The 140,459-nt window shown below is 58.4% G+C and overlaps 1 protein-coding gene and 1 pseudogene across 4 annotated transcripts; both read right to left on the reverse strand.

Moving 5' to 3' along the window:
• Positions 1–11,288: 11,288 nt before the first annotated feature.
• On the reverse strand, positions 11,289–119,407 carry RBM19 (RNA binding motif protein 19). Of its 4 annotated transcripts, none has more exons than XM_016157480.2 (25): positions 119,258–119,406; positions 117,433–117,615; positions 116,726–116,851; positions 116,487–116,525; positions 115,967–116,159; positions 114,565–114,839; positions 113,456–113,536; positions 111,509–111,587; positions 109,263–109,334; positions 108,051–108,254; positions 106,628–106,758; positions 105,928–106,049; positions 105,373–105,469; positions 103,728–103,838; positions 101,559–101,759; positions 100,202–100,331; positions 92,476–92,639; positions 92,082–92,142; positions 88,530–88,609; positions 86,214–86,269; positions 83,412–83,528; positions 42,571–42,676; positions 30,900–31,020; positions 14,819–14,931; positions 13,912–14,049 (listed from the first exon to the last, which is right to left on the reverse strand). In XM_016157480.2, the coding sequence occupies exons 1-24, from the start codon at positions 119,291–119,293 to the stop codon at positions 14,834–14,836; spliced, it is 2,883 nt and encodes a 960-aa protein (XP_016012966.2). In that variant the 5' UTR covers positions 119,294–119,406; the 3' UTR covers positions 13,912–14,049; positions 14,819–14,833. The 4 variants fall into 4 exon arrangements, with proteins under 4 accessions (XP_036076494.1, XP_036076493.1, XP_016012966.2 ...); XM_016157479.2 differs by having other exon boundaries at positions 92,476–92,645; positions 119,258–119,405; XM_036220601.1 differs by lacking the exon at positions 30,900–31,020 and having other exon boundaries at positions 11,289–14,049; positions 119,258–119,407.
• A 5,457-nt stretch (positions 119,408–124,864) lies between these two features.
• Positions 124,865–124,983, reverse strand: LOC118603222 (annotated as a pseudogene).
• Between the last annotated feature and the right edge of the window lie 15,476 nt (positions 124,984–140,459).

The raw sequence follows: 140,459 nt of genomic DNA on the forward strand, positions 1-140,459 counted from the left end.
GATTGTATCCTTTTAGGAAAGCAATGGCTTACCAAGAGTCAGACTTCCCTCCTTGCTGGAGGAGTTTCCTATGGCTGGCCACCACTGAAGGGCGAAATGGGGGGCACTTGTGCAGGGGCGTGACCGCAGCCCCCGGCCTCAGTCTTCTCATCCGTCGAGTAGGGAGAAGCCTCCACTCACAGGGCTGCACTGAGCCATGCAAGGAGTCCTGATCTCTATGTGCCTAACAGGTTTCTTCGCTCGATAGTGACATGCCTCTGTCCCAGGCACTGTTATGGGCTCTGAGGACCCAGCAGTGACCAAGATCACATGCCGGCTCTCATGGAACGTTCTCGTCGGGGGAGGAAGGAGGAACGAAGAGCCAACGAACAAATACATGGAAAGCCTGGCAGAGGGTGGCAGGCAGTAGGGAGAAAGTGGAAGCGGCCACAGGGACGGCCTCCTGCACGAGGCCACGTCTGAGCAGAGGCCGGGAGACGACGATGCTCTGAGGCCCCACGAAGCCGGACTCGGCGCGGCCCCGCCTGGATGGCCCGGGTCAGGTCGGCTCCCAGACACCTGCCGGGGAGAGAAGGCACCTGGAGATGCCCACATGCGGCGTCTGGCCCTGCCCGTGGGCCTGGCCGACCCTTGCGAGACGATCTCAGTCCAGCTGCTCGCGCTGATTGAAAGCAAGCTGCAAAGGGACGTGTGAGCCCGGAGGTGAGATGAGGCTGTGGGAGCCGCTGTGGCTCGGCCCCGCCTGGAGCCCGGAAGGGGGACCGTTCCCAGAGATGACGGGTGTGGCGAGGCCTCTTTCCCTCGCTGCTCCCGCCATCTCAGGATTTTCTGGCGAGGGTGCTGGCTTTGGGGTCACACAGACCCTGGGCCCTGAGCCTGCTGCCTCCGAGCTGCGTAATCCTGGGCCGGCCGCCGCACATCTCTGAGCCTCAGTCTCCGCCTCTGGGAAATGGGCGCACGAGTCTCCCTACTCGCACGGTGATGGACAGGCATCATTCAAAGGAGTCTGGCTCCGGGGAGGGTCTCGACAGAAGCATTTCTAACTCTAACACGACCCTGATGAATGAGAGACGACTGGACTCCGGCTGGCCATTTGAGTATCTCAGTCGGAACAATTCTGCAGCCGAACCACCCCTTGGGGAGACGCATCTTCCCTAGGGCAATGGGGAAAACCTCTGCTTTAAAAGATCAGGACCTGGGACAGCGTCCCTCTGTATAGTCTGCTGCCCAGTTTGCGCAATGAACGTGCAAAGTGGGATCTAGGGCCTGGAAATAGTTATGTATCCGGTGAAGACTCGCGCTGGGTCCGAGCAGGGGCCGGGGCTGGCATCTGTAACTCGCTTTCTCCCTGGAGCGCTTCCTGGCGGTTTCGCACCGGGGGCAGTCCCCGGTGTGGGTGTATTCATTCGCTCACCCACCTCCTTCCCCGGGCTTGGGTCTCCATCCCAGTGAGCCTTCGCGGCAGGTTTAACTGGGCTGTGAAACTGTTCAAGGGAAAAATGAGAAACGACCCAGTGTCTCCCCGGAGGCAGTGGGCTGGGCTCCCCCGAGCTCTGATGGCCAACCCTCACCCTCACCCCCACCCCGGGCAGATGCAGGGAGGACTGGGAGCCCTCGGGCGCGAGACAAACGCCCTCAGTGCCCACAGGACCCTCCGCTAGCTTCCCTGTCCCGGAGACTCGGGGCCTGCTTGGGATGCGAATAAAAATTCGCAGCAGTGGCAAGTTGGCCATGTATTCCCCACGGCCCCTCGGGACCGTGGCCTGTCTGCAGTTTAGATGGGGGAATTTGGAGCTGACCCGGCATCTGCTTAAGAATCGATGGGACCGTGGATAGTAGCACAAAGAACCATGATGCCCTCCCTCACACGCGGTTTGCTGAGCACTTGCTACGTGCTGAGGCCCCCGGCCGGCGTCATCTCAGTTCGTCCTCACAAGCACCCAGGTCACACGTGGGTCACACGACTGTCACTACGTCAGGCCGTCTCCTCCATTTGGGGTACTTTCTGCTTGTTCTAGCTTCCAGGCCTTCTCCCTGACTGATGTTACATTACACATACGTCACGAACGGATGCAGGCTTGTTTGTGATGAAGGCGCCTCCCTCCCTGGGTCACAGAGGCTGTGCGGCTTTTGAACGACCTCGAAGACACTGTGTGCCTGCCCTGGCTGCTGTCTGGACCAGTGGGGGTGGCGGCTTGTGCTGGGCACCAGGCCTTCAGAAGGCTAAGCTACGGATAAGCACAGAGCCGTGTGCCACGACTCCCGTGTCCTGCACACGCCCACGGGCACACACTCACGCCCCGCCAGGGCTGGGCGGCACCTCTGTGCACCCAGGGCCACCTCGCTATGCTGTTCGCCAAGATCACCCGCACCGTCTGCTCCCCGCCCGGCCTGTGGGCTCTGAGGGGCAGGGGCTGTGTTCGTCCTCTCCCCCACAGACCCCAGGGCCGGCCCGGGGAAGGTTCTAGTAAATGCTCTGCTCAGTGAACAAACGCTCTCATGGGCCTTGCTTGGCTGGGGGTCTGGAGCTTGCAGTTTCCTCGACTGCAACGTGGGGGCAGGTGGCGGTGCCCGCGGGCCACAGGGCTGTGGTGAGGATGAGGCAAGAGATCATTTGACTTAATTTTGCCATTGGATTCCGAGGGCCTAGAACTTAAAACTCGAAGAAAGGTGGCTGTCATTAGGACTCACGCCCAGCCCTGGGCATCTGTCCCTGAGGCACCTGAGGGCTGGACAGGCTCTCGCCCCCACAGGAGCAGCACGAGGGTGGCCCGGAGCCTCGCCACGGCCGTCTCGACGGGCAGGGCTGCCTTCCCACGTCTGAAAGGCAACGGGCAGAGCAGCAGGGGGAGGGTCCAGCGCGAAGGCGTGCAGCACGGACCGCAGGCAGCTGCCTGGTCTCCACGCGGGCTCAACCCCGGAGCCGTGTGGCCTTGGGCGAAGCACCCGACCTCTCTGCCCGCTAACCCAGGAGACCGGCGCCCACCTGGAGAGGTGCTGAAGGCCGAAAGGAGTTAGTCCGTGGCGCGGGCAGTGATGACGACGGCCGCTGATCAGGATGGTGGATGAGCCGAGACTAGCATGGGGGGAGCGGCGTGGGAGGGGGGACGTGACCCTTACCCAGCGCCCACGCTGGGCCAGGGGCCAGCAGGCGGGGCTGTGGCTCGGGAAGGTGCAGTCAGTGTCTGGCCCGAGCCACACGGCCGGGTGATCGCTGCTCAGCGAGTGCTCCGAGGTGGTGCTCCAGTCACCCCCACTTTACAGAAGGGGAGACTGAGGCACGGAAAGGCATTCCAGCCCTGAAGCCCACCTTGTCCCACCCGGAAGTCCGTGATGCGGACGTCCTGACCTCAGGGAGGATGAGACAGCTCAGCACCCCCCGCCCCACAGGACGTGCTCAGAATGGGCCCAGGCTTCACCCTCACCTGATGACGAGGGTCTGCCCCAGGGAAGCCCCCTCTCCTGGGGTCTCTGGTTGGACCCCACAGCTGTGGCAGGAGAACTCAGAGAGAGAGAGGCTCTCAGCCGGGTTGGAGAGGAACTTGCAGGGGTCCTACAGCCCAGAGCCTGCTCCTGGCACCCCCAGGGTGCTGGCCGCTGCCCGTGAGGGGACCCCCATCCCCCAAGCCATCTGGCAGCCCCTCATCGCCACCTTGCCGTCTGCAGCTGGGCCGCCAGGTTTTCTAATTCTGGCCGCATCGTGCCCACACCTGCCCACTGCCACTGTCTGTCCCTGGACCCAGTTTGGGGTGAGAGCCTTGCTTATTAGTCACTCTGGATCTGCTAGGAATTACCAGGCCTGATTGGCATTCACGAGACGACATGTGAAAGACTCAGTCGGCTGCCGCGTGACTCGCTGCCTCCGGGAGGCGGCTGCTGTGAGGATGGGGGGACCTGAGCAGCCCCAGCATGCAGCGGTGACCCCCCAAATGGGGACACACGGCGCCCTGGGAGGAGCCCCTGGTTGACGGCGGTCCATCCCCAGCGGTGGCCAGGGCCGGGAGGTGCCAACGCGGCTTTCCGGTCGGGATGGGTGATGGGGAGGAGGGGCCGGGGCGGGGGGAAGCCAGCAGCCAGACTGGACTCCCAGCTCCACACAGGCCACTCCTCTGGCCTGAACCCCCTGCTCCCCCCGCAGCTGGGAAACTGCTCAGAGACGCCCCCCTAGCACCCCCATCGAGCCAGGCCCCCCACGCCATTCTCACGGGGCTCACACACCCCAGGGCATCACAGGCTGAGCTCTGCGGGGGCCTAGGTCTGCACCCCCGGTCCACCCTCCGGTGCCTGGCCCAGGGCAGCGTTCGGCAAAGCTCAGACTAGGCCCTGGGCTGCAGCTCGAAACTCATTTCCGGGGACCTGGGATGGCCTGGGAGAGACGGTCTATTTTCTGTTTACAGAGGAAGCAGGTGCAGGTATTTAAACCTGGGAAGCAGAATCTAGGCTGGGGTGATTCTCGGGTCCGTGCTTCTGGGTTAACTGGCAGAGCTTAGCCTCTCACCCCTAGGGGCTTGGGTTTCTGGGATATATCTTCGTCTTAAGGGTTCAGCAGCTTTTGCTCCCAAAGCCGAGACTTCTAGGCAAGATGCAGGAAAAGAGAATACCTGACATTCAACTCAGAAAATGCATAGGCCGACTGCACCCCTGCCCACCCCTGACTCGCTCTGCTTTGCTGAGAGCAGGCAGAAGGGCTGGGTACGTATATGTTCTTCTAGGTAGATGCCCTACCTGCCGAACAGGAGAGAGATGCAGAAATCGGGGCTGCCTTGCAGACCCTAGGAAGTGCAAACCTGGGCTTCTCAGAGCAGGACTGGGAAGAACAGCCCTCCCCATCCTCTACCCCCAGAAATGAGGCCGTCCCAGCTGGGTGGCTGGCAAGGCTCAGGGATTGGAGAGAAATCCAGGAGGCAGAGAAATGTGGCCGAATGCCCCGCTCTGGTTTCTAAATTCAAACGTTTCCCAGGGAAAACAAGGTTTGAGTGGACAGAGCCCCAGGAAGTGGAATGGACTGGATCCGGCACCTTTTAAAGGGGGCGGGGGAGGCTGGGGCGGGGGGGGGGGCGGGAGGAGCCGATAAGGACAGAACCTTCCAGGTGGAGGGGACTAACGGATGGTCCACTCACACCTGAGCGCGGGCCGTCTGGGTTCACCTGGCTGGCTAGAGTTTTCCTGGTTTTGGCAATGATGTCCCTGAGCGCCCCATTTCTCTAGGGACGACCTGGATTCCAGCAAACGCTTGGTGGGCGCCTCCCACGTGTGGACACTGTTGTGAGCAAGAGCCGGTCCCTGCCCTCAGAGGGCTTCCAGCCGGTGACCGTGCAGCGAGGAAGTGCCACAGCAGCAACAAACCCAAGCCGCAGAGGCCCAGGCGGAGAGCAGGAGGGCCTTGCGGGGTGGGGGGGTGTGGGGGGGTCGGGTCTGCTCAGGGGAAGTGGCTGCCGACCAGGAGGAATGGGGAGGGGCGACAGGGAGAGGAAGGTGTCCCAGTGACCTAGGCGACAGGTGGGGGCTCAGATGCAAGGCATGTTGACGAGGTGTGCCGGGTGCCGATGGCATTCGCCGCCCCAATTTTCACCCCCTTCCACCCCACATCCGTGGCTTTTGGTGGTCCCCGTCCCCCGACCCCTGCTGACTTCGGGCTCTGCCACGTGACTTGCCGTGGCCAGTGGGGCAGGTAGCAAACACATCTTCCTGTGTAAGCAACAATGCCCACATGTGTCTTTGGGGTTTTCACTGACAGCCACTGCTTGGGTCTAAGACGGTGGGCCTTAAATTCTCCTTAGGGTAAGGATCCGTATCTGTGGACCTTTGCACGATGCAGATGTGGGGTTAAGTTCTAAGGTCAGCATGCAAGGTGGCAACCGGGGACAGACTGGCCTTCGACATGGCCCGGGAGGACCGCCCACAGGCAGCAGCCTGACTCCGTCCGTGGCAGAGGCTGCCGGCCGTTCCCGCGCCCCCCAACTTCCTGCAGCACGAGCATCTCCACGTTTCCGCGAGGCTCGCGGGCCCCCGGGAGGAAGACTATTTTCCCGCATCTCTCGAAGGTTGGTTTGACCATGTGACTCTGTTCTGGCCAGAGGGGCTTCTGGGGACGGAAGTGACGTGAGACCGTCCAGTGTGTCCTGTCCAGGCAGAGAAGGTCTCCTCCTCGTCCTTCCCCCTCCTGCTGGCTGGGACCTGGCCCAGCGCCCGCCCCCCGCACCCCCGCTGGCCCCCCGCACCTTCCGACTGTCACGTGAGAAGAGTCAACCTCTATCTTATTTAAAGCACTGGTGCCTGGACCTGTCACAGCAGCGAAAACATGCTTTAACCGATAGATACGCTGTCCGCGCGGCCAACACAGCTGGCTTGCTCCTAGCTTTGGAGCAGGCTGCTCGCTGTTCCTTGGCTGAGCACCAGGTGAAGAAGCTAGCTTGCATTTCGGGGCCCGCAAAATTATCTCGCAGCTCGGAACAGTTACGCTTACACAACGAGGGCCGGGCAAGCAAACCTGAGAACAGAAATACTGGAAGGGGAGGGGGATGAGGGCCCTGGACCCAGCCCGCTCGGAGCCTCATCCCGGCTCCTCTGGGGGTCAGTGTGAGAGCCACGAATAAAAGCATTTCCGGCGATATCCTGTGTGGCCCGCCGCTCATGAAGCTTCCTTCCTTTCTCCACAAAGCCAAGGGGAGGGGAGAGGGTGTCTCTGACCGTGGAGACGCCGAGAGAGAAGGGGGTCTCCCCTCTTCTGGCACCTTCCTGAAATATCAGCCCCGGAAATTCACTTCATTCTTTGAGCCTCCTTCCTCACCGCTGCAGCGAAGGTGACGGTCTCTGCCCTGCGACTCGGCCGAGCTCCTGACTGTGAACGGCAGGGTGACATGTGGATGTGCGAGGTGGCTGGACTCTTTCTGGGGACTGGGAGGAGGGAGGGCCCCCGGCAGTTCCCGGGAAAGGTGGAGCAGCTGCCATCCAGAGACTGCACAACAGGAAAACGTTTGCTCTTGGCCTGCACCCAAGAGTGGGGCTCTGCACCCCAGTGGGTCGTTGTCGTGAAAGCTGCAATTAAGGGGAAGAGGGGTTTGTTAAGGAAGCCGGCGGGGACGTGGCCCCGGCCTCTGGCGATGCTGTCCTTGGATGGCAGGGCCCCTTTAATTTTGCTGGGGCTCGGGGGAGTGTACTGGGGCGCTCCGGACCCTTGGGTGGTGGGTGATGGCGACAGCCTCGCAGGGGAGTGGGGGACGCGCCTTTACATTCAGAATAACAGCAGCGAACGCTGGCGTAGTGCTCACCGGGTACTCATCTAATCCTCGCACCCCCAGAGTCGGTCCTGCTGGAGTTCTCGGTTCCCAGGTGAGGACACCCAGGCTCAGGGAGGTCAAGGGGCGGGCCCAAGGTCACGCCACAGGTAAGCGGCAGAGCGGGGATTCAAGCCCGGCGAGCCTGGCTCCGGTCTGTGCAGATCGTGGAGGGCACAGAATGTGGGAGTAGGTGGTTCTGCCTCGGTGTGACCTCACAGAGGCCACCGGCCTCGCTGGTCTGGCTGGCCGAGCTATAGAATCAGAGGCCCTTGCTTTGGATCAGCGAAGGGCCAGGTATCAGAGCCCGAATATTTGCGGCTTTGCAGGCCACACGGCCTCTGCTGCAACCACTCGGCCTGCCCAGCCGCGGGTGGTCTGCCGCCCCATGTGGATCGGCGGGTCCCTTCTTCACCACGTCTTATGAAATTCATGTTCTTAATTCTCTTTATATCAACTCACTGTTGTTGATTTTTACCCCCTCCTTACAGCTTGGTGAAATTATAGGTTTGACGAGTTGGCTGCAGTATTTCTAACACGCGCGTGAAAACAAACTCGTCAATTAAAAATTAAAAAAAAAAACAACAAAACGTTTGTGAGCTGCCTCGAGCCGCCGTGTACCACGGAAGCCCGCCTTCCGTGGCCCGTGGGGTGTGTGTGGATTAGTGGTTTTCAAACCATTCGGGTGCTGAGCAGGGAGATGACTATGTGGGAGCCAGGCCTCAGCCCCCGACGTTAAACAGAGCAGTTCTAGGAAAAGGGGTCCTGTGGCCAAGAGTTTGGAACCATCTAGAAGTGGCTTCAACATGAACTTGAAACTGGTGAGCTTCGAGCTAGGGTTTCCCGGCTGTGAGTTCCTCACGTTGCTTCTTAAAGAGAAAAGCAGACGGTTTCCATGGTGCCCTTGGCCCGGCCCTCTCTCCTGAACCTGAGACATCCTCTGGGATGCTCACTCTCTCCCGATGGCTGACAGTCGTCTCCAAGTCGACACATTTAAAGCCCAACTCTGCTTCCCTGCCGAGCCAGCTCCCGCGGCCGGCCTGTTCCAGAACGCGCCGACTTCTTCCTTCCTGTGGCTCAGGCTCCAAACCGTGGCGTCCGCCTTGGCGGGGCACACGCCACAGCCAAACCTGTAGTACGTCCCACGGGCTCCACCCTCACGACGTGGAGGCCCTGGTGGCCTGTCACCTCCTGGTCCGAGTCACCACTGTCTCCCCTGGATTACTGCAAGGACCTCCGCACTCCTGTCCCTGCCCCCCCCCCTGCGGTCAGTTCTCAGCACAGCCACATGGGGCCCGCTCTGCTGCCCTCCCCAGACCCCCGGCTCCGCAGCCAAGCCAGGCCCGTGCGCTGGCCCCGCTGCCCGCACCCCGTCACTCTTACCTGAGCACGCGGGGCACGCTCCCCCCCTCCCCCGCCCAGGGGCCTCACACCTGCACGCCATTCCCTCCTCGGGGAGCCCCTGTCGCCGCCTCCGACACCCCGTTTAGAAGGCAGCCTCAGCAGCACCGGAGATGGCGTCTGCTGGCGGCCTGTCTCCCCACCGTCTGCCGCGTGCTCCATGGGGCTGGGGGTGTCGTCCCCGCACGGGGGGCCGAGCCTGGAGCACGGCGGGCTCGGTGAATATCTTCCGGACGCGTGTGCCAAGGTGTGCCAGGTTCGAGTTTCTCCTGGGGCTCCGTGGTTCTGCAGGTCCCTGAGGATGACGCCCGGGGCTCGGACCTTGGGAGCAGACTGTCCTCGAGGGAGGCTCGGGGTCACCTCATCATCCCCCCCCCCCACCCTGGAACCCTAGGATGCCAGAGCAATGCCATACTGAGACGTAACGCGCCCCCGGCGACTGACGGCACGTGATGTTAAAATAAAATAACTAAAGAAGGAGCTCGTTAGGTGTTTATGGCAAGTAGGTGCTGCATAGAAACACCTCATCAGGGAGGGGGGGGATCCAGGCGCTTTCCATTTGCGCCACCTTGAGGTTAGGGTTCGAGTCCCACACAGGCCGGGCGTTCCTTCCTGAGCCCACCATGCCACCGGGGCGAGGACAGGGAACCGCCCCACGCAGGGACGAGCTCCCCGGCTCCCCGAGCTGCCCCGCGCGGGCAGGACGGAGCGTGAGGGCGGGCGCGTGGGCTTCCAGTCTGGCACCAGCCCTCTGTGGGGCGTCACCCGGGGACTGTCGCCCGGCTCTCCGAGGCTCCAGGTCTACAGTCCTGCACGCTTTCCTCCCGCGGCTGCCGGGAGGAGGGAGGAGGGAGGAGGAGATGCCGAGACCTTCGTCCAGGACCAGGACCAGGACCAGGCACCTCCCCCCGCCAGGCGCGTCCGGGGGCCCTCCCCAGGGCCCTCCCCAGGCTCAGCTTACGATCTAGAGGGAGGACGGAGGTGACTCCGTAACACAGACAAGCGTGCGCGGCTGGGACAGGGGCCGAGGAGCAGTCCAGGCGAGACCAGGCCGTCTCGCGGGGCCCCTGGACTCGTCCGAATAAGGGCTTGAAAAAGTCATCTAGAGGAGGTGTCTATTTCAACCGTGGGGCCGTACGGGGGAACAAATTATTACTAAGCAAGTATTCTCTGAGTCTTTTAGCACTAATGCTGCTGGAAAAAAACAAGACGAGAAGCTCGGGAAGAGAAGCGGGCGGAGGAGAGAGCCCGGCGGCGTTTGCGCGGGACGGGAGCGTCTCCGTCTCTGCACCACGCGCCAAAGGGTTAAAGTCATTTTCATTAAAATTTAAATTTCAGCCTGCGCTCACTCTCCCTTCGCCGTCCTTTGAACGTTTGACTGGCAACCATTTCATATTTCAATCTCGGCAGAACAAATTGAATTAGATGTCGAAGCCCGGCTCGGCTCTGTTCGCCGCAGCCTGCCTGCTCGGCTGGCACTGCTAATCCTCGCGCCGGCGCTGGGAGGGCCGCGGGCCACGGCCACCTACGGCGCCGAGGCCCCGGGGGGCGTTAGGGGGCGGGAGGGAAGCCACGCGGACAGGGGCCTCTGGGGACGTCCCGCCCAGAGCCTGGGTGTCCGAGTCCGAGACGGACCCGCGTGTGGGTCCCGGGCTTCCGTCCAGCCCGGTGCCTGCCACACGCGGCGCCTACTAGGTGTTCGATGAACGAACGATCGAACGAATGGGGTGAGGACGAGCCAGCTGGCCTCGCGGACCTGCTCGGCCAGCCTCTGCCTCTGGCCTGTGCCGTTCCTGCCTCTCCTTCCCAAGAAGCCACGGAGTACCTGCACCCCCTCCCCCCGAGTCCAGGTGCTTCCGAGGAAACCCGGGCTCACTCTGAGTGGGGAAGCCGGCTGGAGGACACCAGCTCACGCTCCCCAGCAGGGGACAGGCAGGCCTCCAGGCCCGGCCTGGCCGCCACGGTGCACCCAGGGGTCCCCGACAGCTGCGGGCCCATGACGGCCGGTGCTGCTGGGGCCGCGGTGCACCCAGGGGTCCCCCACAGCTGCGGGCCCGTGATGTCTGGGTGTTGCTGAGGCCACGGTGCACCCAGGGGTCCCCCACAGCTGTGGGCCGTGACGGCCGGTGCTGCTGGGGCCCTCTCTTTAGGCTGCGTCAGTCTGTGGACTGGCCTAGAGGCGCTGACCCAGGGCCCCAGTCTGGCTCAGACTCCTGTGGCGATGGCATGCCGCCTGTGGGCGACCCCGGGATGGAAAGGGTTAGGAGCAGTCACAGCGACACTGGGGAACGGCTCGCTCGTCTGCGGCAACCACTGGCCGAGCTCGGGCCTGGCCTTGGCTTTGAGCAAGGACGAACGGGCTGAACGACGTGCCCGCTCGGCCCGCCTGGGCCTGGCGGGCAGAGGGTGCCCCTCCGCACCACCTTTCCGGGTACGCGGACTCCTTCCCGCCAGGCCCCACCTCCCGGCAACTCCCACTGCCGTCCCATGCCACCGATGTGGCCCAGCAGGCCTGCCGGACACACGCCGGGTTCGGACCTCCTCGGACAGTCACCGGGTGAAGCCCCATGAGTTCCTGGCTTTGTCGAATAGTAATAACGACAACAAGAATAACGACGACCATTTATTTAGCGGTCACTAGGCGTGACGCAGTCTGCTCAGAGTGCTCCCCATCCATCATCTAAACAAACCCTGAGGCAGGAATTGCACCCATTTTAGAGGTGTGGACATCGAGGCAGGAGGCGCCGAGACCCGCTGCGGGGCACGCAGGCGGAGGGCGGTGGAGCTGAGGCCCCAGCCCAGGCCTCCCCGGAACCAGGGCCCGTGCCCTCTGCTCGCCTCCTGCCACCCCTCCCGCTGCCGCGCCCCTCACTGTCACTCGCCCCCGCCCTCCTGCGGGCTGACTGTGCGTGGTCCCCTCGCCCGTCCAGGGCTGTCTGTATAGCACTGTCCCCCGCCGGGCCCAGGGGCCTCGGCGGCCTCTGCTCCGTCCCTAAGCCCGGCCCCTCGTCCTGCACACTGCCCCCCCCCCCCTTCAGGGCTCCTCGGGGCCTCCTGAGCTGGGCTCACCCCCAGACCGCCGAGCTTCTGCAGCTCCCCGGGTCTCCACCTTCCCAGCCTTCTGGAGCCCCACGCGCACGAACCAACCGAACTCACACCTCCCAACTCTGCGTTCTGCCCCTCCACGAGGCCACCGCCCGGCCTCGCTGGCTCCCCGCGTCCATACCGCACGTGTCGGGCAGGTCCACGGAGGGGGTTTAAGGCAGGGAGCTGTTATGAATGAGCTGGGAGAGCAGACAGACAGTGGGCGAGAGCACCCCAGGGCCTCAAAGGGGGGGGGGCCTGGTGCTCCCAAAGCCCAGGGCTGGACCCTCGGTGGAGACGCCACACAGGACAGAGCGAGGGAGACGAGTGCCCTGGCTTCTCTCCTCCGCAGCCCAGACGCCCGCGGGTGCCCGCCCCTGGCCACACCTGACGGGAAGCCTGTTGGCGGGGAGCCTGGGAGACTGGACCTGGGGCGGTCGCGGTGGGCGGCAGGGATGGCCGCGGGGCCCTGCCGCCTGAGCTCTGCTCCAGCCCACGGCGTCCTCGCCGAGCTCCGCCTCTCCCCTCCCACGGCCTGCCCCGCTCCGGCCTCCATCAGTCTCTTCCTGGCTCTGTCCCGGCCATGCAGAGGGGGCAGGCCCCTCTGAGGAGTGGAGGAGCCTGTCCCCTGCCCCTGGGCAGGACGCCGCCCTCAGCGGCTCCCTCCACGCTTTCCTTCTAGAATTTCTCTCCCCCGTGCGCTGGCTGCTTGGACCACTGATGACCCATCGATTCAGACTCAGCTGAAGCCCCGCCCACAGCTCTCCACGCCCCGCCTCCCCGACGACGGCCGTGCCTATGGCTGCCCGGGGACCCCCAGTCCGCCATGCACGTGCTGGATGGATGCACGTCTCCTAAGATGCCTTCTCGGGGACCCTCTTCCCCGAGGGAGAGCTGGGGCGCCTCCTCCGGGCCAGGCCCAGGATTCGCCCAGTTTATTACCTTGCTGTACTTTACTTCACCCCAGTGATGATGATGATGATGACAATAATAAAAATGACAAAAGCCAGAGCCAGCTCCTCTCCCACGCCCAGCCCCCACCCCCCCGTCCTTGTCTCCCACGTCCCTGTCCCTTTTGGCCACAGCACTTAGTGCAGGGGACAGCCTGGAACTTGAGCGAGCATCTCGGGAATCCTGAGCCCTGTCTTTTCCCCTCTGAAAATAACGGCTGCCTCCAACAGGAACTACCAAGGCTGCACACGTAACCGGAAGGACCCACGAACCCCTCAACGGAGCAGGGTGGGGGGAATGGGGTGGACACCGGCCCTGTTATCCTGAGACCTGGCAACTGGGGAGCCTGGTCACCTGAGGGTCTGACCTGGCCGGGTTTAACCCTGACCGCCCCGCAGCCCTGCCCCCACCCCAGAAGGCTGTGGTCACCTGCTGCGTGGGGGGCCCCCTGCTGCGAGAGCCGGGCCGAGCCAGCCGGGGCCGCGTCCTTTGCTTCTGTTCGTTCCCAGTGAGGAGCCAGGGCTGACGAGTACCTGCCTGCCCCACAGGGCACTGGGAGGACGCTTGGCCTCACGGAGCAGCCAGCGCCATGGAGCCTGGCTTGGGCCCCCGACCACTCTGAAAACCGGACGAAGAGTGGAAGCCCCAAGACGCACAGGCCAAGTTTTACCACAAAGACAGAAGGTTCCGGGACTCTCACTCGCAGCCCCACCCGAAGGCCCCAAATTAGGACGTGAAAACGCTGATGGACACCGACTGATTTAGTCCGAGCACCGTCTGTGAGGTAGGCACAGGACCACCCGTTTTATAGAAAGAGAAGCTGAGGGTCAGAGGGGACCTCGCTGGTCCAAGGTTAAGGCTGCACAGCGGGGGACGGCTGGGCCAGATTCGGACCCAGGTGGCCTGGGCTGCTCCTTCCTCTCCATCGTCCTGCCTCCCGGTGTGTGTTGGGCACAGGTCGTACGTGGGGGAGGCCGTACCTCCAGGATGGAGTAGGTGTGCGCACGTGGGTCCCCCAAGCCTGGGCTGTGCCTTGGGACCTCGCTTGCCAGGCCTGGGGACCTGAGTGCACTTTGCTGGGCCCCCAGCTCGTGAGCAGAGGGCGTCTGCCATTAGGTACATGGCCAGGCTCAGCCGATGAGTCGTGTCTGGGCCGAGAGTGTGGGGCTTCGCGAGCAGCTCGCAGGCTCGCCTCGAGGTCAGACGGGCTGGAGGATGCTCCAGGGACCGAACCAGGGCTTGTGGTCCCAAGAGACGAGGACAGGGTAGGAAGCGACAAGTCCCAAGACGAGCGGGCCCTCGGACAGACACAGGCGGGAACTCCAGCTCAGCAGCCCTGGAGGGAGAGCAGAAATGGAAGCTTCTGGAGCCTGACTCTCGCGCTCGGCGCCATGCCAGGTGTCTTTCATGGATTACTGCTGTATTTCCTTTCTCGCTAAAGCCTGTGGGGTGGGAACCAGACGACAAGCAGGAGGCTGAGCCCAGGGAGGTCAGGCGCTTCAGCTGGGGACTCCAGCCCGGGCCGGGAGGCACAGGCTTCACGCCCAGACCGTCTGACTCCGGGGAGCTGCTTTCGGCCCCTGGTGCTATAGGAGCTCCTGGGTCTGGGGCAGTGGGGTGCGAGGGTCCTCGCTCCCCTGTGCTGTGCACCCTGGCGCGGACTTGGAACCCCTCCTCCGAACCCCGACTTTCCTACCAGCAGGAGAGGCCCTGTCCTGTTTCAGGGCTGCTGGGAGGAGCGGTGAGTGGGGGACCTGGTGTGGGAGCAGCAAACAGCCAGGGTAGAGGGGAGGGCTGGTTTGTTCCTGCTGCTCCCAGCTCCCCGCGCCACCAGGAGGGACTTTCTCAAGTGGCCACGCCGGCCGGCTCTCTGTCCCGTGCGGGCACGGAGCAGGCGTCTGCAGCCCGGGATGCCGGGCTCCGGGCGGTCGACTGCGGCCTTCGTCCCCTCTGACCTTGGAGGAGCGGAGGGCGGGGCCGCCTGCCGCTGCCGTCACCCCGCCACGCAGCGCCCCCCGCTCCCCCTCCCGCCCCCCGCAGCCCGCAGGGCGGGGAGCGCAGGGCCAGAGCGGCTGTCCCGTCCCCGGGGCCCTGCAGCCTCGTACCCTCTCGGCGCCAGCTCACAGCTGAAGGGGCTGCTCTTCACCGTCGTTCTCGCTGTCTTCCAGCTGCTCCAGGATCCCGTCCAACACCACAGACCGCTTTTTCTTCGGGGGCTCTGTGGGAGCCCAGATGGCAAGAGAGGAGAAAGGAACAGCCGAGGGGGTTGGAGGCAGGAAGAGAGATGGGGGAGCCGGGGGGGGCGGGGTGTGCAGAGTGCGGGGGGGGGGGGGGGAGGGCAGAACCGTGAGGGCAGGACAGGGAAGGGGTGGGAGAGGGAAGGGCCCAGGGATGAGGAGAGAATGGGGGAGCGAGCATTGGAGGCGGAGGGAGGGAGAGGGGCCGGCGGAGGGGAGGGAGACAGACAGACAGGCAGACAGACTGCAGGTGAGTCTACAGCTTCGCCCTGGGGCGCTGCCTCCCTCTGGGCCCCAGAAACCCCGTTGGTCACCCCGTCTCCATCTCCCGCCCCCAGTGGGAAGGATTCTGTTTCATAAGGAGAGAGAAAGGGCCCTCCGGGCACCTCCCAGGAGGCTCTGCCTGTGTGGGGTGGGGACGGGCAACCCCCCGAGGGGCCGAGGGGAGCCCGGGAGCGGCAGAGGGGCCGCGAAGCTGTTGTTTTCCTAGAGGTCGCGGCCTTTGAACCGTACAGTAGGTGGCCGGCATACAGCTGGTGCTCAATAAATGCTGTGCACAGATGCTCTGGACTCCACAGGAGGCAAGGAGGGAGTGACAACTGGAGGTGGCCGGGAGGGGGGGGCGTTTGATTTGGGCTTTGAGGGTGTAGACGTGTTCTCTGTGAGGAGGGCAGGGCAGGCCAGCATGAACGGGCAGGTGCGCTCAGCAAAACACACACCTTCTGGGCCCCGAACGCTGCGGACCGAGTACCTACTATGTGCTATCTACTCCTCTCGACAATCCCACAGGCGAGTATCACTACTGCCTCTTCCAGGTGAGGGAACTAAGCCGTGGACAGGTAGGGCTAAGGTCACTCAGCTAGAAAGCAGCAAAGCCAGGACACGAACCCAAGCCACACCAAAGTCTACAGTCTCTCCACTTTTCACACAAGTCTCTGGTGCTGGTCAGAGAATGCCGGGGAGACCGGTCCCCTTGACCCTCCAGGAAGGGCATGGCGTCAGGGAGCCGGGCGCGAGGCTGGCCGGCTGGGTCAGGCCCTCTGTTGGTCTGACCACTCAACCGTGGTCAGCCTCACAGACAACACTTGATTGGTGCAGAGGCAGCTGCAGCCAGCCTGTCCCAATCTCCTCTCCTTGCTGGCTCAAACGCCGCCTCCTCTGAGGAGCCTTCCAGATGTTACAGATCGCCCCCGGGACCCTGTGCCTCCATCTGCCCACTGCGCCGGGAGCTCCCTGCGGGCACGTCTCTCGCCAGAGTCCCTGCGGAGCCCAGCCCCGTGCCTGTCCCGGAGATGGAGAGGGAATCTCAGGTCTCCTCTAAGTGGTCCTGGGCAAGGCACTTGGCCTCTTTGGGCCTATGTTTTCACTTCATTTCTCCAAAACTGACCCGGACACTGACCCCTCTCAGGTCCACGGCTACCTGCCCGATCGGAACACCTTCCCCTCCTGATCCGGCTCCCTGCAGCTGCCCTCGCCTTCACCCTCACCCACCGGACAACTCTAATTCTCTACGCAGCAGCCTCGGGGATCCTTCTAGAACAAACCATCCAGGGTCCCGAAGCTCCATGGCTTTGCGCGGCACACAGGGGGACACCTCTGGCCCTCCGGAGGGCTTCGCCGGAGCGGGCTCCCTCTCCAGGCGCGCGGGGCGCGTTCCCACCTCGCCCCAGACCCCCCTTCGTCCAAGCCCCGGCTCCCTGTCGCCTCCTGAGGGAGGGCTCTCCTGACCGTTGTCTAAAGCAGGACCCCTACCCTCAGCGCCCCTGGGCACCTCTCCCCACAGGGGCGTTTGTGTGGGGTGCTGTCCCTCCACTCTGTGTCCCCGGCCTTAGCACACTGCCTGGCACCTGGCGGGGGCCCATTAAGATCTGCCGAATGAGGGGACGAGCCCATCAAGTGAGAAGGGGGGACGTGGCGAGCTGCCCCCTCGGCGAGGGGCAGGAAGGTGTGGAGACTCCCCCTCTCCCCGCCCCCGCCTGCTCTGGGAGCCTCAAGGCCTGGCAGCTGAATCCATCATTGTTAATCATGAAAAGAAAGGGGACAGGACGGGTGGGGGGCAGGGGCGGCAGCCCGCGGCTCAGACACCCGCCTCCTCTCCCGCTGCCTCCTGGACATTCTTGGTTTCCTCATAATCGCCTGGCCCTGGTGGTGCACAATGGCTTCTGGAAATTGAATTTGTGAGCAGGTAATAGGAGCCGGGAAATAGAAGGACAGCAAAATAGGGCCTGCGAGCTTGTCGCTGACATCCCCTCCCGGCTACTAACGATGGGGGCGGCGGCTCCGGCGGGGGCTGGGCCTGTCTTATTGGTGGCTGCGTCTCAGGGTCCAGCACGTAGTAGGTGCTCTGTGATCATTTGCTGAACGCAAGAATGAAAGAATTAATGACTACAGGGTGGGTACTTTTCAAACGATAAAATGGCTAATGTCAGGATAGCAATAATAATAATAAAAAAAAAGAGTGGCAGAGCTGGGAGGCATGTGAGATGTCCCCTGGCCGGGGAAACTGAGGCCCAGAGGGAGGCGAGGTGCAGCGGGAGGAGAAGACACGCACGGGCGGGCACTTCGCACACAGCGTCTCACCGGAGTTCCGCTGGGTGGCCCTTTGGGTGGGGCGCCATCGCCCCCATTTCACGGAAGACAAAGGCGCAGAGAGACGCCCATGCGGAGTCGGCGTGGAGAAGCCTCCATGTGTGCCGCCTGTGCCCCACACCTGCTGGCTGCTGCACCAGCCGGCGTCTCCTGGGAGGCCCTGCCTGAGAGCGGGTGCGGCACGGCCAAGGTCACGTGGGACCTTGCCGTGAAGCATGCGGTCACCGCGCTGGCTTTAGGATGAGACGCACGTTGGCGCGTCCTCGGCTGTGCGACCTCGGGACACACGCCCGGCCCACGACTCATTCTCTAACGCATAGGATGAGGGACGGGGCAGTCCCTCCACCCCTTCCCTCCGCTGCGGCCACCCTCTGCTGACCCGCGGGCCTTCCCCGGCTGTCTGGAGCAGGTGACGGGTTCCCCTTCCTGCCAAAGCCGCTCAGAGCACTCCTGCTTCTCATCGAAACCACTCAGGAATGTGGGTGCTGACAGCGCAACCCACTGGCTAGCAGGGAGCAGCAGACTCAGCCCCTCTGTGCCTCAGTTTCCTTAGCTGTAAAAGGGGGACACTATTACCACCTGGCATGGTGAGGGCCCCATGGATGGCGATGAGACCAACATCGTTAATACTACTCCTATGAGAGGTGTCGACTTAACACGTCTCTGCCGTCAGGCCAGTGAGTGCCAACTGGGAGGGGGCTGTCGCTGGAAGGCCGGTACATCAGGGCCAAAGGAGGCATGACCGCTCCCCCCGCCCAGTCCGGAAGACGGAGGCACAGGGGTGGCCACCGACCGCTGCGGGGCGAGGGGTGTGGAAGGCAGGTTGGCGACTGGCTAACTCCACGGCCTTGGACGTCGGGCAATCTGAGGTACCGGTTCTGCCATTTAATAATGGCTCGGTGACCTTGGGCGAGTCACTGCCGCTCTCTGGGTTTAACCGCTGGGGATGCAGACAGGACGCGTCTCCAGGGGCGACCGTGAGGATTTTCGGGTTCATCTGAGATCACGCCTACATGCCATCACTGTTCTCGTGGGCCTGGGGCGCCTGGCTCAGGTCGCCCCCACCCCCCCCGCCAGAGAACATGGTGGGCCCCGAATTCCCACCAAATGACGCTGAGGCGCCCCCCTTCCTCCCCCCGCGCCCCGACACCACGCCTGCACGTGGAGCGCCCTGCATGCAGGGAACAGCTGCTGAAATCCCGCTTCCCCCCGACATCAAAAGCCTCAGTGGGTTTTCACCAAACAAACATAATGCGGAGCGGGGAAAGGTGTAAAATAAATACGCGAAACAAGCTGTGCGTTCTCCTTCGGCGTTACAGCTGCGCCCGGAGATAAACAACACGTGAACGTCGCCCAACATCAATGCCCGAGAAATCAACTTGACAAAAAGCTCGGCCGGCCCCCAACAACCCCCCAGTCCTGCCCCCGCCCCCCCCACCTCCAACCACCACTTTGCATTTCTGGAGTTCCCATCTAATGATTTTATTTTTCAATTAATTCCTTGACAGAATGCCAGCCCGCGTCTCTCTGCCGTCCCTGGCTGGCGCCGGCGCCTGCACGGAAGGCAGAGGCAGAGAGAGAGGGGCGCGCGGCGGGCGGGGGGGCGGGCGGGGGCCGTCGGGGGACAGGGGAGCGCAAGGAGAGGCGCGCGCGCAGGGGGGCAGAGCGCGGCTCGTCAGGGGAGCAGGGACTCTGCAAGGCACCCCGAGAAGAGGCGGGGTGACTGGCCAGGGGGGCCGGGTGCGGAGCCCAGGGCATGTGGTGCCCGCTGGGGCCAGGCTGCTGGGCTCGCAGCCTCTGCTCCTGGGCTGGGCCGCCTGGGGCGAGCCGCCTACCTCTCTGTGCTCGAGAGCACCTGAAGGGCTACTATACTTCTGGCCTAGCGCGCTGTAAGCCCTCAGAAAAGGTTGCCCTCCTCACTGCCATTGACGGGAGCTGTTACTGGGAGCACGTGGGCAGGTCCCTTCCCTCCTCTATAAAGCCAAACCATCCCTGGACACGTGCACTGGCCGCGGTGGCTCTGGGACAGGTTACTGGCTCTCCTACCATGCGCCGCAGCTGTGAAGAGAGCCCCAGAGGATACGCTGAACCGCCGGCTATGAAGGCCACGTGGCAGGGCCCAGGGCAGGCAGAGCTGGGTCCCAGGGCAGGCAGAGCTGGGTCCCCGGCCTGTCTCTGAGTTACCCTGGTCACCTTCTGCAGAAAGGGCGCAGCGGGAGTGCGCACTGCGAGGGGCCACTGAGGCAAGGTGAGAGCGTGCTTGCTCCGGCGCCGGGTACACGGAAGCGTCCAGCAGTGAGGGTCGAGAGTGACAACAGGAGGGCCACGCGAGGACACCCGGAGGGCGGGCGGGGCTCGGTCCCTGCCGAGGGCTGGAGGAGGAGCAGGCGCGGGGGACGCCAGTGTCCCCGCGTCTCAGCTGGGCGGCGGGCCGGGTGCGGACTTCCAGAAAGCCCGCGAGCCGGGAGGTATCACTGTCCCATTTGTCAGGTGTGGGAGCAGGAGCTCTGGGCTCTGGGGAAGTCACACGACCACAGACCCTCCAAGTGGGGCCTCGCGCTCAGGCCGGGCTGGGGGCCTTCCTGTCGCACCGCGGCGATGCCCAGGGCTCGGCGGCCCGCTCTGCACTGGAGACGCTGGCCCGACTGTCCTTCAAAGGAAAGGCGCGAGGCCGGTCACAGAGCAGCACCGCCCGCCCATGCCAGCTGTTCTCCCAGGGGGCCGGTGGTCCTCAGCCACCGAGGAAACCACGGGGTGCCTGGGCTCTACCCCAGGGGCTCCGACTCGATGGCGTGGGGTGGGTCTCGGCTCCTGAGATGGCTCTGGTTACTGCTAGTGACACACACAATGCTGAGGACTCTGGCCCCCTGGGAAGCTGGGGGTGTCCTGGGTGCGCGGCGGTTTCCGGCAGCTGGGCTGGTGGCTCCTTGTGCAGAGGGGCTGGTGAAAGCTCTCGCCTGGATCAGCGGGGTGACCTGGGGTAGGGCCCTGCGGCCAGGCTAAACCTGGGGACTTTGGGGCTTGGTCCTGCCTGTGTTTGTATTAGTTACAGATGCTGGAGCAGCCCGTGCAGGCGGAGAGGAAGGGCAGTGTCCAGGTGAAGGTGATTCATCACAGAGGAAAAGAGAAAAAGGAGCCAGGAAAGGCCGGAAGGCGTCCCCCACTCCGTGCCTCAGGCCTGGAGGGGTCTTTCGATTTCTAGGGGCTTGGCCAACATTAGCTCCCTGTCCCTGTCCGTTGGCACGGGTCCTGGGTTGGGGGCAGAGGCCGAAAAGGGAGGAACGGGTAACATCGCCTCACGGGTCCCAGGCGGGATGATGTCTGCACCAGAATCGAGAGTGCGGAGGCCTGAAGGACCCAGGCGGGAACGTGGTGGGGTCAAACGGCCTGGGTGGGCGCCTACAGGGAGGGCTGAGGACCAGGGCAAAGGGAAAAACCCACGCAGCTCGGCCCCAGCTGCCCCACGGGGATGCAGGACCCGGACGGCCAGACTCTCAAAACTCAGGCCAAATTTGTTGATAGCAAAAGAATGACACTTAATTAAAAAAAAAAAATTGTTTCTTGTCTTGTAGGCAAAATAAAGACCCGTGGCAGGTCTCGGCTGCTAGCTGCCCAGCGCAGGCTCTGATTTATTCTCCCTCCTTCCTGTTTGCAAAACCCAGCTTCACTTGTGATCATGAAACAGTAATAACGGCGGCCTTCCAGGGCGTTTTTCCTTGAGTTTCTCCAGCCTAGGCCGGCCTACAGTTCGCAAACAAAACTGGCCGCCCCCTGCCTCCCGCCGCGACCCTGGAGGGAAGCCCACCCTCCTGCTGCCCCGATTTCCAGCACTCGGGTCCCCAGGCCCCGGGACCCTCGTCCAATCCGGGCGCAGCCCCTTCCCCTCCCGAGCGGCTCAGAAATTCCCCTTCTGTCAGTTTAACTCCGTGATGGATGAGGACGAGCAGGAGAAATGGCCCACACAGCTGGTTTCCCCGTTAGCCCTAGCAGGGAATCCTGGCCTCGCTGGCGACGGCTGAGTGAAATGTTTGCAGAACGCAGAGAACACAAGTCAATAACAATTTAGCTGGATTGGGAGCAAGCACCTCCCCGCACGGACAGCCGCTCCCGGGGGAAGGGGAAGAGCGTGGGCAGGATATTGCCGAAGCGCTTGGAAATATTTCCAAAACACCAAAGAGGCTCGGGGCGTGGGGGGTGGGAGGAGGGGTGACCCGGAGGACACCTGCTCCGGCCTGCTGCAGCCTCCCGGCACCTCTGCAGGGGGCGGCCCTGGCTCTCTGAACGTGCCCCCCACGGCCGGCCGTTTGCACCCTCGCCAGCAGCGGCCTCGACCAGAACAATTCTCGCTGCTTCTTCGTTTTCCTTCCCATGGCCACAGTGGCCACAGCGGAGCCTTAAGGCGCGAAGCAGGGGCACCAAATGGAGGAATAAAAATGAGGCTCGGGGAGCTTACAGGACCTGTCTGTCTCCGGGCAGCTGGAAAGATCCACAGCCAAGGGATATTTTGAATAATAAATTCTGTGACTTCACATACTTGCTTGAACTTTCCTGACTGATTTTCAAAGCCTGATGATTCTGTTTTCGTGGCCGAGATCAAGAAGGCACATTTGCAAGGGCCGGTGTGGGGATAATGTGCTCTCTTGGTCCCCGATCTTCTGAAAATGTGCCGTCCTATGAGTGATTAAGTTAAGGGGGTGGGGCAGAGGTTGGTGAAGGGTTGCAGGCTTTAAATATCATCTGTATGCTGATGACTTCCAAATTTATATATCAGCCCAGACTTCGCCCCTGAGCTCCAAACTCGTAGATCTATCTCCTTGACATCTCACGGGGAGTCCTAATAGGTGCCTCAAACCCAGAGTGTCCAGATTCTCCCTCCCCCCCTCCACTGCCCCTGCTCTTCCAGCTTCCTGGGCCTCGTTATCGCCTGGCACCACGTCCTCCAGCGGTTCCAAGCAAAGATCTCTGCATCCCTCAGCATCCCTCCTGCCTTCCGGAAGCAAGTCTGACCGGCTCGACCTGTACCGTTAACGCTCAACTCGCCTGCTTCTTCCTGCCCCGCGGGTCTCTTTCCCTGCCCAGGCCACCACTGCGCTTGCTGGGATGACTATGGTGGGACCCCCACCCCCGTTCTTGCCCCCTGCGCCACAATGCGTGCCCCGTACAGCAGTGAGGGCGAGGTCTGGCGGTGCCCATCAGGCCCGCACTCCGCTCTTTACATCTTCGAGCGACTTCCTGCGGTATCTTGAATGAAAGCCAGGCTCCCTGCCACGCCCCACAAGGCCCCGCAGGGGAGCCCCGTGGGCCTCTCCTGCTGTTTCCAGCCACTGGCGGCCCTGGGCTGGTTCTCCGGGCGCTGGGGCCTGCTGGGACCACGCGTCTGCCCCAGGGCCTCTGCCCCTGCGTCGACCTCTGCCTGGAATGTTCTCAGCTCAGATCTCTGGCTGGCTGGCTCGTTGGCATCATGCACAAATTCCGCTCAGAAAGAACTTCCCCATCAGCGCCTCTGAAACCTCTCCTCCCCGCTCCCCATCTCTGCGGAGCGGATGCGGCATGCTACTCTTCCTCATTTCCTCCACGGGGCTGGCTGTCGTCAGGACTTCGTTGTTATTTACTTTCTCTCTCTCTCTCTCTCCTTTTACCATCTGTCTCCCCCCCTCAAACGTCAGCTCCAGGCTCACTGCTTCGTCCTCAGTGCTGAACGAGGCCTGCGCATGAACGAGGCGACGGCGAAGAACCAAGCGGAGGAATGAACGGAGGCCTAGGCAGGGAGCGAAGCTACGGGGCCTCCTCCCCAGGGAAAGCCGGGGGTGCGTAAGCAGAGGACCCGGGCCGGGGGGCGAGGGTGCACTTATGGGGCCTCTAGAACTGTCCGCTTTCTGAGAAAAGGGGGAGCGTGCTGGGAGGAATTATCAACCCCCTGCAGCTTTTGGAGAAAATAAAAGTAGCCGTCTCACAAGGCCTAGGGGCTGTAAATCTAACTGTCTCAGGCTTTAGGGGCCATGGGGTCCGTCACAACGACTCGACTCCGCCCTCGCAGTGGGAGGACAGCGCCACAGACACTCGGTGCACACGCGGGCATGGCTGTGCGCAAAACAAACACACTGCTTACAAGGAGAGGCTGCAGGCTGCATTTGGCTGTGGCTGGAGTTTGCGACCACTGCCCTACCGGGACTGGGGGCCCAGATTCAACAGAGGGGACAATTTGGGATTCAGCAACTGCTGGGGATACAGGGAGGGCCGAAATAGGGTTATCTGTTCTGCAGCATGCGGGGCTGTGTGCCCTCGAGCAGGTAACTGCACCTCTCTGGGTGTCACTGTGCGCCTCAGCAAAACGGGAATAGCACGTCTCCCCAGAGTTGTGAGGCTAAAACGAGATCGTGAAATCACGTGGCACACTGCAGGTCCCCGACAAGGCTTTCTTTTCTTCTCTTCCTTCCTTCCTTCCTTCCTTCCTCCCTCCCTCCCTCCCTCTCTTTCTTTCACCTAACTCAATCTTCACTAAGTCACATGATGGCCTCTGTTCAGACCGGTGGTTCCCAGGCTCAAGGTGAGGCATATCTGCCTCCCGACCAGCAGGGTTCCGGTGCTGGCTGAGCGCCTACCACCTGCGGGGCCTGGTTCCCCAGCCTGCGGGGGACAGTGGAGACGGCCGAGCCGATGCCTGCACAGTGCCTGGTAGAGACGTGCTCAGTTACAGTGGGCTGTTCTGAGGCCTAGGCTCTTATTTATGTTCATTTACTCACCCCGTAAACAGCCATGCGCACTCCCACTTTGTGCTAGATGCAGGGCCACGGCAGGGGACGCGGAGAGGGCCTTGTTCCCTGGAGGGTCAAGCCTCGCGGGGAGAAGCGAAACCAGACACCTGCGTACGTCAACGCAGAGCAGAGCAGCAGGAAGGTGGGGCGAGGGGCGGACGGGGAAACTGGGGGGAGAAGGGATGGCGGGGACCAGTGGAACCTCTGACACTCTGGCTCAGCCCCGGAGGAGCGGGAAGCGAGGGGACGGGCGCGGGGGACAAAGGTTCCCTGCCTGGCTGGGGCGGCGGCTGCGGCTGGCCGGACAGGCACCCCTCTGTGCTTGCAGGGAGCAGGCCTCCCTCGCTGGCCGGCCCGGCCCCGCCTGGAGCAGGGCCTGGAGCAGCCGGGCGGGGCCGGCGCCGCGCCAGCGCTTGCCATGCCGGTCATGTCCGCGCTCCCAGCTCGGAAGGTGAAAGGTGCAGGCGCTAACCACAGCCCATCAGTCCTCCCAGCTGGAATAAGACAACGCCGGGGAAGCGGAGCCGCGCTCCCGGCCAAGTAAAAGCCTGTTTGCGCGGGCCTCCCCGGCTGCGCACGCTGGAGAGCGCAGGGTCCCGCGGGCGGCTTGCTTCCGTGCCATTATCTTTCCTCGGCGCGCTCACAGGTACTGCGGCCTGCCAGGCCCTGAAAGCTTCTCAATGCCGCGACCCTGCTGGTTTGCAACACGCTCGGGAAGAAAAGGACGCGGCCAGTGGCCGGCTCTCCTCTTTCTTCCCTCCCTGCTCTCTCTTTTCACCTTCCTGCACGCGCGAGGCTCCTCGGAAGGACTGCACTTCACCCGCTAGGGGCTGCCGAGCTGGAGATGAGCCGCAGACTCCGCGGAGGGGCGGGGTGGGGAGAGGGGAGGGTGGGTCTGTGCGGAAGGGCCGCCGGCTCTTCTAGTCCCTTTCCGAAAGCCTCTCTGGTGTCAAGGTCACCACCGCCTTGTGAGGGCAAGTTTTAAAACGACTTTCAAGAACCTGCTCTTCGCTGATCTATTTCATGGATATTTCCTAAGCATCAGCTTGTAAGGACAAATATAATATAAAAATATCCAGGGACAAGGGATAAAATGAAGGCCTCCACCCGGGCGAGGGGTGCTGGTTTCTTCTGGCCACCGGTAAGGGACCCCGGAGAAGCAGTGAGTGGCAGCCTGGGCCCAGGACGCCGCGTCCCCACAACCGCGCCGGAAGGTAAGACGCGCTGGACGCTCCTCCTCATGGCTACTACGTGGCGCCTGCGACATGCCAGACACAAGGCCGTGCGCCCCAGACACGGGACCAGGTGACACCAGAGCCGAACGCAAACAAACAGGCCGTCCTGAGACCTGCCCGCCCGTCAGGCACGCACGCGCGCGCACACACACGCGCACACACACGCACACGCGCGTTACTGCTCAGGCTTCCGAAGCCAGTGCTCTCCTTTACAGCTTATTCCTCTGCCCAGACACCACCCTCAGCCTGGCCTGACCAGGATGCGAGGACAACGGGGCGCGTCCGTGGCGACCCGGAGCGGGGAGAGAGGACGAACCGACGTTTGCTGCGAGCTCACTGTGCGCCGGGCCCGACGGGTGTCTCTCTAAGGCTCCCACGTCCCCTCGCGAAGCCGGTGCCCTGGTCCCGGTGCACGGATGACACCGCTGAGGCCGGGGGACGTGCGTGTGTCGCGGGGAAGAGAGCGAGTGGCAGGGTGCAGGGCCGCTGACTCGACGCGGGCCGGCAGGGTGCTAAAGCCCAGGCCTGACTCCTGACTCGGCCGCCAGGAGCTGGGTGCCCTCGGGGGGGTTATCCGCCCTCTCTCTGCCTCTGCGGGACTGATACCTGTGAAAGCCAGACCCGGCACGGAGTTAAGGTGTAACAGATAAGGCTGTTACAGTAACAATGATAATTAGTGTTACCTAGCCTGGACCGCACACTGAGCTGCCCACCTTGACCTTGGCTCATTTGGGACCCGCAGGAGGGGAGAGGCTGGTCACGGGGGCTGGCCAGCTCCCGGCCCACCAGGATCCTGTCTCCAGTCTCCCCCAGGGGATGGTGTCTGGTCTGCTGACCACGCTGAGCCTCGGGGCCAGGGGTGAACTCGGGTACCTACGCTGACTGCGCTGGCCACAATGAGGGCTTTGGCTGAGGCCACAGCGCCACTCTATCCACCTGGGTCACCTCCCGCTGTCCTCAAGGGCGGCTCAGAGGCCATAGGTGTCACCAGCAAGATCCCTGCCGGGCCCTGCTGAATGGCTGATGTGCTCGCCTTTCATTCCGAGGCTCGCATTCCACAGGGAGCCCTTTGTCACGGCCTTGGTGATCGGGCTGGGCAAATGGGGCTCTCGGCCTCCACCTGAGATCTGAGTGCCTTCCTGGCAGAGCTTGGGGCCAGGGGCGGGAACTGGGCACGGATCCCACCTGCCCTGGGAGTCTGCCAGGGCCCTGGAAGCTCTGAACAATGCGGATTTTGACACAAATGAGCTGGGTATTTTTCGCCACAGGGAAGGGGCAAAGAAGGGAAAAGGGTCTGGCCAGAAGGGCAGGAGGCCAGCAGCCCTATTTGGAGTATTTGGGGCTGCCAATGGATGGCTCCTGTCGCGGAGGGGAGACGCTGACATTTCCAGAGCACCTGCGCCCCCTCCCCTCGGCGTCCCATTTAGTTGGGAAGGGCTTCAACCACCGACTACCAGGGTGACCCTGGGCGAGTTACTTCTTCTCCGTGCACCTCAGCCCCTTCGTCTGTCGCATGGGAAGGCCGAGCGCGCCCACCTCCTACGTATGTTGTGTGGTAAAAAAAAGGCAGTTTGTGCACTTTTGTTATTCCCTCGAACATCTTCGCAGCCGTATGAGCTGGCACCTCTGTCGCCCTTATTTGTAAAATGGGAAACTAAAGTCCAGAGGGCACAATGACTCGTCCTGGGACACTCGGCCAGCAAAGCAGCAGAATCCAGGTCTTGTTGATTTCAAAGTCGATGCTCTTTCTCCTGAAGCTAACCTTTCTGGGACCAGGACCGTAGAGAAAGAAGAAAGATTCTTCCACCAGAGGTAAACGCGCGCGCGCGCACACACACACACACACACACACACACATTACAGCATTTCTGGGTGTTCACAGCCCCCTGTGCCAGCTGTAGACTAGGACCCACTGAGACAAGGTTTCACGGATTCTGGGTTAAATGTCCCTGTATCTTATCTTGCTGTGTTCCGGAGAGAGCATTCTTTTGTTTTCAAAAGAGTCTCATGCTCTTCTTTGGAAAAGAGTGCTGAAAAACACTACTGGAAATTGATTTCCGACTCTTCGGCCTCCGAACTCTCAGGGCGCCCTGCGCCGGCCCCTCGGGCCGCTGACAGGTGAGGCTAGCTTGGAGGCTGACGCGTGGCCGTGCTTGCTGGTGACACCCCCAGATTGGTAGCATCATGACTGAGTCTTGCATCCCCTCCTAGCCAAGCACTGCTGCTCCTGCCCCCCAGAAAACCCGGTACCACCCCTCCCCCAGCCATATGCCTTGATGCTTGTGGGGCACCCTATCGGCTGATATTCTCCGTTGGGTACCACCAGAGACACCCTCTGTCCTGTTCTGTTCCCGGGAAGAACGACCCTGGGGCGCCTGGCCCTCTGGCTTACAGCTGAGACGGCCTCAGGGGAGCAGAGGGTGGAGGAGAGGGAGCTGCAGGCATTTCCACTCCAGCTTCCTCCCCACTTTGGTGTGGCTCTCTGGCAGTGGCTGTGTCCCTACCTGGCTGGGGACCGGGTGACTGTCCCGTAGGCTCCTGCTCTCGCTGGGCCGCAGAGATCACTTCCTCCCCCTGCCTTTAGGCCCCGTGGTGGGGGGACCAGCGCACTACGGCTCCCCTTGGGTGCCGCCCCCACCCCCGTCGGCCGTCCTTGCATTACGGGCCCTTCCTGCCAACCCTCGGGGTGAATCCCGTTCCCCGCGGGGACCCTGCTGTCCACCCTTGGCGCCAGGAGGGTCGCACTGAGCTCACTTGCTGCACACTGGGTTAGCTCAGAGCTGTGGCCCCCTCCAGCGCCTGGGCGGGCAGTGCGCCCCACAGCGACTCAAGAGGAGACACTACACCGGCCTCGGGGGCTTCGCCCACCTCTGCACCTCACTTTTCCCATCTGTAAGTGGGGACAGTGTATTACACACACCATAGGGGGCCCCACAATGCGTTTCATTGTGGCTTATGTTACTGCTCATTCCCCCCGCTTCTGGACGGGACCCTGGAGATTCTAAGCCATGCAGCAGACATTCGTGCACCCCAGATCTAACGAAGGCCCAAGGCCTTTTGAGAACGCAGTGCTTGGGGGGCTCTGGAGCTGGTCTGGAGTTCAAGTCTCAGCTCTGCTACTTCCTGGCTGAGCGACCGTGGGCACCGTGCCGAGCCTCAGTTTCTCTGTCTACAAAATGGAGACGGCAGCACCCGCAGCTGCCAGGGGTGCTGTGAGGACGAGCGGCACGGGGTGTGTCGCACACTGGGCACGCGGCCCCCGGCGCGGAGTTAAGTCCCTCGCACAGGAGCCGTCACGAGTCACTTGAATGCCTGGCCGGTCTGAGTTCCCTCACCCATAAAATGGGGCTCGTCGTGCCCATGTCTCAGGGCTGGTGGGAGATCCACGGGGAGATGTGCGCAGACAGACCGCGGTCTTTGCGACGACCATCGCTGTGCCTGCCCCGTCGGGGCCTCGGCACGTGGCTGATCTGCGGCCGCGGTGATAGCCGATCTCACGGGGAAGCTTCGGGCCGGGGCGAGGCAATAACACTGTCTGTGAGGCTCGATTTATTGAAGGGGGCTCCTCTCCGCAGGCGGGCGGAAGTGCTGAGCCGGCGCTCCTCGGTGGCCCTGGGGGCGGGCGACGCGGGCGCGGGGAGAGCCCCTTACACAAACATTTGCCGACGGGTGCGTGTGGGCCTGTCAACGGCTGTCGATAAGGACAGACGCTCTCTCTGCATGGCAGGATTTGGAGACGTATTGAGTTGTGAGCCAGCGACTGTGTACTCAGCCCTGATTTTCCTGGTTTCTCTTTCGCGTTTGCTCCTATGTCCCCCAGCCTCGGGCTGACAGCTCCGCCTGTGCCCGACACCGTGCTGGGCCTGGGAGCCCAGAGACGCGCTCTGAGGCGGGTACGGGTCCAGGGAGGGTAAGAACCACGGAGAAACGGATTACGAGAGGGCAAGGGAGTATAGGAAGAGAGGTGAGAGAAGGGGGGATGGAGCAATTACTGATACCCGAGGAGAAGGTGGGGGGAAGGAAGGCTTCTCCGAGGTGTCATCTGAGCTGCGTCTTAAAGACTGGAGAGCACTCGCCAGGTTACAAAGAAAAACCGAGAGGCCAGGCACGCTCAGCAGAGGGAGCAGCGCGTGCAAAGGCACGGGGTCCTGCCCGGCGTCGGGGGCGCCGCGGACGCTGTGGGGGGCGTGGTGGGACGGATGAGGCTGGGAAGGCCACCGGGCTGGCGGGAGGGGTTTTCTGAAGGGTTTGGCAGGCTGAGCCACAGCCGGACGGCTTCTGGCCTGTCTCTGCTGTTCCAAGCACGCTTGACGCAGTCCTGAGCAACGTGTAGCTGAGACGTTGCTTACAAGACCTGCTTCCCGCCCCGTGCAAGACCGGCCAGGCCCGGCTGGAAAACCTGCAGCTGCGTAAGGCGACCTCCGTCAACGTGCCTCTGAGTTGCTGCCTGATGTGGGAAGCCGAGTGTCGCTGGCTGGGACGGGAAACCATCACCTCCAGGTTCCAGGTGCCACCTCTACACAGACGAGTGGGGGCGGGGCAGACAGGACCGGCCCCAGGTGACACTGTTGGTCCCAGCTGCCCGACGGGGACAGGGCCACGAGGGGAGCAGTAACAAGCGCAGATCTTGAAACGCCGAGGGGTACGCTGCACGTGGGGCCGTTGAGGCCCTTCGCAATCGGCCACGGCCCTCCCTGACTTCATCCGCCTCCTCGACCCCTTCTCAGCGCCCCACCCCCCCCACCAAGCCTTGGGGTCCCTCTGCTCAGGCAGCGCTTTCGCGAGCACAAATGTCACGTCTGCGGGGAGGCCTCTCCGGACTACCAGCTCAAACAACGTGCCCAGCCTCTCCCGCCTGGACCCACGGCCCCCCCAGCTCACTGCTGTACCCCAGGCCTGAGGACGGAGCAGGCGCTAAGTACCCTCTGGGGATGAACTAATCAGCAAGGCCGTGCGACACCACCAAGATGTGTGGAAGGTGGAGTGAGGTCCTGTGACCATCAGGGCCCTGGCAGGAAGTGGACGGTCCTTGAATCAGGTAGCCGAGGATAGCAAAGGGGGGACAGAGTGTAGGCAAAGTGGTGCCAGTGGCCCCCAGGCTGGCCAGCGGAAGCCGGACAGAGAGCGCCGGGTGGAGAGGGCCATCAGACACGAGCCCACTGGCGGCAGCATCTGTCAGCCAGCCAGCAGCAACCCGGCGGGAAGGCCGGCGGCGGGGAACGAACAGCAGGACCCGCTCCCCACCCTCCCCCGACTCCCTGCCAGGCCTCCCAATGACCCGGCCCCGCCAGGAGCCGAAAGGGCACGGAGCTCACCGAGGCCGCCCGCACAGCCTGGCCTCCCCGCTCGGGGCAGCCCCGCCGGTCTTACCGTGGAAGTGCTCGGCCGTCTTCCGCCGCAGGGCCTGCAGGCTCACCTCGGAGTCGGCCCACTCCAGGACCAGCCTCCGGCCGTACAGGTGGGTGCTGTGGCACAGGGCGTCGAAGGCTCTCTGTGGGGGCAGACACGGTGCGTCAGCTCAGACCTGAGCTCGGACCCTCCGTCCTGCCCTCCTGAGGCCTGCTGGGACCACGCGCGCCAAGGCCGCTTCTGGCCCTTGTGACACCTGCTCCCCAGCAAGGGAGTGTGACCTGCTGGGGACCTTTGTTTTAGATTAGTGGGTCCCGCTCCCAGGGAGGGAGCCGCGAGTGACGATGCGGTTGACACCTCCGCCGGCGTGCCCGCTGTCTGGGCCTGTCCCTGGGGCCGGCTGGGGTTTTCTGTCCCACGTCACACCCTGTCTGGGCAGGGCGACCCCACTGGCCGGCTCGCCTCCCACCCGGCTGTCCGGGCGGTGCTGCGTGAGGAAGCCGAGGCCTGTCTGGCCACGAGATGACAATCACGCAGGCGCCTCATTTCCACGTGGCGGCTCCTTCGCTGGCCCTGGCGATTCCGTCCGGTCCCTGCTGCCCTAGGCCCAGCCGCCCTCAGGCTCCTCACTGGCCCTCCCCGTCCCCCCCCCCCCCCGCAGGCTTCCACCCCAGCGGCCTGGGTCCCGCCCCGCACTCTGCACCTCGCTCCGCCTTGCTCTTCCCGACCTCCGCGCCCTGCCCATTTGGGTTTGTATTTGGCGACAGCTTTACTGAGATGTAACCCACATGCCACGCGAGTCGGCCCTTTGCATGTGCCATCCACTGGTCTTTAGCATAGTTCACAGCACAACCAACGCCACGATCGATTTGCAAACACTCTCGCCATTACCCCTAGAAGAAACCCTGCACCCATCGGCGGTCACTGCCCACTGCCCCCAACGCCCAGCGGGCACTCGGCGTCAGTGAGCTCCCTTAAACGCCGCTGGGCTTGAGCTCAATGGCACCGGGCAGGGGCTCTTCCTGAAACACTCCCACGGACCGGAGGACACGGCACGTTGTGGCCGAGAGCCTGGACTCTGGAGCCACCCAGCCCGGGCCCTGCACTTCCTGGCTTCGAGACCTCGGGCAAGTTCAGCGACTCTCCCCGGCCTCAGCCTCCTCGCCTGGGTTGTCGATGTGAGGGTTCTGGGCAAGTGCCTAGAACAGCGTGGGGGCACGGCGGGCACCCCGCTGGCCAGTGCTCTCATCATTAGCGCAGACTCATCACGTCGGCAGCCGAGGCCTCAGGTGAGCTCCGGGCGCCCGTCAGCACTGGACAACCGCGGTGGCCGACGGGCGTCTTTTCTCCGCCTCTAAGTGGCAGACTGCACCGCGGGCTTTGTCTGCTCGCTTCTTTGACGCCTCGAGGAGGCAGCTTATAACCAGGAGGGCTCTGGACTGGGACCCACCCAACCTGGGCCGTCAGGGGTTGGGCTGTGTTCCCCAAGACGTGAGCTTATTTGCAAATGGGGTCTTTGTGGATAGTTACATGAAGACGAGGACATACTGGAGCAGGGTGGGCTCCTAACCCAGCGAGACCGGCATCCTTCTAAGAGGTGGCCACGTGAACGCCATGTGAACGAGGGAGGCAGCCTGGAGTGACATGTCTACGAGCCACGGCATGCCGGCTGTCACCAGAAGCTGGGAGAGAGGCACGATCCTCCCTCGGAAGGAAACAGTACTGGTGACATCTTTGCTTTGGGCTTCCCGCCTCCGCAGCTGCGAGATGACGGACTTCTGTCGTTTTAAGCCCCCCAGTCTGTGGTGCTTGGTGGTTACAGCAGGCGAGGAGAATAACGCGGTGGCCTTGGGTGGCCTGGCTGCCCCACTCTGAGCCTTGGTTTCCTCGTCCATAGAATGGGGCTAATTGTGGGACTTACACACAAGCCCCGATGGCGCAGAGCGGCTAGTCAGCAACGACTCAACGTGAGGGGCCCGGGTGGGAGGTGGGCGGGACACACGTCTTTTTAAAACCAGACGCGTAGCCAGATTAAAGAGATGCTTTGTTCTCGGTGTTTTTCCGAAGGGCCAGGTGCAGGAAACTTTTTCTCCCCCCACCCCTTTTTTTAAACTTTAATTTAAAAAACTCTTTCTGACTGCCAACAGAGCCTCTGCATTTTTTTTTTTTCCACGCGGATATAAAGATGCATCTGGACTCCGAGCCGAAATGGCCCATTCAAATCTTTAAAACACACGCGTTCTCAGCTGGTGAGGCAGAGCAAACAGCCTGATCGGGAGAGCTGGGGTTTTAGGACGAGGAGGAGAAACTGGTTGGGAGTCTGGTGCGGTGGGTATCCCGTCCTGGCGCCAGGGTCCCCGAGGAGCTGCGGTCCCGGGGGACACGGGCGGGTGGGGGGCGGCCACGAGGCTGCATCTGGTGGAGGCTGCGCCGGAACGCAGAGGAAGAATGGAGGAACAGAGCCTGGGAGACGGGCCCCGCGAGACGCCCGGACGCGGCCTCTCCGACTCCAGCCTTCAGCTCTGGGCTTCCTTGGTCACCCAGAGCCTGCAGAGGCCTCCACTCACTCTAGGAATGGCTGAGAACTCTCTCGACCTCCTTCCGATATTGCTTTAACAGCAGTTAAGACCGGAAGCTCTGAACACGAGCCGCTTTGGTTCAAATCTCTGCTCTGCCACTTACGAGCTGTGTGACCTTGGGCAAGCTGCCTAACCTCTCTGAGCCTCGGTTTCGTAAAAGACAGGAGGATTCAACGAACTGGCCAACCCCCGCAACGCCGCCTGGCACATCCCGTGTCTCGCCAAGTGCTGGCTGCGGTTACTGCGGCGTCTGCCCTCGACTCCCCATTATCACCTCGAAGAGCAGGGACGGTTGCAGGTTATTTGCAGTTTGAGCACAACATGTGGTTTTCCAGAAATAGCAGAGTTACCTCGCCTAGTTCCCGTCCCCTCGGGCTAACGTGAAATCAGGCTGTGTTCCGGGCGCCCACTGCCTTGGTGGTGGGAACGTGGCGGCCTCAAACTGCCCTCGGGGCTGAAATGGCCTTGGGCAATCTGGAGTAATTGCATTTTGTTAAGAGCCTAACAGAGTTTGTTATACTTGAGGCACCCATGGGGGGGCGGGGCGGGGGGAAGGCTCAGCCCGGGGCCTCTGGGGACTTCGGGCCTGTGCAGGCGGAGACGCTGCAGTGCACGGAAGGTTCCAGGCACAAGTAGTCCAGCAGCAGCTCCCTCCCCGCTCTCTGTGCCTACACCGGACTCCCCTGAGACCCGCGCCACCTTCTCCCCAGAGAGAGTGCCCTCAACCTCGGCTCCGGGCTCGGCGCACCAACCCAAACAGCCCTGGAAGCCTGTCCGTCTGCGGGTGCCCAGCGTCCGGGCAGAGCTGGGCGTCCCGGCAGGGCGAGTGGACGCCCAGACATTCCTGGCCCCGTGCGTCTCTCCAAACCCTGCGTCTGAGCCCTGCTCTCCTCCCTCGCGTTCCGGGGCCTTCTTGTGGATCATAAACGTCCTGGCTGCCAATAACCTCAACCTGTTCATGACACATTCTCCTTGTGCTTCCCCGAAGGCAGGTGCTGGCCAACGTCTGTAGGCAGGCCGCCTGCCTTCGTACCTTCCCTTTCAGCTTCTGTACATTCTGTCCCCGGGCCTCTGTGTTTCCGCCCTGGCCTCGGAAGGGCTCCCTTCATCACGGCCGACTTGCCGGTCAGGCCCTGCTCCCCTCGCCCCTGCTGCGGCCAGGTGCCCTCCCTGGGCCCTGTACACCTGCTCGTGTGCCAGTCTCCTGGTTCAGCCGTGAACCTCAAAGGGGAGCCCTCTATCCTTGCTACCCTCGGAGCGATGCTCAGGACACTGTGCTCAGTAAATGTTGTAGCGTAAACTTGCGTCTCCTTCTCTGCGGGTCTCGCAAACATGTCTCCAGACGGGCAGGGACGGTTAGGTTGGTCCTGGCTGCAGACGGAGGGCTGGTTTGGATATGTTGCCACAGTTCGTTCAGACCCTGCATTCGCACTAGGAAGACGGCAAGGAAACGAGTGTGTCTCACCTTCGACTGTCTACACGCATGGGACACCCTGACACTCTTGGGTCTGAGACACAGAGAGGAAGAGACCCTGCTCCCAACGCAGGTGACTGCGGGGCCTCGTGGGATGGAAACCGGCGCCTCTGCCACCAGGACACGACGACCCACCGGACGTGTCAGGGGCGTCGCTGCGGAAGCCTGAGACCCAGGACGGAGCTCTGAGGGGCCTTGGCAAAGGGAGCGCCACACAAGGGGCGACCCCGGCTCCGTGGGGCCACTTCCTGTTCTCACCTGATGGGCCAGGGCCGGTTATTTCTGCTTCTCTTCCCGTCCCCGCTCTCTGCGCTTTTGGAGCTGACCCCGAGGGCTCGTTGACCCCGGGTTTCTATTCGGGGTCAGCGGACGGGAGGCGGCAGTTGCGGGGCGGACTGGAGGGCGGGAGGAGCGGGTGGGGGCGTTTCCTCGCCCGCTCCCCCCTCCCCCAGGACCGCAGCTCCTGCCCGTTCTCCCTCCCTGGCAGCTCCGGCTCGCACCTTTCTCTCGAGCATCTCTTTAGCCTAAGGGGGTGACAGCTCCTGCACAGGTCCTGGGGGGCTTCGCCATCTCTGGCGAGTCCGAGTCCCACTTACTCCTCCATAAATCCCTCTTCACTGGAACCATCTGGGGGTGGGTTCTGTTTCCTGACCTAGATGGCTGCCCGAAGTCTCTGCCTTGACCCAGGGCAGATGGACTTCCCACTTTGGACAGCAGGCCCGGCGCCCTGGCCCTGCTCGGGCCGACCGGGACCGCCCTGAGCAGCCAGCTGGGGTCCGGGAACACCCCCGGCATCTGGTTCTCTGGCTCGGCTGTCCTGGAGTCACACCTCCTTCATGTCCTCTGACCTAAGCCACTGACTACGGGCGCTGCAGCACCAGCTTCGGCCGCCTCTTCTGCCTTCCCGGGGGAGGAAGCCTGTGAGGGAGGAGGGTGAACGGCAGTGCCAGCCACGCTGTGACCAGGCCTGGCAGCCATCTCTCCAGAACCGGGCAGGCGCCGGGCCTGACCTTTCTGCAGGTCTCCCTGGAGACGGGCCTCCTCCTCCTGGCAACGCCCTTGGTAGGACTCTCGTCCCCAGGGGCCAAGGCTGCGGGCAGAGCCGAGGACGGGCCTCCCGTCTTCCGAAGTCCAGGGCTCTCTCTTGGCCCTTTCTTCCGTGTCTTGCAGAGTGGGAGGGCTTCTTCTCTCGGCGGACGTCAACTCTCCCTGAACGTGGTCACCGCCAATCTGTCCCAAGCCATCTGTGCCCCCGCTGCCTGGCGAAAGCGTGACCTAAGCCGGCCAAGAATGAGCACGTGTGCCCAGGAGCGCAGGGACCGAGCAAAGCGAATGGGAGCCCCGGCCCGGCTGGGACCGCTGGGAGGAGGGCCTGCCACGCGGGCTGTTTCCTGTGTCCCTGAGGGCGGCTTCCTGTCCCCACTCTCCCGGAGTCCTGTAGGCCAGCTCCTGGCAGACCCTGCAGCTTGCTTCTGGCCTCCACAGGGGGAGGGGCTGGGCAGGACGTGGTCCCCGCCGTAAGTGGGGCTCTTTGCACAATATGGGGTGACTCTGATCATGGGCCCCCACTCGGCACCCTGCTCCATTCCGAGCCGTGGTCCCGTGGAGCTGAGGACATTTCTAAAAGAAATGCCAGGCCCTGTTTCCAGGCCGTCATGCCTGAAGTCTTTCGGAAGCACAGATGTCTCTTCCATTCGGTCATTCGCAAATGCCGTCATTTACTGAGCCCAATCCAACGCAACGTCTCTGGAGGACTCATTAGGGGGCATGAAGGGGACACACCGTCTCTGACCTCTGAGAGATAAAAGAGCTGTTGCAACAGGGAAGGAGTGCCAGCTCCAGGTAGCCAGGGTCAAGCCATATGGCAATGAGGAGGTGTGGCCTGGTAGTGGCCTTGGGCTCCGTGGTGGGGGACAAAGCGACCACCTTGCCTTTCCTTGGTGCTTGTACTGACCTCCTGATAAATCAGAAAGGAGGACATTCGGACCCCAGCCCTCCTCAGCGCCCGGAGCCCCGTCTCCCCCCGCCCTGATCTCACAGGGGCCGGGGAGGCCGCAGTGCACACAGGCCGCAGACAGGTGCGCCGTGGCACTGCGACACCGGGTCACGAGGGATGTGCACCTGCTCATCCTGATCCCAGGTTCCCTGCCCATAAATGTGTTGGCTGAGCCCAAGTCCCTGCCTTGAATACCCAAGGCTCAGGATTCAAACACCTTTTCTTTTACCCCCAGGCCCTGACGACAGGAATTAGGCAAAACCCTCAGTTGAAACATAGGCACGGGTCTAACACACGTGCCTGAACGGAAAAGTGAGGACAAATCTCAAGTCCCGAATTTGCTCCCAGTTAGCATTTCAGGAGACCAAGACCAACCGAGACCCGACTTAGAACCGCAGCATCTCCGGCCCATGGCCCGTGTGCAGCCCTTTACACACTCCACGCGTGTGAGCTTCGCGAGAGTGGCAAGGGGCGGCGTTATTACTTCCTGTTGTGTGGACAAGTTAATTGAGGTTTGGGGACATGAAGTCCCCTGTCCACGGCCACACAGCTGGAAAGAGGCAGGAAAGACGCCATAGGCCACGCGGCTGACCGCTGCGCAGCCACGCCTTGTCCAGGACGCGGGCCGCCCGGGGATGACCCGGACCGCGACTCCCCGTCCCCGTGGGCCGACATCCCCCTCACTCCAGCCGCACCCCCGCAGGGCCCCCTCTCCCTCCTCACACTCGGCGATGCAGACTGAGTGCCGCACGTGCACACGGATGAGCTGACGGCTCCCGCCGGTTCCCGTGCGTCTCACACAGCTGAGCGCGGCCTCGAGCAGCCCTGTCTGGCTCGCCCGTCACCATGTCACCACAGGTCTGGCTTCGGTCGAATGAGCCAGGCAAGGCTGTGGGTAGGAGAGGCCCAAGGGGAGCCGCTCCCAAATGCCCAGCGTGCCCCCACCGGGGTGGGCCGGGGGGGGGGGGCTGTGGCCCACGCCTCGACACTAACCGGCGCGGCCGCACCGCCCGAGATGACTGCGCCTGCTTACCGCCGAGAGAGCGGCTCTGCCTGCCAGCGCCGGCCGCCATCACGCCGCCCGCTGCCGGCCCCCCCAAGTGTTTATTTAAGCCGACACATTGCTCTGCTAATTGGATAACGTTCCATGTGAAAATAGACCTTTTAAAACAACAGCAGCGGCGGCAAATAAAAACAGCTGTAACTGCGAAAGTACAAAGGGGCGCGGGCTCGGGGAGGGAGCGTTAAAGGCGCACACGCGGGGAAAAGCCGAGGTTCCGGTGCCGGCTTCGCTTTCCTCCCCTCCGCGTGGCCCTTCCCTTCCTGCTCCACGACCAGCCTGGTCTGGGTGGAGAGAGAGGAGCCTGCGGCTTCTAAAAGGAACCCCGTGGCTACCGGTGGCCTCTCGGTCAGCGGGGATGGCCACACCGGCCGGGGAACCGCAGGTCACCTGCCCGGTGGGATGCTGCTGCCTTCGAGGCAAAGCTGCTGTGTGGGGTGGGCGGGTTGGAAGGGGACAGTGTGTGCCCGTGGGGGCTGCTGCAGGAATGTCCACTCCCTCTCTGAGGGCTGGGAGGAGCTGCCACCATCCTGGGCTGGTTCCCAAGAGATGTTTTAAGGAACGACCTGCTGGGCGTCTTCCAAAATGCCGTTAGCGTTAGCGTGGCGAGCGCTTTTCTTTGGTGAGGCGTCAGGGGCTGGGCGAGAGGCGATGGGTGTGGGGGAACTGGAGGGGGCTGGCCCTCATTCTAAGCGGATAGATGAATGAAAGGCGAGAGGAAGTCCCGAGTCAGACAGACGCAGGTGGTTTCCCACCTCTGCTCGGCACTGGCTGTATAACCCCGGGCAAGGACTTAATCCCTTTGAACCTTAGTCTTCCCATCTGTCATATGGCTTCCTACCCCCTATTTTCCTGGAGTCCCCAAAGATCAGAAACGACCTACACAAATGCCCAGCACTGTCCCTGGCAAAGATGGCCTTTCAGAAGTTGGTAGTTTTTATCAACGCCAAGGTGCTGCCCATTCAGAAATACCACCAGGGCCCAGAGGACCACGTGGCGGCTGAGACATTACAGACAGCCACGCACCTGGGAATCCCACTGCGTTCTGGGTGCGTCTGAGTCTCTGACTTCCCGTCTGCCCTCGTCAACCCTCGTCCCCCCTCCACTTCTCTCCAGCATGTGCGGGAAGGTTCGTCACACCTGGAGGTTCAGATAGTATCGGCACTTTCAGAGGGAATGACACCTATGGCTCGGGACATCGGGGGCTGATGGAATGTCCGAGGCTGGGAGAAAATGCTGGCTGGCGGAGGCTGAGACGAGGGCGGCCGGCCGGGACCCAGCCCCGGGTTCGCGTCCCGGCTGCAGAGGCAGGCGTGGCAGCGGCGGCACAGAGGGAGCTCAGTGCTGCCTGCAGACCTGGGGAGGGAGTTACGCGACTCTCCCGCCTGAGTCCCAGGGCTGCCGCAGGCCGGGCAGCCACATGCGCCTGCAGTGTGCACATCGTGTACGGAGCCAGTGCAGAGGGGCGCGGGAGCCTCTGCCTATTGTCATCAGTTGCCTGGTTACCCCGTGCTCCACCATGACGCCCGCCCGCTCGGAGCCTCTTCCTAGGTGTGAGGTGTGTGCTCGACAGCAGCGGCTTGCGGGACAGTGGGCGTCCTGCTGATGCACGGGGTGGAGCGTGGGCGTCACAGAGGAAGGCCGGGGACTCAGAAGGCACCTGCCTGGGGCCAGGCAGAGACGGTGCTGCTGCGGGGCTGAGCTCTCTCCTTTGCCAGCCGGCGAAGCCAGGAGCGAGCACTGCACTGGGAGCCAACGCGCCCGGCTCAAGCCCTGGCTCCGCCCTGCCCGGAAGCCGCGGGCTCCTCCACTGCTCTCCGACCAGCCTGTACCCTCTCCCTGCCTCTCTCCTCGCACGCCTGCCCCCCCCACCTTCCCTTCTCCTTCTCCCTCCCCCCGGGCTGGGGATGGCCTGGGGCCCCCCGGGAGGGCACCCAGACTGGCAATGGCAGTACAGCTCTCGTGAGGGGGCGAGCGGGGCGGGGGGCCGTCGAGCCCCGGGGAGGTTTCTAGGGGGTCCTTCCACAGAGCGCTCACAAAGGAGGAGAGCCGCTTCGGGAAGCTCGTTTGCCCCGAGAGCTGGGGACCACGAAGGCGCCTCTGCGCCCTGGGGGTCCCATGCCCCGCAGGGTGTCGCGCAGTGTCTTCCGGCAGCACCGCTCACCCTCTTGTGACGCGCGCCCACCCTCGAGCTAACTAGATATTTACAATATTCACAGCGCCATTCACCAGGGTGCACCGCGCTCGGCTCTGCGGGTCAGTGGAGAGCGCCGGATGCTCCACTCGGAAGACAATAAGTTCTTCAGGCAGACGGGGAGAAGGGGAGGGGGAGGCGGTGCAGCTTCCCCGGGAGGCGAAAAGAGCAAAGGGAGCCTGCGGGAGAGAGGGGCGCGCGGGGGGGCCCCTGGCCTGCCCGCCGCGGGGATGGCGGGGGACACAAATCGCTCTGCGGCCAGGGCGCTGCCTGTCGGAGGCAGCGAGAGCCAGTCTCGGAGGGGCCGTGGGCTGAGTTCTCGTCCTTGGCGCCCCTTCTCCTCCTGGAGCCGAGGTGTGGGCAGAGGAGGCTGCGGCGGGGCCACCGGGAGCTGAGCGAGGAGTGACGCCCACCGCCTGGCACGCAGGCCGGCCGGGCACCCGAGCTGCCTCCCTGGGCGCCCGCTTCTGCTCCGAGGACGACTGCGTCCTGGTGGCAGGGTGTGTGGGACTTCGGCGCTGCGAGCCTGTGACGGGCCTGACCCGCCAGGCCCCACGGGTCCTGTCAACACCCTCACCACAGCACCGAGTCTGCAGAGGGGCGCGGTGTGGAAAGATGGTTTCTAGCTCAGGAGTCACTGAGGCCTTTTCTCTCTGCTCCTTCCCCAAATCCCTTCTTTTCAGACTGTCACCACTGTCACCGCCATCCTCCTCATCACAGCTGACGGGCGGGCCAGGCCCTGCTCCGTGACTGGGCACTGCACCCAAACCTCACCACCGCTCGATGAGAAAAATCCTATCACCATTTCACCACGGGGGAAACTGAGGCACGTGGCAAGGAAGTCACTCGCCCCAGGTCACAGAGCACGGTAAGAGGCGGTACTAGGATTCAAACTCGGACAGCCTGGGCTCGAAGTCCACGCTCGACCAGCTGGCGCCACACTGGCCCTTAACGAGACACGTTCCTTAGGGGCAGGAAGTGGAGCCCCCAGCTCTCCCCCAGTCACGGCCTCCGGCGGGAACCTCGATGCAAAACACGACAAAGGCTCCGTACCCTCCCGGCCCAATGCCCTCGAAGCCCAGCGTGCGGGGGGACATGGTGCAGGGCACACTGGCCCGGGCTGCTCTTCTGTCTGTGGACGGGCCGGCCGGGTCCGCGGGGACCTGGGCTGGGGGAAACGAGGAGGAAGCAGCTCACTCGTGTGCCAGGACCGGCGCCAGGGTGTCACGCGCACCGTCTGGCTCCGCCCTGCGGGGGGGGACCCGGTATCATTCCCGTTTGACAGATGAGGAAACTGAGGCATGGGGCAGGGCCAGGAAGGCTGGGCTGCCAGCTGCTGTGGAGGGCTGTCCCCCCGACTTCCGTCTGAGCCAATGTGGGGACCCAAAGGCGCCTGTTGCACGTAGGGGTGCTGCCCCGGCTGTCAGCATGGCAGGCGAGGGAAAGGCTGCCGGCCGAGAAGAAAGAGGAGCAGATGTCTGGGCAGACGCGGCCACGTGTCAACAAAACAGGCACTCGAGCTCAAGATGCTGAGACAAAGGTGGCTGGCAAGGCTCCCCGAGGTCCCGGGGGTGCCCCTCTGCCTGTGCACGTTCCCAGGGCTCACAAAAGCTACAGCTGTGTCCCAGGGAGTCACCCCCAGCTCCGCCCACTGGGCCTCTGGCAACGCTGACTTGCGGAGGGCCCGGCCATCAGTGGGACCTGCCTGTCACTTCACTGTACCCTTGAGGAAAGACGAGGCCCAGAGAGGAAAGAGGCCGCCTGAGGACACGGGCCCGTGCAGGGGGCCCATGGCGACACACGGCAGCATCACCGCCACCTTCCCTGGGGATTCGGACCCGGTGTCGTGAGGGCCGCGACCACGGACAGAGCCAGAAGCCCAGGCCCGCAGCCTCTGCCCCCACGTCTGCGGCTGGGCCAGGTGAGGACCCAGTCGGTTCCTTCTGGTTCAGAGAGGCTGCCTCGCCTGCCACCAGCGGGAAGGATGAAGGGAAAGTCGTGTCCCCACGGGTTCCCACTTGGGTGCCTCGGAGTCTCCTTTTGAAGCACTGTCCCCTGAACCCCCTCTGCACCCTCTCTCGTGCTGGCCACTCTGGGGGAGGGGGACTCCATGACAGACGGAGCCGTTTCCTGTCTGACCTGGGGAGGCCTGAGAAACCCATCTACTTCCCTGCTTCGTGTCCCAGGTCCCTGTGTATGTGACAAGGGGAGGGAGCAGGTCACGGAATTGTCCCTTCCTCCAAACTCAAGGCCCAGGGTCTTTTCTTTCAAGGATGTTGTGCATATGAGAGAGAGAGAGAGAGAGAGAGACCGACCGCACGGGATGGTAACACGTCTGCATTTGTAACGAGCTTCTCCTACAGGCCGCCGGGCAGGGGCCTGTGCTCACCTTCGCGTCCTGCTTGCTGAGGAAGTCCACGAAGCCGAAGCCCCTGTGTGTGCCTGTCCCGGCCATCTTCTTTGGCAAGCGCACGGTCTTCAGCTCCCCGAAGGTGCTAAGAACAAAAAGCGAACACAAGGGCGTTTCAGGATCGATGGCCCACAAAAGGGCCGGGGGGAGGGAGGGAGGGGGTCCGGACCGACGCCCACACGCTCGCCCCTTCCCACCCGGACAGGGAAGCGCAGCGAGGACGTGCACACACGCATGTGCACGCACACGCGTGTCGGCTCCGGCTGGCCAGCGCCTGCTCGGGGGCGTGAGCGGCCTTCTCCTTAGGGCCCCGGCCACACACTGGGCACGGAGGAGATGCTTGTGTTGGAGACGCTGACGGAGAATTTCCAGGCCCTCTCTGCCCGGCTGGCACGCTCATCCTCGCCCAGCCCGTGGGGAAAGTGTGATTTGGCAGGGGGCGTCCTGCCTTGTACGCGTGTGGCCAGGTGGGGAAGGCGCGGGGCCGCTCGTGCGTGCCAGCTGGGGCTCCGGACTCGGGATCAGCGGGGTCCCCCGAGCCGAATCCGCCCCCGCGGTGGAACGCTGTGCCGAACCAGCAGGACGGGCCCCTCTCCTGGGCCCGGACCCGGGGCTCGGGCTGGATCATCTTCGGTGCTCGGTGCTCTAATGACACGGGGCGACTCCCTCTGAGCCCCTCTGCCCCTCCTTCTGGGCTTCCCCTGCCAAGCCAAAGTCAGGCGAAGCTCTGGAGGAGGACATGGCCTGGCTCCGCCTGTCAGGGATCAAACAGGTGAACACAGCTCGGACCCCCACACTCCTCCTGCCGGCCAAACCTCAGAGAAATTCTCGGACAAAAGGACCGGGCCTCGCTTGCCTTCCCGCCTCGCGCCCGTGCCCCCGCCGCACCCTGGGTCCATTTATCACATCCACGCGTGCAAATTGCTACCGATAAATATTTAATGTGCACGGCATCTGAAGAGAGGTGTTAGTTTATTTGAAAATCTCCACATCCTTGCGGGCGCCTGGGCACACACACGTACACATGATGGTCTAGGATGCTTCGGGGCCAAAGACTGATTGGGTAGGAAACACAGGAAAGGCCGTAAGCGCTCGTGAAATGATATAAGCTAAATCCGAGGCGTTAACCTGCAGCCCTGCCGGCATGACCAGGCATCTGCTGGCCCAATTTCTGAAGGCAGGGCGGTGTGTAAATGCGGCGTTATGAGTCCTCAAAATGAATCTGCACGTCTGCACGGCGCTCTCCCCGCAGCTCCGCGCCCCCCTCCCGGCGCCTCTCTGAGCAGGTGACAGAAACTGGGCTGCTGGTGACAAGGCCAGCCTCCCAGGGAGGGCAGGGGCTGGACGGGATGGGCGGTGGAGCCCTGTCCGTCTTCCTGGCAGATGTGGAGGGGGCCGGTGGGGGCCCAGACGCCGGGCAGGTGGGGACGCTGAAGAAGGTGAGGTGGGGAGCCGAGGTGTCGGGCCTGCAAACCCTGCTTTATTCTGCCACCTAAAGGCCGACGGGTCCCACGACAGACACGCTGCCTCTCTTCCTCCACGGAAGTCCCCGTGCCTCTGCCAGGGCTGGCCTTGGCCAGAGAAGGCAGGGGACGGTTGAGTTTCCTTGTAGGCACCTTCAGATAAATGGCCCCTTGGCTCCGAGTGCTTCAGAGAGCCACGGGGACGGCAGGGATGGTGCATCCGAAGGCCAGGAGGACCGGGGTCTGCCAGCATTCAGATCCGGCGGAAGGCTGACGGGCACAGGGAGCCTTGGGGAGCCCCCCTGTGTGCCCGGGCCACGCGAGGTACTGTAGGTGCACTGTCGCAGACAGCCTGCGGTGTGCTGGCCGCTCTGACCGCTCCCCACCCCTGCCCCAGCCTCCAGGTTCCTTCGGGCCTCGGCTTCGCCACTGCCTGCCCTGGGCAGCCTGTGCTGATCGCTGCCCTCAGCTGGGCCGGACGCCCCGCCAGCAGCCGGGGCCCACTGTGACGGAGACGCCTGCGTAGCTCTCCGCCTTCCCCTGGGGCTGGAACTCGGCTCCGGGGTAGTGAACACCATGACTGCTTGTTCATCGCGGGAACTGCGGTGAGGAGCCCAGTGCCTGGACCGGAGCGCACGCCCGGCAGTATTTCTGGAATGAACCGACAGGCCGACGGCAGCCCCGAGGGTACGCGCGACCGCTGGTACGCTCCCCCCACAGAGGGGGCTGCGACGAGCGAGACAGGACACGGGCCGGGGGTGCGCGCGAGCAGCACGGATGACAGCTCTGAGCCTTACCACCCCCAGTTTACGGAGGAAGAAACTGAGGCTCAGGGAGGTCGCGGTTCTCGCCAGGAAGTGGCAGGGCCAGAACGTGAAGCCGGATGAGCCCGGCGTTAAGCTCTCTGCGCCCCCGCCCTGGTTGTGTGGAGAAGACTGCCCACTTTCAGGAATGGGGGTCTCTTTCTTCCGGAGGCTTGGCCCTGTCTGATGCGAGGCGGGAAGGGCGCATGTGGGGGTGGCTGGGAATGCCCCGCGTCATCTTCAGGGGTCCAGTGACTTGCCCAAGACCTCGAGACAAAGGAGGCTGAGTCCTAGTTCCCTCTGCCCATGCCAGGTGCAAAGCTCCCGCCTCTGCCCACAGCGATTACAGCCCCGTCGCTTGATGGTCTCGATGGCCTCTGCTCAGATTTCTTCTCAGCCTGATTTCTAGTGAGCCGGTCTATGTGTGTGCGTGCACGTGAACGACAGAGGGAGAAGACGAGTGAGGGAGAGAGGAAAGGCAAGAGGGAGGGAAGGGGAGAGGGGGAGGGAGAGGGGGAGCGAGACCGAGAGGTGCCTTCCTCCCCCTCCGCAGCGCACTGCACGCTGTGGATGCTTCGTGCATGGCAAGCAGCTGAGGGTCCGGAGAAAGGCGAGGAAAATAATTAAAAGGTGGAGAAAAAAGCTGATGAGGAGAGGCTGGAGGAGATGTGCTTACGTGGCCTGGAGAAGTGGCGTGCGAGAGCTCAGCACGGGGAGCCGTGACGGAGGGGCGCCCTGGACCCGCGAGGGGTCGCGGGCGAAGATCGGGGAGCTGGGATCCCGGCCTAGGCGGCCGGGGAGTCGTGGGGAGGTCACGGCCGCCGTCTGGGGCTTTCAGGCCGACACCTGCGGGGTGAATGAAATGCTGTGTCCCGACACCCTGGTAGCTTCTGAAATCTCGTTATGCTTCAGGGGACCAGGGAGACGGTGATGGCGACCGTTCTCCTACCTTCTGAGAAGAGGACGAGAGAGAGCTGAGGCCTGCGGGGTGCCTGGAAGGTTAGGGTCACATCTCACGAGCAGCTTCCTGAGGACTGCGAAGCCCCCGCAGCGAACGGCTCCGACCACACAGCACCGTCATGGCCACTGCCACCCCAGCTGCCAATGACCGAGCGCCCGCGATGCGCTGGGCCTTTCGAATACATCGTGCCCCGGTGCGACAACCGCCTCTGTCCTTACCAACGGGAAAACCGAAGCCCGGGTCCCGCGGCCGGGACGCAAAGCCAGGTGAGCTTCCCCTCCCGGCTGGAGGACGGTGCCGGGAACGGGGGCGGCTCTGGCTCCGACACAGCCGCAGGGAGGGCAGAAGGCTGGCGCTGAGGAGCTCGCAGAGGTCTCGAGAGAGAATGAGAATGGAAGAAAGAAACGAAAAGCTTGGTGGGGAAAATCGATGAGATGCCTTTAGCTCCTTGGAGATAAGCGGCATGTGAGTGCCGGCCATTACTAAGGTTCTTATCTGACAGCAAAGTCCACGGAGTCGTTTTCAAGAGCGGCTCAGTTAGGAAGTTGGGTGTGAGCCCGTGGCTCCCGGGGGCAGAGGCCGCCACCTGGGCGAGGCTGGGCAGGGGCCACCAGGGCCCGCGGAGGAAGGAAAATCACAGGACACCCGGGAGCCTCCCCCTTGAGCCCAGACTCTGCCGCTTGGGGGGAGGAGCCGCGTGCGCGCCCCACTGTGTAGATAATAGAAACCACAAAATAGCAATTACTGTATCAGAAGCTGTGAATAAAGAGGACAGAGCGGGCTTTTAAACATGGCCCTCCTCCCTGCACCCCGCCCCCCCAACCACGCTCACACTTCAGTAACAAACTCACACCTCACTTTTCCAATTATTTCATTCACCTCGGGTTCACCAATTACTCCCCCACGCCGAGGCCCGCCCCCTCCGCCAGCAGAGTGCGCATGGCTGGTGGCGGGTTTGCGACAACTGGAGTTTGTTGTCACGTTTCTAATTTCTTTCGAGGTGTGTGCGGGCGGGAGGGACGTGGGGGGTGGGGGGGAGGGGAGGTGGGAGGGGGGCGCTGAGGTGTTGAGCCAGGCAAGCCAATTACGCCTGGCCCTCGTAAACAAGTCTGGGCATGCAAATTGTGTTTGCACACAGGCGTGAAAGCAGACGCATCCATGTGTGCGCCCTGCGTGCCCGCGGGGGTATCCTCCCCCGGGGGGGGGCACTCTGTGCCCCCTGACCGGACCTGCTGCAGCCCTGGGTGGCAACGGCTCGGGGGCTCTGGCTCCTCGGGGGCTCTGGCTCCGCTACTGAAAAGTGATGAGTCGCCCTCCGCCTGCTCGGCTGAAGTGGTGGGCTGGGGGGCTCGGGGGAGCAAGCGAGAGGAAGGTGGGGGGGGGCAGAGGGAGCCCCCCAGAGACGCCTAGCTCGACGACGCTACAGCCGCTCTGGTGTCTGGGTTTGGGCGCTGAAGGAGCAGGCGGGGAGGCCGGCCCAACCCTCCGGCCCGCCTGCTGACACCACGTGGGGGCGGGGCGCACTCCGAGGAGCCTCGGCCGCCGGGTCCCAGGCTTCCCGGGGCCCAGGACGGAAGTCCTCATCACTCTCCCGTTCGGATCTGCAACAGCGACCGGGATCCCGGCAAAGGCGCCGAGTCACATGGGGAAGTCTGCTGGCACCAGAGCTTCCCGCCTGCCCTCCGGGCAGGGCTGAGGGGAAAACTCATGGCTGCCACCCCGGGGACCCAGGGTCGGAACAATGGTGGCCTCTGCAGGACGGAGGGGTGGCTTTGTGATGAGAATGAACCTCAGGTTTCTTTCTGTTCCTTCTAGACGTCCCTCTTTACAGAGCCGCCACGCGGCTAAGGGCGCCGATGGTAAGGCAGAGCGACAGACAGACAGGCCGACTGGACAAACCCATGCCTATCTGTGACAGGCGATTTCCGTAGCGGACGGAGGTCCATCCAAAACTCCCACCTCTGCAGCGAGTACAAACCGAAGCCTCGTGTCCGAACCATCAACCTTACGAGGCTTTCCTTCTGTCCCCGAAGCCACCAAGCTTCTGCCTGTCTCGAGACCTTTGGCCTTGCTCTTCCCGTAACCTGGAACTCTCCCTCCCCAGACGGTCCCACAACCGACTCCCTGACCTGCGAGCTCGGCTCAGATGCTGCCCTCCCAAGCAGGCCTCAGTGGCCTCTCCGCCTAGCGATGCTCCTCAACCTCACGGGCCACTCTCCGTCACACTGGTCTGAAACGGCTCGTTTACGTGTCTTCCCTTCCCCGTTCTAGGGCCCGGGGCTGCCTAGCACACCGGAAGCGTGCTGACCCCCCTCAGCACCTGTCCTGTTCTCCACCCGGATCGTCTCCTACGAGGCGCATGCCATGGCGGTGGCTCGGTCGCTCCTGGGGGCCGACGTTCTGTCCCTGCCCCGAGGACGCTCTCCCGTGCGACGAGCCCGCGTTACCACAGGGGTGTCTGGCCCCCGGGGGTCCGTGCTCCCGTCCCGAGCACCCGCGTCCGTTCCTTCGAGGGCAGGGAAGACACGCCAGCCGCCCAAAGGGGTCTGACTGACGATGAACCACGGGAGCCGGTGCGCGCGCCGAGGCTCACCGCCGCCGTGCCTGCCGCGTACGGGAGGCGAGCTGTTTCTGCCCCCCCCCGGGGCCGCCTTGCGAGTGCGTATCAACTCCGGTTACGAGTGGCGCTGGCTCTGCCCAAGGGGCGATGGCCTTGGGAGCTGTTTAACGGAGGCCTCAGTGCGGACTTGCTTCCTCTTTTGTTCCCCGCCGCTCTCTTTACAAAGAGTGCCTTTTAGACTGAACTTTCCCAATTACTCACCGCTCATCACGGTGAGAGCCGGATGAAGAAAGGTTACCTTATCACCATCAGCGCAATGCTCTCTCTCTCTCTCTCTTTTTTTTTTTTTGCCTCACGGAGGCTGGAAAATGGCCCGGTTTCCGAGAAAGTGAGAAAAGCGGTGTGGAGGACGGCGTTTAGCTTTTCTCAACAGCCTTTCATGAGGTCCTTTCCAGGCGAGCGTGACCCTCTCGTTTTCTAGACGAGGGATCCAGGGACGAGCAGGTAAATGGCATCTCCGCGTCGGAGCGGGGCCCGCGTTCCAGGCGGAACCCACGGCCTCTCCTCAGAGGCGCCAGGAGATGGAAGGTCCTGGCCTGGATCCGCCCTCACCAGTTGGGTGACCCTGGCTGAGTCGTCTCCTGGCTGGACTGATGGGGGAGGTCTGTGTGTGTGTGTGTGAGAGACGGTGCCTTGAGATGTGCCAGAGCCAGGTCAACAGAAGGGACAGGATGTGGGCCCCAAAGTTAAAGACCTCCGAGGCAGACAGAGTTGGGAGCAAACGGCAGGAATGCTCTAGCCGTGTGGTCCCTGCACCAGCGGTGTCAGGGTCATCTGACATCTCTGAATCTGAAGCTTGTCTCACTGAATCAGAAGCTCTGGGAATGGAGGATGGGGGGTGGGTCTGGCAATCCAGGTGTAACGAGCGCCCCAGGTGAGCGAGCGGGCTCCGGGCTGAGGACTGCTGCTCCACCAGAGGGCGCAGCACCATCTGGCGGTGCACGGCGGGGCCCAGGACTGGCAGACCTTTCTTGCAAAGAGGCCTGCGATTTAGAATCTTCTAAGAGGGGAGATTTTTAAATATTGGTGACAAAGTCAAATCATTTTAAATGCAACATTGGCACATACAAGAGATGTAGCCCGTGTAGCGCCTCCACATTTGAGTTTTGTTCTGATCTCGTTCTAAGACGTCGGGAGGGCTTGTCACCTTCCAAAATGATGGAACGTCCCTTGCCTCCTTATTCCCGGGGACTGGGTCTCTCTGCCCTCCCCGTCCTGGTCCCCTGCTGGCCTCCTCGGTTGCTTGTGCTCTCAGAGTGTGGGATTCTGAGCTCCCTGCGGACGGAGAGGGTCTTGCCGCCACGATGCCACTCAGCCTCTCTCTAGGCGTGGACACATTTGTGGCGACACAGGCACCGAATGCCAAGCACAGGACCCAGACCTAGATTTGAGGCATGGCAGGAATTTTAATAAGCCTCGCCAGTCAGGTACTGCGGGTCTCACATTCACTCGGCCACCATTTCTCGAGCAAGTCCCTTCTGCGGGCACCGAGCTCTGTGCTGGGAGAGACGAGTGGACCATGAGCTCTGGCCTCCACGGGCACAGCCTCTTTCTCGATAATTATAATAAGCAGGTGGTTTTCAATGTTTTCCCCCTGGGGCTGGGGCACAGTCTCTAAAAATAATTTGGAGTATTCATCCCAACATACGCACACTTGAAATTTATAAATTACGGCTATACGTACTGCCGTTTCACTGTACGTGTTCACCTTAAAATATTTAAAAATTAGAAAACTTAAATGGATGAGATAAACATGGATAGAAATGGAATGTCATATTTTCCTCCTGCTCTTCCAACTGACTGTCCGGCAGGCACTTTTTGGAGGTCCGCGGTTTGAAGGCACACAACGGGCCAGGTATCGTACTAAGCACAGTCCACGTATAACCTCACGCGGTCTTCAGCGGTCCTGGGAGGCGGGGATTATGCACCCATTTCACGTATGGAGAAACTGAGGCTCAGGCCGCTTACGCCATCTGCCAGAAGTCTAGAACTGCTAGAAAGTGGCGGGGCCGGGACTCACACAGAGGCCCGATGACTTGCTAGAGCCTGTGCTCTTGAACGTTGCTCTGCACTGGAGTGGGCATGTCTGGGCCTGGCCGAATAACTTAAGAAGCAATTTAAGGTCGAACACCGTCTGCTGCTCAAGAAGAGGTAAAATTTTTAAAGACGAGATTTCTCATACTTGTCCTGAAAGGTGTTACTGGGTGTTTTATGAAAAAAAAAAAAAAAAAAAAAGGCTTCTGGGATTAAATAAGCCTTTTTGGGAGACATCTCGTTAAATGCAGGTCAGCGAGCTTCAGACCTTGGCAGTGCCTTTAAGATACTAGGTACATGGAGGATCTATTGGGAAGAGTGAGAAGACACGGTGTTTCTCAAAGTCATCTGGCCACACGACCCCTCCTCCCGAAACAGAGAAACCTGTCAGCACCTCTCAGGACGCTGGTGTTTCACGGAACGCGGTTGGCAGACACGATCTGGGCGGTGGAAAGGGGGTACGGCTGTCACCATGGAGGGCCCGAGCTGAAAGGCCCTTTAGCGCTCAGGTGACACTTACAATTCTCTGATGACCAGGGGGGGCGGGGAACTGCTTCAGGAGGAGCCTAGTTTTTGACGGTGAAGGGCCAACTCACAGAGTCACCGGAAGAACCGAAGTTTGGAGTGAGACCTGGGTTCAGATCCCAGCCTTGCACCCCGTCACCTTTCTGAGGTTCTGTCGCCTGTAAATTGGCAACAATCACACCCCACTCCCGCCCCCACCCATACGAGGCTGCTGAGTCCACGGCTGCTGGCGTCTGTCAGGAACGAAGAAATGGAACCCGTTGTTAGTCATGCCCTGCCCTCTAGGAGGCTCTGTACGGGCGCCAGGCAAGTTGCACCCCCGAAGCTCCCAGGGAGTTTCAGGTGGAAGCTGAGAAAGAGCAGGCCGGGCCAGTCAGGCCCCTCCTGGTGGACCCCCGGGGTCTCCAGCAAAGAGCTGAGGTAGGAGGCCGGACGTGACTCTGTGCTTCCCGGAGCCCTGAAAAAAGAAGCCGTTCTCCATCTCATCCACATGTCCTACTGGTTTTACAAGGTAATTGGAAGGGACTGTCCCCGAGGAGGCATCCGTCAGCCAGATCCAGGCGCTGCTGTCTCTCCTTGGGCCAGGCAAGCCCATTGGAACGGCTCGTGCCCCTCTTTCGGAAGGACGGGAGCGAGACACGACCTCTGGCCTGGGGCGCACATTCCGGTCAGTTCCGCGCCTCTGCCGGAGTGAGTTAATGAAACACACGGCGGACGCTTCTCCCTCACCTTCTCCCCCTCCGGTCTTCAGCTGCCTCAAGTACAGCTAATCCCATTATGAGGAAGTAAAGTGGATAATTCAGGCTAATGAAATCGTTACAAGAATGTGGCCAGCCAGAGGTGGACATTCAGAACCAATTTAACACCCTTTGGTGGTGTTATCCTCAGTACAGGAAATGTTTACGAGGAGGAAGGAAAAAATTAAAAAGGGGAAAAAAAAAAAACAACCACCCCAAACCCCAGCCGCTTTCTCGTTGGCTTAAATCAGGTTCGAGAATTAATCGGCCACGTATCTTGCTCACTGCTATTACCCCTGTGGTGCCCAGGATCTCCACGGTAACCCACGAAGGGGGCGGAGGAGGTCCGGGAAGCCTCCAGCCGGGGTCGGGCTCGTGCACACCCGATCTTCTTCGCCTTGCCCCCATCTGCCGCTGCTCTGAGGAGGGCCGCGAAGAGGTGAACGCCTCTGCCTCCACGTAACCCCCAAATCCAGAAACTTGACAATGGATTGAAACACCTGTCCCAGGAGTCGGAGGAAGACAGCCCTGGTCACCGGCCCGTACTCCATCACGCCGCCTGCTGCCCGGCCACGGCCAGGCCTCCTAGAAGGCTGAATGACGGGTGGCCGCTCAGGGCCCACGGCCCCGGCCACCTCTCCTAAACACAGCGAGGCCCTACCACTTTCATATCTTTTGGACCCAGTTCGATGCTCAGAACCGGAACGAGGACTGCACACCACGAATCCACTATCTCCAGCTGCCTCTCTGCGGCCCTATGCTGCTCTCCCGAACGAGTCACGGTGTGTCCCAATTCCTCTGCTGAGGGCACTGGTCTTCCAATGACGCAGAGCCTCCTGACCAGGGACCGAGGAAGGTGCTGGACCAGAATCAGGCGGATGTGACGGCACGAGAAGCCAGGTCTTACGAACACGGAAGGACCTCTGCCGCGTTCGTAGGGTCTTAGGGGATTTTAAGGGGCACATGTGTGTAGGGAGAAAGTTCCGGCCACTGGGGATTAGAAAAGTCCCGCTGATGTTCCCACATCAAGAGCGTCAAGCAGCGGCCCCCAGTCACCAGCTTCGCCTCCCGCTTACTGGTCCAGCGGAACGCGGCCTGGGAGGATGCGGGATGGACAACATGGCAGCCCCTGGCCACTGGGGTGCACCAGTGCGCACGCCTGCATCGCAGCCCCTGGGCCCCGTGCCGTCTGGAGCAGCAGCAGGTGGCACCTCAACATCCAGACAGGTGTACGGGGTGCCCCGCTGGCCTCTCTAGGAACGGGATGGGATGGTGGCAGGAGCACTAACGAGAGGTGAGCCAAGGCCAGCGACCCGGGGAACAAGGGGCTCAGAGGACAGCGAGTCACATGCTGTCGACGGCGAGCAGGCTCTGCAGCCCGAGATGCTCTGGATGAGGGGTGCTGCCCGTTCGTCTAGGACCGGAGTCCAGCAGAAGAAGGAAGTGCCCCTGGCAAACAGAAGGACACCACAAAGCCCAGCACTAAGCTCCTGCCTGTCACCTATGGGCACAAGGTGACTCTGCCCCCCTCGCCCCCTGAAAGCCTATTTAATTCTACTTTATCAACTTGCTCATCTTATTTCTCATGCTAGAGCAGCTGAGAAGGGCAAAGGGGTTAATTTAAGTGGCAAGTTCTTGAAAGACCTCAAGGAATGATAACTGACAGTCAGATCGGGCCAGCGGCATGCACGCTCCGTCTTTAAAAGGGTCAGACAGTAAATATTTTTGGCTTTGCAGCTACTCGACCCTGTCGCTCTAGCAAGAAAGCAGCCTTAGACAACATGTAAAGGAATGGGCATGGCTGTATGCTAATAAAACTTTATGTACAAAAACAAGGGGCTAGCACGTGAGCCTTAGTTTGCCAACCTCTGCATTAACTCGAAAACACAAAACACGATATTCCAGTACCTGGGAAGGTGTGGCAGCCCAGCCGGGGCCATCAGGTGCAGGAACAAGGGGCGGACCACCTGGACGCTGACTGACTGGTGCCCCTGTACTGAACGAAGCCTGGGCTCAGTGTCCTTTGCCCAGACAGGAAAAGGCGTCGTGCATTATTTCAGCAAGGCTTCCACCACGTGATCAGCGTTTTCAGAGAGGACTGGTGCTTAAAGGCACAGGGTGGCAAAGTCACTTTCTGGGGAAAGCCCTCATTCCTCAGTGGTGGCAGAAATGACAGGTATCATGCAGGTGACAAGCTGAGTTATTGTGTGTTTGTACCTAGTGGTGAGTGCCAGGTCCCAAAGAGCCAAGAATCGTACATCTTGCCACCAGCCTAGAGACCTACTCAGCACGGAGGCAAAAATAAGGACCCGCAAACCGCGCTGCTGCCCCGCCACGCGGCAAGGCAGGGAAAGAATGCCGGAGGGGAGGATGCCGCCTCGAAGGCCTTCCTACCCGGCCCGCCTACCCGGCAGGCCTTGCACGGGCTGTTGCCCGCTCCATTCCCTTTCCTTAGTGTCAGACTTTACCTTCTATTCTGGGTTTTGTTCTCAGTTTGCTACAGTCCGCCTTCCCGGCTGGAGTGCCGAGCGGTCAGCACCCAGGACAGCGCCCACGGTGCCTGGCAGGCAGCTCGGCCAGCACAGGAAGGATCTGAGGACGGCCGTCTGGACCTCACTGCTCCGTTTCTGGCCCCTCTCACGACCCAGGCCCCCGGCCCCAGAAACAGCAGGCCGAGTAGGGGTGGGGGGAGGGCCGGCACAGGCTGAGCGCCTACCACGTGCTGGACGGCGCATCGGATGCTCTAGGTTCAGGGCTCAGAACAACCCCCAGAGCGGCAGCACCCCAGGGCGCAGGCGACATCGAGGGGAGGTCTAAGCCCGCAGGGCGGCCTGACTGTGGCGTTGGCCGGTCTCCTACTCGGCAGAGCTAGACCCCGCTCTGGGCAGAGTGATCCACCCCGGCCTTGAACTCACCCCTCGGGTTCTCCCTGGGAAGCTGTCAGCCAAGCGACGGAGGGAACGGAACAAGAGGCGGAGGGGGTGATAAGATGCGGGTGAGGCTTCTGAGGAATCCGGCACTCCAGAGGCGCCTGACACCTGCCAGCGAGAGGGTGCTCCGTACCCCCCACCGCGCAGGGAAGCCCACTCGGGATGCCCCCCCCCCCCCACCGGCGAGAGTCTCAAGCATCCATCTGACCCCGCTCACGGTTGAAAAGAGGCAGAGAGCGTGGTCACCATGCCTCCCTGGGAGGCCCCGACCGACCGGTCACAGCTGGGAGGGGACCACGTTTTTGGCCCAGTGGGGTGTGGACTGGGGTGTGCCTCAGATAACCAGACAGCCTCAACACCTGAGCTTCCGAGGAAAGCCAGGCCTGTCGTCATCAGGGGACGACAGCTGAGACACCTCAAATCCACCATGCAGGCCTTCACTGGAGGCCCCTGGAGACCCTCCCAGGGACAAGCCAGGGGACAGGGCTGGGAAGAGTGGAGCTTCATGCTGCCGAGCCTGCCAGCACCGTGGTGGTGGGCGGCGGGGAGACATTCACCCTGGTGGGGACAGTTATTATTTTCAAAAGTCTGGGAATGAAAACAACAATAAAACAACTCAAGCCCAGGATGGCTGGTGCGTTTTAAGATGCAGATGGAAATGGATCTGTGAGGGGGTCCACTCGTTTGAGGCCAAATAAATCTGCAGAGAACACAACTGGCAATTGCAGAAGGAGAAGAGGAAGTTTATAATCACATGGTTCACCAGAAGTGGATGCCCAAAGGGGTGTAACTGGGGCCATGAGTGGTCTGCAGCCCGGGGCGGAGAGCAGTGGGCTCTGGAGGACAGGTGACAGGCGGCTACAGGAAAAGGAGAGGGAATGTGTCCCCGGGTGCGAACGTGGCAGTAGGTGGGACCCCCCGCGAAGGATCTGGATGTCTGCAGGTGGCGAGGGTTCTTTCCGTGATAGGAAACCCAGACGGGATTTGGGGTGTGGGAAAACCAAGAAGCCCCGGACAGAGGTGAAGAGAAAGAGGAGGAAAAAAAAAAAATCAGCATTCAGAGGGAAAGGAGGCCTCCCTCTGCAACAACCACTGTTCACCTCACAAGCGAGTTAAAGAGCATCATTTGCAAAGTTCGCGAGGAGGGGAAGTAAATTATCGTGTCTCTGGCGATGCGCAAAGCGCTAGACGTGCTTTGTCTCCCCGCTCCCTCTCCCGGTGCGCAGAGGGCTGTTTGTGTGGATGTTGCTGAGCCTCCCGCCCCGCCCCCCTCACCCCCACCGCCCCCAGTTCCATTTGGAAGACCAGGAAGTGTGGCCACAGCTTTTTCTGAGGCAGCAGGCCTATGGTGACATGTGCCTCAGGGTGTGGTGGGGAATTACTGGAGAAAAGTTATCAAAGGTTTTCATGCCCTTCCGGGGCAGGGTGCGTGATGTTAAAGCCCCCGGTGGAAGAGAAATCCCATCAGGATCGAGTGGGGAGCTGCTCCTCCAACGGCAAGCTTGCACCCCATGTTTGGGCGGCCCCCACTCAGACTGCAGGAGATGAAAAGCCTGGATGTGGAGATGGTACAACAGCTACAAGTGCAAGCGAGCTCGTTCTGTCGAAAGGGGATAACGGGCCCCCGCTGCCCCGAGTTGTGAGGGTTCAGTGAGATAATATGTCCGGGGCATTTCGTACAGGGCTGCGCCACGGGGAGCAAGACGAGCGAGGGAGGCCACACGAGGCAGGACAGCACGGTCCCCCGAGACAGCGCCCTGACGGTTCTGGGCCAGGCTGTTCCCGCGGCGCACAGAGCCGATCCTGACTAACGGCAGGTACCAGAAAGGGCGAGGACGGCTATGAACAGGCAGCTACGAGAGCGGCTGAAATGCGAGAGGACAGAAGCTCAAGACCAGCAGCCCCTGGGGCGAGAGACCGGCCGGCCTGCAGAACCCGCGTCTGGCTTGGCTCCCGAGCGGTCCTGCGGCGCGTCGCCAGGTGTCCCGAGGGCACGGCCCAGTGAGGCTGGGCACCTGCTCTCGCGTCCTTTAGCACCGGGATGGCTTTCCCCATTTTAAATGATAACGAAGAAAAGCGGCTGCTTCTTTCAGGCCAGGGGTTGGCAAGCCAGTGGTGTAAGTCCTGGTTCAAGTCCAAAGCCGATGACCACGGGCAGAGACGGGCGTCTCGGCTCCCGCAGACGGCGAATTCACCCCACCTCTGCTGCCTTTTGTTCTATTCAGGGAAAGGCTCCCCCACGCTGGTGAGGGCAAGCAGGTTTACACGGCCACTGAGGTCACTGATTCACATGCTCACCTCTTTCTTCCGGAAACAGCCTCACAGACACACCAGGAATGTTCGCCAGCTACCTGGGCGGCCAACGGCCTTGTCGAGGTGACACGTAAGATGAACCGTCGCGGGCTCCCTACGGAAGTGTGGTGACCCCGGTTCCAGAGCGATCGCATCCCCTGGCCCAACGTCACCCCACTCACGCCATCGCCGTGACCCCGGCCCGGGGCCTCCTCCTCGCACAGCTGTGTGCTGCTCACACCACGCTGACAGCCAGGTGTGTTTACCTCCTCAGCCCTGAGTTATCTGTTTTTCTTAATCAAGTACTTATTAGATCAGGGGGCACTTATTAGAGGCTGTGAGAAAATCCAAGTCAACTGGTAATTAGGGAGGTTTGCAGAAAGAGTCATTAGGCCTCTCCACGCGGCCTCCCGATGCGGCACTTACCTGAGGGGGCCTAATGAGCCATCACAGACGGCTGGGCCTGGCGTTGCCCCGGCGGCCCCCGGCCCAGCTCCTCTCTGCAGGACGGCGAAAAGGGACAACCCGCCCGATCGCCCTGCCGTGGGAGTGACAAGACATGGCGCTCGGAGGGAACGGCGTCCCCCCCCCACATTCCCCCGCCCCCCGGCCAGGCACAGACCCTCACCCGACGACACACGGCGACACGGAGGCCTCAGAGGCGAAAGGCAGGCAGTTCGAGGTCATCCATTCGGGGGGCCAGGCTCGCAACTGGCTCCCCGAACTAGATCCTAAGATACGTGATTAAATAGGGAGAAAAAAGCTGGATGCCAAAGAGTTAAACCGGCTGCAGTGGCTGCCTGCGGGGAGCGGCACGGGCAGCCGGACCCTGTGTCACCCTCCTCCCCACGCTGGGGTCTGGCCGAGGCTGCGGGGCCAGGGCCCGTGCCGGCTCGGACTCCCTTCCCTGTGCTGGCCTCCACCGCCAGCCTGCCCGGGCAGGGCCGGGGCCCTGGCACTCCGCCTGCGCCGGTCTCTGCAAGGGCGGGAATCTCATCATTCACATCTCAGGTCATGGTCGCCTCTTCGAGGAGGCCTTCCCGAGCACCCGCGCCACGCTCCCGGGCACCGCCGACCTCGCCGCCCCGGATCGCGTCTGCGCTGACGTCCCCCGTTTACTGCCTGTCCCCCCGCGTGAACATCGGCCCCTCCAGCGCAGGATCTCACTGGTCTCGGTCACCGGTGGTCCCCTGCGTGGCCCTGCCATGTGCTCAGTAACTCAAGAAACGAATGAATGAGGGTAAAACAATCGAGTCTTCAAAAAAAAAAAAGGGGGGGGCCCTCTGAGTTTCGGGCACGTCAAGCTAAGTGCCTTTATTACACACGCAATGCCCCGCCCCCTCCCGTTTGCTTCCTCACACCCCCAAGGCTTGCCCCACCGGGGGCGGAGCTGTAACGAGTGTCCGGGACAGGTGTGCGAAATGCCAGGTGTGCGGAACGTGTATCGTCTTGGATTCCCCACTTGGCCCCATCGTGACTTTTCTCAACCGAATTTCTTGGCGGCTGGAGAAGAAAGTGCTAGAACGGGAGACAGCTACAGTTGCCATGATACGGCTGTCGCGGTGATTTAACCGCAGCGCTCTGGCTCCCTTGGAATGCTTTAATGGCCCGTCATGGGAAGGGAGGGGGCGGGAAGAGTGTCCCGTGGCCTGGCGTCCCCACCTCCAAAAATAACCTCGGTTCCCGCGGCCGGAGCAGGCTCCCCGTTGGAAAGATGGAAGAGCGAGGACGCTTTTCACCAGGACCCGGGGGAGGGGGGGAACTGCCTCGCCCGCCCCCACAGGGACGCCCACTCCAGCGCGAGGCTCCCTCCGGCAGCCAGCTCAGTTTCTTTTACATCCAGAGCCTGGAGTGTCTTTCTTTAAAGCAAACCGCTTGTCAGAGCCTTTGACTGGCTTCTTCCCTGCTTCCGGGGCCTCTGGCTCGGAGGAAGATGAAGCCAGGAACAGGAGGGGATGGCGAAAGCCGCCTTCTCTGCTGAGTGGCAGTTTGGATGCTGGGTATGGACAAGAAACGGAACGACGGCTCTGCCCCATGACCTCCGGTCCCCTTTACTTGAGAGGAGGTTGCTTTGACAGGTTGGAGAAAACCCTTCGTTCTACGAACATCCTTGCGCCAACTCTTAAAATAACTGGGGACAGGACTGTCTCTTTAGGAGGTCCAATTACCTCCTGGATGGAGCGCAGGAGGTGTGCACGCACACCCCGCCCCTGGGGCGCACCCACAAACTACATGCTACTGGCTGTGCGCGCGGCCAGCGCCTGGGCTGCCAGGGCCCGACCCTCCTGGACTGGAACTGCTACCCCCAAACCCTCCAGGCCCCCATCAGCAAGGCAGAGTCCTGGTGGTGAACGAACGCGGGATGGAGCATGGAACAGGCTTCTCGCTGCCTGAGAAGGGAGTTACACGCGTCACAGACACGGAGACGGGGAAGCAGAGGCGAAGCCCTGTGACGTGAACCCTGGACTGGAGCTGGAGAATCAGCGTGAGCTCATGGTTTTTAAACGGATATAGATTAGGAGTGTGAATGCTCGCGCGCGTGTGTGTATACAAGTGCACGTGTGTGTAGTTCCCTAGTGCCGTCTGCTAAGAGGGCCTGGTTTTCAACTGGGGACAGTTTTGCCCTTGTTCTCACCTCCATCTCCCCAGGACATTTGGCAACCTATGGGGACATTTCTGGTTGTCATGACTGGGGGGCTGGTACCAACGCTTAGAGGGCAGAGGTCAGGGATGCTGCTAAACATCCCGCGATGCACAGGACAGTGCCCACCACAAAGAGGAATCCAGCTTAAAACGTGCTGAAATCTGGCCGTGAGGCAGTGAGACTTCCGCAGCAATGAGCACACCTGGCTCCCAGATATTGGTTTCTAAATACCATCACCCACTGCAAAGAACTAGGGCTCCTTGGAGAAACGGCTGACCCCAGGGCTGGAGCTGAGAAAGTACAAGGTGAGTCAGGACTATCTTGTTAGGCCAGAAAACAAGGAAGTGCTCAAAAAATAAAAGGGGGGGGCATGTCAAAAGGACAAAACCCAGTTTGTGCCTTTGCAGGGGTTTCCAATGGCCAAACTGGCCACCATTTCAATGAAATAAAGACTGATGATCAGGGCCTATAAATAACCCTAGTCCACACTGATAAAAATAAGAAAATAAGTAAATAAACATGGGGTCGGAGCAGCCCATCCCAGGAGGGGAATACAAACCTAAACGTGGGGAATGACCGAATCACACAATCGCCACCTGGCAGCCAGCTCGGCTAGGATTCACTTGGGCTGGAACCATCAGAGGATGCTACGAGCAGCGGTTAGCCCGGACACGGAATATTTTCAGACCCTCGAAGTCCCCACCCGAGATACTGACTAATTACGAAGGGAAGAACCACCACCACCTAACCATGGGGAAACCTGGCAGAAACCGCCTTGACCAGGTGACCAGAGGATAAGGTCGCCAGCGATGGGACGGGTTGAGCAGGGCCTCCTGATGTTACTCTCTGGACGGAAGAGGACGTCACTTCCATGGGGTTTGCTACCAGAGTCATAACCCAGTCTAGTCCACAGACCTGATTAGGGGACATCTACGAAACACACGGCCAGTACCTTTCAGAACTGTCAGCGTCTTGGAAGACAAAGAAATGCAGGATAATGTCTCCGAAATTCAAGAAACACAGAAACTAAATCTACATGTGATCCTGGACTGAATCTTGAATCGGGTTTTTGTTTTTGTTTTTTTTTTTTTTTTTTCTATAAAGGACATAATTAGGACAAATGGCAAAATCTGAATAAGGTCTATAGCATACTATGTTAAAATGAATTTCTCGACTTCGATAACTGTATTGCAATTATAAAAAGAATTTTGTTTTTAAGAAACATATTCTTAAAGATTTAGGAGTAAAGAAGCATCATAATATTCTTCCAACTTTTCTATATGTCTGAATTTATTTTTTTTTAAAGAAAAAAAAAGTTTTCTACAGTTAATTCATGCTCTTACATTCTCTCTCCTACCTTTCCCATTTTAACCAGTGACAGAGTCTGACAATAAAACAGGTATAGGCTCATTTCAGTCATTTTTGAATAAAGAATCAAATAAATTAGCCCCAAAATGGCTGCAATCAAGTCTTCTTCCTGTAGCGGACGCACAGGGATGCTCTCTGCACCGGGCCACCGCGGGCTTCACGACAGTGACCTTCCTCACCAGTTCCGTTAGTGCCAACTCTGATGTGAGTTCCTCACACGGTAAATACAGAAAGATGAGAGCAAACGGGAAACCTCAGGTTGTTTATAGGTTTCTTCATTAATTTATTCATTCATTCACGCGACAAACACTTTCCGAGGGCCTACTGTGTGTCCGGCACTGTTTTGGCCCCGAGGGCTCGGCAGTGGACGACAGAGTTCCTCAGTTCAAGGAGCTCACGCTCCACGAGGGGCACAGACAAAGGACAAGCGGCCAAGCAGGCAGGTTATGTCACGCAGCGCAGGCAAGTGCAATGAGGACTGAAGGCGGAGGGAGGGGTGACAGCTGTTACACAGGGCGGCCGAGGAAGGCCTCTCCGAGGAGGTGACGTCTGTGCAGAATGTGCGCGCCGTGGAGAGCAGGGCGTGTGCTCACCTCAAACAGAGGGAAGATCAGAGGCGCTGACCGGGATAGGGGGCCAGTGTGGCTGGGGCGACATTAGCGATACGGGCGGGGAGGGCCTGCCATCATGCAGGGCCACAGAGCCCGAGCACAGAGGCACCTGGCCAGGAGAACGCACAGGACTTAGAGAAGAGAGCTTGTCATCTTAGAAAATTCTAGAAAATCGGCACTGGCAGAGAAGTCGGCATCCCTCTGGACCAGGAGTTGGCAATCTACAGCCGGACCTGGCCCATCGCCTGTTTTTGTAGAGCCCACAAGCTGAGCATGGGTTTTGGTTTTATATTTTTAAATAGTTGCAAAGAAAAAAAAAATCAAAATAATATTTCACAACTCAAGAAAATGATGTGGAATTCCAACTTCGGTGTCCACGAGAAAGACTTATGGGCCAAACCATACTGTCTACGGCTGCTTTCCAACTACAGGGCCGAGTGAGTGATGAAGACAGAGACCACCCGACCCCCTAAGCTGGAAACATGCAGTCTGGCCCTTCACAAAAAGTCTGCCAACCTCTGATCCAGGCGAGTCATCCTCACCCCTGGCTGCGGGTCTACCTGAATCGCCCTGGGGGCGGGGCGTTTAAAACGATGCCAGCACCCTGGGGTTCCGAGTTAACTGGCTAGGCTAAAGCTCAGGCTTCCTTATATCTTAAAGGCACCCCGTGTCCCCGCAAGGCGACCCGAGGCAAGCCAGACCTGAGGTCGGGTCCCTTGATCTGCTGCCCGGTCATCCATCACCGAGCCAGGAGACAGAGACGGGCCAAGAACACCGCTCTACTGCGATTCTGCGTGGGGGCCTTTGCCACTATGTCTGTGCTTTTTTCGTAAAACTCAATGTTTTAAAAACACTCCCTCTGAAACACCATTACATAACCAATCTGTTTCATGCCATCGTGCATAACAATCCCGAAGAAGCCAACATCACATCGCTCAAAGGGTACTCGATTCTGCTTTGGTCCAGACCTAGCCTGCCCTTAAACCTGATCTTCCAAAGCCCAAATTCCAGTGGCCCCCGAATCAGCTGACGGTGCCAGTTCATAAAGACTGGATTTCATTATTCACGTGGTTTTAGACTCTTAGCAGGTACAAAAATTACTGCATTTCCTTACATCTGTACTCTTGTGTTTTTTCAAAGCCCCTTTACGTGGAGTCTTTCTTAAGATTCTCAAGAAAAACACCTGAGCTGGGAGGCTGGGTATCATTCCCTCCCGCTCAGCAGCTGAGGAAACTGAGGCTCTGAGGGGTGTGACGAGCCGAGTGGTTCGGACTGTGGCCTCGGACGGGCCTGGGCTTTGTTTAACCCTGTCTCCGCTGCTTCTTGGCTGCAGGGAAGGGACCCTGCCCCTCTCAGCTCCAATTCCCTTCCTCATCTCTAGAGTGGAGGCAAAAATGTCACTCTCCTGGAACTTCTGTACAGACGGTAAAAAGGGACAGGTTAGAACTGAGTTTGATGTTGAGCACACGGTCATCACTAAAGACCAAACTGAAGGCGGCGGGTCTTAGGGGATCTGCGGGGCTCTTTTAGGCTGTCGTAATGATGGGGAGCACTACTGGCATTTACTGGGTGGCAGCTGCGCACGTGAAATACAGCACAAGAACGGGTCAGCACCCCCATACCAACAGCGCCCCTATTCAGAAACACTGGGGGCATTCACAGCTCTTCTGCTGTTTCTTCTGCAAATAAGGTCCCTTTCCCTTGTAGTATGGTCCATGGCACTGTTGAGATCTTGGGTGGGGCAGGTCTTTGTTTGGGGACTGTTCTGTGCATTGTAAGATGTGTAGCGACACCCCCCGCTCCTACCCCCCAGATAGATGCCAGCAGCTCCCTCCGCATTGTGATGACCCCAAATGACTCCAGACACTGCCAAATGGGCCCTGACAGGCGAAGTGCCGTCTCTGGTACCAACAGGGAAGGAAAACCAGGAGGAACGCAGTGGGTGCACAGCTGTGATGTCTCCGTCATCTCGCCCCGAGCCTGACGGCTGCGAACGAAACTCAAAGCGACAGACCCCGTCGAGGAAGTCCGAGTTGACGTGGGAATTTGGGGGGTAGGAAGCAAGGATGACACACGGTCTCCCTCGTCTGGTACACAAAGATCACGTTCTCCTGAGACGCCCCCCACGGGTCCTCGATTTAAGGTGGGAGTGTGCTCGCTTCCTGATCAAGAAACATCTGCTTTCTGGTGTCGCTGACATTTTTTTTTTCATACTTAAAAACACGGAAGAAAAGAATGAATTTTAAACTGCTTAGGTAAAAGGCGGTGAATACAAAGCATTACTTATTCCCCCGCCTGGATGCACAGAGCTTGCAAAGAAACTCGTGGAACGATTTATATCACGGAGAGAGAAGACTCTTCAAGGAAGAAGGAAAACACATGCGTTCGTCTGCACTCCAGCCGAGCGGAGGGGAAGAGAAGCAGCCGTAATTGCTCAGAACACCTCTGTTCTCCGATCGGTCTGCCCCGCTCGGCCCCCCGCTCCCCGCTCCGCCTGTATGGGCTGGCAGCTGGGGGTCCGGAGTGGTAACCTCACTAATTCAATAAATAAACTCTGACAAGCCTAAACGGTTGTTTGGATGGATCTTCCTCCATGCCCCCCGCCCCTCGCTGCCCAAAACCTCAAATAAAATAAATTAAATAAAACGGGAGACACAATCTGAGTCTTTTACTGCCCGTCGCTCTCCAGCGGCAGTCGGAAAAATGCTAATGAGCGGGAGGCCGCGGGCCGAGCCAGGCTGGCGCTGGGCCCGGAGCGGCCAGGCGTCTCGCTTCCTCTGCTCTTCTGTTTGCTCTTCCTCCCTCGTCCCCGGTCCTCCCTGCTCCCCGTTCTGGTGGGGGTGGGGTGGGGGTGGGCTGGGATATTATTCAGCACACTGCCATAGGTGTCTTCAGCCAATCGGAGCCGATGGCAGCCGCTTGCACCTTGCTGACAGCCGCTGTCAAAATACTCTCACAACGGGTGGCTCGATAATAACTCGAAAATGAGATACAAATGAGTGACTGTTCGTGAGTGGGCCCAGGCCGCCATCCTCCCCCACTCCTCCGGCCTCGCAGCGTGCGTGGAGGGGGCGCCTGGAGATGCCAGAGACGAGCCAAGCTCTGACGGTGGCGGAGAGATGGGTTAAAAAAAAAAATACTAAGCCAGCTAGACATGGAAGACGGTCCCCATTCCAGTGGCCTTCTAGGGGGACCCACAGGGCTTCAGAACAGGTCCGCGGAGCTTCCCGCAAGGGACTGATGCGCGTTCTGAGATGCGGCTCACGCGCTGACGGTGGAACCCCGAGTGGAAACAACCCGCGGGGGGATTCTCTGCCCACCAATCCGCGGAGCCCCAGAGAGAGAACCTCGGCTCCACCCCGGGCTCCGTCGCGTTGGTCCTGGGCCCCTCCCGACATCCACAGCTAGGCCCTGGGCTGGTTTTGTTTTTATTCCTCGAGCCAACTCTTTTCCTAAAACTTGGGCTGCTTCTCCCATGGGGAAGTCAGCATTAGCACAACTGGCTTAGAAAAGCACAAATAAGCCCCAGGGAGTGCAAACTGTGTGGTCAGCATTTCCCGTTTGCCAGGATGGAGGGGGCTTGGAACAGGGCAGAGAGCGGGCCGAGCTGAGGCTCCCTGCTCCTCTGCCAGGATGAGAAGGCCCTTGTCAGGGACCTCTGCTTGTCGAGGCTGGGTCTGGGGACGGCAGGCAGGGCTGGGGCTTTCCAGGTGGGCGGGGAGGCAGGGGCTGTCACGTTCATTTACGTGAGGATACAGAATGCCGGTAAAAATTCCACAGCTCACCCAGGAGGTTCCGAGGCTCTTTTAAAATCCGCTAACGAAATTAGAAACAAAACAAAACTGTTCTGATTTGAGCTCGGTTATATTAAGAGAAGTCGAGGTGATGGCTCAGGGTGAAAAAAGTGCTTTTGTGAACAAGCTGCTAAAGGGTCTTTATTTAAATTCAAGGTAGGCAGAGTGTAATTGTCCCAGGGAAGCGCGATCGGGCTGCCTGGATTAAAACCTCCTCGCCATGACTCACTCTCTCTCTTCCTACTCATCTCCATACAGAGTCTCGACTCCTCCGTCCACACGTCGGTGGAACATTGAGCCTTTTCTGCGCGTGTGTGACAATGCGCATCCTGAATAACCCCGTCCGTGTCACCCCGTGCCTGCTTTACATAGTAAACTCCCACAAAGAGAGGATCAGCCCGGTGTAACTTCCTCCGTGAGCTGAGCCATTCTCGAAGGCTTTTCAGCACCACGCTCGGAAGGACAAGAGGCTCTCAGCATCCCATGAATAGGTGAGATGCCAATTTGGGGGTTATGTCTAATCCCACCTGCAGAGCTGGGCGAAGGAGGCAGACCGGAACTCAGACTCAGGCCTGGGTTCTGCCGCTCACTCAAGCAGCTATGAGACCTCAGGCGGGGCACTTGACCCCCTGACCTGCCGTCTCTTCGTCTGTGAAATGCCCTGCCGCCAGAGGCGTGTGCAGGGAGGGCGTGGGGAGGCACACGTCAAGGGGCGGCTGCGTGCTGCGGGGCGGCGTGGGCCGTCTGCTCTGGCTTTTGTTGAATTCCCCGAACTCTCTGGAATGAAGTTACTTTTCTAATTAGAAGAAAGAATTTTCAAAGAGTGCAAGTCTAACTCGCTGATGACAGAGAAAGATTCCAAAGAGTTTCGGTATGTGAAAGAGTTATGAAATTATCGGAAGCGCTAGGGAAAAAAGACAGAACGAAACCAAACGAAATAACGGAAGTGGTGTCCTGGCTTTGTAGAACGCAATTCGATCTTTCGAAGGGTCGGCTTTAAAATTGAAGAGCAATCTTGAACAGAGACGGGGAAGGCGCTGAGAGCCACCCAGAGGTGTGTTCTAAGTGAACGGCATCGCCCGTCTGAACCCCTGCACACCCTTCCCCGGCAACGCTGACAGAGAGTGGGACAACGGTCTCATTTTGAAGAAATATTTTCCTTCTGATTCTAGAACGCACCCTGCGCTCACTGTAGGTAATCTGCCAAACGCACGGTAACGCAGAGAAGGAAATAAAAGGTGCCGGTTAACTCACCAACGGTTGTGATTTGGGTGCGTTTCCTTCCAGCCTTTTCTCTATGTGTGTTTACTCAGTGATCAGGCAGTAGATACCGTTTTGCTACTTGTTTCCCTCATTTAATTGCCGGATGAAAAACACTTCCCCTCCCAGCAACTTTAACAGATACTGGTGACGCTGACGTCTTCCTGGCACTCCGACCCTGATTCAGCCCGTCCTTGCACTCTGATGTCCCTGAGCCGTTCCCTTCTCCACGCCTGCTCTTCTGGCCACAAGCCCTGGCGCCGGGGACACTGTACGCAGTGGCCGCTCAGGCCGGAGGCCAGGAAGGCCCCGGTACCAAGGCTTCTGCCCAGCGCGCAGCCACGGCTGATAGGCACGACTGTGACCCAGGGCCCCGCAGGCCCCGGATCGCCTTCGGATCGTCGAAGATTCAATTACACTCCACTGCGTCCCAGCGTCGGGCATGCTGTATTCTATTCTAACGCCCTGGAAATCGGTCACCCAAGGTTAGCGAAGGGAACGTTCCACTAACCCGAATGGTGGGTCGGCCAGGGACCAGCCCCCCACTGGGCGGGGCTAGAGGGCGCTGTCCATCAGTGTACGCAGGGCCGCAGGGCCGTGGCGACAACGGGGCTGGCTGCAGAGCCTGGGGCAGGGGCAGGCCCGCCGGTGCAAGGAAACTCGGCCCGGACTTTGCCGATCCCACTCTGAACCCCGTAAGGCGGGCTGCACGACGCCCTCAGACTGAGGCGAGATGCGGGGGGCATCACGAACCAGGCAGAGCTGCGTGGACTCAGCTGGAAAGGTCTCACAGACGCATTTCGGGAGCGAAAGAAGTCCGACGACGCGTGACACACGGCCTAAGTGGACCCGGCACCACTGCGTGCGCTGTCTACAGGTGCTCACGTGGACGAAACACACAGAAAAAGGATCTAAAAGCAGAGTTAACAGATGGCCAACACGCGTGTCTCTGGGCGGCACCGTGCTGGGGGTGACGGCTGAGCAAAGGGGACTTCGGCCTTTACTCTTTCCTTCGACAAGGAAGATGTACTCCTATTTTACTTGTGCAGTTACGCATTTTTTTTTTTTTTTTTTTTTTTAAGAAACAGGTACACACATAGAGGGAGGGAACACGCACCTGTGGGGTTAGTGTCGCGGTGGGAGGTCAGCAGCGGGGGGACAACTGCTGTGAGGTTGAACCGAATCAAAGCACTCCGTGCAGGTCCAAGATGACCACTACTGGCGTTTGGACACAGTCTAACCTGACACCTGGAGGCTAAAGGGCACCGCAATCCATCGGATGGCCAGAGGTGGCTGGAGGGCGGACGGGAATGAAAACGACCCAAACCAAACCCGAGCGGAAAACCCCGGGCCCTGGGTTCACATGGCCTCCCCGTTACATGTGCCGTCCCCCGGGCCAGTGCAAAGGAAACGGGGGATGCATGAGCCCCATCACATACGATGCTGCTGAGAGCCTGGGGGGGTTTCTCAGCTGGGGGGCTACGTGCACCTCAAAGGCTTAGGGCAGAACTCAGGCTACACGGCTCTGGGCCTGTCCCCCGCCCTGACTCCGGGGTCTTGACCAAGGCCACTGGCCCTTGCCAGAACTTTCAGGCATGGATATTCGAGTGGATTAACTTCCTTCTAAGACTTTCCTGGTTTGGATGCTCTCGTAACACTCCGTTGAGATGACTGCAGGCGGCCTGGGGTTTTCCCAAAATCTGAGCTGGGATACCCATGTTCTGCAATGCATTTTACAAGCAAACGAAGCTGAAGGGGGTGGGGGCAGGTAGGAGGAACAGCCTAACAACCCTAGGTGCCAACCCCAGGCCCCACGAGTGGAATGTATAAAGAACAGAAACAAAATGGAATTTTGAGGCCAGCATAGCCTTTCTGGTTAGGTTACCATAAAATATCACTAGGCTACAGCATCCCAAACTTCTAGGTTCATAGGGCCCTTGGTGTCTCTAATTTTTTTTCGTGGTATCCTTAGGCCAAAAGAAAGGTCAAACAGTTGGGTCATCACTTAACAGTCTATAACAGGTCTGAACGATTTAGCAGTAGTTGGCATCACCTCCGACAGGTGTTGCTGTGTTTCTCTAGAAAATCTAAAACATCCCACAGTGCACCTGTGTTTATCAAGGCCCCCTGCCCCCCAAGGTTCCTTGGTGCACAGTTTGAGAACCATGGCACTGGGCATTACGTTCATCAGCTCGTTGCATCCTCCCCATAATCTTGACGGTATGGACTACGGTCCTCATTTTATAGATTCGGGGCCTTTAAATGGCCTACCCAAGCCCCAAGGCTGGTAATGGAGGAGCCAATGTTTAAACCCCGATCCGATGGACCCGCAGGGCCACCGCGTTCGGCTGTGCACGCTTCGGGGGGCTGCCGCTCCCACAGACGACGACGCTTGACGCTCTGAATTATTCAGCCCACAGTTGCTGCTGGGTTTATTTAGCACAAAGCCTCCAGTGGTAACGGCCCCTTCCCCGAGCAGTCTCTTTCTCTGACTTCCGTGCTCACTTCAGTGGGGCCTCTGCCCGCATCCTTTGCCCAGCAAATCTGGACTGGCAGGACAATCTAAAGCTCTCCCGAAGCCTCGTGTCATCTTGGTGACAAAGTGGCAAAGTGATCGACTCCCGTACTGTAAATCACATGAAAACTGGTGGCATTTCAACTACAAGCTGGCTTGGCGGGGAAAAAGTTCTGCAGGTCTCAGTGGACCCAACAAGAATCTTGGACCCAGAATTTGTATTATGGGAAGAGCCTACTTAATAGAACAGTTGCTCAAAATAGGCCTGCTGCCCCTCAGACAGGTTTGGGCATGGGTGTGGGGGCAGGATCGGGTTGTGGGGGTGATTAACTGTTTTAGTAGAAAAATTTTAGAATTTTCTGTTTGTATGTAGACAATCAGAGTTTTAGCATGTGTATCGTAATAGTGCTGTAAAGAGACCTGGCTTCCAGTGGCATAGGCATGCTGACCTCAAAAGCCCTGTGCCGAGTGGCCAGAACCTTCGCTCGGCGTGGGGGTGGATGCCATATCTGGGGAGCCCATCTTTACCCGTGTGTCTTGCAACAAGAGATCAACGAGCGAGAATGAACAGCGAAACCCTTCTCTGTTCTCAACTCTAAGAGGAAGTGGTTACTCATCCACTGGTAATTTTGGTAACGCGACCATGCTAACTCATCTTTAAACATGTGCTCGAGACGGCTTTCCAGAACCACTGGGCGAGGCGGCGGCGTGAAAAGGGGCGTCTGGTGACTTGCTGGGGTTTAGGTGAGCGAGAGGTCTGAGCACGCCGAGCCCGGCACACAGGGCCCTGGGGTGGGGCGGCACCCCGTCCTGCACGGACTCCGCTACGCAAACGGGCTCCCTCTGCATCGCCTGCCAGGCCCAAGAGCTCCGGGACAGGTCACAGACCCGGACCCGAGGTGACCTCTTCCTAACATTGAAACCCATTTTCTGAGTTTAGCTTCTACAAAACACCACCCTCTGCCACACTAACGTTGTTAATTTGAATTGTATTGATTTAAAGTGTTGTTTTTATTTAATTTTGTTTATATTTAACTTGAAAATATGTTTTGGGTTTGTTTTTTTTTATAGTACTGAGAGCCAGGAGAGTAAGTTTTCAGTGTATTCTGCATTTTACATTTGTACAAACTTAGGTCACATTATAATAACTTACATGACCACAGAATTTTTGTTTTCCTTTAAAAGGGCTCTTCATACATCACTCCAATTTGAGAAACACGGCCTCCAATTTTATGGCATGCTCCTTTGTAAGATAAAACCCTTTCCGAGGCAATCACATGGTTGAGGCCCCTCAAGTCAGTGTCCTTGGGGAGGACCAGAAAGGTAAGGCAACTTCTCTACGAGCGGACGGCCAGTAGCAGGGCTGGGAGTAGGAGCCCAGGCCCCTGGCTCCTAGGGCCGTCGCGGTATACTGTAGAAGCTCCAGGCACGAGCCATGCTCGATGTGACGGCTACCTCAGAAGGCAGGCCGAGTCCTTTACCAGCGTCACCGACCTTGTCCTTACAGCAAAGCAGACACAGTTGTTAATTCTTGCCATTCTCTAGGGAGAGACACTGAGTCCTAGAGAAGCTGTGACCAGACCGATGGTGTAAGAGACCCGGCCTCTAAGTGAGGGTCTAACTTCGCAGCCACTCCCCCCTAAACCAGGACGGCCCCTTCGCCTGCCGGAGTTCACGCTTGTTTCCGTAACCCAGCACCTGGCACAGTCCCTGCCTCATTAGAGATGCTTGGTCAATATTTGCTAAACTGATGGGCTTTCTTTACTAGGAAGCAGCGTGCCGAGACCCCCCCCCCTTTTTTTCCATGGGAAGCTCTGAGGCACGTGGGGACACAGAAGCTGCTCCTGCTCGGAAGCCTCCCCAAGATATCGCGGGGCTCCCCGCTGCCTGTCAGCACCCAGGACGCTGGAGACACGGAGCACAATTATCAGCCACAACAATGAGCCGACTGCCATCCTCCCAGCAAGCCCAGACAAAGCGCAGAGACCTTGCAGCTGAAAAGGCCCTGAGTGGAGAGAGAGGAGGTGCGAAAGCAAGGTGCCAGCAAGCTGGGGACCTGCGGGGGGGTCGGGGGGAGGGCCAGGGCGCACACCGCCTCCCTACCCGCGGGGGCCGCGCCTTCTCCCGGCGGGGACGGCTTCGCCTGCGCGGGGGACCAGGGCGCACACCGCCTCCCTACCCGCGGGGGCCGCGCCTTCTCCCGGCCTGCCCGTCCCACCGTCTGGGCCTTTGTCCCCAGTCTGGAATCGGGCTGGGAGCGGAGTGAAGGAAAACCTCAGCTGTGACGGAAGACCAAATCCAGGCAATCGCAAAGAGAGGGAGAAAGGGACACACTCTTCTCCACTCTGCGTTGACCGTCATTCTCTACGGAGGGAAACTGCGCAGGCTTCCACGTGGGCCCTGGGTTGGGGCTGCTCTGCCAGTCAGTCTGGCAGACGGCAACGTGAGAGCTCCAGCGACGTGAGATAAATAGCGCGTTCTGGGGCGGACACCTGCGGCGGCTCACCTACCGCGGACGCTGCTCCCGCGTCCGGGGCAGACATCGCCGATCAGCTGCCGGGCCATTGCCGCCGAGCCCAGCGGCCTCGCCACCCCCCCACGCAGGGTTCCGGCCAGCCACGCTGGCTTGCATGGTGGACGCTATCCACCGTGGCTGGCCTTGCCCAGCCCCGTCACCGATGCACTCAACAAACGGAGGCTCTGAGAAGTCATGCGACTGCCCAAGGTGACGCAGCGGGCGCAGGGCAGAGCTGGGCCAGAACTCAGGTCTCCTGGCTCCCTGGCCCGTATTATCCTCACTTGGAAAATCGCGCTGGCTCCTTTCCAAGCTGACGGCCAACTCCTGATGACTAAAGGACAAGGACAGCATGAAAAGCGAGAACTCAGGTGACCTGAGTGTCTCATCTAAGTCAGTCTGCTTTGTCCTGGTTTGAGCAGCAGCAACTTTTACAGCATCTGGCCATCCCCTGGTAGACATATTGGCAGGCAGTGGGACAGTTAAAAGGGGACGCAGAGGGTCTGGAATAGACTTCCTGCAAAGCGGGCCTCTTGAATGAGGAAAGTACCACCTAGCGCTCGTCCTCACCGAACCTCTCAGGGCTCTGTTCCTGCGGATGTTAAATGGGAAACGGCATGATCTGAAAGACACGGTTTTGCGCCCACCTGCAGGACTGAGCATCTGCAGGGACGAAGACTGATCAAGAGCCTAAAGAAGTCATGCACTGGTTTCTCAGCTCTCTGAAGAGTACAGGAACACCTAACCAGTCTCCTCACACTGCAGACAACGCTGACCCCATACAATCTACTGCTGACATAATTCGGGGTGCAAGTGTCTTGAAGGGAATGAGCCCGGCTTCTCACTCCATCAGAAGTCCCTTTTATGGCATCCTTAACAGACAGCTATCTTAGCCTTCACTTGCTTACCCCTGGTGATGAGCAACTCACCACTGCAGGAAGTATCCTTTTCTAATCCTTTATGGATTGGGACTTTTTTTAAAAAAGTTTTTGAGATAATTATAGAAATAAGAAATAATCTATTACCCTTCACCCAGTCTCCCCCAATGGGAACATCTTACGAAACTACGGGACAATATCACAACCAGAAAACCGACACTCGTGCACCCGCTGACCTCCTTCGCACGTCACCGGTTTTACCCGCACCCACCTGTGTGTGTATTTGGTTCCATGAAGTTCTATCCCATGGAGACTCGAGTGCCCACCACGGTTGACCGGTCGCAGAACAGAGCGAGTTCATCATGAGGACGCCACCGCCTCAGTGACGTCCACCTCTCTCCCTCCCCGCCTCCCTAATCTCGGGCAACCAGCCTGCTCTCCAAACACACAGAAGTGGACTTACAGAAACAGGGACCAGAGGGATGGTTTCCAGAAGGGAGAGGATGGGGTGACGAGTGCAAACGGTCAAGGGGACCACAGTAACACGTGAGGAGTTTGCACAGTGACAGATGATCACTAGAACGAGTGAGGCGATCACACTGTAAGGTGCAGACGTGTCAAATCACTATACTGTACACCTGGATCTAATAAAACTAATACAGTCCTGCACACCAATTATGCTTGAAATTACAAAAAAGAATGTTATATAAATGGAATCTCATACTGTATAACCTTTCGCGGTCAGCTTTTCCCACCCAGCATAATGCTCTAGAGGTTCATCCAGGCTGCTGCAGGTACCAGCAGTTTGTGGCTTTTTATCGCTTAGGAGTGTTCATTCCCTGCTACGGCTGCACCACAGTGCATTTCACCATTCACCCGCACGAGGACATGTGGGCTGCTTCCAGTTTTTGGCTATGATCAATAAAGCTGCCACGAACATTTGCGTACAGGTTTCTTGCTTTCCCTCCCCTCAGCCCCTCCCCCTCCTCTCGCTCTCCCTTCCTCCCCCTCTCCTTCTTTCATTGGAATGATCCACCCATTTACAGCGTACGAGTCAAGGGTGTGCACCCATCACCCTGGTCAATTTTAGAACATTTTCATCAGCTTGAAGAGAAGCCCCGCATCCCTTTGCTGTATCACCCTCCTCTCCCCATTCTCCAGCCCTAAGCAACTGTGAGTCTGCTTCCCTTCTCTATTCACCTACTCCGGACATTTCACAGAACGGAGATCACACGCTACGTGGCCTTTTGTGCCCGGCTCCTTTGACTGAGCAGTGTCTTCAAGGTTCGTCCCTGGTGTAGCGCCTGCCTGTGCTCCGCTCCTGTTCATGGCAGAACGACGATCCCTTGTATGGGAGACGCGTCCGGTCGATCCACTCATCGGCTGATGGACGCGTGCATAGGTTTCTGTGTGAGTGTAAGTTCCCATTTCTCCCGCACAGATGCCCAAGAGTGCAATCGCCAGTTCACACGGCAAGTGCGTGTTTCATCTGTTAAGAACCGCCCGGACTCCTCCGGAGCGTCTGGACCACTTTGCCTTCCCACCAGCATCGTCTGAGTGATCCAATTTCTCCGCATCCTCGTCAGCATTTTGTGTTACTCCTACGTTTTCGTTTAGCCACGGACAGGGATGTATATTTACTTGTTCTCACTCTGAGCCGGAGTAGCCCTGTGGTCTCTCCTTGGCACTCCTGCAGGCAGGCCAGCCCTGCTCCTCTCATCCGATATAGCTTGGCTGGCTCCTGCCTCTCCCTGCTCAACCAGTGGGTCCTTCAAGCTGCAGGCGGCCAGGGGGGACATCTGGGATTTGGACCATACGATTCTGTTGAGCCACATTCTAGAGCTGGCTAATGTGAACCCTGGAGTCCGGAAGCCCAGATCTCTTTTCCCATATAAAAGGACACCCACTTTCTTTCTGTCTTTGGGACATTCCCTTCATGGGAGAACTGGCTCTGGTATTTTCCGTTCCTGCCCTGTGACTGTAACTGTCTTCCCAGGCGGGTCCATCTCTTCCATAGAATGCAGCGGTCCTGGGGGCAGGAGCAGGCTCTTTGAAACTGGCACAGTGCTTAGCACACGGCGAGCATGTGTGAGGTGTGCATCTGCAGAGTGGCCTTGATGAGCATCACAGACACGTGAAGTCTCAGGGCGAGACTGCCGGAGACAGGCGTACGGTAGGGCTTAACGGACACGGGGAAGCGCAGGGTACATCAAAGGGTTAAGGTGGCACGTCCTCCCCCTGGGGTTTGTGACAGCACAGAAACCCTCGGCTGGGAGAAGGAACCCAGCTTTGCCGCTTGCTCAGGGTTTCGTGGCTGGGCAGCCATCTGCCCCGTGAGCTGTGCAAGCATCCGTAGGTATCGTCGACAGTGCCTAGATCGCGCGGCAGAGAATGCGCGAGTAAGGAACATCGAATCGACACAGCAAGGCTGGTGCCGCAGCTGACTTTCGAGGCGCTAACGGGCGGACCTCACCTCGGTGCTCCCGAGAGGAACGTTCACCGGAACCCCCAAACACACGTACGTGCATGGAGAGATCGACCGAGAAGCACGGGGTGGGGCCGCGGTGGCCAGCGGGTGCGTGTGAGGCACCACGGCCAGGAAAGCGTGGGCCCCCAGAGTGGGGCGTCCCATCCAGCTAACTGCTTAGGCCCCGAATGTGGGCGTCGTCTTCGAGTCGGCATCTGCCTCCATCGCGGGGCTCACTGAAGTCATCGGAGGGCCTCTGCAAGTGCATCCCCAAGCCGACCCAACACCCCGCTCCCACCGCGGATGCCTGGTCAAAGCGCAGTCAGTCACCTCTGTCCCAGGAGGCCACACGAAGCCCCTCGGGGGTCTCCTCACACCCACCCACTCTGACCCCTCTTCCCCGCACAAGATCTCTTACGAGTACGAGTCAGATCCACCGCTCCCTGTGCTCAGAACCTCCAGCTGCTGTGGAGTAAGACCCAAAGGCCTGAGGCACGCAGGGCTGAGCACGGCCCGGGCGATCTGAAGAACAGACAGCGGGGATCGAGCCGTACGAAAGCTGCAGTAATCAGGACAGGTCACGCCGGCACAGGGATAGACGGCTGGGCCCGTGGCGGAGATGAGAGCATCCGGAAGCAGACCCTCACGTCCACGGTCACCTGATTGATGACAAAATCAGCAGAGCAGAGCAGAGCATGGTGGTCTTTGCAATAAATGATGTCGGGCCCACTGAACAGCCATGTGGGGGAAAAAGTGTCCCTTGATCTCTACCTCACGCCGCACACAGAAATCAACTCCAGATGGATTGCAGACCTAAATGTGAAAGGTCAGATCTTTCAGAGGAAAACAGGCTACGGTCTTCGTGAGCTCGGAGGAGGCAGACTCCTTAAATAAGACACAGGAAGTTCTAACCACAAAGGGAGAAACACGGCTAAGTGACAATGTTGAAATTAAGAACCTCTGTCCACCAAAGGACATTAAGAGGGCACCATTAAGCTACCCACGGATTGGGAGAGGAACTCCAACTGTGTAGCCACCAAGAACTTGAATCCAGAATAAACAAAATTACATAAAAAAATGGGTAATAAAAGACTTGAACAGGCATTCCACAAAATAGTATAGCCAAATGCTCATAAACCTATGACAAAACATCTGGCTCCTTTGGCCATCGGGGAAGTGCAAATTAAAACCGCAATGTGACGATGCCATTATGCACCCATCTGAGTGGCTAAACAGAGAAAGACGAACAAGACCAAGTGTTGAGAAGGAGCGACCAGAGCGCCCGCAATGACGGAGGCAGAGCAAACCGGTACCTAACGCTGACAGACGCACACCCCACGATACCCCACGACCTAACCGTCCCACTCCTACGCAGACACCCTACGGAATACACGCGCACAGGGTCACCAAAAGCCGTGCACGAGAATGTTCACAGGAGCCGTATTCAAAACAGAGAAACACTGCAAACTACCCAAATGCTCACCAGTAACGCGGATAAACGAACTTCGACGTACTCACACCATGGGATACTGGGCGGCAACGAGAAGGAACAAATCTCAAGTCACGACGTGGAGGAATCTCACACACGCAGAAAATGCTGAGCGCGAGGCCGGACACCAACGGGTGCGGACAGTCCCCGACCTACAACTTACGATGGTAAGAAAGTGATACGCGTAATAAGGTACATGAGAGCAACAGCCTGTTATAAAACGGGCTCGGCACGCGACAACTTTGTCCTCATGCAGGCTAACGTAAGTGTTCCACGCATGGTTCAGGAAGGCGAGGCTAGGCGAGCACGTCCGGTAGGTCGGTTACGTCAAATGCGTTTTCGACCTGGGACGTTTTAGATTTAGGATTGGCTTCCCGAGACGTAACTCTGCTGTGAATCGAGGACCGTCGGCGTGCCATTTACATGAAGTATAAAAAAGAGCAGTGCGAAGACATGCTTTTAGAAGTAGGGGTGAGATGGGAGAAGGGCGGGTGGGGTCGTAGCTGGACGGGGACACTGGGCATGGGCGGGCGAAAACCGCCGTTTCTCGGCCTGGGTGCTCTGAAACAGGTGTGCCAAACTTGCGGCCGTGTGCCAGGCCACACATTGGGGATCCGCATCCCAGGCCCGCCTCATGGCCACATGATCGGGCCCGTCTCCCATCGCGTCTCAGCACTGTCCCCGTCCCCGCTCTTCCTGCCCTGGCCACACCGCCCATTCGCCTAGAGGCCAAGTTCACGCCCGCCTTGGGGCCTGGCAAATGCAGCCCTCAGATCTGCATGGGGCTCACACACTCAGGTCCCCACGAGAATGTCCCCCACTCAGAGGAGTGTTCCCTGAACGCTCCATGCAGGACACCCAGGGCTGGGTGAAGAGTGCGCCCTAAGCTCATGTCTGCCAGAACCTGGGAATGTGACCTTAGAAACGGGGCCTCTGTGATGTGCTCGAGGCGAGGAGAGGTCACACGGCGTCAGGGCGGGCCCTCAATCCAGTGAGGAGTGCTGACGGCGCGGCGGAGAAGGAAGGGGTGCATGCACGCACCCCCTCCGCCCTCTAGCACCTCAGCGACGGGGGCGGGGGGGGAGGGGCAGACTGGCGGGGCGCAGAGGGTGTTTAGGGCCGTGAAACCACTCTGTGTGACACCTCAGTGACGGACGCGCGACATGCTGCCTTTGCCCAAGCCCACAGAGCGTACACCACCACGAGCGACCCCCAGTGGGAACCGCGGAGTCTGGGTGGCGATGACGTGCCTGTCCGCGGAGGCTCATCGACTGTAACTAACGTCCCGCTCCGGCGGGGGAGGTGGGCAGCGGGGGAGTCTGTGCGTGCGTGGGGACAGGGGGCATGTGGGAAACCCCTGAACTTCTTCTCAATTTTGCTGTGAGCCTGACACTGCTCTAAAAATAAAGTCTTAAAACAAAACAAAACAGACACTCGGCAAAGTGGGAGGAACAGGGCCCCCTCGATGAGGAAACGGTCAGAGGCGGGTGCTGCGGGGCGACCGCAGCCTTTCTGAGCTGGGACCTCACGCCCTGTCCTCGGCGGGGCCGAGGGGCTGCGGCCGCGCCTGGCCACGGACGGGCTCCACGTCACCCAGGGAGCAGCGCATGTTCCCCATCAAGGGGCCGGCATCTCACAGGCGTGTGGCCAGCTGGTCTGTCACTGCGGTGCGCCGCCGCGGCAGACAACACACAAACGCATCACGCGATGTGATGCCCTCTATGGGGTGGGGGAGCGGCGCCGGGGACAGTCTCGTCCTCCTCACCCCCACCCTCGCAGAGCCTGGCTGAGGGTTGCTCTCCCCGCTTCGCCCCTTCTCAAACGCCCTGGGCTGGCTCTCGGGAGCTGCCCGAGGCTGGATTTGCAGAGCCGCTTTCCCACGAAGCCGGTGAACAGGAAACGGCCCCGTCCGCCCGGGGGCTCAGGGAAGAGCAGATGACAAGGCTCGCGGCTCGCAGCCTTTGGAAAAGTACTGCTGATGACCAGGAGGTAATCAGGCAGTGACCCCACACCTGGGCGACGGGGTCGAGGTGGGCGCGCGTGAGAGGAACTCGGCGGGCAGGCTGTCCTCAGCCCTCCCTCCACGGTCATGGCCACGGTCACTTGAGAGGAAACGAAGAGGGGAGGAGGCCAGGGACAGGCGCACGCCATCCACAAAGTGCACTGGGGACAGAAGATGCAAGTGGTGTAATCAAGGCCTCCAGACACCTGTCGTGAGCTCGCCCGTCACACCCCTGGCAGGTGGCTCACACCTCTGAGGAAGAACCAGCAACGACTAAACAGGCTTCCATGAGAAGCTCTCCATCTGGAGCCTGCAGCCCAGCCCGTCTGATGCAGCGCCGCAGCCGGCAGCTGACACCTGGCCCTCGGGGACAGTTCCAGGGGGGCGGGGCTCTAAAGCGAGAGGGACCCGGCTGTGCTGCAGAGCTGTGTGACCCGGGCAAACGCCTTAGCCTCTCTGGGCCTCACGCACCCCGTCTTTATCAGGATTCCACGGAGTAAGGCTTTGCCCAGTGGAGCCACGTGCTCGGCAGACATTTACTGAGCACTGGTGCACACGGCGGCAGGCCTGGCAGTCTGGGGGGCGGGGGGGCGAGGCATGTTCGACCACCACGTGGGCAGCGCTCGGCGGGAACGCGGCACGTCGCCCTGGCTGGGGGTCGGGAGGGAGCCGGCGGGAGGCGAGCCCACGGCCTCGCTTCAAAGAGCGGAGATTCGGGGCTCCCGCAGTGCCTGACGCCCAAAGGGAGCGCAGTGGCAGGGCCACCCACCGGGCGCTTCCTGCGAGCTGGAGCTGCCGCCGCGCTCGGCGCCCCAGGACGAGGAGTCGTCCCCACCGCCCAGCCGCCTGGCAGGTTCTCAGCGGCCCCACTGTTCAGATGAGGAAAAGTGAGGCTCAGGGAGGGATGTGACACGGCCCAGGAAAAAGGGGAACCATCGCGAACCCACGAAGTCTGTTGCCAGAACGGACCCTTCGCCATAACTCCGCGGGCCCAGACCTGAGAGGGTAGGTCTGTCTGGGAGCTGCTCCTGGGCAGCCATGCGGAGGTAAGCGGTGACGACGACAGACAAGCTTCCGTGAGATGCCCGCCTCCTACAGTCTGTGCGTCCGTCTTCTCCCTGCGCCTTTCAGTGCCGGGGGAGTGCGGGGGGCAGAGCAGGCATGACCTCTAACCCCACCCTGCAGATGAGGAAACTGAGGCCGGTCAACTGCCAAACTACAGTCCGGCTCCCAGCCTCCTGGTCTTCCCGCGGCTTTGCAGGCAGGATTGGACGTGAATTGCAGGGCTCGGGAGAAAACGAACATTTAGTGCTCTTTGTTCCAAAAATCTAGGATTTTTAAGACAGTGACATTAGAGCGTTAAACCAAACACGGGGCCTTGTGGGACTACACAGGTCGCATGCTCACGAGGCCGGCCCTGTTGGCAGAACCTCCTTCTGGGAAGATCGCTGCCTTCTAGAAACCTTGGTTTGGGCCGCCTGCATTCTGGGGAGGGCTGCGGGGTGGGGGTGCTGGGGAGCAGGGAGCTAGCAGGGGAAGGAGGCGCAGCAAAAAAGAAACGCTGCAGAGAACCTCCGTCCCGCGCTGCCGTTAAAGACGCAGGCCCTGCTGAGCGCCGGACGCCGACGCGGCCCGGCGCTGTCTGACGACCACGGCCAAGACCGGCCGACCCCCTGCTCTGTCCCAGGCACTGCATTAAGTGCTCCGCGTGCATCATCTCGTTTAACCCCTTCAACAGCCTCCGAGGCAGCCACACGGTGAGGGAGCTGGGCGCCAGCCCGAGCCATCGGATGACCCAGGGGAATCTGGCCTGTCCTCTGGGAAATGGAGAGGTGCGGCCTGCTCCGCGGGGCTGCCCCGCTCAACGAGCGCCTCGTAATGAGAAGCGCCTCAGCCCGCGGTGCTTGGCACAGACGCCGGGCACAAAGCCCTTGCTTAATGATAATGACAAAGTCATAAATTTTTTTCTGTATCATCATGTCACAACACACGATAGCATTAGTATTTTATCCCAAGGGACACTGAGGCCCAGAAAAGGGGTGGCGGAGGGAGGAGAACCCCTCCCCTCCACCCTGCCGCTGCGTCTGCTCTGACTCTTCCAAAGGGTAGGCAGGCCTCAGACTGTCCCAGACGACGACACCGCAGAGATGTGCTGGTGGCCCGCAGCAAAGACCCAGGCCAGCGCTGCCCGGCTGGCAAGCTGCCACCCCAGCTCCTGTGCAGGCCCCCAGCGGGGGTCCCGACAACCTGACCGCAATCTCCCGCACCCACGCGTGCGCCTGCACGCCCTGGCCGTGCCACTGCCTGACGGTCACTGCTGCTTTCCTCCCCGGTCCCCCGCAGAGAGGGAGTCCACGAGAGCGCGGCCTGCCTCTCCCTGCACGGCGGCATGTTCGGCGCCTAGCACAGTGCCTGGTACAAATGACGCACGCGGGGTCCACTGAAATGATCTGGGAAACGAGGGTGCCTTGGAGACGCGGGAGCAGGACCACGGGCTGCAGAGGAGTGGTTCCGAGCCAGGGCTCTGGGTCCGACACAGAAATCCAAACCCGGGCTCAGCCATGTGGTCCCGGCAGGACCTTCACCTGCTCGGGTGTCCAGTTTCCTTCTGGTGCAAAGGAATCACGGCAGCCCTCCACCCCCTGTTCACAGGGCTGCTGTGCGGCTTTGGAAAGGAAACTGCACAGAAAGGCGCACAGTGCAGAGCCCAGCACACAGTGGGCACTCTGTTGCGGAGAGCTGCGATTTTGAGAACACCTGGTAGATCAAGTCCACAGAACCTGCCTGGCAAAATGGTCCGTCCCCTCAAACGCTGAAATCTCCCCCTGACTCTGGCCTTTGCCGGCCACTGGCTTTGTCTGCAGCCGGGTCTCTGGTTTCCTGGACAAGCTCGGCTCCCTGAGAAGGTTCACAGCGACCCCTGCTGGCCGCCGCTCAGAACTGCCTCAGACCCCGGTCTGTGCGCACAACAAAGCAAGCTGAGCCCTCCCGGGAGTCTTTCCCTCTCCTCTTTCCCTCTCCCGGGGCTGATGAAGAATCCCCGCAGAACAGCGGCGGGGAGAAGAGACACTGCACGTAATTACGCCTAGTGGACACTAATTCCCTGTCTTCTCAAAATAAACATAACGCGCGAGCCCAAACCAAGAGCCTTCCCTCTCCGCGGCGGGCTTTTGTCCCCCGGACCAGCGTCATCCTACACGGACTGCGGAACCTCGCGCGCCTGTCATTTCGGTGGGGTCCGACTCCCCGATCAGCACGCGTGGTTCGCGGCAATCCCGTTCTGATCCGGCAGGTCTGAAATTGGGCTCCTTCCAACGAGCAGAGGCACACGAGAGCTGGCGGATGTGCGGGCTGCGGATGTGACCGCGACCTCACGCACAGGCTCCTGACTGAGCGCCGGCTGCAGAGGGACGGAACGCCCCCCTCCCACCCCCCATGCTGTCGCCCCACCTCACCAGGCCGCCCCCATCCAGGGGACCCGGGTCATGGCTAAGACCCTGCTACTCAGACCCTGGCAGGGTGGGTGTCTGGGAAGAGCCTGTTTGCCAGCACCCAATTTAGAACGGGGGTGGGGGACGGGGATTTTTGAAGCAAATCCTCCAAATGGCTCTTTATGCTTTTAATCGCCAAGTGAGAGCAAAGAGGTAGATTTCACGCAAAGACATTTCTCTCTAGTCTCCAAGATACGGGACTTTTGCTTCCGCAGTCGACCTTGCAAGACACTGGTAAATCCAATACAAACTCAGCCCTCCCGATCTTCATGCTAGAACTCGACAAACACAGGTTACGTGAACGAGGCCGGGTACGTGGACTCCTCCACGTCCACCCATGCGGTTCCCAGAGCACTCAGATCGCAGCCGGCCCCGGACGAGCTGCTCGGTAGAGCGATACCGTCTGCCGTTACCTCGTGCGGGCCGGATGGCCTGTCCCTGGGCCACCCAGCGTGTGCCCGGGGAGTGCCTTGGCTTTAAACATTTCCCCCTTACGCGCTTTCGCAAAGACTTTGCATCTAGGGCTTGGCGCCGGGTGACGCTCAGCTACCCTGAAAATTCGAGCACTGTGATTGATGTACCAGCACAGGGGTTGCAAACTGGTGGCCCCCGGGCTGTATCCGGTCCACGGACAGACTCTGTCCCGCAGTGTTTGATTTTAGAAAGCAAACTAATTGCCAACTCATTCCCCCCTAAGGATTCAGACTGTCGTTTTCTCTCTCAAACGGTGGGAAGAACTGGTCCGATTAAAGCTGCGTTCCTGCCTGGCATCGCGGCCTCAGTCCCCAGCCGGCCCGCTCCTCCAGGCCCCCCGTCAGCGTGGCCCCTGACGCCGCCGAGTTTTCGACCGCGCGCTAGCAGCTGTTGGATCGCATTATTTATGCAGGTGACTCATCCTCATTTTGAAAGGGGCTCTCCACAGACAGCCATGCGGACCAGCGGTCCTCAACCTGGCTGGACGTTAGAATCTCCTGGGGAGTTCTGATCAAAATATCGATGTCTGGGCCCCACCCCTAACCAAGGGACACCAACTTGCTGGGGGTGGGGCCTGAGCAGAGGTGTGTTTAAGTCACCAGTGGTTTGAATGTGCCACCAGTGTGGAGAACCCCTGGCTTAAACCAAAGGCGTGACTTGGGAGGTAGAGATTTTAGACGGATCATGGGTAGAGCCGATGGGGATGAATCAGACGGACCGCCCTGTCTCATCTCGCCTCTGGAGGGGGAGGCCTGGCTGTTTCGACTTTTTTTCTGCACAGTGCTCTAGAGAGCAGAGCCCGAGATCGAGGGAGATAAATCAAAGGCGGCCAAAAGATGACCTTTGAAAGACCACTGCGCTGGCCTTCAGCGGAGCCACCGAAAGCCCAAGGTCCCCGCAGTCCTCCACCCACGCGCCGCCCGCTGGACCGGACCGGCCCGTCTCACCTGAAGAGCTCCCGGATCTCACGCCGGTCAGCCTGGAAGGGGATGTTCCGTACAAGAATCTTGGAGGTTGTCTGCTTTCTGGAAACCTGCTTCTTCCGAGTGGATGTCAGGGCTGGCCTGGGGGTTGGGGAGAGGGTTCAGGTCACTCGGGGCGTCAGCCGCCGCTGCCCTACACTGACCCACGCCCATCCCCCCAAAAGTCAATGCTTGTCTTCCATTCAGGTGAGGGCTTTAGGAGTTAGTGCGGATGAGGCTGAGATGAGTGGGGAGGAAGGTAGCCTCCCGAGGGGGATGCGGACCACAGCTGGCTTCACAAAACAGCTGTGGGTGTCTGGTCAACACACCCCGCCCTGAGCGTCTCCTGCCCTCCATCTGAGACACAGGGGCTATCGAGGACTAAGAAAGGGACGCCAATGAGGGCGATGATGCTTCCTCACCAAATCTAGTCTCCCCTGTCTCCAGACACAGAAAGACCCTGACTGGTTCAAAGGCCTTGTCCGCGACCTTTCATCACTCAAAGGGGCATCGTCCAGTTTGTTGCCATGGAGATGGGCTGGGGTGAGAGGGAACACTCTCAGCCTGAGGTCTGAGGCCATCCCCAAGGCAGTCCTACCTTTCTTGCCTCCCTGCTCCCCCAGGGAAACCTGCTCAATCAAAGCGGGGGAGGTCAAGGGCATGGCTGAGTTAACAGCCAGAGAGAATGCCCAGCTGGCCACTTAGGATCTGTGTGATCTAGGCAGGTTACCTGGCCTCTTTGGGCCTCAGTTTCCTCAGCTATAGAATGGGCCTAATAATAGTGCCAACCCCATCATTTGAGGATTGAATGAGAGAGGATGTGTCAAACACTGCACGGTGCCCGCTGTGTGATAAACATCCAATAAATGGCAGCTATTACTATAACGAGTGTCTCTACGACTCAGTTCCTCTAAGTCTGCACTACGTCTCCTCAGAGGCCTCCCCTAACTCTCTCCATGAACACAGTAATCCCCAGGCTTTATTCTCCTTCCGAGAGCTCATCACGATCCCACAGCCTGTGACATAGCTAATCGTGTTTGCCTTCACTGTCTGTCCTCCAGGGTTGTGCTGTTTAATACGGCAGCCACTAGCCACAGGTGGTTAGTCAAATCTAAGTGCAGATGGAACAAACTCGAAATTCGGTTCCTCGCCTGTGAGGCAGCTGGCCTCCAAGACGGTCCCGGGGACCCCTGCCTCTGAGCATCCATGCCCTTGTGGAGTGTGTGGGACACGCCGGGTCAGGACACGTCTGTGTGACCAGCAGGAGACGGCAGAAGCAATGCCGTGTGGCCTCTGAGGCTAGGCCACGAGCGCCCATGCGCCCCTTCCTCACTCCCTCGGGCCACATGCTCGCTCTGGGGGAAACAGGCCGGAGACCTGCGACCCTAGGGAAAGGCCGCGTGGGGAGGAACCGCGGCCTCTGCCAACGGCCACATGAGTGGGCCATTGTGGGGGTGGCTCCGTCGACCTCACTTGAGCCTTCAGACGAGGCTGCAGCCCGGGTCGCCTTCCTGAGTGCAACCTCGAGAGCGACCGCGAGAAAGAAGCGGCCGGCGAAGCTGCTCCTGCTCGCCTGCCCCACAGAAACTGTGAGGTAACGTCTGGTATCGTAAGATTACCGCGTGGGGGGTGTAGGGGGGTACTATGTTACGTAGCGGAAGATAACCGATACAGCTGCCACATTTTAAGTGCTCAAATGCCACATGGCGCAAGTGGCTGCCATACTGGACGGCCAGCTGTAGAACATTCTAGAGCCTTTCCTTCACTGCAGAGGGTTCTCTTGAATACTCTGCCCTAAGAATGTAAGCTCCATGAGGAGATTCCATTCCTGGCACCTGGGGAGGGTGTCTGGTGCACAGCTGGGTTTCTGTAATTTTTTTTTTTTTTTAAATAGAGGAGTAGCTATGTAAACACTGGCTAGGAACTGACCCCCCTGGAGACGGGACTGCAAAGGAAGATCAGGACTGCCGGCCGAGTGCTCGTATGCCTGGTGCACGCTAGACGATTCACGCACGACTTCCAGGCACCACCTTTTGCTTTCCGGGTCAGCTCACAGGCAGCTGTTCTGCTCAGTGACCACCGCAGATGACCAAGCTGCTGAGAACCACCAAACAAACATCTTAAACCAACTCCAGGACTGTTAGAGGTGGTCATTTCACCGCCTGAGTCAGGTAGACAACGACAATGACAAGAACAGCTTACACTGGGCACGTGTTCTGTGCCGGGCACTGTTCAAAACGCCTCAAGTGTATTAATTTAGATGTAAAAGCAGGTGATGTTGGAGCAAAATTAAAGCTTGAAAAAAATAAAAAGCCCGCTACCTCAGGAGACGGGTCACCGGGCACGCCGGTCTGCCGCCATTTCTAACCCCTACTGAATCTTTCGAACTGAGTGGAGGCCATCTCTGGGCGCTGCTGTCCAGCTCTAAGAGAGCCAGCCCCAGCAGGTGAGACGTCTAGGTTCTAAAGCTCTGGGCCAGCCCAGGTGCCAGCCAAGAATCAACTCTTCCTTGGTTCATTTATATGGCCAAGGTAAGTGTGATTGGCTCGCTTCTCCTGTCTGCGTCCCTATTTATTATATGTGCACTAAACATTTACTCAAAGTACTGGCCGGGTCCCAGTCCATCTGAGAAACGGGGTCGGAGGTAGCAAGTGTGACCCACCTTAATGAGGAGGAGGGGGCCGAGCAGTGAGGACGTTAAAGGGCCGTGAGAAGCCCTCTGGGCACCGGCGCCAGAGCGAAAGGACAGACTCGAATCAGAGGAAAGAGGGGGCGTTGAAGACTCACTTCGTGGCGCGTTCCGAGATCCTCACTTCCAGCTTGTGGCTGTCCACCACGTGGCCCTAGGAGACAAAACAGCACAGCTCATCCCTCTGTCCTCTCGGAAGTGCTCGCCAGCATCCCTGGCCGTCCACCAGAGCAGGCCTCAGCTGAGTGAAGGGAGAGGAAACTTCGGAGGGGGGACTGTCCCCAGGTGGAGGGGCTGGCTGGAACCGAGGGCAGGGAACGGCTTTTCCTGGAAACGGCTCATGCGGAGCCCAGGCGCAGCGGGTGGTCCCAGAGTCCCAGCCCTCCGACGTCCTCTCGAGCTGCGAGTGGGCCTCGACCTTGACGCCACGCTAGGGGCGCAAAATTTTCCGTTGTTTATAAGCATTTTCAGGCCAAGTAAGCCCCTTTGGCCTGGCTTGCAGAGAGTGCGGTTTAGTTTCTATGCTCTCTAAAAAAAAAAAAATTGAAATCACAGCGGAGCTGCATCTCAAGCTAGGCTCTAACATGGGTCTCTTATGGCAAAATGGGCGTATTAGCAAATTACCCTTGAAATCCCTTAAATTGCCCATAAAATATAGCATACGCAGCTTTGTATAAACAATTCCTTGCAGCGAGATGCACATATGTACTTACACAGTGAGGAAGAGAACATCACACTGTACGTGTGAAAAGCGGAATCTTAGGGAATCTGGGCTCATGCGGAAGATAAAGGTGGACCACTGAACGTGCAGAGCCGAAATCCAGTTAAATGGCAAAGTCGGATTCCCAGCGTCTCTTAAAACACAGCCAACAAACACAACGAAAGCCAGAGATCGGCACTGCCGGGGCGGTAGCCGGCCGAGGCCGGGAAGTGGCTGCCCCTTCACACAGAGCCGCCTGAGCCAAGGGGAAGGAGGCCAAAATTCTACTAGAACAACTGCGTTGGCCAAGCACCCACTGATATTCTCTAGGAGCCCAAGGCCTCTCCCTTGACTGGGAGTCGGCCACCTGGAGGCCCCTAGGGTGGTGGCCCTGTGTGCGTGCCCTTTCCGCTGTGTCCGGCCCGGCCGTGCCTGGCCCAGGCGCACCTCTGAGAGGAAGGAGCCGGGGGCTGGTGTGCAGCCTGCCTCGCCTTGGCTTGTGAACTTGGCCCGAATCATGCTAGTTTACCTTTGTATCGCCTGGCCTCACGCTGGGCAGGCCTGTGCCCCCCTTTGTATAGTTGCACAGAGACGTGAGAAATTCTGGAGACAGTTTACAAGGGTCTTGGGACCCCTGAAGCCTTTCCGTGGATTCTGGGATTAGAAGCGTGTTCTAGAAGCACAACCATGAGCACCGGCCTGTTCTGTGTCACGCTCCTACAGAATGAGGGACGGGCCAGCACCAGCAGGGAGCAAGTGGGTCTACGGAAAGAGGTGTGTGAGAAGGCACTGCTCCTTGTCCTCTGCCACCCAAGGGCCTGGGGACGCGGGGTGTGCCGGGCGCTGGGGATGCCGTCTTCGGCTGAGGCCCGGCCCTCTTTGGGGTGGTGCGAATCCCGGGTGCTCTGCTCCCTGCAGCCCCAGCTCCCCTCCTGTCCCTGTGCTCGGGGCCTAGCAGCAGGGCCTGCTCCTTCCTCTTCTGCGCAGGACCTTGAGTCTATGTCCCAACACCCCTGAGCTCAGCCCTCTTCTCCCGCCTGCACTGCCTCCCTCCCGGGCCAGGCCATCTTCTCCTGCCTGGATGACTCAGTGGTCTCCCCCTTGCCCGCTGATGACCCACATCCTCTGCACAGCAGTTGGAGAGACTGTTCTGAAGCAGAAATCAGATCCTGCCGCGACGTGCCCCAAGCCCTCCGACGGCATCTCATGCCTTCGTGCTGAATTCCACAGTTGAAAGGCCTGCCAGGTGTGGCCGCACTCGCCACCACCTACATCCAGACCCTGCCAGACTGCTCCCCCACAGATCTTTGGGTAGCTGACTCCAAGTGTCACCTCCTCAGAGGAGGCTCCCCTGACCACGTAATCTAAAGTTGCCCTCCCCCAGCACAGCACCTGCTTTGTCCATCCAAGCACTTCCCGTGACCTAGTGTATTTACTCAGGGGTCCGCTTTGCCAGTGCCCCCGGGCCTAGCGCGGCGCCCGGCACACACCAGGCCCGTGGTAGAGAGCTGTGACTGGGTGAACGCGCTGCAGTGACTATGAGTGCGGAGGAAGGGTCTTGATTTTTCTTGCACCGCGGCCCCCTAGAGAGCTGGAGAAAGCGTGGACTCATCGCATTCCAGCTTGATGTCAGAGGGTTGACGGCCCCACCCCGTCCCGGCCCACCGCCCCCCCCAGTGCCTGCGTGGACCTCGGCTGAGCATCCGGGCCTTACCTGGAGCTGCTTGAGGGCTTTCTGGGCCTGCTCTGGCTTCCTGTACTCCACGAACCCAAACCCCATGGACAGCATCGCTCCTGGAAGAGAGAGAGGCGGGACGCATCTCGAGTGGCGGGCGGGAAAGAGTGAGCGCGAGGCCAAGTGCAAGGACCCCAGTGGGCCCCGGGCCTCTGCCCCTCGTCCTTCTCCTTCCTTCTCCTTCACACCCCTCCTCGCTCCCCGAGGGACTTCAGCTCCTGGCTGGCCCTTTATTACCAGTCATCTTGAAGAATCAGCCAAGGAGGTTATGGAGCCACCACCTGAGGCCCAGCCTACGATTAATTAACAGATGATTGACATGATAATTAACTTCATAATAGAATCCCGCCTTTGGGAGGGAGAAGGAAATCACAGAGATGACCATGGCCATGAGGAGCGGCAAAACCTCGCTACCTAGACAGTCCCTGCCCCCATACGTAATGCATACGGCGACCATGTGCAGGAAAGGCAACCGCATCGAGGGCTTCCTCGCTACGAGTACTTCTCACCAGCCAATCGCATTTGGTTCCTGGGTTTCAGACAAAAAGCTGGGCGTGGGAGGACAATGGCATTATTCGAATCTACCTGGTTCCCTAGCTCTAGGTAATGAATAGCAAAAGTGATCTCAAAAATTTATCAGGAACTTTTGCTTCCCAACTACACACACACACATGCACACATATGTGTAACATATATATAATATATATTACATATGTAACATGTATATTATATATATTACATGTATGTGTGATCTACATACACGTAATGGGGGACAGAGTTTTTACAGAGCACAGAAAAATGAGATCTCTAATCGCACCTTGCCCTTTCGACACGAGAGATGCGCGCCTGCCCCCCAGCACCTCACACGGATTCACTAGTTTCATTCTCTATTTTTCTGCCAGAGTTGAACTCAAAGGGGAACGGCTCAAGTCCTAGGGGTCAAGATTTGCCGCCTTTGACTGGGTGTCGCCACCTTTGCGTCTCCGGTACTGTGAGGACCGTGTGTCTCCCGCGGGGCCCTGCCTGCCTGCACCCCACGCACAGCCGGGTGTTACACGACAAGGGCCCACTGCAGGCAGAAGGCCCATGCGTCACCCGAGCTTGGCCCTGCGGGCGACAGAAGCCAGGCTTGGAGGGAGCTGCTGGCGGGCAGGCAGCGCCACCCTGTGGTGACTGTAGGTATCTGTTCTCCAGCAGCGTTTGAACTCTCTTCAGAGAGGCAAGGTTGTGGATCAGTGGTGTCTGTGTATGTAGGGTATTTAGAAAGTGCAGTCCACTTGTGCGAATGGCAACTACAGAAAGCCAAGTTCGTCGCCCATCACCGATGCTGTGTGGAGGCACCCTCTGCCCTTCCCCGGCCCTGGGAGGCCGACCTCCGTGGAGCACACTACCTGGGCCCCCAGGCCTTCTGGCTTCCTGCTGGGAAGCCCCGACCCAACACTGGTGGGTGGAGGAGAGAGACCGGACACTGGGTCCTTCCGCGTGCCCCACCCCCTCCCTGCTGTGGCAGGGCGCAGGCCGGGCTGGTGTCCACCGACACCCCCAGCTCCCGCTGGCGGCCCCTCCTCCGTGGGGGTCACGCCGCGCCCTTCCCCACAGCCCTCTGGCCTTAGCTGGGAGAGGGCATTCTCCTGCCTCGACATCCCCTGCGGGTCCCCTCGGCGCAGCCCACCCCGCCCCTTGCGTACAAGTGTCTCCCGAGCAAGCCCAGCAGAGTGTGCCGTCTCCTGCCGCGACCCTCGCCGATGCACACCCTGGCTAGACTCCCTCTGAACCGTGACGGCCGAGCCCAGAGGACAAGGCTCGCGAATGGAGGCTCTTGAAAAAGAGAGGGCAGGTTTCGAGAGCTGCTCACGACACTGAGGACCAAGTAACTGTTTCTAAAGGATGCTGAAGCAGGCTCCAGAGGGTGACAGGCAGGCACCACACAGCACAAGGGCACGGTGACCCTATGACCCGCAGGACAGGCCTGGACGAAGTTGGAGACACCGAGTCCAGCCTGAGTCACCTCCCGTCCTGAACCCCCACGAATGAGCCATCGACCATCATCCCCGAACTCAGCCGCCATCCTCGTGAACCAGACCTGCGGCTCCGGGAGGCAGGGCTGTTACAGCTTGAACTGTGTCCCCCACACTCATGCACTGAAATCCCCGGTGTCCCAGAACGTGACCTCATTCGCAGACAGGCTCTTTAGAGACGTCTTCGAGTTACAAATGAGGTCATCAGGGTGGCCTTAGCCCAAGCCAATTAGTGTCCCTACCAAAAAAAGGGGGGTGGGGAGGCAGGGATTTGAACACAGGAGGGGTGTATGCGAGGAGAGCACCGCGTGAACACAGGGACGGAACCCATGAGCCAAGGAGAGGGGCCTGGAGCAGAGCCGTCCTTCGCAGCCCCAATGGCACCTTGACTTTGGACCTCCAGGCTCCGGAACTGTGAGACAGTAACTTCTGCTGTTTGAGCCCCCGAGTCTGTGGTGCTTTGTTAGGGCCGCCTCGCCAACGAGCACGAGGAGCTCCCCTGACTCCTCTGCTACGGTCTGTTTCAAACCCTCCGTGGCTTCCCACAACTTCTGGGGAAAAGCCCAGACTCCTCCACGTGGCACAAAAGCCTCTTTGCAATTTGGAATCAGCCTGTCTTTCTAGGTGCATCTCCGGCCTCTTCTTCACTGCTCTCGGCCGGTGCTCGGCTGGTCCGGCCCTCTCACGCCTCCTCCCTTCTCCGCGCAGCCTGTTCCTGCCCCCGACTGCTGTCTCCCCACCTTCCAAGCCTCAGGCTGCCGTGCAGCTGGGCTCCTGTCCCACTGGGCTCCCCCCTGCCCGCCTCCTCCTTGCGCTGCACCCCCCAGCTCATCTGTCCCTCAGGACACAGCTGCGGACGAACTCATGGGGCATCCCTCTAAATACCACCAAACTAAAGGGACGGGGCCTGCACAGCTATGAGAAAGCAAGGCTACATGGCCTGCCCATCATCTGCAGGAAGCCAGGGCTGGAGACGAGACGAGGCAAAGGCCAGGGGACGTGGGGCAACGCCCAAGGTCAGAGGGAGAGCTGAGAGTGGTCTCTGCACGGCCCAGGGATCCACGGGCCAGTGAGGAGTGTGGCTGATGACTCTGTGGAACATTCCAGATGTTCTGGATTCTTTCTCTTGGAAGGGAAGAGGAAACGCTCTAGAGGGATCATTTCTTGCTATTCCCTAGGAGATATTCCAGAGCACGGAGGTGCTGGAAGCAGGGAGGGGGGAGGCTTCTGCTACGGAACTGTGCCGGCCTTGCCCACCCCCCGAACCGCACTGCTCTGAACCGTCTGACAGTCTAAGCTGGCAAAGGGCCGAGATTCAGTGGGAATCGGGGGTCTCCAAGGACACAGAAACAAGGACCATTCAAACGAGCCACGGGAGTCTGGCGGTGACCACACTTCTGAACGAGAGGACCTCCAGACTGAGCCAGCGAGAGTTACCTTCGCCCAACCCCTGCCCCAAGCCACAGCTTGCGTGGGAACCGTGGTGTTCTGACGGAGATCTCGGGCGTGTTACCTGCTTTGCTCTTCTTCCTGGAGATGGAGCAGCTCTTCACCACGCCCGCCTTGGAGAACACCTGGAAAAAGAAAGGCCACGTGTGTCGTCAGCATTTCCAGGCTAAGGGGCTTCGTTTCTAAACACACAACGCGAACACGGACTGCGGCTTTCGCGGGATGCGGGCCTCCTGAGACGGCCCGACGGGGCCCTTGCGTGCGTGTGGCTGTCCCTCCTGGCCCCGGCTGCTCTGGCTACCGCTCGGGGCTCCAGGGGAGGTGTCGCCCGGACAGCTGTGGCGGTGGTGGTGTGAAGCCACACACTGCCACAAGGCACGCCACAGACAGGCAGAGCGTGCGCCGTGACACGGGGAAAGGGCCGGGGTTCCCGCCCGCACCCCCGAGCCGCCACTCACCGCCTTCAGCGTCTCCTCGGTCGTGTCGAAGTTGAGATTTTTAATAAACAGAGTACACCCAGGAAGGCTCTCTTCCTCCTCGTCTTCCTCCTCCTCTTCCATCTTTGCTGAAGAGTCATCTGCTGCTCCCTCTGTGGGCTTCTCACCTTCTGGGGTCTCACCATCTGGCACTGGGTCCCCACCAAAAAAAAAAAAAAAAGGAAAAAATCCATAAACAATGCCTCATGTGCCTACGTCCTGGAGCCTGAAGCACAGAACCTGCTAGATCAAGGGTTTCCTGTCTCTGCGTGGGAAGCGTCGGGGGAGGACGCTGACTCCTGGCCTGTGCGGGGTTTCAGCAGCTCTGGAGGTGAAGACGGGGAGGGACTGTCCCGCCTCCGCCCTGTTTTAAGAAGAAAGGAATACGCCACACAGACCCGAACCGACGAGCCTTAAATTGGACTAACCCACGCTAACTTGAACTTCAACAGAAACCGCTGTGTAAACTGTTTCATCGAACCACGAACCTCAGCAACAGGTTCTTTTTCCTCATAAAACACCATTTAGTGAACTGTCCAACTAAAACCCAACTTAAAAACCTTTCGAAGATTATGGAGTGAAACTCTGAACAAATACTCTACTCTTTGCACCTAAGGGATGTCATATTCACTTAAAATTCTCAATACACAAAGCTTTTCAGGGAACAACCACATAAAAAAATATATTTTCATCTGCATGTAACGTATTAAATTCAGAGTTATGCATATTAGTGAAAAACACCAAATGTTCACACAAGTTACAGTGCTGCCAAAGGCTGGGCTAGTATCTGGTCGTTAGAAACGACGCCACCGAGGGATGTTTGGCACGGACAAGCTCGGGGACAGTTCGAGCTGCCGAACGGAGGGCGACGCTCGTGATCAAACAGCAGGAGGAAAAGCTCACGCGCAAGGGCCGCGACGTGGCCCCCGTCGCGCTCCGCACACACGCGAGACGGGGGGGGGGGCGGGGGGGAGGAAGGCCGCGCTCCCGCTCGCTTGTGGGGAGCGGGGTCGCCGAGGGCTGCCGCGCCGTCCTGTCACCTCCCCGCTCTGAAGGGGCAGCGTTTCGGGAGGAGGCGCGGGAGGCGGTCGGCCTTGGTGACGAGAGCGTGGATGTCACCTCAGGGTGACAGGAGCCTCGCACGCTTGGGAACAGCGGCCTGACCGCTTCAGGAGCCCTGCTGCCAGGAACAGGCTCGATTTGGTTCAACCACCCCAATTTTTCCCCAAGTCACACGATTGAGGCATGGGGACAACTCCCCACCTCACATCCAAGCTCCTGAAGCGCCTCCCACATGCGCCCCGGAAATCAAGTCCAGTCCCATCCAAAGGCCGCCATCGGGCTGCGCCCTCACACCCCTCACCCGCAGGGCTCTGAGCAGGAAGCCCTGCCTCTCCCTGGCTGGCACAGGCCCGGGGAGCTGGCCCGGGGCTGACGGAGACAACCCTGCTCTCCTACGCTTCCAACTCCAGAGACCCAAGGGGGCTTCCTGGGGTTTAAATTCGTCCCCCACACTCTCACACCAAGCTCCAAAGCCTCTCCATCTCCCCTGCCCTTTCTGATGCAAGCCTAACGCTTGCAAGTCCTAATTAAGCTTCAACTGCTTTGTCATAAAACAACCCTTTTAAGCCCTAATGGAACCCGCTACAGCGATAATGTCATCTGCCAAACATCAGTGGAAGAGGCAGCCTTCGTCCCTCCGGCTCCCTAGAACCCAGAATCCAGACTCTCCAGGACAAAAAGCAGCAGCCTACATAAAAGCTCCTCCCCTGCCCAAGAAGCTAACACGATTTACCCGACGACGGACCCCATGGCGTGGCCCTTTGTCCTCGAAACCCAACTTTCAAAGCAAAGCGGGGAGGGAAGAGCATTGCTAACAATGGGGAAGCGAAGCCACGCTCAGTGGCTAAGACTTCGGGTTCGAACGAGAACTTCCGTCCCAATGACAACCACGACCCTGGGCTGGAGTCACAGTCTCACCCCTCCGGCTCCTCCTCGCATTCCTCATCTCCGTGGTCAAAGAAGAAAGAAAGGAATGTCAGGCACCTGGCTAGATGCCTTCAGGGTGCGATGTCCTTAATGACCACCGTGGCCACGAATGGGTGGTCCAGGGAAAATTCTGGAGGCTGCTGTTTCTGAACCCTAGGTCTTGGGCATCTTCGGGCTGGGAGAGAGGTTCACGGAAGACTGAAAAGAATTTTTTTTAAAGAGAAAAGACTGTTGGGGGTGACAGTGACCACGAAGGCTCATGGCCAGTTTAAGGGAGCAGCCCCTTCTTGACACTGGCTAACTGTGGCCACGTAGGAAGGTCAACTGAAGGTGCTCCTAGGTTCTAACCTTTCAAGAAAAGCTGAAAAGCTGAAATATATGGGAAAACCCATGTTTTCAAAATCTTGGCAACTCAACGGCATACAGCTTCTGAACTAGGTCAACTTGCAGCAACTAGAGGTCAACGAGGTCTCTGTGTTCTGCTCCCCACTTGCGGGCTGGGCACCGACTCCTGCAAGACCAGTGACCCCTCCCTCTGCCTCTCCCAGCATGGCATAACCGGGCTTCGGGCCTCGCCAGGACAACAGCTCGGGGGAGCCCAGCAGCTCTGGGCGTGGCTGGGGTCCACTCCGGCCTGCCCCCTGCCCCACGAGCAGGACCGGTCTGCGTCCAAGCGCTTATTTGAAAGCGCGGCACCTGCTGGGGAAGGTGTACTGCTTGGGCTGGGACAGAGCGGAGCCGACGGCCAGCGTGGGCAGCCGTCAGCACACGGAGCCCACCCCCGGCGGGGCGGCTGTCCTCAGCCGCAGCCCAGCAAGAACGAGAAGGCATCGTGAGAATGGCCAGGACGCATGACCGGCCTGGCTTACCTGGCTCCTCCCACTGCCCCCCCCCACTTCTATTAAGTCAGCCAACACCCCTGACCCCAACGTCTGGGAGGAACACCCGGCCTGAAATAAAATCGCGACCTGTCCTTCCCCCAACTGCAGAGATGGTCACGTGTCCCTGAACCTCTGTGGCCCAGCACCCACCGCCCCGCGCCTGTAACCCCCCCGGGATACGGGAGGAGCTAAGACAAGACCTCTGCTGAAAAAACGGGGGCCTGGAAAAAAGTCGAGAAGGGGGCCCCCACGGAGTGCAGAGGTAGTGGGGGGAAGTGGGGGGGGGGAGAGGGGAACACACGGCCTTAGAAATGAGAGTGACCGGGTTAGAGTCCTGGCGACTACCAGCTGTGTGGCCATGGACGACCAGCCACAGCGCCCTTCACACACTCACACACTCACGCACTCACACTCACACACACTCACACACACTCACACACACACTCACACTCACACTCACTCTCACACACACACACTCACACTCACACATACACACACACTCACTCACTCACACACTCACACCCCCACACGCATGCACATACACACCCCCACACTCCGCGGGGCCGTTTGGAGACGCGAGCACCCACCACTCCATCCGCACGATGCGGCCCTCGTCCGAGGCATCATGCCTCGCGTCTGGATGACCGAGCGGCCAGCTCGCCCGTCCCTGGCCTGCCAGCTCTGCCCACCCGGTCCCCTCCCCCTGTTCCAGCAGCACAGGTCTCTGTTGTGCTCGGCGAGACGGCCTCGCCCCAGGGCCTTTGCCCACTGTCCCCTCCGTCCAGGCTGCTCGTCCCCCTCTTCCCGGGCCTGGCTTCTCATCAGGCCTCAGAGCAGACGCTCCACAAATATGTGTGGATGAGGACCGTGCCCAGCACTCAGCATGTGCCCTGGGGCTCGAGATGGCACGAATGTGACTGGGAGTTACGGCTACGATCACAGACCCGGGAGCCAGCGGCTTTGGGTCACACCTGGCTCTCAGATGAGTGACCCCGCAGAAGTCACTGCACCTCTCTGCTTCCTTCTCTCCACCTAGAAAAGGAGATGACAGCAAGAGCACCCACCTGCAGGACACGGGTGGGGACGAGTGCACAGGAGCCCGTGAGAGCAGGGCGTGGGGATCAGCAGTCCGCTCAGCCTTAACGACGCCCCGACCGCCCACACTGCCGGGCCAGGCCTTGGAAAATCCAGGGAAAACGTCGGAAGTCCCAAACCTGGTGGAAGGACAGCCCCCGAGGGAGTCCCCACTCTCCTGCCAGCCGCGTGCCCCTGAGAGCTCTTCCTCCCGGTGCCGCCAGGCCAAGCCCTGCTGTGGCCCACGCCACGTTCAGAGAGGGGTGGAGATGGCCAAGGGCCACGTCGACGAAACTGAAGGTCATTTTTAAAAGCCCCTGGCTCCTGGCCCCACGGCGGGGAGACAACAGAAAGACAAGAAATAAACGAGGCCTCGTAAAGCTCAACCGGACGTTTGCCAAGGAAATCACCGGGAACCAGAGGAAGAGGGAAGAAGTAAGGAAGCGAGCGCGGCTGGGCCCGGGGGTGGGGGTGGGGTGGCGGGGGAGGATTTAAAAGCAGGGTGGGCTGGAGGGGGCTGGGAGGGGTCGGGGGGACGCGCGCCCATCCGTAGTTCGCACAATGAAGTCCGGTCACGCACGGCCACATGGGGCCTCATTATAATCAGGCAGCAGGATCCGCCGTGGCCCCCGCCCCTGCCAGCTCCGGGCGGGAGGCTGGCGGCGGAGACTGTTATCAGTGGCGAGCAGCTTTCCAGGACCTCCCCCCCTCGGAGCCCTTTATCTGGAGGTGAGGGTCTTGGTTGTGGGGAGATAAAACCACTGTCCCCCTCCCTCAGGACTGGTACCGGGAAGGAGGGCTTTGCGGAAAGGGGGTGGCGAACAAAGCTCTGCCCGCACCTCCCCTGCTCGCCCTCCTTCGGAGCCAGAGAGAACCCAGGGCCTGCGGGCCCCCCGAGTCCCTGTGCGGTGGGGACGCGGCCTGGGAAGCTTCGGAGGCTTGAGGAACAATGTGGAGAGGCCGGGCGTGGGGGAGGAACAGGTGAAAAGGAAGAGCACCGGGGACAGAGGGGACTGTGTATGTGATCCTGTAAGCAGAGGAACAAAAAGGGCAAGGGACGCCCCGGGGATGAGCGCCAGGGGGACCCCCCCGATGACAACGTGGGACAGGCGGGGCTTGCGAGCAGCAGACACGGGCGACTTCCCAGCCCCAAACTGGACCTCTGAGCTGGAGCCATGCGCCCTCCTGCAGCTCCAAGGCCACGCTGTGTGCGTCAGGGCAGGGCCCTGGACACCGGCCCCCCCGAGGCACGACCAGCTGGGAACAGCGTGTCTGGGACGCTCTCGACACCAGCCTGGACCGGGGAACGAGGGAACACGGGGCGGGCGGGGCAGCTCTGCTCCAGACGGGGGGCCACTAGCTCTGCAAAGCCACCCACCCCGCGTGTGTCCGGGGCCCCTTCGGTTACTGCCGCGACATCTCGGCTGCCTCCACACAGCCCCATCTGTCCCCCCACCAGCCCGCAGCTCATGCGGGGGAGGGATGCGTCGTGCCCTCGCGGTCACCCTGGCTCAGCGGCTGGCCTGCGGCTGGTGCTCACGGCAGAGTTCAAGGCCATCCGCGAAGGCTGTCGCTGCTGAATTAACCAGGGGGCCGGAGGGCTGGTGATTCACACGCAGCTTCTCTCAAAACTCTCCCAAAGCCTCTAGGGGTCAGCATGGGTCCCATGCCCGCCTCAGAGACGCAGAAACTAGCCTCAGAGAAGGGTGGCTTGCCCCGTCACAGGCTAGGAGAGGACATCAGGGAGCCGGGGATTCCACGGGGGGTCTGAGCCTCGCGCTGTGCTAAGCACAGGGCCTGGCGGGAAGTCATTGCCGCTTCCTTCCGTGGGTTCGCTCGGCGCCCAGCTCCCGCTCTCCTGTCAGGCGCCAGGCACTTTCCCGGTGCCGGGGATAGCAGTGAGCAAGCAGGTGGGGTACCCGCCTTGTGGAATGGACATTCTAACGGGGGTGGGGGTCAGGCAGACAGACACTAAGGAAATGAACCACCCACGATCAATGAAACCGAGTTAAGTTGATGGGTTGGGTAGAAACTGGTACCGTCCCTGGCCACGTTCTGATGCTGGGCTAACAACAGAACGAATCTTCCAACATCGCTATGTTCCTACTACGCGCCAGAGGCTTGGGACACAAAGACCGAGATGACCCAGCCCTACCTCTCACAGCTACAGAGAGGGGCGCAGAAACCCCTCTTCCTGCACAGACTCACCTCCTCCCCACCCCCCGCCTGGGGCAGGCCCCAGCAGCGAGCAAGACGGCCACTCTCTGCCCTCACGGCTCACTGTCTGCCGGTCAGATGAACCGCGGCAAGTGTTACAGAGCGACGGGCGGGGAGCCACAGGCCACGTGGCAGCGGGGGCCCCGAGCGGGCAGGCGATCCGGCCCCCGCTGGATTGGGGTCCAGGGCCCTCGCTCCTGGAAAAGCTCTGCTTTAAAGGAGGACTTGTTTTTGGCCAAAAAATATTAGTCAGGTTCAAGTTTAGCAAATGAAGTAAACAAAAATCTGATGATTTGAGGATGATGGCTAGTTAGGAACAAACCATGGGAGCATCAAAATACATTCTTTTCGATGGAAGTATAAGCGGGTTTGGAGAGGAGCCCCCCCCCCCCGGCAATTCAACCTCTAGGTGACACTAGCTGATAACCAGGGGCTAGTGGGGGATGTTCAAACGTCTACACCAGTGATCGGTAACCCCAACGACCAGCGGCGCTGTCAGCGCCCCGAAGGGCGGAGAGGGAAGGAACTCCCTCTTGACAAGAACAAGGCTGCGACGCGAGACCAGGCTCCCGGCGCCCTGTGCCGGCTGGGCCCGTCCCAAGGACGCACCGACCCTCGGCAAAGCGAGAGGCTCAGAAGCTCTGCAGACAACGAAAGGACTGTCCTTCAATCTGAGAATTCTGCTCCTGCACCCACACTTTTTTCCTGTAAAACACCCTTTCTTTCATGACAACGATGGAGATGGGAGACCTTCTTTAACAAACGGGTCACCCTATGGCGGTGGGGGGGACGTTGTTGATGAGCAAAGTCTTAACGTCTGAGTTAAACGACTGTCACCATCCTTTTAAAAACTTTTCTAAAGGTCTCTGATTCTCAGATGTGTTCATGGTCCCCAGACTAAGCAGTTCTCAACTGGAGCTGCACTGCCCCCCAGGAGACGTCTGGGGATGCAGGGGGGAAGGTTCAGGTCATCGCAATCATGGGGGTGGGGGCGCTGCTGACATCTGGTGGGTAGGGTCCAGGGAAGCAAAACGTCTCACAATTTGCAGAACTGCGCTGTCCCCCGTGCCAATGGCACCCCCTCCGCACCCGAGTGGGAAGCCTTAGCTGTGGGGGTGGGACCGGGTCGCTTCCTCTCCCTGCCTTTGCAATGACCTGACAGCAGAGGGCACTGTGCCACTCCGAGGACACTCCAGAACGACCTCCCCCTCCGCCAGCCGCCCTCCCCCACAGGCGTCGTAGGGATGCGTAAAACAAGGAGGTTGTCACCTGCTCTGTTCTGAATCCCTATTAACAGAGTCTGTTTTTTTCTTACAACCCTTATGACAAGCAAAAAAGTTGACGCTCTCATGCTGCGTCCACAGATTCTGCGTTCCATTTTTTAAAGGACATTTCACGTGCCTATGAAATGCAAGGATATGAGACACGCTGGTCTCCAAGACGCAGAAAGGACTTTAACCCACATGCCCGACAGACATTCAGGGCTGCGCTCCCCCTCCTTCCCGCGCCGCTGCCCAGGACACCCCGATGCCAGTCGCAGCCCTCACCGGCTTCTGGCTCCGCCTTCTCCGCTGGTTCCACAGGTGCACACTGGGGCTCTTCCTTCTGCGGGGCCGGGGCTGAGCTGGAGAAGACGCCCATGGGAGCCCACTCCAGGTACAGGGGGACGTGGTGAAACTGCAGAGACGGGGCGGGGAGGGACTCAGCGCCTCACACAGACGACGGGCCCGAGGTTCGGGGTGTGGGCGCCTCGGCCCGGCGTGGAGCCAGGCCGAGGGCGAGCCCAGCCCAGCGCCCCCCACGCGGCCTGACCCCGAGGACACGGGGCCTCCTGCTGCGGCTCGGGGACAGCTCGAGCATCTCCTGCCACTGGACGCACTTGTGTCCCCTTGCGCCTTCTCTAATCAGAGCACAAACGGGGAGCGGCGCCAGGGCAGGGGGAGGGCAGACCCACCGAGGGGGCGAGCCCCCTGGAGGCAGTGCGGCGGGGCCGCACACCACGCTCTCTGACCCCACTTCACGCAGAATAAATAAGATGCTGGTAAAGAGTCTGCGGGGCGTTCAAGTGCCTGATCAAAGAAGCTTCCTGTAGTGAGCGGGTTGAGAGGTGCCCCCCCACCCCCCTCCGCCAAAGATATGTCCACGTCCTAACCCCCGGAATCTGTGACTGTGACCTAATTTGGAAAAAAAGGTCTTTGCAGATGTCATTAAGTGAAAGAACTTAACATGAGATCGTGGTGGGTTATCCGGGTGGGCCCTAAATCCAACGTCGGTGTCCTTGTAGGAGGAGGGTCTGAGATGGAGAAAAGGAGACTCGGGAGGCAGAGACTGCTGCAGCCGTAAGCCAAGGGACGCCTGGTGCCACCAGAAGTGGGAAGCGGCAAGAAGGACCCTGCCCGAGAGCCGCCGGAGGGCGCGCGGCCCTGCAGACACCCTGGCTCCAGACTCGGGCCTCCAGGACTGCGTCAAAACAAACTTCTATTGTTTTAAGCCACTAAGTTTGCGCTAACCTGTGATGGCAGCCCCAGGAAACTAACCCACGCATGCACCTGGGTGTCTTTTTTTTTTTTTCTCAGAAACGAGAGACAGCCATCTCCAGAACTGACTTTCGGCTTATGGTAGGTGCAGATACTAAAAGCACCAGAATGACAGTTCAAGTTCATGTGGGACTAGGAAGCCAAGGAAACCCAGAGTCAGGCAAGATGCCAAGGCCTGCTTCCCGGATGATGGTTCAGGGCTTCCCTCCCCAGTTCTCCCGTCCAGACAGTCTGTCGGGGGATAAATTCACACTCGTGACGGAGAAGGTGGCTGCAGACCAGGCTCTCACGGGCCAGGTCTCTGCTAAGACTGTCACTCCAGCGGCTCCCTTCACCCCTCCCGGGCGCGGGTCTGCGGCAGCTCTACCTTGGAGTAGGCCAGGTGTCTGAAGGCCCTGCGGGCCTCCAGGGGCTCCAGGAACTCCACGATGGCGGTGACGCCACCCTCGGGCAGCAGCACTCGGCCCAGGCTGCCGAACTGGCCGAAGATCTCCTGCAGCTCCGCTGCCACGGTGCCCGCCGGCAAGTTCTTCGCCAAGATCACGGTCTTGCTTCGCTCCGCGGCAGCCTGTGGGAGGAGATGAACGCACGTGGGACAGCAGGACGGAGGGTCCCCGGCCCCCGACACCAGACCCGATCTGCAGTCGACTCCTGACCGGGTCGCCCTCTGGGACCTCTGTCACCGGGCACTTAGGAAGCGCGCCTCGGAGACGCCACCACCTCAGGCATGTGGCTCCTTGGATGAGGTGGCTCTGCAGTGTGGGTGAGGATGAGTGGTCCGGAGTGGACCCCATGGGTCAAATCCTGGCTCCTCCTCTTCGGAGTTGGGGCAGAACCCGCCAGTGCCCCCCACAGCTCTCGATGACCAACCGGAGCACTCCGGCCCAGGCCGGCACCTGCATCCCAGTGCCGAGGAGTTTACACACAGCCCTGGGAGGACCCCGCGGCTCCCAGGAGTTGGTGCATCCCTGGCCTCTGGGTGGGACGACTCTGAGGCAGGAGCTCTGCAGGTGCCCCCAGGTAAAGCTCAGCCCGCGACTGCATCAAGTGCTGCAGTAAACACCCTGCACTGGTCCCCTTGGCCTGTCTCGCCAGGGCCTTCTGCCCCGCCCAGTAAGCTGCCTGCCCTTGAATCTCTGACTCCGAGCCTGCTTCTGGAAGAACCCACACTAAGACACTGGACTGACGGCCTTGAGAAATGGACTGAACTGTGCCTCGGCCCCACGCCTAACATATGGACACGGCATCTGTCCACAGGACCACACGAGAAGAGACTTAATTACGTTACAGTGTAAGCACTTGGTAGATGTGAGCAATTATCTTCTTAAAAAATGATGTTGGAGGGAAGTCAAAAAATACACAACGAAAAATTCCAGGTATAGAGAGTGTCTTGGCACGAATCTCTGCTCTGCCACTAACCTAACCTGAAACTCTGGGTCAATCGCTGACCCCGTGGGCCTCAGTTTTCTTGTCTGCAAAATGGGCAAACGGTGATGCGACCTGGTAGGCCTCATGGTGCCACCATGAGGATCGAGTGAGACGAAGTGTCTGTGGGTGGGAAGGGCTGGAGGCCAGTGGGCTTTTTAGGAGCAACTCAGGCCGCAGAGTGAAATGGTTAGGGGGGAGGACTCTGGGGCCTGCACCCAAATCCAGCTCCCCCGTGACTAGGCGTGCGACCCAGAACAAGTGACTTCACCTCTGTGACCATGGTCCCCTCTGTACAAGGGCACAATAGTGCTGTTTTCCCGTGGCTGTTATGAGAGTAAAATGAATTAATAAACCGCATTAACTTGGAGAAATTCTTTGGTAAGTGCTAATAAATGTTAACTATGTTTGTTTAATTTATCCATCCGCCCACCTACCCTCTACCCATCAATCCGCTTTCCCTCTATTTTCTTCTCAAAACTTCCATCTATCCATCCATCCTTCCACCCTGATCACCCTTTTAAGGTGAAATCTGAGGCCTGGTAAAGCTGAGGAAAGCTGTTTGAGAGTCAGAAGCCGAGACCAAGTCCAGGCCCCTGTCACGCACTCTGACCTTAAAGTCACCTTCCTACTCTCTGGGCCTGTTCCCCAGTCCGTAAAGCAAACGGAAGGATATTAGTTGGTCTCATCGGAGGCTCTAGACCTAATCGGCCATGAGCCTGAGAACCCCACCTCATGGGGAAAGAGCACGTGGGGGTGCTCGCCTCTCCCCCGTCTGGTTCAAGAAAGGTCTGAAGCCCCCCAAAAGACAACAGGTGCTTTCGGTAAGGTGGGGGTGGGAGATGGGCTGTTTGGGGCCCCCCTGGCCTGTGTGGAGGAACCATGGGTTAAGAGGTGGCCTTGAATATAGCCCCCGAGAGATATCATCCAGGTCACGTAGGCCGGTCTGCACCCAAATGACATTCTGACTTTCTTCGGAGAGAATTTAAAGTTAATAGGCATCATCCTTGGAAGGCTGGGTCCTCAAAACCACCAGCACGTCCCCGACCTGAAACCCCAGCCCCTGCGCCCCAGGGGCTGAGCGGCTCGCGAGCGGGCAGTGCGCACTCACCTGGCTGAAGGAGTCCAGGCTGACCCCGTGGTCGATGAGGAAGCGCCGCACTTCCTGGACGAGCTGGGTCTCCCCCAGGGCCACACGCACAGCCACGCTGCCCTTGGTCTCCTGTGGGAGAGGGGAGAGGGAGAGGCTGTCGGCTGTGGGGCAGGTGACAAGTTAGCACCTGCGAAGGCGGCTAGGTGACGTGCCAATGCCCCTCGCCTACCCCACTCACCTGGCGGCTCTGGCTCGAGTCTCACAGTGCATCAGGGACCCCGCGCCCACCTCTGCGCCCCCACCTCCCCTCTCCCTCCAGTGCACTCGCACGCCAGCCTCGACCCCACCCGCGGGCGCCTGTGCACGCTGACCTCCGCTGCTGGCCCTCACCCCACGCTCCCGGGTTCCATTCCGTGCTGCTGAAATGTCGCTTCGCTGACCGGCCCGCCCTCGCTCTCACCCCCATGTCTCCGCCTCGGTTTAGCTGCCCCTGATTATCTGCTAGAGCCCTGCTCCACTAGAAAGCTCTAGGAGACCTGGGCTGTTTCCGCTCAGGGCCCTGCTGTGTCCCGTGGCTGGCAGTGCTTGTGGGATCTGCACCGGCTGCAGCCCCCGCCCACTGGCCGAGCGCTGGCGCGGTGCTGCCTGACGCGGTGGCCACGAGCCGCCCACAGCCACCGGGCACTTGAAATGTGGCGCGTCTGGATGAAGAAGCGCCGTGGGTGTAAAATACACACTGGGCTGCGAATACTTAGTAAGAAAAATAATGCCTATCGTCTTGTCATTTTTTTATACTGTGTATGTGTTGGAACGATGTTTTGGCTACATACTGAATAAAATGGGTTATGAAAATTAACTGCCTGTTTTTTTTCACTTTTTTAAACATGTGGCCTCTAGGATATTTCCAATTACACGTGACATGGGGCCCGTGTTCCAGTTACACGTGGGGCCTGTGTTTTAGGTCTAATGGAGCGCGCTGACCTTGACTGGCAGGGCAGGAGTAGGCAACGGGGTGGCGGGCTTATGGGTAAACCCACGGGTGTGCTTTGCTGACTGGCTCAGAAACACTCCCGGGCTTCACCAAAGGCGGACTCGGCCTTGGTCTCACTGGAGACACGTGCATTTATAGGAAAGTATGTGATCTCGAGGGAGGGACTGGATGCACAGAAAGGGAAAAATGATGAGGAAGGTTAGACTCGGGACAGAGATCAATGACGCCCCTTCCTCGTCTCAACGACCTAGGCTGGCCGGGCCGGGGAGGTGCAGGGACAGCCCTAGCGAGGTGCGTGCCTGGGTTTGGAGCGAGGCAGGCCTGGGGTCACCCCCTCCGCCTTCTCCCAGCTGTGTGAACCTGCAGTTGCTCTGTGTCCCTGGGCCCCAGTTTCTTCATGTGGAAAGGGGGGTAGTAGGAGCACCCACTCCTGCAGGCCGTGAAGACTGCGCAGCCAGGTGCTCATTGTTATCAATTACGGCTTCTACGGGGCTTCACACGAACCCCGCAGAAACCAGGGCTGACGTGGGGGGTGGGGTGTTCCCCATGCGGACCCCGTGGCTACGGCCTGAGGGGCCCCGTGCTCACGGACCCCAGCACGATGCCCCTTTGGTCTCTCGCCCCTGGTGTTTGGGCCGGAGCCGGGGCACATCACACGGGACGCTCACTCACGTGGTCAAACACTTGGCTCTTGGTGGCGCTGTACTTCTGTGCGATGGCATCGGCCACTGCGTTCGGGCCCATGAACAGCGTGTTCCAGTTGTGGGAGCTGAGGGGCGGAACAGGGAGGTCGGACTGTGGCTGAGCAAGGGTGACATTTTTTCCGATGTGACAGCTTTAAGAAATGAGCTCACTGGCCTGCCTTTCTCAGCCCCCAAAAGCTCCTCCTCCCCTCCCCTTAAGTAGCACGGGCCAAGTGCCCAGGGCCTGAAGACGAGGACAGTGACAATGACATTAACAACCCCTAACATCTGTCAAGCACCCACTCTGTGCCGGGGAGTAAGCACCTTGCTTATGTGAACTCATTCAACCCCTACAAGACCGCCTGAGTGAAGTACCACTAAGAGTCTCGCCATTCTGCAGATGAGGAGACTGAGGCTCAGCGAGGGTCTAGATGAGAGGCTGAACCCACTGCAAGGAGCCAGAGCACCCCGGCAGCCGGGAAGGGGCGGGGTGAGGGTGGCAGAAGCCTGGGTCAGGGCCCAAAGGCTGGGACTGTGTAAGGACCTGGAGCTGTTGGCTTTGTCTTTCAACTCCTTCTTCTTCTTGTAAGAGGATGAGCCTGGGGCGTCGGCGTCCTCGCTGGCATCCTTCTTGATGGTGGAGGGTAACACGTGCAGCATCCTGCCCTGGAGGCGGGTGAGGGGAAGGGGTCACAAAGGAAACCGATCAGTGTGTAAGTATCCCCCACCTCTTAAGCCTCGGCCCCATACTGTCCCTGCACGTGAGGTCTGGCCTGGTGACTATAAGATCAACAAGTTACAAATGACCAAATGAAAGAGGGGAGAGGGAAGCAAGGTAGCCTGGGGCTTGAGCACGTGTACTAAGCACCTTACTCGGAGACACTGGGAGAAAAGAGAAGAATTTCTCGTATTCTGTTGTGGCCCTCACACCATGACCACACCCGCACTCTTTCCTTCCTTATTCCTCTTCCAAGTAGTATTTCTCCAAACAGAGAGTATATTAATCGATTCAAGAACTACTTTCTGGGTGCCTACTGTGTGTCGGGCGCTGTCCTTGGTGCTGACAGATCAGAGCGCGGGCCCTGCCGTCAGCGATGAGCCCTCTGCTAGCCTGAGTGAGGAGGTGGCTTTGCACACCACTGAGTGTGCTTTCTTAAAAATGTGGCTGAGGGCATGCGCGCGCACGCACGCACATTTCCCGATCACCTGGGCCCCGCAGACCCCTGCCAGCCCCAAACAGTCACCTGGAACACCTGCCCGTCCACCTCGGCATAGGCCTTCACCGCGTGCTCCGGGAACATGAAAGTGACGAAAGCAAAGCCCTTGGGTTTCTTGGTCAGGCTGTCGATGGGGAAGTGCAGCTCAGACAGGGGACCTGAGGACAGGAGAGGTGTCACGTCCTTCTGGCCGGCATGGGCCCGCAAGCCTGGCATACATCAGCTCAGGTGAGAGCAACAAGCTGCTGCTCTGGTCGGCTGTGGCCGCTTGGCCCGAGGAAGAATGTGGCGAGTGGCTGCAGTGGACCATCCCAAAGGTCAAGGATGTCCTTTCACAACCCTTTATGTATCTATCCAGAGTAGAGGTGCCAGGGCTGGATTCCGCCTCCGCCACCTACTACGTGGGCAAGCCACTAGCCTCCACTGTAAAGGGGCATCGGAAGACCACCTGGCTCACGGGGCAGCTGGGAGGGTCCAACACGTCACTGTAATTACCGTGAAGGTACTGAACAGGGCCTGCTGTGCTAGTGGCCTCGAAGTGCAGGGACACTGTCGTTACACTGGCTAGAGTACACCTTTCTGAGCTGGCTTCCACTCTGAACACCAGGGGGTGACCACGTCCTCCTCAGTCTCTGTCATCAGAAATGGATACTTGCAGCCTATTGATGAGCCCTTTTCCTGTGGAGCCGGGCCTGCTTTAACCCAGGCACTGGCCTGGGCAGGAGGGATCAGCAAGCACGGACTGCAGGCCGGGAGGTTCGATCCATTCGCCCTGCTCAGGGCCTTCGTCCCCACACCAGGCGCTCAACCACGCTATGATCGCCCACGACCCCGAACTGGCCTCCGAACACAAGTGGAAGGCCCCCTCAAGGGATCTCAGAAGCATCAAGACCTCCCTGCCGTCTTGAGCCCTAACCTGTGTCCCTCCCACAACCATGACCTTACAAACAAACACTGTGTGACCAGTTAACTCCGGGTCTTCAAGTTCATGTCCCGCAAATTAATAAGAGCTGATGATGACGACAATGAAAATCACCCTCGCTGTTACATCTGTTTGGATGCTCAGTTTAGAGAGCAAAGCCACCTAGACAGCAGGGGTTCAGGCTGTACTCACACCTGTACGGTTACTGCACTTCTAATGCTCAAACGAGAGCTCGGACAGCACGGGGCAGCGCAGAAAGTGTACCAAACCCCGTCTGTCCTGAGTTCGGAGTGGGGAGGCTGAGAGTCTGGGTCAGACAGCAAAAGAGGCCTGTGACGTGACCTATTACCGTGAGCTCTGCTATACACGTCATGTTTGAATCCCCAGAGCGGCTCAGGGATCTTCGGCCCCATTTCAGAGGTGAGAAGACTGTGGCAGGAGGAGGCAGTCCCCAGGCCGTGAGCCCGGCCGCCTGCCCCCATGCCGAGCTCTGCGCGTGCGCCACACGCCGGGCCACTGCGTCCCTACCGTATCTGGAGAAGATCTTCTCCAGGTCCTCCTCAGAGCTGGTGTAGGGCAGGTTTCGCACGAAGAGCCTGCCGGAGTCGGCCAGGTCCTCCTCCTCTTCGTTTTCCCCGAGGGTCCGGCCTTGCCAGGGTTTGGTGCTGTTCTTCGGGGGCCCCTTGGCTGCGGGGGCATTCTTTTCCCTGAACACCTCTATGTAGCGGCCCCCTGCATGAGGAAAAGTGTCAGGGCTCCGGGGGCAGGCCCGGGACGTGCCAGTGACTCCTGGCTGACGATTCCAAACCCGTCTTTGCTACCTTCCAGATGCCGCAGCCAAGGCAGCGGCTAGAGCCAAAGCCGGTCTACACTGGAAGGCCTGATCCCCAAACGCCACTCATCTGACAAGTCCAGTTTAGCCTCGGGGGGTGCCTGCCTGGGCCATCCCAGTCCACAGAGCCGCGCCCTCTAAATCCCAGGGCACAGTGTCTGGCACTTCTTGCCGCTCTGCCGTAGGACAGTGACATCTGACAACTCGGCACCAGTGAGTCGGGCAGTCACCCTGCTCTGCGGGTGAAGTGTTTACACACATCGCCTCGTGGGCATTAGACCGTGGGCACCACCATCCCCTCCACGTGCACACAGCAGGTGCTCAATAAATACCCACCGCCTGATTCACTAACCAGACTGCTTAGGTTTCCCGCCTTCCCCAAAGGAACTCGTGTCTCGGGAGGGGCTGACAGCTGGGCCTGAATCACTTGGCTGTGACAGGGACAGGTCAAAGATTACGTCCCTGGGGATCATTCAGGGGACCTTCCTACTCCAGGAAGTCACGCATGCTGTTCCCTGTGCTGTTTCCTGTACTGGAACTGCCTGCTCCGCAAAGCCAGGGCTTACTCCCTCTACTGCTTGAGGTTCTGCTCCAATGTCACCTTCTCGGGGAGGCCCGACAGACGTAATCCTATTTACGAATGTGCCTCCTCCATCCCCAGCCCTCTCTTGCTCTGCATTTCCCCACGGCATGGCCTGTTTCCTGCCTGTCTCTTCCCCCTCTGTCCGTTTTCTCTAAGTCAGCCCCAAGAGGGCAGGGATTTTGGTCTGTTCTGCTCGCTTCTATCTCCCCAGTGCCTAGAACACAAGAGACCCTCGATAAAACTTGTGGAGTGAATGAATGAATGAATGAATGAATGAACGACGCCCTGAAACCTCGCGGAGGTAGCCCCTGCCCCGGCCCCTTACCCATATAGTCTCTGTTGCATTTCAAAGCTTTCTTGACTTCCTCTTCGCTGCTGAAATCCACAAAGATGTACCCTGAGGAAGGACAACGACAAAGGTCAAACCTGCAGGTCCTGCAGATACTCGCAGGAGTCACCGAGGCACACCCACACTGTGCCAGGTGGTCGGGAGAAGCTGAGCAGAAAGTGGGGGAAAAAGCCTTGATTTTTGCCAACCAAAATGCGAAGATTCCCTCCCACCCCCTGCAGGAAGTGTTTAGACCCTGTGGCCTGATCTTACACGTGAAGACCCTGGACTGCAGGAGCCAGAAACGCAGGAGGCCTCTGCCTCCCTCCCAGCCCCGGCTGCTCTGACTAGGGCCTGGTCCGTGGCCTTCTCTGGGAAGGACGTATCTGTACAGGGTGGCTGTGCTGTGACCCAGCTCAGTGCCAGAGGGGCCATCTCCACGACCACTCTGCCCATGGGCCCGAGGCCACAGCATGCACAGAAGCAGGTCCGTCCTTGACTCGTTGGGCCTCAGCCCCATGGGGCAGCAGAGCAGGCGTCATTCCCCCACTTTTCTAGGAGTGCCCAAGGGCACACGGCTCACGGGTGGCACTGCTGGAACGGGGGCCGTAGCCCACGGGATTTTGGTCTCTGTCACAGGCTGTTTAGATTCTCCCTCTGCACCTGCAAGCAGGTGCTCCATCTATCCCCATAAATATGCTCCATCCTCCTCATCTGCAGCCCAGTCCAGCCTAGTGCTCGCCCTCTCTGGAGAAATGCAAAGGCCTCACCTGCCCACCTGACTCCTCGTGGGCCTAGCCAAGGACCATTCTGAATCCGATCGTGGCCTCCCTTGCTGTAAGCCCCCAGTGGACCTCTGTACCCAGGCTGAAGTTCACGTTCATTACGCAGCCCCACTCTGGGGTGGCCTGCAGCATTTCTGTGGGGACATTCTGTTACTTCTCAAAGCGGCAGACCTGTAAGTCAGCTCTCTCCAGCTCCGAGGCCTCCAGTATGGTTTTCTCAGCCCTGACAATTCAAGTAAGCGCCCTCTGACCAGCCCCTGGTCCCCCTGCTGGTCTCTGGAATGCTGTGAAAGTAGCAGTGCCACCGGCACCACCACCAACATGAACTATGGCTCTCGCGGAGGGTGCGATGGGTGTTCAGCACTATTCTAAGTGCCGTGTGGATATTAACTCACTGAATCTTCACGACTTAATGAGGCAGGACTGCCCCGCTGCACGGATGGAGAAACTGATGCCAAGGTCCCAGGACTTATAAGAGGCCCGGCGGGGATGCGGAGCTGAGCGGGGCTCCTTACCCCGCCCCTGTACTGCACCTGGACAGTCTGTGAGGTGAGGGAGAGCGGTGAATGGGCCTGACTGGTGAGCAGGGCTTCAGTGCTCAGAGGAGAGCGTCAGAGATGTAAAACCTTGAGGGTGACAAGACCAGCCATGAAGCAGGAACCCTTTCTGCCCCAGACCCCGGCTCCAGCGGACCCCATGCACTCAGCCCATGCCCGGCACGGCCTGGGGGGCCGTGGCATGGTCCTCTGTGGAGTGCCAACTCTGTTGCTGTGTGTCCCGCGTGCCCCAGCCTGGCCAGCAGGTGGGCACTGGAGGCTCCCACCCCTCCGAGCTCAGACCCTTTCTTCTAGCATGTTCCCCACCCCAGGGGAGCCAGACCCAGGGCTCTGAAGCCCAGGAAGAGAGGGCAGCGTGGGGTCAACACCACACAGCAGTTTGGAGTGCTGCCTGTTCTTAGGGCTGCCCGGGGACTCTGCGCAGCAGACTCCAGGACTGGGGACGTCTATTTAAAGGACTAAGGGAGGTCTACGCCATGCCACCGTGAACAATCTCAATCCTGTCTAATCTCGGAAGCTAAGCAGGCTTGGGCCTGGTTAGTACTTGGATGGGAGACCACCTAGGAAGACCGCGTGCTGCCGGCATAAAAAATAAAAAATAAAGGATTGTAAGCTGACAAGGTCCTTGCGATCTGAGGTCAACCAAAGGTTGCCTTGTCTAAAAAATAAATAAAATAAAAAGAATGGAAGGGAGGGAGGGAGGGAGGGAGGGAGGGAGGAAGGTCTGTGTGTGGCTGAGATGGGGGAGGAGAGAGGAGTGACAGGTGGAAACCACACACCAGGGGCAAAGAGGGGACCCCGAACGGGAAGAACGGCCGCCCTTCGAATGTCTCCCCAATTCTATTTCATCTTTACCAGCCACCCCTCCAAGGCCCCCGCCCCGCAATGCCCTGGACCTTACCTGTTTTGTTCCCATGCGCATTTCTCACTATTCGAATGGCCACTGGTTTCAGAGGTGCCAGGAATTCCATAACGTTTTTCTGTAAGGAAAAGGAAACAATTTCCCCCTTTATTAATCCAATAAAATACAAAACAAAACAAAACAAAAAATGACCCAAATAAAGAAACATGAGACAAATTTCTGAGTTTAGGAACATTACTGAAGTGTTTGATCCTTTAGAGTTTCTCTTTCCTCTAAATTATATATATCTTCTATCAGTAAATAAATCCATATTGGAAAAAAGTTAAGAATGTAACTATGAACGTAAAATAGCAATTCATGTCACCATCAGAATTTTAAGGTACTGTTTCTGATCTTTTCCTGAGTAACTTTTTATGTATTTGGAGTTAAATCTTACTTTTTCTGTTTCTCATTAGAGCAGGAATATTTGCCCATGTTACTTCATGATGATGACACAGATCATCTAAGTGCTGCTGCAGATGGTCCCCAATTTTTTTTAAACTATTTCCCTATTTTGGACATGAGGGTGATTTTGACTTAAACACATTTTTTAAAATGCGTAAACACAGAGTATGGTATTTTAGTAAATATCGAACAAGAAAGCAAAAATGGCCCATAATTCCAATGCCCAGATCACTCCTGTTGGCTTTTTATTAAAAAATAAAAGAGACTGAAACCATTTTTTGCATGTGCATTGGGTTAAGTGCTTTAGAGAACCGGCACTGAGAAGCGTAGAATGTCCAGGCAGCAAACAAATCAAAGCAACACAGCCTGAATTTTTCCCATTACTTCAATTTGGAAAAAAAGAAACAATTCAAATTGTCAAAATTTTCCAAAAATCGTTTTTTTCTCATTTTTAGGTGCCGATTGGGACATCCAGCATACTGTAGGAGTGTGTGTGTGTCTACTGGAGAAAAAAATCTATTCACACTGTTCCACACCTTGCAATTTTTACTTCATAATACATCTTGAGGAATCTTCCACGTCATTCTTTTTAATGATGCATCGTATTCTACCATTTCAATGTGCGTGCTACATTTAATCTCATGTTAACCTCCACTTTTCAACCTGGGCATATCTCATATCTAGAGGTAACTTTCTTTTTGGTTGATATAAATACGGAATCTTTTCTTTCATTGTGGAGAGAAAAAAAAATGGTATTTTTTACGTATTGATTTGCAAAAGGCCTTCTAATGCTTTTTAAATTAAAGCATGTGATTATCTGCATGGTTGGTACTGAAATCTTCTGACACTAAAATTACCAGGACACTCTGACAATCTAGTATAACCCAAGTATATGTTACTCAGAAGTTTGGTAAGTTTTACTTCTAAAAAATTAGTAAATAGAAAGACCATCAATAAAGATGAACCCTTCATCTTTAGCTCTTGGCTAAAAAGGAAGCACATGTGATATACAAATGCGAAAGAATAACCGATATCACTAATAATTTAAAATACACATGAAAAGGAGATGCCATTTTCGCCAGTCATGTTGATGAAGATGAATCCACAGCGTTCGCAGAAACGGGCCCGCTCATAATTGCTGAAGGGAGTACAAATTAGCAGTGCTTTGGAAGGCAACTGACATTGTGTATCCAACCTTAAAAATGCACACGCAAATTAGACATTATATAAAACACTGACGTGGAACAAAGGCTGGCAAACTATGACCCACGGGCCGAGTATTGCCCAAGGCCTACTGCCATATGGCCTGCGGGCTAAGACTGGTTCTTACAATTCCGAAAGGTTATTTTTGAAAACAGAAGAACGTACAGCAGAGGGCATGTGCAGCACACGGCCCACAACGCCTAAGACGCGCGCCACACGACCTTTACAGAAAGAACCCTGCTGCCCTCTGAGCTCGAGGGACGCTGGCTGCTTTATCATTTATTAACAGCGAGAGATTAGAAACAGTTCCCTGTCTTTGTCCCAGCTACTGGCACACACCTCTGTGACGTTGAACGGGGCTCCTCGCAGCTTCACAGTGTGGGGGGTGGAGGGTTCCTTCTGGATCGCTGGTTTCTCTGTCTGAATGAACAAACAGGTACGTGCGGTGAGCTCCCTGTTGTGGCTACTGGCGGAGGCGGAGCCGGGCACCTCGGCAGGCTGCCAAGGGGAGCCGGGGAGCCAGGAATGCCGGCAAGTATCCTGCCTGCTCTGGACGTCCGTCCGGCCAGAGTCAGAGGGGAGGGGTACAAAGAGGGGCAGAGAGCATGGGAAGGAGCCCGGAGGCAAGGCGATATTCACTGCCTCTGATTTAGGGCAACTCTGGGTAGACACTGTGCAAAGCACGTTGCGGACAGCGCCATTCTGTCGAATCTTCAAAACAATCTCAGAGAAATTATGGGTTCAGGATCTTTTCTATAATTCTGGAATCCTCATGGCTCTGAAAAATCTAAATTTTCTGTAACTCTCTGGCAATGAAAACGGCCTGGACTTGAACTCACCTGTCAGCAAAACCTGCTCTGAGCTGATGTGAGAGAATTCGCAGTTGCTATTTACCCCACGCAGCACGAGTGGTCTCACTGCAGAGAGTCACGGGCCTGATGGTGGGGTGCTCCCCCAGACCCCACGGGGGTGCTAGCTTACACAGGGTATAGGGGTATCTTTCTGAAATCTGAACTGTTCTGATCCCAGCACAGGGGTTTCAGAAACAGGACACAGAGACCGGCGTTCTGCAGAAAGTCATCCTAGATGAGGATCGGGTCCCACAGCTTGTCCCTGTCAGAGCTGGGATCTGAACTCACAGCTCTCTGACTTCACCCTACCTGAGGACTTGGTGGGGACATACATTTTTACAAGAAAAGGACAGGGTGTGACAGTTAGAAGGGACAGAAAATAAAAGGAGGAAGGACGGGGACAGAGAAGCAGACAGGAAGCCTGGAGGGCAGCTCAGGGGAAGAGCTGCTGTCCCTGAGCCCCTTGGGAGGTGAAGGAGCAGGGAGGGACCCAAATGACCTGACGAACTGTGCTGTCCCCAAGTAGAAGGGGGTCCCAGGAGGGAGATGCAGTAGCTACCTCCCCGGAAGGCCGAGCACACCCCAATCCACACACACCTCGGCTCTGGCCTCCTGTGGTTTCTTGTCCTCAGATGGGGTCCCCTGCTCTGGGCCGGGCCGTGTCCCTGCTCCGTCCTGCCGGGCCGGGGAGGCGCAGGAATCCTCTTCCTCGGCCTCGCTCCCTTCATCACAGTTCACAGCTTCGTCTTCACTCTCCTCATCCTCCTCCTCTGAGGAGGACGGCGACTCGGCCCTCACCACCTTGGATTTCAGGTAATCCATGTCCGACAGCTCCTTCTGGACAGCTGCCTTCGGTTCGAGGTCATCCTTCTCTGGAAAAACGGCGACAGTCAACAGCGAGCCAGAGGCCTGGGACGGCAGATGGCACGGTGGTCCCCCTGGTGGGGCGTGAGGTGCCATGGCCACTGAGACCAGGGACCCTGGGCCACGCAGCCCCGCGAGTCCTCTGAGAAATAAGCCAAACGGGCTTTTTGCTATTTTACGTGCCACACGTTGAGAACTACGCCGTTCCCTGCACCGGCCCTGCCCTCAGCGATGCGTTCTTTCAGTTGCGACCTGTAGGGTTGTTTTAGGTCCCTCCCGGGTTAAACTGTCATTTACAGACAGTGGCAGGACGGAACCGGAAACCGGCTCCACCCCCCCACCCCCCCTCCCCAGCTCCAGCCCCCGCGGCTCCAGCCCCCCTGAGCCAGACAGAGCTCCCCGCAGCTCCGCAGAGGCCTTTCCTCAGTGCCTCTGCCCGCGGGCCCCTCCCATCCCCTGCCCACCGTGTCCCACCCGCTCCCAGTGAGCCCTCAGGCCCCAGCTTTGACCAGAAGCTTCAGCACGCATAACACTCACATCGGAACCATTTGCTTGCTTTAAACCAAAACCGACCCCCGACCCTCCACCGCCGCACTTGTGTTCTGGATTGCAGCTGGTCACACAGCCACTGTCCTCCCACTGCACCACGAGCCCCCTCTGAGGACAGGGGCTCACTCCTTCCCCTGCTGCTGGCCTGTGTTCTGGGCGCACCTCCACAGAGGCTGCCCCTGGGGACTGGCCCATCCCCTTTCCTGCTTTCTCTCTGTGCTCATCGTCACGTAATACACTAAGTAGTGGACTGCCCAGTTCTTCCCCCCTCCGGCTGACAGCTCCACTGGGGGGTGGGGGGGCGGCGGCAGGATTCTTCTGTCTTTTGCTCACTGCTGTATCCCCAATGCCTGAGGCAACGCCTGGCACATAGTAGGTGCTCAGTATTTGAGTGACTGACCGATTGAGAGAGTAAGTGACCAGGAATCAGTCGAGGCCAGCGTAACTGGTTGGGATAACTAGAAAGCAGCGTCTGGCCAGCTGTGCCTGGCGGCACTGGGGGGCCCCACGTCACCACAGGCGGGCCCGGACGCATGCAGGGGCCCGCATTCCACAGGGAGCACACGCGGGGTGTGGATGACCCTACCTTCCGGGCCTTCCCCCGCGTCCTCCTCCTCACTCTCCTGGCCCGAATCGGAGTCGAAGTTCAGGTAGTCGTCGGCCGGCTTGCTCTTCCCTTGCGCGGGCTCAGCATCCAGGGCGTCGTTAGCCCAAGTAGCCACCTGTGTCCGCTTCTGGTGAACCGACAGGAACTCCTGGAAATCGGTGTCTTCCTTCAGCTGGTGGCACCGGAGCAGGGCGGCGGGAAGAAGGGAAAACAGGAAGAGAAGGCGCGGGTCAGGCTCACCTCTCCTAACTCTGGGGACGGAGAGAGCACCCTCCGAGTTCATTCCCCCCGATCTCTAGAGGACCCCTGGGGTCGGCTGGGTCAGTCCTGGGAGGGCAGAATGGACATTTCATCACACGAGAAGACTAAGAAGCCATGGAGACATGGCAAGGGGACATGACGGGCAGAGTCGGCCAGGCCAGCCCCCGACCTCCACCCGGTCTGGGGCTGCTACAGCCCCCTGGGACCGCCCTTCTCTTGTTCGACAGGACAGACTCACCTTCTCCAGTTCACCTGCTACCTTTTTCTTCCTGTCTTCCTGAAAACAGAGGGCAGAGACAGTGAGGGTCACGGATGAAGGGTGAGGGGAGACGGAACCACAGTGCCTCGGGAGAGCCTGCCTTCAGGAACCATCGGAGAGGAATTCTCAGGCCATCCCTGCGCCCCCTGCCCTGCCACTCCTCCAACGGGTGACAACCCTGACACAGAGCACGCGGGCGGGAGTGACCTTCTACGCACTTTCTTAGTTTTTTGGGGGACGGAGTCTTTGTTCTTTGAAGGCTGCTTGGATTGGCTTGGTTTCTGGGCATGCTTGCTCCAGGCTCGGGGCTTTGTGGGGTCCCCAAACGACTTGCAGAATTCTACCTGCAAGGGAGAGAGAGGGTGATGACGGTGACGCCTGCCACCGCACCCAGCGTGGGTGCTGTGCTTCAGCACGCAGGAGCTTGGGCTTTGTAAAAAGGCAGGTGCTGCTGACAGGGTAAGTCGGCGGAAGCAAATCCCTCCCCGAGCCTTGGTTTTCTCCTCCTTACAGTCACTGTGGTTGCTCCTGGAGAATGTCACACCCAGGAAAAGCTTCTGGAGCAGGACTACAGTAGGTCCTCACCTACTGTTTGCTGAACAGTGAGTGAATGAATGATGAGGGCTGGTGGTTCTCGTTTTGGGACCAGCAGCATCATATCACCTGGGAGCTTATTAGACATGCAAATTCTTGGGTCCACAACCTCCCTTGAACATATTGAATCAGAAACTCTGGGGACAGGGCCCAGGAGTTTTAATAAGGGCCCTGTTTTAACAAGCTCCCCGGGAGATTCATAGGCATGAAAGTTTGTGAACCAGTGAGGGAGACCCCGGACATCGCAGTCTGAAAGGGGACAGGAGTGTGGAGGGAAAGATCGAGTGGTCACTTTTGACAGGCAGGCAGGGCCAGGTCCGTGCCGACTCACCGTGATGCGGGATGTGTCAATAAAACTCTTGTGGAGGTGGCCCAGTGCCCTCTGGGCCTCTTCCTCGGACTTGAAGCCGATGAAGCCAAACTTGCGGAACTTGCCATCTTTGGTGAACTTCAGGCTGCAGTCTGTTAGCGTGCCGAAGGCGCCAAAGAGCTGCCTGAAACGCTCCTCCTTCATCTAGGACAGAAGGGGTGTGACAAGGGAGCAGCTGAGTAGGCCTCGGAGCCGAGGGGACAGAATGGGCTGAAAACCCAAAGGTGACCTTAGACGAGGGGCTGACAAGAGTGTGCTTTACAATTACACTTGGTTCCAACTCTGGCTCGAACATTTACTAGCTACATAGCCTTCAGCAAGCCCCCTGCCCAGGGGGGTTATTCAATGAGTTACTTTACCTGGAACCGTGCCTGGCACATAGTAAGCTCTCAAAGTGTTAGTTACTACTATTGTTTTTATTCTTTCATTCATTGGACTAGGCAAGCAATAAGAGCCTCAGCCATAATGACAGGCACAACGAAATGGAAATTGGCAAGAGAAGGGTAGCCATCCTCATTCATTGGAGTGAGGCATCAAGAGACACTGTCTAAAGCTGATGGGACTGATCAACTGGGTAAATGATGGAAGACTTAAAAATAATAGCCGAGAAGGAATAGGTTATGTTTCCTCATCTTTCACGGTGGAGGCCAACAGACAGTCATTGGGGTTAATAGACCAAGAAATGGAGGCGAAAGCACATTATTTGGACATGAAGAGATGCCCATAAAGAGTCCTTAAAACAACCACAGAAAATGGTTACTCCTGGAGAAAGATGGAGGGTGGGATGGAACAAGTTTTGCTTATCATTTTATACACTACTGTACTGTTTGAATTTTTAAAATTGTGTCATAACCAACATCCCCCCAACCCCTGCCAATTCACTGGGAGGGTAAAAAAAAAAAAAGGTAAAGTTAAAAAAACGACAGCCATAAAACAGAAATAGCTTTGTGTTCTTACTTTAAGGAGAGAGACTCCCAATGGGTAGAATGAAGAATACAGATGATCCCTTAAACCATCCAAATGGCACATTTTGTATTTTGGGAACAAGTTTATCTGCCTCAACAGTGGTGTAGGGCTCTCTATGCAGGACAAGTTATAGAGAAATAGGTAAGGATATTCTAGGCGGGCGCCCCGCACCCAATCATCTCACACCACACACATCCGTCTATTTCTTCGCTCATTTATTAGGCATGTGTTTTTGAATGCTTACCACCTGCTAGGCTCTGTGCTGGACTCTAGAGAAACAGACAAGTTTGGTTGGGCCGCCCTTCCCCACTTATTGGATAAACGGTTTAAAACCCTGCACACCCACTCCCTTGTCTCAAACTAATCTGACCTGCCATAAAAACGGGGTTGGAAATTGGAACGCAGGTCCTAAGCCTATTACTCCCCATTTGCCCCCCCTACATTCCCCTAGTGGGAAAGGACGATAGGTATCGTGTGAGGCAACAACAAAAACAAAAGAAACGTGATCAGACGAGAGGGGCTGTGGGAACAAGGCATTCAGCACGGGTAAGGACTGGTATCTCCCCGGGAAAAGTTGTCGGACTGGGAGTCAGGTGCCCACAGGCTGGCTATGAAACCTTGAGCAGTCACTATCCCCTTACTCCCAATTGTCGAATGGAGATAATCCGAGGATCCTGCCTCTTTTGGGTTCCAAATCCACCCGGAGTCTTGCGCCAGAGCGAAAACCCTTCAATTCTCCCCAGCCACTTCCCTCTCAAGCTCCGGCTCCCGATAGGTCCCAAATTCCCGACAGATTCCCAGGTCCAGGTCCTGTACTCACCCCATTCGGGAGGTTCTTCACGATCAGTCGCGACATGGCGCACGGTCCCGTTCCGATTCCGGCACGGAGAGGCAGCGTCTTCCACCAACCACTTTCACGCTACAGCTCTGGGCGCCGCCATCTTTGGTGAATCGGAATAGAGTCATGTGCTCCAGATTTAGACCGGCCCCCTCCGGAAGTAGGCGTGGCTAAGCCAGAGCAACCCAAGGAAGTTACTCCCACCAGGGGCGGGCCTGAGTGCTAGCATTCTGCGCAGGCGCACGCTGTTCAGCGGCATTCGGAGAGGCCAATGTAAAGCCGGCAGGGGGCGCTGGTTCCTAACATTGGCCGAGGTTTGCTGGTGGGCTGCTTAGTGTTTGAGCGCTGCGTAGAGGAGGAAATCGTTTTAGCTTCCTTTATTTTATTATTGAGTCCTAAAACGGCCCTGAGAATGGGAACAGGATTAGGGATTCTTGCCTCTCTTTTAGAGGTGGGGAAAATGAGGCTCCGAGAGGCTGCCAGGCTCCATGAATCGATTACTGAGCTTCACCTGTAAATATTGCAGTATCGCATTGGAAATAAACATCCCGTTTTGCCTGCGAGTAAACTGAGAGGCCAATGACTAAAGCACCTTGTTCAAATGATAGGATTAAGTAGTTTTAAATGATAGGATTATGGGGTGTATTGGTTTCCTAGAGCAGCTGTAACAAATTACCAGAAATCTAGTGGCTTAAAACAACAGAAATTATTCTGGCACAGTTCTGGAAGCCAGAAATCCAAAATCAAGGTGTCAGTAGGGCTGTGCGTCCTTGAAAGTCTAGGAGAAAATCCTTCCTTGCCTCTTCCAGCTTCTGGTGGCTCCAGGTGTCCCCGGCTTGTAACTTATATCACTCCAGTCTCTGTCACCATCTTCACATGGCCTTTTCCCCATTAGTGTCTGAGCCACATCTATCTCCCTCTCTTTTCTCTTGTTAGGATTCTGCTTTTGGGTTTAGGGCCAATCTTAAATCCGTGATGATCTCCTCTCAAAATCCTTAATTATATTCCACAAATAGGGTCACATTCATGGGTTCCTGGGGATTCGAGCATGGTCACATCTTTTTTTCTGGGACATTCTTCAACCCACTACTTAAGGCTTTACTTGATTTGTATAGTAGGTTACTCTGAAGATCAAATTTCATGTCTTGTGTTGACGAGCATGTAAAAATATAACCCTCAAGCCTAGAGTAGATGACTTAAGATCCCTGCTTCAAAGTCATTTGCTTATTCAACGGATATTTATTGATATGTATGAAAGTGCTCCTTAGTTAAATGACAATTAGGGGGTTGTTTTCTGCACGCCCGTGACCTGGTCAGGATGGGCTGGAGCAGGCTTTATGAAGCAGCTCCGAGATCTTACCCTTTTATGAGAGGGCAAGTACGGGTTGCCCAGCCAGTCCTGGTTTCATGTTCTTTTATTAATTTCATGAACTGCCTTTATTGAAATGTGCAACTGCATGTAGCCTTCCCTCAAGAAATTCACAAATCAGAAGGTCTTTCAAAGGTATTAAAAGAAAATGGAATGCCCTTTGCCAATCCACACGTGTCAATGCTGGGCCAAGAAAATATGGTCGCCACATGTCGGGAGGGGAGGCAGGAGCATTCCTGGGCTGTATATCCCTGTGCATTTAATAAACAGACACGTTATAACGTTATTATTAGTCTCCTTGCTCTCCTGCCTTCCTGTTTTGTCTCCTGCCTCTTTTTCTCTCCCAGCAAATAAGATCTGGGGGGCACCTGGACCCCACCAGACTGGCTTCTCTGATTATTCCAGGGGATTAAAGAAAAAAAAAAAAGCCACACAGGTTTAAGCCAGCTCTACCCATAAGCCTTGTGGGGTGGGATGGGGTGGGGTGAAAAGTGTGCTTGGACCCTGAGAGTATTAACTCCCTCCAGGGAGAGGCCAGCAGAGACGGGAGAGCATGGAAGGGGTTGGGAGAGGCCCGATGGGAATAGGTCACTGAACTCTTGATTTCTGCCATATTAGGAGTCTAAATAAGAGAAAACATCAGACAAACCCCAATTGGGGGACATTTTGCAAAATACCTGGCCAGAACTTCTCGAACATATAAAGGTCATCAAAAACAAGGGAGGTCTGAGAAACCGTCACAGACAGGAAGAGTCTGAGGACATGAGATGACCGAATGTAATATGGGATCTTGGAACAGAAAAAGGACGCTTGGGAAAAACTGGGGAAATCCAAACAAAGCATGGGCTTTAGTTAATCATGATGTGTCACTATTGGTTCACTGTGACAAGCATACCACGGCAGCGTTAGCATAGGGGAAACTGGCAGTGGGGTATATGAAAACGAATATTCTCGCAACCTTTCTGTCCATCTACAATGATGCTAAAGAGTGTATTAAATCGTTTTAAAGATATGTTTTGAAAATTAAAAGGCTGCAGGATGTCAGTATTTATAGATGTGGAATAATCCTCAAGGTACATTATTAAGAGCAAAAGCAAGCTGCGGAATTTCAGTGTCCATCAATAAAGTTTTATTGGCACACGGCAACTCCCACTCATTTACGTTTTCTCCGTGTCTGCCTTTTCTGTTGCGAAAACAGAGTTGAGTAGTTGCGTAAAAGACCAAGAATATGTTTCTGTCTGGCCTTGAATAGAAAATGTTAGCTAATCCCTGTGCTTGTCCATCTCTGGGGGAATAAATGAGAAATTGGTAACATGGTTTCCTCTGGGAGGACCAGAACTTCTGGGGGAAGTAAGGGTAATTGTTACTGGGTGTGTGTTTGATATACATTTTGAAACATCTAAATCATTTACCAAAAGAAACATTCAGGAAGAAGCTGGGCTCTACAGGCTTTAGAATGGGATTTGGGACATTTTAAATAGAAAGAGTGATGCCCAAAGAAATTTTAGGCATCAATTCTTTTACTGTTCAGAAATGCTTCCCAAAGATATGTCTGATCATGGTGAGTCAGAGTGCCATCATGGAGGGCTTCCTGGAGACGGTGAGCCTTGAAAGCTGGAGATTAACGAGTATGGAGGGGTACATAGACAAGGGGGTCAAGGACACAGAAATAACTGGAACTCCACATTTTGTTGGACCTGGTCACTGATCCACGCGACAGCAATGTATTACCTTTCCGTGTTTGTTAAGAGAAAGAAGGTCACACAGCTCACGAATTATGCAGCCACAATTCCAGCTGTACTAGATCGAATGCAAAAATGACCTCTGTTACCCCCCACCCGCCGCCTTTTTACCTACATTCTTGGCGTCGAGGCTTCACAGTTCTTCCCGCCCAGGGGGGGCCTCTTTCCTCACCTCTTGCATGGGGACCGATGCTGTGGTTTGCTTTGTTTTACAGAATGAAGCAGAAACAGCAATCCTACATCCAAGCCTAGGCCACAACGGGCTCTGTCACTTTCTCTGGGGGCCCTGCACACCCTGACAACAAGCTCGGCTTAACTTTCCGGGTGAGGAGAGACACGTGCCCTGGTCACTTCCGTCGCCCCTGGTGACAGCTAGCTGACCACCTAACGTGGGCGAGGCCATCCTAGACCAGTCAGTCCCCCACTCATCTGCCACGTGACCACAGGCATCTCGGGAGCCCAGATCAGCTGAGCTCAGCCCAAAGGAGCAGAGCCAACCGGTTAGCTGTGATGGTGAATTTTATGAGTCAACCTGACAGGGTCATGGGGCGCCCAGACGTTTGGTTAACAGTTCTACTGGGTGTGTCTGTGAGGGTGTTTCTGGATGAGGTGAACATTTGAATTGTGGGTCTGATAAAGCAGGTGGTCCTCCCTGACGTGGGTGAGCCTCAGCTAGCCACTGGAGGCCTGACTAGAACAAGAAGTGGGATAAGGAAGAATTCTTTCTCTCTGCCTCTTTGAGCTGGACCATTGGTCTTCTGTCTTCGAACTCAGACTTGAACTAGAACTTACACTATTGCTCTTGACTGCAGATTTTGGGACTTCTAAGCCTCTAGAACTGCATGAGCCAATTCTTTATAAAAATCTCTCTCTCTCTCTCTCTCTCTCTCTCTCTCTCTCTCTCTGTCTCTGTCTCTGTCTCTCTCTTTCTCTCTCTCTCCTCCCCCCAGATCTCCGACTAGTTGTTTCTCTGGAGAACCCAGGCTAATTCACTGACCTGCAGACTCATGAGTAATCACAGATGCAAATTCTTGTAAGCCACCAGGTTTGGGATAGTTCATTACACAGCAGTAGCTAACTGATACACTGTATCTGCCCATCTATCGAGTCTCTAATCTTGGAGGTGTCCAATTGCCATTGATTCTCTGTGGACCCAATTCTCACGGGGCAGGCATTCCTCTGTTTCTTCAGACAGCAGCTCTTATTAAAATTGTGATACCTTTTAATTTAATCTAACCTGATAAATATTTGAGTGATGCTTGGGCCAGCTCCTGGAGCTATAGCAGTAAATAATTGGGCACTGTCTCTGTGCTCATGGCACTTGCTGATCTTGAGGGAGCTGACATTAGACAGATAATGACAGATGTAGTGAGCATTATGAGAAGCGGGGCACCTATGGGACCTGATTTAGGCTCAGGAGTCTGAGAACGCCTCGGAGAGAAGGTGACTTGGAGCGCGTGGGAGGGCGTAGGAAGGAGGGGGTATTTTCTAGCAGAGGGAACAGCAAGAAACAGCGTGGCCTGGCTGGCAGGGGTTGGGGGGGTCTGGGTATGGCAGGTAGTAGAGGGGGGTGCCCCAAGACTCAGCCAGAGGGTGGCCCTGGGTGCAAATCCAGGCTCCCCGTGGGCGGGCGATCCCTAGCAAGCTGCTTATCTCTGAGCTTGTTCACTTTTCTATAAAATCAGGAAATGATAGTACCCAGCTCCTAGGCTTGTGTAGAAAGTGGCATTTAGGAATACCTGACTGTATGTTTTCTCTATGACTTAAAAACTTTTTATTGAAATAAGTGCACTCAACACCTATGTATCCTCACCCAGGTTCGCCAAACGGTAACATTCTATTTACCTCTCTCTTTACATATTATGGTGATTACAAAACCATGTGCGGGTACCTTACAGACATCATTGCCCTTCACCCTGAAACACTTCAGGACAGATCTGATATGTGACCACAGGACAGTCATAAGCGTCAGCAAATTTAATATTGAAACGGCCCTTCTTATCTGACGATACACATTCACATTTCAACAAGTATCTCACTGTTTTATTTCTCTGGTCCCATGATTCAGTCTCAGACATACTGCAATCTGCTGCCACATCTCTGCAGACTCCCTTATAATCTGCAGGATTTCTTCAGTCTTTCCTCGTCTTTCAGGAGCCTGAGGCTTTTCCAGGTGGCAGGCCAGCTGAGTTCCTGAAAGTCGCTCCGTGTGGGTCAGCCCGATGTTTCCACGTGATTAAACTCAAGTTATGACCTCAGTGAAGTGGGTGATGGTAACTGATCACCTGGGTAAGGAGCTGCCTACACGTTTCCTCCTCTGGGAAACCATGGTTTTAGAAATGTCGCTAGTATTTAGGAAGGCTCAGAGACAGTCAGTTTTAGAGTTTTGTTTTTGTTTTAGGTGAGGCAACTCTTGGTTGACCTCACAGATTGCGAGGACCTTGTCAGCTTACAATCCCTTACTTATTTTATTTTTTATGCCTATAGCACCTGGTCTTCCTAGGTGGTCTCCCATCCAAGTACTAACCAGGCCCGACCCCGCTTAGCTTCAGAGATCAGACAAGATTGGGTGCGTTCAGGGTGGCATGGCCGTAGGTAGTTTTAGAGTTTTTATAGGGGTACACAGCTCCTGGAGCATCTGGCTTCCTATCTGTTGACACACAGGGAAACTGAGGCCCAGAAGAGACCAAGGCCAGGTTCGAGTGGGCTCCTCTTGCTCCTCCCTCCCCGTGGTCATTCCCAGGACTCAGGAAGTAGGGGCAGCTAGGGAGCGCCAGAGACCGTTATGTTGGGCGTCACCTTCAATGTGGCCCCAGCATTCTGCTGCCATCACCCCAGAATCCCCTTTGGAAGAGCAGGTGGCCAGGGTAACTCAAGCCAAGAGAGCAGGTGCATGCCCGCCTCAGTCACACCTGCACGAACACCAGGTAGCTCACCTGCAGCAGGTGGTGGCTAAACCTTGCCCCTCCCTCCCAGCCCTGCTGGGGACCAAACACCAGAGTTGCGGGGGGCCCCTGCTGCTCTTGATCATAACTCACCCCTACAAACTCTTGATGCACCTGAACCACCATCACCCTTCCCCTGGAAGAGCAGAGGACATCACAAATTATCCATCAAACAGAACACAGCGGGGAAAAGCCAAGCTCATTCTAAGGAGGCGAGCTGATGCAGCCCTCATTCTGCACCTTGAAGTCTCCAGGTTCCAGTGCCGTCTAACCCCGCTGGCGGCCATGCTGGCCTGGGGCCGAGGCCGGATGATCTGGGGATGGGCTGGGAATAAAACCCAAGTCATGTTTCCTTTTTATTATTTCAGTTGTGTTGCGGGCAGACGCCTCCTTCACACGAGAGGACCACCACAGCCTCATTTGCCATGAGAGTTCATTTCCCGACTTTGGCCTTGAGGTCCTGAGAGGTCCGGCCATTGACCACCACTCCCCATCCACCTGGCTCCGGCCACACCGGCCACTTTCTGCTCCTTGAATGTGCAGCCCTTGTTCTTACCTGCGGCGGGTTGAATTGTGTCTCCCCCAAAACATACATCGACGTCCTTGGAATCTGTGGCTGTGACCACAGATAAGGAAATAGAGTCTTTGCAGATGTAATTAGTTAAGAGTCCTGAGATGACACCATCCTGGTTTTCGGGTGGGCCCTAAAGCCAATGGCGGGTGTTTGTATCAGGTGGTCACGTGGAAACACAGACACACGGGGGACTCTCTGCGATGTCGGAGGCAGAGATCACGTGATGCGCCCACAAGCTGAGGGCGGCTGGCAGCCATCGGAAGCCGGAAAGGCAAGGAAGGACCCTCCTGTGGGGCCTTCGGAGGGGGCCTAGCTCTGCCCACGCCTTGACTTCAGACTTCTAGGCCCCAAGACTGAGGGGATAAACACATTTCTGTTGTGCTAAGCCATCGAGATCGTGGGAATTTGTCGTGACAACCCTAGGAGACTAACGCATGACCCCAGGGCCTTTGCACACCCCGAGCTCTTCCACTGACCAAGTCCGGCTCATCCTTTGGGCCTCGGCTTAAATGCTTCGTCGCAGAGAGGACAGACACCCCAATCTGCATCGGGTCCATGCTGATCCTGCCTCTGACGCGCTCTCCAGTCTCCCCAGCCAGGCGTGATCAATCACATAGGTGTTTGCTGGTCTGTGCGTTTGATGACGAGCCAGCCTGGGAGGTCAGCCTTCCTGGGCAGGGGGCGTGTCTGCCTTCGCTCAGTGTGGTGGACAATGGGATGTGCTGCTCTGCCCACCCCCCCAAAGTCTGTTTGCAGAGTGTTCCCGGCTGCAGAGAGCTGCCTCACCCTGGGTCACGCCCCTTCCTGTGCGGCCAATTCAGTGACTGCTTCACGTGGGGGGTTACGAAAACTCGGCCTCCTCGTCCTAAGGGCGACCGTGACGTCTCGACTCATCTCCAGAATGTTCCATAAGGTCAGCTGAGGCCTCTTTTGGCACGGCAGCTCAACCCAAGTTTTTCTGTCCACTTCTGCTTCCTCCCCTTCCTCAGGTGTCCCTTGTCCCCAAGAGCACCTGTGTGCTAAACTCCATCGTTGAGTCGGCTTTCTGGGAGAGTCCCCACCTGGGACATGCCCAAGGCTGAACTCACTGGGCGCAGGCAGGCGAGCAATGCGAGCTGTGTGAAACAGTTATTCACGGCAAATGAATGCGTTTCCATTGCCATGGTTCCCCCGCCCCCTCCAAATGCCTGCACACACACCCCCTCCCCCCCGCCCTGGGGCCCCAGGCCTGTCACCCTTTGTCTGCCTCTAAGAGTCTTCATTAGAAAGTTTGCCTAGCCTAGCTTGTTTTGTTTTTTTTTTTTTTAAAAAAAGGATCTTCCTAAATCAACAGTCAGCAAACTTTTTTAATAAAGTGCCAAATGGTAAACATTTTAGGCTTTGCATGCCATATCGTCCGTCACGAGTACTCGACTCTGCCATTTTGAGCAGCCACAGAAAATACGTAAATGAATGAGATGGTCGCATTCCAATAAAACTTTATTGAGAGAATCAGGCAGTGGGCCAGCTCGCGCACCCCTGGCCTCCGCTTCCCTTTGTGGTTCTAAGGCATCGTGGTTCTATTCACTCCGCTCAGGGTGCCGCCTCACCTGGTTAAGCAAACGAGGGCAGGACCCGTTCTGATCCGGCTTCAGAGCCCTGCTCTTGCAGCGGGCTCAAGAAAACACTTTCAAAGTCGTGTTTTGTGGGATAGCGTCCACCACGATGCCTGTAATTCTACGGAGGGAGGAAAGGGAAGGATGGAGAAAGCATGTTGAGAAAATGAGAAAATGCTGTGTGTCCTACCTCGCCCCTGCGAATTCTCAACGCGCCTCAGGACGCTGTCTCAGAAAAGCCCTTCGGTCAAGATCCCCGTTTTTCACGGTGTGTCCCAAATTTATCTGAGCCCCATGTTTTTACGTGGAACACCAACTAGTGGGAAATACAGCCTTACGACAGTTGCTAAATTTGGCTGTGGTTCAGCTAGGCAGACGTGGTTCTACTGCAACAAGCAAACATGTTCATTCATTCATTCATTCATTCAAATATTTAGTGGCACTTGCTCTGTGCCAGGCACAGTGGTGATCAAGACAGACGTGTTCCTCTAACAGGGCTTATACTCTAGAGCGAGAGACCAGCATTAAAAGGCGTGGATGCATCGTCATTGTCCCGTGGATGATACAAGCATCGCGGGACAAGCTTGTTAGCATTCATTTGAGAAAAAGGGGGCTGCGTTTCTCCAGAGCCAGAGGTCTAAGTGTGACATCCGTGCTTCTGGATGAGCATAGCGTCCCCAGCAAAACCAAGAGTCGTGGCCGTCTGCCCCTCCTGGCTTTGCTCTTGGAGTAAATGGCATCACCATCTACCTGGCTGCCCTTTTACCTTGTACTGCTGAGCTGAGCCCCGGAAAATCACAACACGAAGTAGTCCATCCTGAGATGGTGACACAGAGACCTGGAAAGAGCCTGGACATAGGAGGTAGAGACAGTCTGGTTCCAAAGCCCCCTCTGACACTCCCTGCTGTGTGAGCTTGGGTGAGCCGACATCCCTCTCTGACCCTTATCTTTTATTTAAAAGATAAGTAGCGACGCCCACCTCGAGGGTGGTGCTGAAGACTTAAAACAGTATGTTCATTCTGCCTAGTTTGCTGCCAATAATTACAACAAAATCGTGTTGTGGTTAAGAGGAATCGATGGACTAGCTCACTTAAGTCTCACAATAACTCGGTGATGCAGGTACAGTCATGAATTCCATCTTGCAGATGCAAAAAAGCTAAAGCACAGAGAGGTGAAGCCATTCCATCCAGCTCACTCAGCTGGGAGGGAGCAGGCGAGGATTCAGAGCCTGCCCTCTGTCCACTGTGCCCTACGGAGTAGAAGCCACTCCTCGAATGCTCAGGGTCGGCTTGACGCCTCTTTACTGATCTTGAATTTCTGACTCCTAGTGCTCTTGCTGAATGCCCATCATCTCCCACAACCCTCCATTCCTTTTTTCCCTTCTCTTACTGGGTGAGAAGAAGCATCTTTTCTCGGCTGATCTTTGCGCTGCCCAGTTAGAACGTCTCCCTGCAATTCTACGGATAGGCCAGAAGGCGGCGCCAGAGGATCGCATATAAACGCGTGTGGAGCAGCCCGCGGAACTGGGACCCGAATCAGCAGCAGAGCGAGTTTGAAGGACGCGCGGCCCACGGGCCTGCACCACCGCCAGACCCTTGTGCCCTGACTGGCGTGGCGCACGCACAACAGATGGAGCTCATTGCTGACTCCGCCCCTATAGAGAGACAAACCCTGCCTCCTTGCCAACAGAACCCAGTTCAACACAGCGCCTCCCTGTAGTTAGTTGGTCAACGACTATTTCAGGATAAATGGATTTGAACCTGGAGGAAGTTCAAGAAAGCCAGAGGAGTCTGAAGCAGACAGCCAGAGGGAGAACTCTGTCTGGGAAGCAAGGTGGGACGCTGTGCCGGGCAGGGTACCAAGCAGAGGAAAGGCCACCGAGGTCTTGAAGATACTCTGGTAGAGACACTCTCCTGCAGAGTCAGGAGTTAGGAGGGGTCCAGGACGCTAAGATGGGAGGACCCGAGACAGTGGGAACCCCCCGCAGGCTGGGAAACACCCCCCACAAGATGTCCACACCCTCAGCCCTGCAGCCTGAGAATGTTACTTATGCAGCAAAAACAGTATCTTTGCAGGTGTGATTAAGTTGAGGATTTTGAGATGACATTACTGGAATTAGCAGGGAGGACCCTAAATGCAATCGCACGTGTCCTTACAAGACGGAGGCAGAGGAAGACCTGACACTCCCAGAGAAGGCCACGTGAAAGGGAGCAGAGACATTTCAAGACTGGAGGGAGAAGGCAGCCCCGAGCTAGGAATGCTGGCGGCCGCCCAGCTGCAGGAGGGAGGGAGGGAAGGATTCTCCCTCGGAGCCTCAAGCTTCTTGAGGAGGTAGCAGCTCCCTGCTTTTGCTGTGGTCCCGTTGCTTTAGCTGCTCCCAGCAACAGTCACCTTGCTGGAGAGAAACAATCGGGGGACACCTGCAGCCTCTTATCAGAAGCTGGAAAATACAAAGTAACCCCTCCGCCTGTCCCTCTCTGCCACTTCCTGCCTCACTCTTTACAGGAAAAATGTTAAAATGGTTAGAGCTTCCCACACACTTCAAGGCGTTGCTCATGTGGCATTAACATCTCTAGACGCCGGCACTGCTTGCATTTAAATCTGGCTACCTCCAGGCGTGAAAAGGCAAGGGGAGAGAGGGATGCGGCCGAGGGGAGCCACTCAGCCACCCCCCTCCCCGCGCCCAGGAGGGCCTGCTGCAAGGACCGCAGCTGTGGGACAGCCCACGGGTGCCCCGACTCTGGGAGGCCACATTCTCCTCAGACTGATCCCCACTGAGCAAGGGTGTGTGTGGGGAGGGGAGCAAGGGAGGGTCTCAGAGCCAGGCCATTTCTACCCACAGCGGGACTTTTCTCATGGACAGTCTTCGCTCTGTCCCCCTCCCATCCAGTGGGCTGACCAAGACTTTCTCAGAGCTGTGCTGCAGTTTGAGTTTCCTCCCACCCAATCCTCTTTCCTTCCCTCTCTCTCTTCCCAAGGGTCAGACCTGTATCCTGATCTGAAGGGTCTCCCTCCCTCCTCCTGCTCCCTCCCCTTTACCCTTGCCAGCAGAATCAGATCCCCTTAAAGGTCTTCCCGGCAGAAGTACCCCCAACAGCTTCCACCAACCTACCATTAGCCTGAGTGCAGGCAGGTGGCTCTCTCTAGCTGCAAGGGATGCTGGGAAATGTAGTCTTTCAGGTGGACTTGTGGCTTTCCCTGACAGACTCAGAGTCCTACTCATGAAAGAGACAAGAATGGGTGCTGGGAGACCATGGAGGGGGCAGCCAGAGTCGTTCAGGGAGAGGTGAAGGTAGCCGGCATTGGGAGGGTGGTGGAGAGGGTGCGGAGGAGCATGGCGGTCTCCTTGGGTCTGTCTCTGAGCCATCTGGGAAGACCTCCCCTGGCTTGCCGCTCCTGGTGCTGAAGAGAGCAGGACAAGAACACCACCCGGACCTCCCTGCCCGCCTGCCATCTCCCGTGGTCACGATGGAGTCCTCCTCTGCATGAAATGGGGACCTGCTCCATGAGGCTGGGGAAAAAGAGGTGGCTTTTTGCAGCTGCCACACATAATGCTGAAGCCCCGGGTGCAGGAAAGCGTCCTACGTTCCAGGCCGGGGAAACTGAGGAAACGTGGAGCTACGTGACCCCAGGACACAACACGTCATCTGTCCTCACAGAGGCTCCGTCATGCAGGCTCTTCCCCGTGCGGTCTCCGCTTCACCAACCCTGTGGGTCCTTTACTGGCTACCACCACAGGTCACGGGGATGAAGGTCACATTCACCGAGCACAACGTGCCGAGTGCTGTGCCAAGTGCTCTGAAGTACTTCCTTAGTTACCTTTCGTCATTAACCCAGCAGGGAGGCACTATGATGATTTCCATTTTATAGATGAGGGGACTGAGGCTCAAAAAGGGGCAGTGACTCGCCCAAGGTCACACAGCTGGACAGCAGAGGGGCCATCCGGCACCAGACCCTGTGCTTTTCATTACGATGCTGTGCTGCCTTCCTTGCAAAAAAAAAACAAACAAACAAAAAACAAACAAACAAACAAAAAACAAAACATATTTGCTTGTTCAAGCATTTGTTAAGTTCCTACTTTACCCCAGGCGCTTCCTCTGAATGATCGTATTTATTCCCGTGCAAACCGCTGGCTTGAAGAACTATTCCTCTACCCTTTTAACAGCTGAGAAAAGAGATGCCCAGAGAGGCTGAGTGACTTGCCCAAGGTCACACAGCTAGACAGTGACAGAGCTGGATTTGAACCCAGGGCTCTGTGACTTGGGAGCTCTGGCTTTGGGCTTTCGCTCTTGTTTCTGCCTCCAGGGGCAGCATTGGAGGACAAAGGGCCGTGAGCCGAGAGGGCATAGGAGAGACAAGCCCAGCCTGCCTCCTTCCCAGGCCCTGTCCGCCTCTGCGACTCTGCCTCACTCACACGTACACAGCTGCCAGGGATCAAAGTCCTCTCCAAGATGTATTTGCTGTGAGTTCTAAACAAACGGGGGTTAGCACGCAGCTAAGAGAAACATTGAGAGGACGGGACGTATGGAAGCCGACTGGCCTTTAAAGTCCTGTGATTGATCAGCCCCCTCCTCGTCCCATGCTCTCAGGGCCGGAATGAAGGGGCTGGGGGGAGGCTCCGGCTCCGGCAGCACCGAGACAGAGCGGTGTGCTCCCTAGCCGCTACCTCCACGCGGCCCAATGGGTCTCAACTTCCACCCTGCGGAAGACGCCCCTTTCAGGCGACAGGCCCATAAAACCAACCCACGCAAAATAATGAGCACCAACTACCATTCCTGAACGGTTACGCTGTCATCGTGCTAAGCACCTCACATGCGTTGTCCCTTTTAAGCCAAACCCCAAGGCAGGTATCTCTACGGACCCATTTTACAGACGAGCCCATGAGCACAGAGCTACTGCTCAGTGAGGCTGGACCCCGTTTGCTGTTCAGCAACTATTGATTGATCCAGAGAATGGGACACAGTTCCTACCCTCCAGTTGCTCACATCCTTAAGGGAAGAGGGAGAGAGAGAGACCGAGACAGAGACAGAGACAGAGAGACAGAATCTTGTGGTCCAGCATATGAGGGCTGCACAGCCATTGCTTGGCAGTACGGGTAGACCAGTTGTTTCCTCTACATAATCCCTTCTGCTCAAATCAAAGTGGACTTTGATTTGCCCCAGCCTTACTGCTTGCTAGATACATTGACCATCACTCACTCTGGCAGTTTCTAGGAGAGCTGCAAGTTCACACGGAGGAGGCCCTTACCTGTCTGCGTTGGTTAGTGAAGAGACCTCGAGAGGAAGGGGTGAAGGGGGGAGGAGGGGAAGGGGGCAGCAGAGGAAAGGGGCGAGAAGGTGATTCCAGGGAGGAGGGCGACCCGGGCGCAGGTCGGGGGTGTGGGAGGGCTGGGCATCTGAGGCCTGGCATGCTTGGCGCGCTGGGTCATTAGGCCGACAGAGGGAATCACGAGAGATTCAACCGGAGACATCAGTGTGGGTCCAATCACATTTGGCCTTGACCTTGCTCAGGAATTTGGGTTGCCACATCTAGATTCTGGGCAGGAAGTGATGCGGTTGACCTGACTCCAGACCCCTTGACCGTGCACTGTGTCCCGGACCGTGAGAAGACAGCTGGGCCACCAGGACGTGGCTCCCAAGTCTCAGAGCTTTCGCCAGTGGCTTCTTTATTCCGGCTCTCACGTCTCAGCAAATAGCATACTTGGAGGCTGAGGACAGATACCGCGTCAGGTGAGTAAGAGCACCTGGGACACCTGCGAATCGTGCTTCGGTTTGCCCTTCGACTCCCAAGACTAATGATTCGTGTACTGTTTGGGCCTCGACTGGGGGGCAGATAGCAAGGCGAGGTGGGTGGGTTTGCCTAAACATATCTGAAAGCCCACACATCTGCTGCCTGGGGTAGGTGAGATAATTTTCCTAAAGGGCCCTACACACACACACCCTAGCATCCAGTAAGCGCTCAATAAAGAGCCATGATTCTTATACACAGCGTGCAGTCCTCGGCTATGTGCCCGGTGAAGCCACCGTCCATTCCTCAGTGCGGGAGACACTGCGGGCCGGACCTTCGTTGGAAGCTTGTAGCGAGCGACAGGATTCGTTTTGTGTGTTTTTCATTGCCCATAGAATGATCCATTTCTGCTTACGCGAAACTCGCATTTTACTACTTCTTTACATACCCGGAAGCCTTACTGTCTTGGCTCTGAGGCATCTGCCACTTTCCATGGTGTAAATACTCCCGCCGTGGCTGATTTCTGTAAGCACGATGTCGTCGAGTGCCACGCCGTAAAGAGATACGCAGCAGCACCCCCATTACACAGTATTTCCACCAGCCAGAGGTAACCCCAAGAGCACAGATAAGAGTGAAATGCAGTAAGACGATCGGAAAGTGGTGAGTTTCGGCCTTGGTTTTTAACGTAATTCATTTAACCGCGAGCTCGCAGGATCGAAGTGCGGATCGCTGCCCTGTTGCGCAGCTGAGTCAGCTCCGAGCGCTGCAGCGAGCCAGCTCCGATGCCCTTCGGTGCCTCAGTGTCCACGGTCCTGGCGGTAATATTTCCTGTGGCGGTTGTTGGGGTGGAGGTGGCGGGGGGGGGGGGTTCCCAGAAGATGGGTGCAAAGTGTTTGGCGCGGGTCACACACTCCAAAAAGGGAGCTGCCGGTGTCTCAGGTCCGGTTAGAGGTCGTGACCCTGAGGTTCCCGAGGGTGGGAACCCGAGGCCTTCCAGCACACCACACACTTCTATTTCTCCCACGGTCTCCCACGGGAAATGAAACGGAGACACAGAGGAAGGTTTGCCACCTGCTCATCGAGTCGCGGGTGCTGGGGATCCTCACGTGTTCGGCTCATTTCTTTCGGTCTATATCTTGTCTATCTGTCTATCAGCTGTCTATCATTTATGTAGTTATAGCATGTTTTTTTTTTAAAAGTCGACATCGAAGGATACATACCATTTTATATTTTGCTTACCTGTTAAAATTCTTATTACAAAAATGGCATAGAGATAAGCCCGTGTCTGGAAATCCAGCAAACGTTTAATAAAGCTTAGGCCCTATTAGTTGAGAATATGCCCATAAATGTTGTTGAATCAATGAGCGAAGACAAAAAGTACAAGAAAATGCTTTCTCTCAGCTCACATCCGACCCCTGCAGGTTTTCTATAACTATCTTTAAAGACCAAAACTCACAAGGTTATCCCCTACATGCCGCCTCGTGCTCTGATTTTTAAATTAATTGTGAATGTAAAACTCAGCTCTCAACGGCCTACGAGACAAGATGGAGGCCATGGTTGCAAGCCATTAACTGAAGAGAACGATCGTCCTTGTCGAAGTCCCCCGCAACCTCGAAATTAATGTGAGGTTCCGCTGCGTCTCTGGTTTTGAGACTAGGGTCCCTGGAGCTAGCTTCAGCATTTTCAAAGTTAAGCCCATGGCATCTCTGTCCCCAGCATCGGCTTCTCTGCCCAGTGCTGGTGGCGCCTGGCTCTTCTGCGACCTGCAGGGACAGGGCCCCCGCCTGCTTCCCCCAGCCTGGCCCCACCTGGCCCCGCCCCGCCCCGCCCCGTGGGCCGGGAGGCTCCATCCGTCACGTGTCCGTCCCTCCCACCCTCGCCTCTGCTCCTACCAGCGTCTGTAATCCCGTGCTCTGGGGAGGGTCCAGGCAACAGCTGCCTTTGATCAGGCCAACATCTGGGCGACTCGGCACTTCAAGAACGCTGACTGGTGATCAAAGGTGGGAACGCTGTGACAGCTGAGACTTGGCAAGGACCCAGCCCGGCGAAAGGCTCGGGCGGGGGGAGGGGAAAGACTTGGCGATGGGGAGGGCGGGGAGCGAGGCGCGCGACCCACCCGAGGACGCACGCAGGGGCCTGGCGCTCAGGGCACCGAGGAGCACGAGAGTCCCTTCGGCGGTTTTGACTCTCCGTGCCTCCGTCTCCTCTTCTGCAAAATGGGGGTAAGAACGCGAGGACAAAACGAGCTAAGAAGCTAGAAGCGCCTGGAGCAGTCCCCGGGTCTCGGGGAGGGGCGCACACGTGCCGGCGCGTGCCCCTGCGCCCATCGGGCCGTTTTCGTTCCCTGGGCCGGATCTGGGAGAGCCGGACGGAAGTCTGCATCTTCCCAAAAGCTTTAGTGCCTGTTCACTTGTAACGAACTTTTCTGGGCCTCAGTTTTCCCCATCAGTAAAACGGATCACCATACCAGACACTGAATATGGCGAGGGTGATTTCTTTCCACTGGACTCCTGGACAAACTAGAAGCTGGAACGGGAGGGCAGGCGACCAGGAACCGGCCCACTCAGTACCCACCTGGGTGGTACCCCGAACCCCAAACTGGAGCCGAAATTTCTCCCACCTTCTCATACAGGTTGGGGTTTTAATACTGCCACCCCTGGCGGCAACAAGTAATTTAATTTCCGTGGCTTTAAATTTCTTCTTGAAGTATAACGGACCTTCAGGAGGAGGCACGTATCAGCACAACTGAATTGTCACAAACTGAACTCAGCCAGGGAACCAGCAGCCCGATGGAGAGGCGGAAAGTTCCCAGCCGCCCCGCCCCTGGGAACCCCGAAACGCCACCATGCTCCCTTCCGGTCACTGCCCCTTCTGCAGAAATGCCTCGCTTTAGGTTCCGTTTGCCGCTCGCTCGTTAGGGACCAGGCAAGGCAGGACGCCGCCTTGCAGGCGTTGACCCCACGTAAACCTTGCGACGACACTGTGAGACCAGCCCCTCTGTGATCCCCGTTTTACAGACAGGGACACAGCGGTGCAGAGCACCTAAGTGACTGGCCCAAAGTCACACGCTGGTGGGGGAGGCTCCGAAGGGTCCAGCCTTGGCCGCGGGAGCAAGGGATGTTATTGTTGGAGGAACGAGGCTCAGAGGTGGGTCGGGAGGGAGAGGGTTTTGAATTTTGGAAGAAAGGAGGTGTTTGGGAAGCAAGCTTACAGGTAGGAGTTGCCACGCCTCAGGGCTTTTAGGAACCAGAGCTGTTTGGTGGCCCAGGGGGCTTCTGCCAACGCCCCTGAGCTCCTGCCGAGCCAGCCGTGGCTCGTGGCTCGATCTCAGGAATTGGGTGCCGCAGCCCCTACACCTCACTTCCTCTCTTCTCTCACTCTCGCAGTTCCGTCTTCCAAGGGCTTCATCAGTCTGCAGAGGAGACGTGTTGTTGGCACCAGGGAGAAGGCCGCCTTTCCCTGCAGGTTAGCCTGCGGGATATCTTAGCCTGGGTGTGCAAGCAGAGCTCGAGGCGAGGGTTCGTGTCGACTTGGGAAGTGCTCCCAGGAGCAGGAATGAGGGCCAGGGAAGGGAGGAGAGCCGGCACAGGTATGTGTCTGTCACTCGCCTGGCCGTGGCCACAGGCAGCTGGTGTGTACCCTGCGGGGTAGAGGAAGCCTTATGAAATGCATCTCAGAAGCACCTGCTCCGGGCACCAGGGAGGGACGCCTTCTCCATCAGCTCCTCTGATTCCCCAGGGTCAAGTGACCCCATGACTGTTCACCGCCACCCCCTTCTAGGTTGTGTGTTGGCGAGCTGGTCCCCACAAAAGTGACAGAGGTTGGAATAGGTTGAAGAGGTCTGAGACACCGGGGGCCGCGAGGAAGGCTTCTCAGAGTCCAGGGGCTTGGGCTGGCTCGTTCTCGGCACGGCCAGCTGGTCGCCCTCCACCGTCACCCGTCATTCCACCCTCCCAGCCCTGACCCGACGAACACTGTCCTTTCCCTTTCTGTTCTGTTACCCTCCCTGGCAACACAGGATGCCCTAAATTGTGTTTTCCAAACATTCTCATGTCGGAATCCTGACCCCTCGCGCTCCAAAACGTGGCCTTATGTGGAAACGGGGTCCGTGTAGCTGTAATTAGTTAAGATGAGGCCACGCTGGAGGGGGGGGGACCCTAACCCAATATGACTGGTGTCCTTAACAAAAGAGGGGGGAAATTTAGAGACAGAATTACATACAGGGCAACCACGAATGCCACCGGAAGATGAAGGCAGAGATCAGGATACGACCCCTGGAAGCCGAGGAGTGCCAGAGATGGCCAGCAAACCACCGGAAGCGAGGGAAAGGCAAGAAACAGTTTCTGCTGACACCTTGACCTTGGCCTTCCAGCCTCTAGAACGGGGAGAATAAGTTTCTCTTAGATAAGCCACCCATTTGTGCTACTTTGTTACGACAGCCTGGGCGAACCCATCAATGTCCTCATATAGAAAATTCAACAAGTGCTAAGAAAGAAACTCCTATTTTCGGGTGTGTTTTGGGTCATGGGCCACCTGCACGATAACACGTCTTTTCCTAACAAAAACTCATCTCCACGTAGAATTTTGGAAACAAACTTCCGGAGGTTCTCAACTCTCCCGAACCCTGTCCCTGACTTAAGAGGCATCCTGGAGATGGTTAACAACTCGAAGGGGCAGAGAAATTTCGCGCAGGAGTGACGGAGCATCTCTGAGCTGATCAGGTCAAGTGGGTTTGACATACAGATGTTCTTTTTACGAGCGACCTTCGTAGAAATGTAAATCATGAGAAGGGCAGGAAGCCTGTGATCATTGACGATGGGAGGGGCCTGCATCCCCGTGCAGGGGAAAACCACGGGTGAGGGTTTGGTACCAGCCGTGCCCATCGATGTCATGACGCAGCTTCCCGCTCACAGGAAGTGCTTGTCGGCGATGTTTTGTTTTGTTTTGTTTTGTTTTTTCTGCTGGCCCCTGGGAAAGAGGGATGTATCAACAGGAACCAGCACTTCACAGACCAGAAAGAGTCACACGGGGCCATTCGTTTTTACCGGATCGCCCAGGTTTTCTGCAGCTTTTGCAAGGTCCGTGCTCCATCCGGATTCCCCAGACGTATCTGCGCGAACAGCCTCTGGCTTCTGTGGGCTTCAGCTCCTGGCGGCTGCACCTGCGGCTGTCCTTGGCGGCCTGCGCCCAGGCTCCCGGCGGCTCTGCCGGCAAGCCCAGAGGGCCGATGGTGCGGGGAGACAGAACCCACCCGGCCCTGCTCTGGAAAGACCACGACGGGGTGGTAAAAGCTCAGCTGCTTTGCCTGGAGTGAGTCGGGACAAGCACCGAGGCTTCACTTAACGCTTCTGAGTTCCCCACGGGCTTAGCTACGGCTCTGCTGAAACCTCACCCTGCCTCAGCTCCCCTCACCCTCCGCCCCCCTCTGTTTCCATGTATCGCCTGCTGGTCTCTCCCGAGCACTTTCTTAATGAACCACCACGTGCGTAAGACTCCGTGCCGGGTCCTGCTTCTGCGAACTTGACATACGTGGGGATGGCCGAGTCTATTCCGAGCATCCTGAGTATTTTCTCAAATGCCCCGAAACGTCTGGTGTGGGCCTGGTCCCAAGTGTGCTTAAGTGACGTGAAGAGAGAGACTCGGAGGGGCCGTGAGAACGAATTGCAGGAGGAACCTCCTTCGGTTAATAAGGCGATTGGGCCGGGCGCTCTGAAATTAAGCCAGAGCCTCTCCATCCCAGCGCTACTGACATTTGGGGCCAGATAATTCTTGGTCATGGGCAGGGAGTGGGGAGGGGAATGTCCTGGGCATCATAGGCTGTGGAGCAGAATCCTTGGCCTCTGCTCACTAGATGCCAGTAGCTTCCCTCCAACTGTGACCACCCAAACTATCTCCAGACGTTGGCAAATGCCCCTCGCTTGAGAACCGCAGCCGCACACCGAGACCTCGGTGACGAGTGAGACCTCGCCAAGCGAAGGCAGCATCCGGGAGCGGAAAGCAGCATAGGCAAAGGCCCTGCGGTGCGACGAACGTGGGTCGCTGGGGAGAAAGAAGGATGCTGTGGCCGAGTGCAGGGAGTGAGGCGGGAAACGGCAGGGGATGGAGCCGGAAGGGCGGGCGGGGGCCGAATCCTGCAGGCGGCCCCGTGAGCTCTTGAGGTGGCGACTTAAGAGCGACGGAAAGTCACAGATGTGTTCGTTGTTTCCCTTACTCCCCATTCGGTACGTGTCGATGACATGTCCGCTCTGCGCCAGACGCTGGCCTTTCAGGGGAGGAGTCGTGATGAGGGGGAGGTCTCCCCTGTACGTGTCATCATGGTCCCTGGTGCATGGTCCCCCACTGCACCTCTCACTGATGTTTTAAAACCAGCCGCAGAAATCGGTGAATGCTACGCATGAGGACTTTGTTCTCCACGGGCTGCCACCTCCAGGACAGTGTTGCATGGACACCTGAGAGTGGCCAACCTTGCGTCCCCATCTCTAGAGGACGTATTCAGTCTTGTGTTGTGAAGTCTGATGCTGTCAGTTCCTTGTTATCAGCTCGAGCAAATTCCCTTCCACTCCTAGTTTGTTGGGGATTTTTTTTTTTTCCTTTCTTTCTCTTCACAAAAGGGTGTTCAAGCTACAGGAGGATTTGCCGAGGAGTTCCTTGAGCTGACTTTTCCTTTTCAAACGGCTCCTCTGGCTGTTCTGAGGAGAGTTACCTGTAGGGGGCAGGAGTGGAGGCAGAGAGGCCGGGAAGGAGCCTGCATGGTTGTTCTGGTGAGGGGGGGTAGCTGCGACTCTGGGGGCGGCCACAGAAAGATGGGCACGTCTCCAAGAGACGATGTGGCGGGAAAGATGGCGGTGAAGCGAGTGTACCCACCATGTGCACTGCCGTAGGTCGGCGTCTAGAAGCAGTGTGAGCAGGCATTCAGGACTGTTTCATTTATTTGATGCTGGAGAGTGCCGGGTCAGGGAGGGAGGAAAGTGGGGAGGGGCACCGGACAGAGGAAGGGGCCCAGCCAAGGCGTGGTCTCAGGTGGTCTGGGTTTCAGCCTGATTTTCTGGGAACTCTAGAGTGCAGCCTGCATTACAGAGCTGCCCCCCATATCTGTCAATGATTGGCTGCCCCCAGTGAGGGGTGGTGTGTGGCCCCCCTGGGGTTTCCATCGCTGGGTGAAGTCAGTTCTCCACGGCCGCTTGCAGCAAGACCCCTGAAGCTCTCGTAGCAGCTAAGGGTGGGTGCATCCA

Source organism: Rousettus aegyptiacus, unplaced genomic scaffold, assembly GCF_014176215.1.
Source record: "Rousettus aegyptiacus isolate mRouAeg1 unplaced genomic scaffold, mRouAeg1.p scaffold_m13_p_5, whole genome shotgun sequence".
Classification (NCBI taxonomy): domain Eukaryota; kingdom Metazoa; phylum Chordata; class Mammalia; order Chiroptera; family Pteropodidae; genus Rousettus; species Rousettus aegyptiacus.

Excerpts from the sequence above, each read along its gene's own strand:
- RBM19 (XM_036220600.1), bottom strand. The coding sequence starts at position 119,293 with ATGTCGCGACTGATCGTGAAGAACCTCCCGAATGGG. Across the intron at positions 116,160-116,486 it reads TAGCAGGTGAACTGGAGAAG|CTGAAGGAAGACACCGATTT; the intron begins GTGAGTCTGTCC and ends CGGTGCCACCAG. Across the intron at positions 83,529-86,213 it reads ATCTCGGAACGCGCCACGAA|GCCAGCCCTGACATCCACTC; the intron begins GTGAGTCTTCAA and ends CCCAACCCCCAG.